At 34.2% G+C, this 103408-nt stretch overlaps 9 protein-coding genes, 1 non-coding gene and 7 pseudogenes across 13 annotated transcripts in view; 13 read left to right on the top strand and 4 right to left on the bottom strand.

The window, feature by feature from the left end:
• CER9 (RING/U-box superfamily protein) overlaps positions 1–4415 on the top strand; it is a 7517-nt gene extending 3102 nt beyond the window's left edge. Inside the window, exons 3-9 of one of the 2 annotated variants that reach the window (XM_007042415.3) lie at positions 1–661; positions 762–973; positions 1058–1423; positions 2861–3021; positions 3110–3273; positions 3364–3510; positions 3674–4415. The exon at positions 1–661 is cut by the window's left edge and continues 107 nt beyond it. In XM_007042415.3, the coding sequence (XP_007042477.3) occupies positions 1–661; positions 762–973; positions 1058–1423; positions 2861–3021; positions 3110–3273; positions 3364–3510; positions 3674–4168 (2206 nt within the window). In that variant the 3' untranslated portion in view covers positions 4169–4415. The remainder of the gene's footprint in view (positions 662–761; positions 974–1057; positions 1424–2860; positions 3022–3109; positions 3274–3363; positions 3511–3673) is intronic. The other variant, XM_018115385.2, reaches the window with a different exon arrangement.
• A 362-nt stretch (positions 4416–4777) lies between these two features.
• LOC18607966 (polyadenylate-binding protein 2-like) lies at positions 4778–9370 on the bottom strand. The gene is made up of 9 exons (XM_018115386.2): positions 8733–9370; positions 7563–7681; positions 6787–7443; positions 6627–6704; positions 6467–6556; positions 6231–6368; positions 5917–6090; positions 5619–5822; positions 4778–5265 (listed from the first exon to the last, which is right to left on the bottom strand). The coding sequence occupies exons 1-9, from the start codon at positions 8971–8973 to the stop codon at positions 5029–5031; spliced, it is 1938 nt and encodes a 645-aa protein (XP_017970875.2). The 5' UTR covers positions 8974–9370; the 3' UTR covers positions 4778–5028.
• A 4619-nt stretch (positions 9371–13989) lies between these two features.
• LOC18607967 (CBS domain-containing protein CBSX2, chloroplastic-like) lies at positions 13990–17306 on the top strand. Its single transcript, XM_007042417.3, has 8 exons — positions 13990–14481; positions 14605–14692; positions 14785–14849; positions 15264–15312; positions 16147–16199; positions 16551–16666; positions 16741–16798; positions 16896–17306. Exons 1-8 carry the CDS (start codon positions 14293–14295, stop codon positions 16968–16970), a joined length of 693 nt encoding a protein of 230 aa, XP_007042479.3. The 5' UTR covers positions 13990–14292; the 3' UTR covers positions 16971–17306.
• Positions 17307–17940: 634 nt separating this feature from the next.
• On the top strand, positions 17941–19682 carry LOC18607968 (abscisate beta-glucosyltransferase-like). The gene is given in 2 exon segments (XM_018116325.2): positions 17941–19043; positions 19046–19682. Coding segments are annotated over 2 exon segments (1425 nt in total). The 5' UTR covers positions 17941–18110; the 3' UTR covers positions 19538–19682.
• Positions 19683–29876: 10194 nt separating this feature from the next.
• On the top strand, positions 29877–31782 carry LOC18607969 (scopoletin glucosyltransferase-like). Its single transcript, XM_007042419.3, has one exon. The coding sequence runs from the start codon at positions 30087–30089 to the stop codon at positions 31542–31544; it is 1458 nt and encodes a 485-aa protein (XP_007042481.3). The 5' UTR covers positions 29877–30086; the 3' UTR covers positions 31545–31782.
• A 3245-nt stretch (positions 31783–35027) lies between these two features.
• Positions 35028–36510, top strand: LOC18607970 (scopoletin glucosyltransferase-like). Its single transcript, XM_018115181.2, has one exon. The coding sequence runs from the start codon at positions 35028–35030 to the stop codon at positions 36483–36485; it is 1458 nt and encodes a 485-aa protein (XP_017970670.2). The 3' UTR covers positions 36486–36510.
• A 2389-nt stretch (positions 36511–38899) lies between these two features.
• Positions 38900–40812, top strand: LOC18607971 (scopoletin glucosyltransferase-like). Its single transcript, XM_007042421.3, has one exon. The coding sequence runs from the start codon at positions 39049–39051 to the stop codon at positions 40516–40518; it is 1470 nt and encodes a 489-aa protein (XP_007042483.3). The 5' UTR covers positions 38900–39048; the 3' UTR covers positions 40519–40812.
• Positions 40813–41336: 524 nt separating this feature from the next.
• LOC18607972 (scopoletin glucosyltransferase-like) lies at positions 41337–43060 on the top strand (annotated as a pseudogene).
• Positions 43061–43629: 569 nt separating this feature from the next.
• LOC18607973 (scopoletin glucosyltransferase-like) lies at positions 43630–45591 on the top strand (annotated as a pseudogene). The gene is made up of 2 exons (XR_016024674.1): positions 43630–44014; positions 44120–45591. The product of XR_016024674.1 is annotated as a scopoletin glucosyltransferase-like (transcript).
• Positions 45592–51294: 5703 nt separating this feature from the next.
• LOC148763955 (small nucleolar RNA snoR8a) lies at positions 51295–51387 on the bottom strand. Its single transcript, XR_016024956.1, has one exon. It is a non-coding gene; the product is annotated as a small nucleolar RNA snoR8a (small nucleolar RNA).
• Positions 51388–53593: 2206 nt separating this feature from the next.
• LOC18607974 (protein IRX15-LIKE pseudogene) lies at positions 53594–54915 on the top strand (annotated as a pseudogene).
• Positions 54916–59196: 4281 nt separating this feature from the next.
• Positions 59197–60602, bottom strand: LOC18607975 (uncharacterized protein At4g06744 pseudogene; annotated as a pseudogene).
• A 3855-nt stretch (positions 60603–64457) lies between these two features.
• On the bottom strand, positions 64458–66151 carry LOC18607977 (uncharacterized protein At4g06744 pseudogene; annotated as a pseudogene). Its single transcript, XR_016024716.1, has one exon. The product of XR_016024716.1 is annotated as an uncharacterized protein At4g06744 pseudogene (transcript).
• Positions 66152–74001: 7850 nt separating this feature from the next.
• Positions 74002–75761, top strand: LOC18607978 (scopoletin glucosyltransferase-like). Its single transcript, XM_007042428.3, has one exon. It carries the CDS (start codon positions 74168–74170, stop codon positions 75620–75622), a length of 1455 nt encoding a protein of 484 aa, XP_007042490.3. The 5' UTR covers positions 74002–74167; the 3' UTR covers positions 75623–75761.
• A 1152-nt stretch (positions 75762–76913) lies between these two features.
• LOC18607979 (scopoletin glucosyltransferase-like) lies at positions 76914–78573 on the top strand (annotated as a pseudogene).
• A 13071-nt stretch (positions 78574–91644) lies between these two features.
• On the top strand, positions 91645–93347 carry LOC18607980 (putative UDP-glucosyl transferase 73B6; annotated as a pseudogene).
• A 6501-nt stretch (positions 93348–99848) lies between these two features.
• Positions 99849–102729, top strand: LOC18607982 (cysteine proteinase mucunain-like). Its single transcript, XM_007042432.3, has 5 exons — positions 99849–100472; positions 101005–101240; positions 101359–101499; positions 101831–102283; positions 102375–102729. Exons 1-5 carry the CDS (start codon positions 99980–99982, stop codon positions 102465–102467), a joined length of 1416 nt encoding a protein of 471 aa, XP_007042494.3. The 5' UTR covers positions 99849–99979; the 3' UTR covers positions 102468–102729.
• The last annotated feature ends 679 nt before the right edge of the window (positions 102730–103408 follow it).

Genomic DNA, 103408 nt, shown 5'->3' on the forward strand with positions numbered 1-103408 from the left:
TCCTGTCCTCTCAGCAGTCATGCCACTGACAGACACTGCCCTTTCCTTGGCAAATATTACATTGAAGAATGCATTAACTGCTGTTACGAATTTGACATCTGAAGGCCAGGAAAATGGCATGCTTGGCCAGGTTGCAGAAATGTTAAAAGCAAACTCTAGTGGAATAGGTGAAGTTTCAAGCAACACAAGCGCACCATTTTCAGCTGATCTCTTGAAAGGATCAACTATTGGAGCATCAAGGCTTTCTGATGTTACAACTCTTGCTATTGGATACATGTTTATATTCGCCTTAGTCTTCTTCTACCTGGGTATTGTCACTTTGATTAGGTACACTAGGGGTGAGCCTTTGACAATGGGGAGGTTCTATGGTATTGCTTCTATAGCTGAGACAATTCCGTCCCTCTTCAGGCAGTTCTTGGCAGCAATGAGGCATTTGATGACAATGATTAAAGTTGCGTTCCTGCTTGTAATTGAGCTTGGAGTGTTTCCTTTGATGTGTGGATGGTGGCTAGATGTATGTACTATAAGGATGTTTGGGAAATCAATGTCTCAAAGGGTTCAGTTCTTCTCAGTTTCACCTTTAGCAAGCTCATTGGTTCATTGGGTTGTAGGAATTGTATACATGCTACAAATAAGCATCTTTGTCAGCCTTCTTCGAGGGGTACTGCTCTTAACCATTCTATGATATCAACTGTTTATTTGTTAATCATGATCTTCTTGTAATATTAGTCTGTTAATATTCTTTTTCTTGTCATGGGCAGGTTTTACGTAATGGAGTTCTGTACTTTCTTCGAGATCCAGCTGATCCAAACTATAATCCCTTCCGTGATTTAATTGATGATCCTGTACACAAGCATGCTCGGAGGGTGTTATTATCTGTTGCAGTATATGGGAGTTTGATTGTGATGCTGGTATTTTTGCCAGTCAAGCTTGCTATGAGGATGGCACCCTCTGTTTTCCCACTTGATATATCGTAAGATTGGCGCATACCTTTACCTTTTCCTTAAGTCATATGTACTTCTTGTTAGCTTACATTTAAATAATTTGCTTGTTGCAGGGTATCTGATCCATTTACTGAGATTCCAGCTGACATGCTTCTCTTTCAAATATGCATTCCATTTGCCATTGAGCATTTTAAGCTGCGGACGACAATCAAGTCTCTTCTCCGCTACTGGTTTACTGCAGTTGGCTGGGCATTAGGCTTAACCGATTTTTTACTTCCCAAACCTGAGGAGAGTAGTGGTCAGGAAAATGCCAACGGGGAACTAGGACGGCAGGATAGACTACAGGTTGTGCAACTAGGTGGACAGGAACGGGCCATGGTTGCACTTGCAGCTGGTGATGATCCAAATAGAGGCCTTCTTGCATCAGGGACCTCCAATGTTGTGGAGGAGTTTGACGGGGACGAACAAACGGATTCAGAGTAAGTTATATGGTGCTTTTGATTTACAATGTTACAAAATGGGTCTGATTTACATTGTGGTGTCATTGTATTTATTGAAGTTACCTTAGCTTTTATAGTTTTGTTTGTTTGATGGTATATTTGCATGCACCTTTGGTCTAAGATTGTAGATTCATGATGTAGAATTTGTGGGTTTGGCTTATGCAATTAACATAAAAAAGATCATTTAACATTGAATTTGCACTTGGAAGGCAGTTATTCTTGATGATTGATATTGTATAGTTTATAAATGCAAGAGATTTTAACTACTTATTTTGTTTAGACATGTTAGAACGATATGAATGTCATATATTAATTCCTATTTATACCATTTTTTCAAATGAGTATTTGAAATGTTCTTTTATATTTGATTCATCCAAATGAAGTTTGCTTAAGTAGTTAATTACCAAATTCTTCTATAAAGACTGAATACTTTGTGCCCGTCATTGTACGAAGATTGGCGTTTATATCAATTTATAAATTATAAGAAAATATAGAATGAAGAGTTATCATAGAAGGTTTTTTTTTAATTTTTTTGCTAATGGCATCTTTTGACGTTTAGTAGTTAAGCCTGTTAACTAGTGTAGACGTAACACAATTTCTGTTTTTTTTTTTTCAATTTATTTTATTACATTTTCTTAAGCGTGAATATTTTCTCTGGTATTTGGCTCTACATTATACTAAGGTGGCGTTTGATATTTTATAATGCAATATGATTACAGGTAATGTGATTGCAAGTAAAATAATATTACAGCATTTGATATACAAACAAAACAATGATTAAAATGCAGAGAAGATAACATTGCAGTGTTTGGTTTACAAGTACTTTATTGAGAATGTAATGTTAATTTTCAAAATTATCTCTATTTATTAAAATGCAAGTTTAATATTCTTGTAATTTTTATTGTTAATTTTTATATAATATCATCTCTTAAATATATTTTAAATATCATATATTTTATTTTTATTTTTTATTATAATCTTATATATTTTATTTTCATTTCTTTAATTTAATTTTTATATTATATATTTATTTTAATTTCTTTTACTTATATTATGTAAATTTTAATTTCGTATATTTTATTTTATTTTAATTTCTAATTCTTATATTATTATTTTGTTTTAATATTTTTTATTTTAATTATAACATTACAAAATGTCTTTAACAAAATAATAAAGTTGAAGGGTAAGAATGTCTTTAACAACATTGCAAAGTATAATGTAATGTGATTGTGTTGGTTTGGAATTGTAATCACGTTACATCTTTTGGTTATAATGTGATTGCGTTGCAATCTTATATTGTAGTAGTTTATTGCAAATTAAATACTACAATGTAATTTAATTAGACATAGTGCAGGGAATGTGCTTTCACTTCTTTCATACCAAACACTACCTAAGATTTGTTTATGCATTTTTTAGCAGGTATGGCTTTGTACTTCGCATTGTCCTCTTGCTGGTGGTTGCCTGGATGACTTTGCTTATCTTTAACTCTGCCTTGATAGTAGTGCCAATATCACTTGGACGTGCACTTTTCAATTCCATTCCACTTCTCCCAATAACTCATGGCATTAAGTGCAATGGTAATGCAGGTTGACTGCTTTTTTTCTTGTTGTAATGTCTTGTTTGTAATTCAATGCTAATTGGTTCTTATTTTGTTTCTCATCTTAGATCTTTATGCTTTCATCATTGGAAGCTATGTCATTTGGACAGCCATAGCTGGGGCTAGATACTCCATTGAGCACATTAGAACAAAGAGGGCTGCAGTTCTGTTTAGCCAAATTTGGAAGTGGGGTACCATTGTCATCAAGAGCTTCATGCTCTTATCAATATGGGTATGTCATTTGGAATAATTTGGTTTTCTACTTGTTTCTGAGTTACAGATATTCTAACTCTTAGATCTTTATTGGTGCTGGAATGCGCAGATTTTTGTCATTCCTGTTCTTATTGGTCTGCTTTTTGAGCTCTTGGTGATTGTGCCAATGCGGGTGCCTGTAGATGAAAGCCCAGTTTTCCTCCTCTATCAGGACTGGGCATTGGGTCTCATTTTTCTTAAGATCTGGACTAGACTGGTAAGTGTTATACCACCAATTAAAATGAGCAGCAGAATATTGATATGGTTATTGTTGGTTTTGCAATAAAGAAGCTAACATCTAGTAAATTTTTAGTTTCTTATCTTGTAATGAGGAGATTTATCCACCCCAAGGATTAGAAGTTGGTTTGTTATTTATGCAGGTTATGCTGGATCATATGATGCCATTGGTAGATGAAAGCTGGCGAGTAAAATTTGAAAGGGTGAGAGAAGATGGTTTCTCCAGACTGCAGGGCCTTTGGGTATTGCGGGAGATTGTATTTCCCATCATAATGAAGCTGCTGACAGCCTTATGTGTACCTTACGTATTAGCCAGAGGGGTGTTTCCTGTGCTTGGCTATCCATTAGTGGTCAACTCTGCTGTATATCGATTTGCATGGCTAGGATGCCTTGGCTTCAGCTTCTTGTGCTTTTGTGCAAAGAGATTTCATGTATGGTTCACTAACCTCCACAATTCTATACGGGATGACCGATATCTTATTGGTCGCCGACTTCATAACTATGGGGAAGACTCAGAAGAGAAGCAAAGTGAGGCAGGGACCTCCTCTGAAACACAGATTTCTAATCTGATGGGCACTGGATTAATCCGGCATGACCGAGAGGCTGATGTAGGGTTGAGATTGAGGCGTGCTAATTAAAATGATGCCTGATGAAAAGATTGCCGAAAGTTTTAAAAGCTTGTATTTAGTATTGAATGCGTGTTTCTAACTATATTGACAAAGCTGGTATGCACTTGTTAGGTATGCGGCCAAGGGTCGAGTTACTGGCTTAGTTGTCATTTTTGTGCATAGAATACATATTGACTTAGCAACTTAGGGGCTTGTCCTAAAATTTCAGCGAGTTAGAAGTTAAATAAAAATTAATAGTTTCTATATGTTTATAGAATAGCTCATGATATTGTACTTCCTCTCTCTAATACGGAACATGACGGGCTAGATTTGATTTTCATTCGAGTCTCCTGGCGTTTGTGGTTTCAGATTCCTCTTTCCCAGGGTGCAGGCCTTTGGCCAAACAATTAGCCTGTTACCTTATTTTGTTTTCTCAATATTCGAACTTGGGCTTTGAAAGTTGAAAATCCATTGAGGAGGTGTCCACCTTTTGAGCATATAGCAGATTAGCTGTCTCCGACTGTAATGATATAGCGTTTGAAATCACAAGCCTTTCTTTATTCTAGTAAAATCATCATACTAGGGATACAAACAGCTCCCGAATCCGCTTTCTAAAGCAATTAAGAACCATAAGTAACGTGGCTCATGAATCTGCAAAATTTTTCATCCCGAAGGCACACAATCAATTCAATCCAAAGTGCATAATAGTCGACATAATAGCAACAAACTATAAAAGCATGAAAGCAATGGTACCAAAGTTCAAAGCACTGAGAAGGTATTAGAATCAAAACCAGCTCCTATCCTCCTACCGAAGCAACTCATTTGAACTCAACAAAGGCCACACACTACCATGCTGTTTAAGGAGACAAGACTCTAGCATGCATTCAAACTCAGGAGACAAGGTTGTCATTTAATGACAATGAGGCCAGTTGTTCACCAGTCTGCTGCTGCTGAGCAACACTCCTCAGAACCTCCATTGCCTCTGCAACCTTGGCTTTTAGAGCTTCTGGTGACTCAAGCAAGTGCAAAACCTCAGTCTGATCCATCTCCAGAAGCATCCCTGTAACTTTAGCAGCTGCATCAGGCTCAAGCTGTTCAACAAGCGGATAGAGATTCTCCCCCAGCATCTGCACATTTTCACCCAATGTAAAAAATTTGAGTTACCCAAAATAATGCGAGTTAAGCTTTTCCCACAAACTTGTTTGAACCTTTTTACAAATGATTAATCACAAAAAAATCGTAGCAATTTTTTCTAGGAAATTAAATGCAAATAAAAGTTCACATCTCAATAGGGGAACTCAAAATATTTTTTAATTAAGGGGTAAGAAATTAGGATATCTCTTCAACATGGTTTTTGCAATTAAATATTTTAAAATTGAAAAAAAACCCTCATATTATGCTACAAGTATAATCTAAACTTGGACAGCATAGATGTACAGAACATAGAAGTTACAAAAAAATGAAGCAAAGCAGTGCATACCGTTCTCTGCTGATCAGGACTAGCATTTGCAAGTGCTGAGGCCAAGGCTCCTATTGGAATTGGCTGAGAAAGTGGGACATCACGCATTGGCATGCCACCCATATCATATGGAACAGAAAGCATGCCTCCAGCAACATTAGGCATTGAAACATCAGGTAGACCACGCCCTGGTGGATAACGATAGACCCGCCCTCGGGGTAGCATCTGTCATTTAAATATCAACCATCAGATAAATTATTTAGAGATATGACAGTATGTAGCAAAGATATTATAAAATCCATGAATTGATGAAACAAACCTGCTGCTGCATTAATGGAACCGGTTGCTGACTTTGCTGAACAGCCCCAGCCCTTCTGCCACCAGGACGCTGACCCTGCTGGCCTTGCTGAACCATCGGTACAAAGAAATTTGGCATGGGAGCCCCACCAGGCCTCATACCAGGGACAAGCTGCTGTTGATATCCAAATCCAGGCTGACAAAAAGAAAAATCCATAAACAATAAATTTCAGAAAACAAATGTACAAATAATATAATATTGATTAATTCAGGGAGTTAAAATATACTTCATATGACTAGTAATGCCAATAAATAGAATGTAAAATATATAGTTACCTGAGGTGGAAAAATAGCAGGAGGTGCTTGGCCATAGAATATTTGCTGCCCAAGACCTGGACCACCAGGTGGGTACATTGGCATACGAGGTGCAACTGAAGGTGGCATTGCAACCGGTCGCATTTGAGAAAATTGAGCCTGTAAAAGAAAGTGCAGCTCATGCTTTAAAAATCAAAACCATCTTTTGCCCAATTACAGTTTGGTCAAGGCCCAAAGCAAATATCAAGACAACATACCTGCAACCTGGCTCTCCTATCTTCCTTCCTTTGTGCTAGAGCAACATACAGAGGTTTGCTAACAATCATTTTGCCATTCATCTCCACAAGCTGTGATAACAAAAAAACGCTATTAGCTTATGATAAACTCATGAAAGTAGGGACAGCATTATCATCTTACAGCTCTAGATGCTTCTTCTGGAGTTGAAAATGCAACAAACCCTGATCCTTTACTTATTCCATTAGGGTCTCGCATAACCTGTCACATTTAAAAATAGGCTTCAGCCAACTGATTACCAGAACTGGACGAACTTAATTATTCTAGAAAACAAATAACAAACCTTGCATGATGTTATGGTTCCATATTGAGAGAATAGCTCTTTAAGATTTTCATCGCTTATGCTATCATCCAAATTCTTAACATACAAGTTTGCTCCTTGAAATTTATCAGCTGCCTCTTTCATGGTCTGCTCAAATCGAAGTTTCAGTTCAACCTCCCTTTCAGATTTCTTTTGAGCTTTCCCAACAAACCACTCCTTATCATCAAGTTTCTTTCCATTGAGGGATTCAACAGCTCTAGCAGCGTCATCTGCATTCTCAAAGTTAATAAACCCAAAGCACTTGGATTTCCCATCTAGTTCCCTCATCACTACAGCACTAGTGATTGTACCAAATTCGCCAAAAATGTTCTTCAAATCTTCATCACTTGTTGATTCTGAGAGATTCTTTACATAGACATTGTTAAATTTTGTCTTGCTAATAGCAGTGTCTCTTTCCTGCTTGCGAACAAAGTGGCCCACATAGACTTGCTTATCATTCAATAGCATACCATTCAACTTCTCTATTGCTTTTTGGGCAGATTCCTCATTGTCAAATTGGACAAAGCCATAACCTTTTGACTGGCCAGAGGAGTCTGTGGCTACCTTGCAAGAGAGAATGTTTCCGAATGCAGAAAATGTATCATGCAAAGCTTTGTGGTCAATTCCCTTATCTAAATTCTGCCAGATCCAACAAGCATGGAAAAAAAACAATAAAATAAACCATATGAGATTTTTGAAGCACAGATTTATAAGAAAGAGCTGCAAATGAAAACACATGGTTGTCAAATTTTTATTACCTTGATAAATATATTCCCAGCGCCACTCTTACGGAGACTAGGGTCACGGTTGGAATACATAATCCGGATAGGCTTTCCATTCAGAAGAGTGAAATTCAGAAGATCCAATGCCCTTGCAGCTGTCAGTAAATCCATAACAGGATGTCATGCATAGTAAAGAGCAAACATTTATTTTCTAGGATCAATGGTGAAGACAAAGTATTAATAAAATATTCCCCAAATAATATGTACTAATATAAAACGCCACAGCTTGAGTTGTCTCCACCTTGCTGATAGAGACTAACTTGGTTGATAAATTACATGGAAGCGTAATAAGATAACAAAGAAGCATTAGGAAGTGAGGATATACTAAGCATTACTCTCTTTCCATTAGGCTAGGATCCCACATTCTGTTGTGCCTATCTTTAAATTTTCTCTTTTTCTGTGTATTTCACAAGCACTTTCAACATGACATTTCCTGTTTTTCCTTTCACCCATTACAGGTTTACCAAAAACGGCCAAGCAAGCATATATTACAATATAATGTCTATGGGTTGTTTTGGGAAGATATGGAAATAAACAAGAATGAGAAGCCCCAAATAAATACTCACTAATTACACCGACCCAAACTGAGAGAAAATGGTCTTTGCTATATTTATTTTATAAAAATTCAGAGTTTACATCTAACAGGAGATAAGCATCGGTGAAAATATATGTGAAGAACAAACTTTAGAGAAAACACACTCTAAACTTGCATCTTCACTTCCTGCCTAGATCAGCTTGAACATATAAATGTTCACTTGAAATATTTCATAGGAAAATAGGTATGAAAATGCTTCAAGGGACAAAATAGGTATAAAAAATCTATTTGAAATCGCTAATGTCAGCACCTTAACACCCATCAATATTCCACTCCCATTCATCCATTTCAAATTGAACCAAAATTAATCACCTTTTCTTTCCTTTAATAATCAGCCAAACTATATGCAAAAGTAAAGCTAAAACTTATCAATCATACTTATAACAACATTCTAAATACCAATAGAAGCATCTATCCATTATTAAAAAGGCAAATAAAGGAAAGTAAAACTAAATTTAACTGAAACCATCGAATCTACACTTACCAAAATCATCACGAACACAAAATAATAATAATAATAAAAGTAGAAATGAGAAAAAACGAAAACTAACCATCTTGAGGGTTGCTATAGTTGACATAGCCATAACCAAGAGACCTGCGGGTTGACAAATCCTTGCAAACCCGAACCGTGACCACTTGACCCATCTGGGTAAAGTACTCATAAAGCTGCGTTTCCGTCACACTCAAATCCAAATCCCCAACATAGAGCGACGTCGTTACAAACTGGTTATTCCCTCCTCCTGCTCCATTGTTAACACTTCCATTTTGCCCCTGAACCTGAACCTGTGCCATCTCTTGAAACAACAGCTAAAACCACCCAAAAAAACCCTTTTTTTTTAAAGTTCTCCTTTTTTTCTATCTATCTTTTTTTTTTTTGGGGTTTTTTCTTCCCTCTCCTCTGGTTATTAATCAACAATAAACGATACAAGCTAAAACCCAAGTGCTTTGATAAACCTTCCTACAAATGAAGCAAACTTTCTTTTTCTTTTTTTTTTTTTTGGTTTTTTTTTTTTGCTAGGGAGGAGAGGGAAGGGAAAGAAACGGAACTGGATATTTGCCGCCGGCTGAGGAAGAGGCGGCGGCGCGTGAGAAAATAGGTTGAGAAAGAAAAGGGAGAGGTTTGAAAGGAGGAGTAGCAGCTAAAGCAAACAGAATTGAACTGAACAGAGAAGAGTAATATAAGGCAGGACGTTTTTTTCTAAGTAAACCCTAAGATGGATCCTAGGACGAGATCTCCGCCGTTGGATTCGGTTTTGAAGAGCTTCTTTGTGGGGCCCGCAAATAACGAGGTAAATAAATACAACTGGTAATGGTAGATTTTGGAGGTGGTTCACGTGCAGTAAGAGGCGCGTGTGGGGTAAAATTCTGGTAATCTCATATCACCCTAGGCGGTGGGGTGGTGAAAAGTTCTTTTAAGTGAATTTCACCGTCGTTTCAGCTTTAACATTACCCGCAGCCGCGCGGAAGGTAATTTGAAACGTGAAAGCGAAAGGACGTCTGCCCCTTTCTTCGAGCAATTGTTTTGACCTTTTAGTTTAACCTAATCCGAACAAATTATTTTTTAGACATTTGTTAAAAATATATCACTTGTAAAATTTTTACTACAAATATCATTCATTTTTTTCAATAGTCTAATATCGAACCTTCCTTAAACATTATAAAAAAAATTAAGGAGTTGTTACGCCAACCATGAAACTACATCCTATCTCATGTTTTTTGTAAAATGAACCAGTGTATCAACTAATTGATCACGCATCACGAAAATTTATCTTTAAATTTATATATTTATAATTTCTTATCATCTAGGATTAATTCAAATTTATTTTCAGACTCCTTAGACATTACTTGGCCTAGAATGACGTAGTTGATTTATGTTTTATTTTCTTTATATATAATTTTTTTTTTCATTCTATTACCTTTGGTTAATTTAAAATTATAAAATTATGATTCTTCTAAATGCAATTTATAAATAAAAATAAAAATTAGATAAAAAAAAACTAAAAAGAAGTATAACCTCTCAAATAGAGATATCAATGGGTTGAAGTGACAAATTTAAGATTTTGCATAAAAAATAAATAACAAGTAATGGTTATGAATTTATATATTTCAAATTTTATAAATATACAATAATAAAAAAATAAAAAGACAACCACAACTCTAACACCACCTTCGTTCTGTCCTTGACAAGTTGGTTTTATATAAGTGTACATATGAACTCGATTCAATAACATAGAGTTCGAGAATCCTATATTCGAATTTGAGATAAGCTCAATTAAGATTTTTAATACTCATTATATTTTGAAATTAGTATGTTTTTTCATATAAAATTGTGAATATTAATATAATTTATTTCCATAATAGAATATCTTTACCAATTTACACAAGGTGAAAATGGAGTTGGGAATTTTTTTTTGGACGAATGATTTTATTATTACATTGATAAATTAGTCAAAGTTCACAAATTTCAAATTATATCATAAAAATGTTCTTAATTATGGAATAAAAGTTTAGAAAGGCTTGCAGTGCATATGGACCAAGTCTAAGTAAGCTTGGGACAACTTTAAGAGAGAGCAGCTTGCAAGAAAACGAGAATTTTTTGTTGCTCGGGAAAAGCCTAAAAGTTCCTTTGTTAAGCTTAATGTTGATGGTAGTGTGAGAGGGCAACGAGGCTTGGCAACAGTTGGAGGTGTAATTCGAGATTCACTTGGTGATTAGTTATTGAGATTTATCTATAAAATAAGTATATTGTATTCTTCACAGTAGAACTTTGGATGCTTTATTGAGGCTTGTGTTTATGTTGGGACAGAGATTGCAGGAAAATATAGGTAGAGTCAAATTCGTTGTTAGCTATTCAAAAGTAAACTAATTAGGATTTTATTGCTTTAAACCCGAATGCTCATCTCATTAGACCTATAAAGGAGACACTTAAGTTGTCTTAAGACTGTTCAATTTTTCATATTTATCATGAAGCCAATCAACTGTCACCTGAATCACCACACATCATGAGAATTTACATTTGGGATTACATGTGTTTTGATTCTCCTTTATCTAATATCTATTATTTTTTATTTGTTGACATTTTAGGTGATTAAAACGATATAGTGATTTTATTATGAGTTTTATTCTCATATATTAAAAAAAAAAAGAAAAAGGGTTAGGAAAAATTAAGTAATAAGTTATCTACTCACAAAAAATCCATTATCACCATGTTCTTATCCACATCATTTTTTAAAAATGCAATTTACAAATAAATGAAAATTAAATTAGATACAAAAATTAAAAGAGTATATCCTCCCAAATATGGATGTCAATGGATTTACTTTATACGGATATTCATCGATATCTGATCCAATAACATAAGATTCCAATACTTTATATTCAAATTTGATATTGTTAAGTTCTCCCATATTAAATTTTGGATATTAATATAATTTATTTCTATGACAAGATATCTTTATTAATTTACACAAGGTGAAAATGGAGTTGGGAATCGTTTTTGTTTTTAGAGGAATGATACTATTATTACCATTGCAAATTGGTTTGAGAAACTAGGCAAAATTCACATTTTTTCAATTATATCGTGAAAATGTTAATCATTGTGGAATATAAGTTTAGAAAGACCTAGGTAAAATGTAGTAATAAGTTATTTACGCACACAAAAAAACCCGTTATTACCATGTTCTTTTCCACTAATTAATGTCAAATAGTTAAGGAATTCGTATAGTAGAAATGCTTAAAAGGACAATATAACAGATTGACATGGAAATTGCCATTAAATACAATGTACTTTTCTCTAGGAGAATTTGAATTTTTATTGGATAAAGAGAAGATTTCTTGTACATATACACCAATATATGATAAGTAAGCAATAGCTGTCAGGTTTATTAATTGTTGGTCAATGGCGATATTTTTCGTAAATATTGTTGCTTTCGGGTGTTTTGCAAGCTAAAGGCTTAGAACCAAAAGTATCGTTTTCATTTTAACCGCTTAAATTAGATAGCATGGCATTTAAATACAATTTGTCAATTGGAAACAATAAAATGAGAACAATTTCTCATTAATGGTAAGGCATTTAATCTTTATATTTTGTTGGGTTGTTGTTATTTTGACTTCAATTTTTTTTTTGGGTTGGAGGAAAATAAGTGGTTGTGCGTAATTATATATTTATAGTGGAAGTTGACAAACGCTTTCCATTGAAAGGTAGGGGTGGTGTGGAGAATTTGTATTGGACACAGCACTGGGTTTCAACTTTAAGACGTCGAAAACTCCCAATCGGCCCAAAAAGCTTTGAAAATTCGGACAATTTGGACGGGAGACAATGCTGACCACGTGACAGCAAGCCCAGATGCTCCCAATCCGTCACATCTATCTATAACATAACCCCTTCTTTGGGTTTGCTGTGCCGCCCCACTCGCTTCACTTGCCATTAGGGAGGAGACGGTGGGCTAAGGGAGGAGGCGAGGCGGAATGAGGCTGATAACGTCTCAAGTCATCATTCAATATATATAACATATGATGACATTCAAGAAAACCCGAAACGGGAATAAGGCGATATTGTGATTGTAAATTTATCTATTCCTTCAATTCCGATGAAGCAGAAGTACGTGAAGTCCTACCGCATCTGATCATCTCTTGATTCTTGCTTTTTTTGCCTTTATAAAGTTGATTTACTTTATATTCATAGTTAAATACGACAACGTGATGCTTTTAACATGAACCTTCTCAATTGTGTTTGTTTAGATAAGTTTTAATCCAATAAATCCGTCTAAATGGATTGAATTCAATTAATTTGGTATTTGATTTTTTATATTTAAAATTTGTAAATGAATTGATAAAAATATTGATAATTGATAATGTATTTTTAAATATATCATATATAATATAAATATATATATATATATTTAAAAAATAAACTAATACATTTTTATCAAAATAATGCATGAGAATGAAATTTTTAGTATTTTGAAAAGGATCTCTGATAAGTTTTTATTTAGTTCGTTTGTTTTTATTTGAATCATCTGTGTTACGATTTTATTATTTATAATCAAAATCACCTTACGATATCTCTCATCTTATATCATGGACAAATTTCAATAAACATCTTATAATTCTATTTAATATGCAAAACAATTTTCGAGTTTGATAAAAAAAATACAATTTACACTACATATCATAAACTCTTTCGATAATGCACTCTTTTTTTATTTCTATTTTGGTAAGTTACCTTAATTATTGCTTGAATTTTTTTTTTTTACATAATACCTTTAATTTTGTCGTCTTCTTGGTTTTAGGTGGTGGAGGATTCCATTGTGGTTTAAACGTTACAATAATCTTAAAAATAAAAGCTAAAAGGTACTCAGCAACTTTAAATTGATTTGCCTTTTTTATTTAAAGTTAGGAGATTATGCGTTGATCAGTTTTATGAGTCTGTACGTTTCCAAAAGCACCTAACTGACGAAGATTGAAGATTTGAATTGTAGTATTTGAAAGTTTGAACAATTAAAAATCGTCTGACTTTCTTGTATGTGATTGGCATTTGGCATTACTCGCATACTAAGTTAGTACATACAGCTAATTTAGGGGTCCAAGTCCAAACCCGCCATCCGCCATTGTAGCAAATTTTGCTCCAATTTTCTTTCACTTTCACCTTCTTTTGCGTTGAATAATCATTCCTTGTACAGCTTTGAATAATTATAAGAGGTGTAATGTGTCACATTTTTTTTGAAGCTTAAAACCTGTGAACATCCGGAGTCCAGAGTCCAGACAAAGCATAAGTGGCGCGTGGGGATTTGAAGAAAAGCGAAAGTACGACAATGGACCGACCATTTACCTTCTCTCTCTCTCTCTCTCTCCCTCTTAAGAAAGAAAACACACTTTCCTTTCCTGTTTCAGCGGAACAAGTAACAACTGATCACCATCTCCCCACGAATCTTCCCCATTCAATCCCCACCTCTCAGTTTTCACATATTTATACGACACCCAAAGCAGCCTTTTGTGTTTATTTTTCTCTATTCAACAAACCTGCAGGTGTGATAGCATAAACATATTACTACGATCTTTCCCTTGTTTTTTCACTGGAAAAAAAACAAAAAACAAAGAGTTTTTACAAACATGGGCTCCATTTCCTTTGCCAATTATCAAACCCTGAAGCTATTCCCGTCTTTCAACTCCTTTCTTCATTCTAAGCAACCCTGCATTGTCTCCTTGTACCATCATTCACATAACGTAGTACCCTCTTTGTCTCTCCCCAATAGACGCTCTTTTCGCCGTGCTGCTGGACTCATCGCCAACTCTGTTCCCGTAAACCTCTCCTTTTTCTTTTCTTGTTCTTTTTTGGTGGTTTATTTGGCTTTATTTTGTTAAAAGTAAATTGTTTTTTACATGGGTTTTCATGATTTTGGTTTGGTGGTTGTTTTTTTGTAGTCAAGAAACGGAAATTATACAGTGGGTGATTTTATGACCAGGAAAGAGGATTTACACGTTGTCAAAACTACAACAACTGTTGATGAAGGTATTAGTGACACTTGGGAACCCTACTAATTCACCATATCTATGTTATGTTTTTTTCCCCTTTTAATCTTGTTCTGAATTCTGTAATTGCAGCATTGGAGGCACTTGTGGAGAAAAGAGTTACTGGTTTCCCTGTGATTGATGATGACTGGAAATTGGTAACTTTATAGCTACTAGTTTTTCATCATTGAGATCATGGGTTATGTATTCTTTTAGTAATGGTCATGAGTTTTTAAACTCGTTATGAAAATGTTGTCAGATCCCATGCTTACCTCACATAATGGACTAGGATCCTGTTTGTTTTCTTTATCTGAGAAGTTTTATGTTTATTGGAGACATTGCTTTGACAGAGAGAGAATTGTGACATTCTGATATGGTGATATGTGGCTGTGTTATTGATATCTTATAGCTATGCACAAAATTAGTATTTTTGACTGGAGTGGGGAAATGCTCAGTTGTTGATGTCATAGTCTATTTGCATAGCTATTTGGTTCTTGGCGAAAAGGATAGTGGGAATTTGGGCTACCACCTTTTTCCTCAAGTTAATACTGACTGGTTGTTTTGGATCGCAGGTTGGCGTTGTTTCTGATTATGATTTGTTAGCCCTTGACTCTATATCAGGTAGTTATACTGTGATTATGAAACTGAATTAGAACTTCCTGGCTCAATTTGGTGTTTCTCCTTGCTGTTTGTTTGAGTTTAGTTAAAGGACGAAAAGGGATCAAATTTAAATATTGAAGGTGACAAAATTGTTTTCATCCTAACATTTAATTAATGTCAGAAGAGTTTATTCATTCCTGAATTGGCCATTTCTCCTTTCCTTTGCTAGTGGATTATCAAATTGATCTGAAATAGTTGAGAAAGAAATTAACTGATATCAAATTCTAACATCTATCTTGATAAACTTAATTTTGCCGTTTTAAAATAATTTCACTGAAAAGATATTGAACATAAGTGATTTGATATTCTGATACGTGCACAGAGTGTAAAGTCATCATTATTCACTAACTCCATTAAATCTATAAACTTTCCTTCCTTGACTAGGTAAATAAGATTAGTTTCTTTTGATGCTTAGTTACAAATTAAAAGTTATGTACAAGACTTAGTGGGACTGTGGGGGTGGCGTTTCTATCCTGCATATTTATAAAGTTTTGAGAAATGCATGCAACTTAGAAATGGGAAGAGAGGTGAATGCTACACCTATTTACAAGGATTTTTTTGCCATCAATTAGGTTCCCTCTTTTAGTTTATACCATCTAGTGTCCCCATGCAAGATGGATAATATATCAATGATTTTTATTTACTTTTATTATTAGCTAATGGTTTTTGTCTAGTATTTGCTTCCTTTTCTGCTCATGTTGATTAACTAGCAATGGAGTTTTGCTACCTTTGTTTTAAATTTGGTTCTCTTGTTTGTTCTGAAACAGCTACTAATTTTTTCTTTATGATTATCAGGTTGCAGTCAAAATGACACAACTATGTTTCCTAATGTTGATAGTACTTGGAAAGTACGTAAGCATTCTGCCTTCTGATTCTTTATTTCTTAAGTTTTGGTTGAAATTTGTTTGAATGTCTCGTAGCATTATTTGAGTGCTAATAGATACTGGCTGCTAAATTCCTTCATGCTTTAGAAATTCCATTGTTGCTGCTGTGACCCTGGTAATATTTATTGACTTAACTGCATATGGTGCTGCCAGGTGCCTCTATGCATGATTGTATTATAGATTGTCCTGCCTTTTGTTCTTTTCTTTCTTTTTCTCTTATTTTGTATGTCTAATGCCTGTTTTCAGGCAAAATGTTTGTAATCATGAATTGTGTGGCACAACTGTTGCTTTTCTAATTCTGGGTAATTATGGCAGACATTCAATGAAATACAGAAATTGATCAGTAAAAATAATGGAAGAGTTGTTGGGGACTTGATGACACCTTCACCGCTTGTTGTTCGTGAGTCAACAAACCTGGAAGATGCTGCTAGGTATTGTTTTATCAGCGTTTCGAATGCATTTGTTTGGTTGTCTAGATGTTCTTACTCCAATGTTTTTATATTAGGCTGTTGCTTGAAACCAAGTATCGCCGACTACCAGTTGTAGATGGTGATGGCAAGCTGGTAAGAATTTTTATATCACGTTTTCTACTAAAATCTGCTTCTTGGGTACATGTTAGCTATGGATGATCACTGACTGGTTTTTGTTTATATCTCAAAGGTTGGAATCATTACAAGGGGCAATGTTGTTAGAGCTGCCCTGCAGATAAAACGAGCTAGTGAAAGGTCATCATGATTCCTAGATCTGCTGAAGATCATAATCTCACTGCCAAATTGATGGCACAATTCTTTTATCAACATACCGATTATTCTTTTTTCCAGTTATTGGCCATGTACAACTTCCACGGAAAAGTGAGAACTTAATCCTGTTTAGTGAGCCTTCCTGATGATAAGGTTCAACATCTAATTTTTAGTTTAAATTTCATATATAGGCCTGTTAAATAGGGCAACATTAGCTAGGATTAGAAGTGCCTTTGCAGTAACCATATATCAAAAGTTTTGTATCTAAATATTTTTGTTTGCTTTCATTTTTAGCTGTTAAAAGGTATATATATAAGTAAATTTGCATCAATTTGATCTGTTGAAGTATCTCATGCAGCAACTCTACTGCTTAAAATATCCTTCTGATGCAAAGTTTATCGTTTGTGAATGTTTTAATTTCTCTATTCCGTAAAATAATAGATCTATTTCTGTGAAGGCTTTTAGGGGAGCTGGAAAAGTACACGTGTTTGGCTCCTAATCTAGTGTCCTGAATCAATTTAAGTTCCGGGAGCAACTTATAACTCTTGAATATGCAAGTGTATAAACCCTATGCATGCTAAAAACTGATGAACAAAAGAAAAGATTGAGGTACTGTCACACGATTTTGCAATGGGATAATCCACATTTTTTAGCCGGAGGATAACGTACACTCTTGTCAACATTTTTTATATTCAAACTTCCTTGATCTTGCCTTCCATCGTTGAAGTTGGAAAGCTGCCATCTCCCATGGAGTGCAAGGCTTAAATTCACTTTATAGCAATTTCTTTCCGAAAAATAACAACAATGGGCTTGAACTTCAAGCCTGATAAAAAGAGCACGAATTGAAAGGAGAATATCTTGCAAGATGACATCCCTCTGTACGTAAGCCATTTCGTTATCATCCCAAAGGAACCGCCCAAAAGAAGTTATTTGCTATCCCACGGTAATGAAACAAGTAAAGTAGTGATATCTAGTCGAATGTGCTGACATCAAATACCCAAAAGGCTCTGGCCTTCGGACCTGTTAACTGCATAAGACTAGTTCCCTATTCTCTGTTCTTGAATCCAACTGTGTTCTTCAGGGACTAACCGACTAAGGGAAGTAGGGAACTGCCTATTTCATTCTCTTTGAACCCATGGACTCAAAATCCCCTCGAGTAGAAATGTTCTTCTTCCCCTATGTAGGAGGAGGCCATCAAATCCCCATGATAGATATAGCCAGGATGTTTGCAGCCCATGGTGCCAAATCCACCATCATCTCCACCCCTAAACATGCTCTCTCCTTTCAAACAACCATTCTCCTTGACCAGCAATCGGGTCATCAAATCTTCATCCAAACCCTCCAGTTATCAGTCAACGTTGACATAGCTGACACCGACATGTCTGCTCCTCCTCAGACAGACACGTCCTTGCTCCAAGAACCTCTAAAGAGCTTGCTACTTCAACGCAGACCAGATTGCATTGTTCACGATATGTTCCATCGTTGGGCCGCAGATGTTATTGACAATCTTGAAGTCGATATCCCGAGAATTGTTTTCAATGGAAACGGTTGCTTCTCCAATTGTGCCCGAGAAAATATAACCAAGTTTAAACCTCATGAGATGGTGGGTTCGGATTATGAGCCCTTTGTTATACCGGGTCTTCCTGATCGGATTGAACTGACTCGGTCTCAGCTTCCAGTGCTTCGATTGAGACAGCAGCATATGCGAAAACCTGAGGATAAAAGTCTTGGGGTTGTGGTTAATAGTTTCTATGAATTGGAGCCAGCTTATGCAGAATATTTCAAGAAAGAATTGGGGAATAGGGCGTGGCTTGTAGGGCCAGTATCTTTATACAACAGAAACATTGCTGACAAAGTTGAGAGAGGTAAAGAGGCCTCAATTGATGCGCAAGGCGTTCTCAGCTGGCTTGATTCTAAAGAACCCCATTCAGTTCTTTACATTAGCTTTGGAAACTTAGCTCGTTTAGCTCCAGAACAGCTCCTGGAGATCGCACATGGTCTCCAGGCTTCCAACCAACCCTTTATCTGGGTAATTGGAAAAGTCTTCAAAGCCGAGGGGAAAGAGGAAGAAATGAAAAAAACTGGTTTCCAAGTGGGTTTGAAGAAAGGATGAAAGAATCCAAAAACGGACTAATAATCCGGGGATGGGCACCGCAGTTGTTGATACTAGAACATGCCTCGGTGGGAGGTTTCATGACACATTGCGGATGGAATTCTACTTTGGAAGGTGTGAGTTGTAGTGTACCAATGATCACATGGCCGATATCAGCAGAGCAATTTTATAATGAGAAACTGATAACTGATGTCCTGAAGATTGGAGTCAAAGTGGGAAGCGTAGATTGGCTTTCATGGAACATGGAGCCGCGGGCAGCAGTGGGGAGAGAGAAGGTGGAGGCGGCGGTGAAGAGGCTGATGGGTGGCGGGGAAGAGGCTGTGGAGATGAGAACTAAAGCAAGACAGATCGGAGAAATGGCTAACAGAGCTGTTGAAGGTGGGTCATCGTACAAGGACGCTGTAGCTTTGCTCAAGGAGTTTAAGGCTCGCCCAAAAACCGACCCATGATGTTTATTGTTCCACTAGGTTACAACCGGAAGAGTAATGGGATTGTAATTGGAATTTGCTCCAAATCCATGCCTAGTAAATCTTAACTTAAAAGTTTCTAAATTATTGAAAAAAACTTAAATTAATATTTATTTTTCTATTATAATCAATTTAATTTTATATTTTTATTTTAAATCAAATAAATTTTTATAACTAATTATTGACTAATTAATATTACTCAAAATGTCATTTAATATTTTATATTTATGTGGCATTGATATGGTATTGATACGAATAATAAAAAATATTACATGATCACATTAGTATGCCACGACATAATCTACTATAACATATCAATTAGTATCACATGATATAAAATGAAAATTGACATTTTAACTAACAATATTAATCAATCATTAATGATAACGGTTTATTTGACTTCAAATAAAAATATAAGATATTGATTTAACGTAATAAAAATATAAAAATTTATTTAAAATTTTTTAAATAATTTAAAGATTTTCTTAAAGTATTATACCTTAATTAATATGCAATTTGTAGACACCTCAATTTGTGCGGGTGTGGTAAATTTTGAAAAATAAATAAAACATATGAAAATCAAGAAAATATAAAAAAGAAAAGAGGTAAATATGAAAGATAAGATATGTTTACACTAATCCTACTTCTAGATTAAGTCTAAAAAAAGAGATTAAGATTGAATCAAAATTGAGAAACCCATTCAACTAGAAGTGCCAAGCCTCATATTAAAAGGGAAAAGGAAGGAAAAAGAGAATTTTTTGAGAGAGTTTCTTGAGTTTTGGAATTTTTGATTTTTTTAGATTTAAAAAAATTGACGTAGTTTCTAAAGAAACTATTTTGATTAAAGGAATGAGAGCGTTGAGAGGATTTTTCTAAAAAAATTTGGCAACATTCCATCACCGGTGTATGGCGACTGACAACGGTGGACGGTGATCAGAATTTAGAAAAGGGAGAGTTTTCTTTTCTTTAGAGGGAAAAACTCTCGATTAAAGAACGAAGAAGTAGGAAATAAAGGAAAAGAGGTAAAAAAGAGATTTTATACTCTAAGCAAAACGACATAGTTTTGTTTAAACTAAAAGGAGAAAGTTTTGTAGGTTGAATCTCATCAGCCCACTATTGTTATTTAAGCCCATTTCAATTTATTTGGGTAATTTTGACCCAATAGCTTAGTTTTCTTTTTGGGTTTGTCAATCCAATTATGTGAGTTCTTTTATTTTTTTTCATTTATTTGATTTGTTTTTAAATACTTTGAATTATTTTCCCTTATGATTTGTTTTATTTTTATTTATTTATTTTTAGTTTTTCAAAATTAGGAGCTAATACATAATTTATGTAAATTCTTTAATGACAAAACCTCAAGAAAACCAAAAGTGGCTTTTTGGAAATTTATCGGTGAGAGAATTTTTCCAAATTTTACCATAAGTATTTGGGAGATTTTGAGAAATTTTCAATATCAAGAATTTTTATTTATTTTGAGAAACTAATAAAATAAAATTAAGAAAAGAAATAAAATGAAAGATAAAATTACAAAAATTAAATAAATAAATTCTCCAACGATGAAATCTCAAGAAAACCAAAAGTAGCTTCTTGGGAATTTCTAAGTAAGAGAATTTTCCAAAATTTTACCATAATCGTTTGAGAGATTTTGAAAAATTTTAATATCAAGAATTATTATTTATTTTAAAAAACTAATAAATTAGAAATAGAAAAAGGAAATAGAATTAAAATATTACACTAGATTTTATTTAATAAGGCTTAACAAGACACATAATTGATAGGGTACCAATTAAATGGGCGTTGTGGGGGGCCTAACACTTTCCTCACACGTCAAGGACTTCCGAACCTAATTTACTTCATAGACTAGAACCTATTATTTTTAATGAGTCGAAGTCAAGCCTAAGACCTCATAAAAAAATAAATTTCCCGAGGTGGTCAATCGCACTTAAACAAAAAAGATTGATAACGACTCTTCTTAAGTCGAGCAGTTGAGTTTCTAGACTCACCATGTTATGACAGCTTGGTGACTCCACTGTGGACATTAGAAAGTCGAGCCAATAGTTAGTTATGTGTTGTCTTAAACGCCTTGTAGTTAACAATTGTTCACTTTTTAAGTTTATGTCCCTTAGTTGTGTTTGTCTTTTCTTTATATGTATAATATGCTTGTTCACATACTCATTATGCATGCATAAGCCTTTTACCTAAGCTTTGTTCCTTTTAACAGAAAGTAGAGTATCTTTGCTCTCGTGAGGTGATAACCTCCGATGAGCCAGTGAAATACTTCCACTCATATTGAACCCTTTTCGTTGGTAGCCTATAATGGATGAAGATTGGGGTGCTTTATTAGTTCAGAATGGACAAAATGAGGAACAATTTGGGAACCTTTAGCTTTATGTCAAATCACAGCTCACATATAGAAAATCTTAAGAGCCAACCCTAAGTGGAGCCCTCATACCATGTCACATAAAAAAACCCAAAAATAGGTACACGTAATTTTGGTATTATATGTTGTTAACTTGCTTAACTTTTGTAATCATGCCTTTGCGTCATGCACATCTGTCATATGTTGTTTTACATCAACTTGTTTAATTTTTAAATTTTTTACTATCATGCAATTGCATCATGCATCCATCACATAGGGATAGTTGCCATGTAACATATGATGAAAAAAAATCTCCCTTCGTTATTTATCATTGTATGGCAAAATATCCAAATATATTTAAAATATGCGTTTACATAACTAAGATTTTTTCATATGAACATACATTTGCTCAATAACATGGGAATCATCGTAATTCATATTTATGGTAAAAAAGTCTTCAAGATAGCTCGACCTCCAAAACCGTTTGCTTGTCACCTAAACAATACTCGATTACAATCCAAGATCATGGAAAATGAATAAGTTGTGTGAATAGATCAAGTGGAGAAAGCTCAAGAGGAGATACAAGAGCAGTTATTTAAAATGATAAAGCTAATTATGAATATTAACAAAGGGAAAACAGTGATTGAAGAATCAGCCAACCAAACTAGTCAATAGATTTCAAGCAACAATGACTCCATGTACCAACCCCTAGTATCTCAAAAGCAACATTAGTACCCCAAACCACTTATGGGAGGACATCTTTATGAAGAATAGTTATTGATGCAGGGAACCACCATTGGAGTAAACCCTATTAACCTTATTATAGTTCTCGATTTAGATGATCCCAAAGAACAAGAAAAATTGAATAGAGGTGCGTTCCAAGCTGTGGATAATCTAGAAGCACAGAAAAAGTTTGACATTTTAGAAAAACGATTGTGTGCTGTGGAAGGGACAGATGCTTTAGGTTCTATTGATGCATTAGAATTGAGTCTTGTACCTAGACTAATGATTCCTCCCAAGTTTAAAATTTTAAACTTCAAAAAGTATGACGTGACTAAGTGTCCAATGGCACACATAACCATGTATTATCATAAAATGGCTATTTACACTCACGACGATAAATTGTTAATCCACTGTTTCCAAGACAACCTTACAGGATCAACCATTAGATGGTATAACAAGTTGGATAGAAGCCATGTACATTCATGGAAGGACTTAGCACGAGCATTCGTAGCTCAATATAAACATGTGGCAAACAGGGCTCCAGATCATTTAACCTTCTAAAGCATGGAAAAGAAAACTACTAAAGGCTTCAAAGATTATGCTCGGACATGGCTCCAGATTGTTTGACCTTCCAAAACATGGCTCCAGATCGTTTCACAAGTCCACCCACCACTGACTAAGAAAGAAATAACAGTCATGTTTGTTAACATTTTGAAAGCCTTATACTATGAAAGGTTGATCAGCAATTCCACCAAAAACTTTACGGATATGGTTTTGTTAGAAGAGATAATTGAAAGTGCAATCAAGAATGCCAAGATTGAAGATCCTAAGAAAGGAAACATGCCAAAGAAGAAGGACGATGAAGCAACAGTAATCATATATGAAGGGCATCAAGTGAGAGGGTACATTCCTTATCAACCCTATCCCACCTACCAACCTTATTACCTTACTTTAAATAATATCTCTTAAAACCTTCATCCTTATCAATAGGTACCACAACCAACACCTACACCTTCACTACCATCCCAATTCAGCACTGGACTAAACAACATTAGAAACAATAATGGGGAATTCAAGAATAATCAAGAGAAAATCCAATTTGACCCATTCCTATATCTTATACTAATTTACTCTCTCAGCTTATCGAAAGCCACCTTTTGGCACTAGTCCACTTGGATCCATTAAAGCCTCCTTACTTAAAATGGTACAATGTCAATGCTCATTGTGACTACCACTATAAGATTCAAGGACATTCAACAGAAAATTACATGGCACTAAAACGTAAAGTGCAAGGTTTGATTAAGGCTGGACTATTAAACTTCTCTAATAAAGTTGAACCAAACATCAACAAAAATCCTTAAGGGCATCAATTTATGCACTGGGTGATGAGATGCTTTATGCAAATGATTAATGAAGAAAAAAACGAAAATGAGTTGGCAACATTTTGGAGTTAAGAAATTGAGAGGCAATAGAGTTACCACGCATCTATAAACCTTTTAGGTAGTGACGTAATGAATCACAATTTTTAGAGCATTCAAGAGTTTTAAGTATGATGGGCTTTTTTTGTTTTATGTAATGACCCAAGTGGTCCTATGCTCCTCCTCAAGAGCACTAGAAAGGTTTTAATGTATGAAGGGTGTATTTTATTCATTTTATCATTCTGATAAAATGATTCATGTAGTGCATTTTCATGTCTCTTTTTTCATTTCACTCCCATTTCATGATACATTCCCACATTTTTTCAATTTACCCATTTTCAAGCATTTGAATAATGAATGTAAAAACAATGATAATAATTTGGGATTCAATTTTGAAAGAAACATAAACATTGATGAACTTGATAATGAAAAGAATGCAAATGATTACACTTTGTCTGTTGACTTGCTAAGAATAGTCAAGCAAGAAGAATGACATATCACACTTAATAAAGAAGCCATTGAAATAACTGATTAGCATGTCATTATCGCCAAGAAAAGACATGAATTAATTTCTTCAAAGATAAGTGCATGTGTTCGCATGACCATGTCAAGATATACCAAGACTTAGCATGGATGTCATGGTAGTTGTTCAAGCAGAAATTGAGGTGAATCAAGCTTGAACTGTTAAGGAAAAACTAATGGTAGCATCATACAGTTGAGATGCGTAAATTGAAAGAAAATCTTCAAAGATTGCTCTTTAATGAAAGTAACCATACTTGAAATGACAAATGGTCGTTTTTCATATTCCCTTCGCAAATAGGAAATTATCCATTTGTTATCCCTTTTGAGCTTATTGAATTCTTTTTTAATTGAACCTTAATCAAGGATCACTCTTCACACTCGGGGGCAAATGCAAAGAAGGATTTATTCAAGGTAAAAAAAAATGCCTTTGTGGTCTCAACGTCATTCAAAGAAAAAGCAAAATGAAAAATGATGAAAAAGGAAAAAAAAAAGAGACAAAAGAGACCTAAGAAGCATATAAAGTATAAGGTCTTAAGAGAATTCCTTACATGAAAAGAAATAATCCTTGGTTTGATTACCCTTAAACACATATTTTGGGTCTATTTACCTTTTCTTTCGAAACCTTTAGCCTTAGACTAGGTTATGTAGCTAAAAAGTCCATTTGGATAAAGTATGGATGCTTAAATTGAAAAACCTTCATTTCAGATTCATTCCAGGAAAATTTTGAATCCTTCATGTGCATGATGGAATGATCAGTCAAAAAAATTAAAAAAAAAAAGAGAAAAAGAAAAAATGAGGTTCAAGTTGAAAACCCATAATGGGCGGCTTGGACATAGGAAAGAAATATCTATGTTGAAAACCTAAAAAGACAGTTTAGCTATAAATCTAAGAGACACATGAAATGAGGGGCAAGTATCAAAGTTCGTAAAAGTAGTTGGCAAGACAGAGGCAAGGTTTCATCAAATGCACTTAAAATATCAAGGATAACAATAAATGAGTTTCTTTTCAGAAAGAATCTTAGATTAATTAGAATTGTTTGAATGTTTATTAGTCGGATACAGATTTGCTATCCCTATTCTTTTTTTTAATTGTAGTCTATTTTGGAATCGCAATATAAAATATATTGTCTCCAATTACCCTAATTTCCCATCAATTTTCCAATTTTCCATGAATTAAGGATATTTGAAAATGCATTGCATTGGTCATTAAATTAAAATGATAATGAACAAAGGACTAAGTTCTTACATTGAAATCAGTGAAAAAAAAGCAATAGGTGATGAATGAATAAGGAACAAATAGACTTAATCTCTTGATGATGAAAAGTGAAAACAGTCAAAAAAGAAAGGGAAAGTTTAGCGAAATGCAAAGATTTCAAGATCAAACTATGACTTGATTAAAAAAGACAAGAAAAGGGATCAATGATGGAATTTGAGGACCTTTGAAAGACCATAAATATGGATGCATGACATTATCATAGTACTTAAGCATTTGCATACCATGACAACATTTTGCATCATATGGTTATTCCTTTTAAAGTTACGTAGACTCATTCAATATGATTTAAGGTTATAAATCTTATTCAAGATAAAGAGCTTATTCCTTTTAAAAAATTGTAAAACTTCATTCAAGATGAAGAGTTTTAAATTACGTGGCCTCATTCGAGATGAGGAGTTACGTAGCCTCGTTTAGGATGAGGAGTTTTAAGTTACGAAACCTCATTTGAGATGAGGAGTTATGTAGCCTAATTCAAAATAAGGAATTTTAAGTTACGAAACCTCATTCGAGATAAAAAGTTACGTAGTCTCATTCAAGATGAGGAGTTTTAAGTTACGAAACCTTATTCGAGATAAGGAGTTACGTAGCCTCATTCAAGATAAATAGTTTTAAGTTACGAAACCTCATTCAAGATTAGAAGTTTTAAGTTAAGTAGCCTAATTCCAGATGAGGAGCTTTTTCCTTTTATAATAATGTCATTCTAGGTGAGGAGTCTATACTATTTCGAAAGTTACATAGTCTTATTCCAGATGAGAAGCCTTTTCATTAAAAAATTATTTTGGCTAGAATGGTGTCTACGTTTTTGCACAATTTCTAGTTGCCAATAAATGTGCAAAGAGGGACAGCTGTAAACACCTTAATTTGTTCAGGTGTGACAAATTTTGAAAAATAAATAAAAAAATATGAAAATCAAGAAAATTTAAAAAAGAGAAGACATAAATATGAAAGATAAGATATGTTTACACTATCTTACTTCTAGATTAAGTTTAAAAAATAGAGATTAAGATTTAATTGAAATTGAGAAACCAATTCAAATGGAAGTGCAACACATTGACTATAAATATTGCCAAGCCTTAGATTAAGAGGAAAAAGGAAGGAAAAAGAGAGTTTTTTGGGAGAGTTTCTTGAGTTTTGAAATTTTTTATTTTTCTAGATCTAGGAAAATTGGCTTAGTTTCTAAAGAGATTTTTTCGATTAAAGGAATGAAAGCATTGAGAGGATTTTTCTAAAAAAATTTGGTAACATTTCGTCATTGGTGTATGGTTGCTAACAACGGTGGATGTTGGTGGATACGGTGGTCGGTGACCAAACTTTGGAAAAGGGAGTGCTTTCTTTTCTTTAAAGGGAAAAACTCTCAATTAGAGAAAGAAGAAAAGGTAGGAAATAAAGGAAAAGAGGGAAAAGGGAGTTTTTATACTATAAGCAAAACGGCGTAGTTTTGTTTAAACTAAAAGAAGGAAGTTTCATGGGTTGAATCTCATTAGCCCACTCTTGTTATTTTGGCCCACTTTAATTTTTTTGGGTAACTTTGATCAAATAACTTAGTTTTCTTTTTGGGTTTTTCAACCCAGTTAGGTGAGTTCTTTTATTTTTTTCTTTCAATTATTTGATTTGTTTTTAAATATTTTGAATTATTTTTCTTTATAATTTGTTTTATTTTATTTTATTTATTTTTTTTGGTCTTTCAAAATTAGGAGCTAATACATAATTTATGTAAATTCTCCAATAACGAAACCTCAAGAAAATCAAAAGTGGCTTCTTGAGAATTTCTAGGTGAGAGAATTTTTTAAAATTTTACCATAAGCGTTTGAGAGATTTTGAAAAATTTTTAATATTAAGAATTTTTATTTATTTCAAGAAACTAATAAAATAAAATTAAGAAAAGAAATAAAATAAAGATAAAATTATATAATTAAATAAATAAATTCTCCAATGACGAAATCTTAAGAAAACCAAAAGTGGCTTCTTGGGAATTTCTAAGTGAGAGAATTTTCCAAAATTTTACTATGAGTTTTTGGGAGATTTTGAAAATTTTTCAATATCAAGAATTTTTATTTATTTCAAAAAATTAATAAATTAGAAATAGAAAAAGGAAATAGAATTAAAATATTGAACTAGATTTTATTTAATAAGGCTTAACAAGACACATAATTGATAAGGTACCAATTAAATGAGCATTGTAGAGGTACTAATACCTTCATCACACCTAAAGGATTTTCGAACTTAATTTACTTCATAGACTAAAACTAATTATTTTTAATGAGTCTAAGTCAAACTTAAGACCTTATAAAAAAATAAATTCGCCTAAGTGATCAATCGCATTTAAATAAAAAAGATTGATGGTAAATGCTCTTAAATCGAACAATTGAATTTCTAGACTCATCACGTTATGACACACTTTACTTAATGGCAGGCTAGAAATAGGCAACTATAATATTAATATTTCACAAATCTCTATTGAAACAAGGTAGAAATTAGTTTTAGAATTTGTATGTGCTTTGGATGAATGTGGTGGTATTCTGGTTACACTACACAAGGATCATTAAGTTTAAGAGAATATTTTCACTTAAATAATATAAAAAAATTTTATAAAATGAAATAAAATTATTTTTCATTATGTAAATCAATTCCAATATGCTTAATTTCATCACTTTTTTTGTTTTTGTATAAAATGTGCTATCTCTTAATCTCATTTTATATTTTATACTTGAATATTATTTGTTGTGAGAGTGAAGTTTTTCCCTCTTGTAATTGCTTTTTCTATAAAACATCAATGAAAATGCAATATTTTAGTTTGTTTCTTTGAAGGACCTAAAAGATGAAATTCAGAAATGCTATTGACTTTAGAATAAGTGGGAGTAAGAAATCTACCAAACGGGAGAACTATATCAATAGACATAACATTGCAAGCAAAACAATTTAGTGGCATTTACGAACGTTTCTAGAAGTTGATTTTAGTTAGCATGTTAGGGTTTTATCTTGGAAAGAGTGAGGGTGCTGTGCCTAATCCTAGGCATTTAAAAGCCCATCACCTGTATTTGATCAGGCATTGGTCCCTGCTTCCAGAACGTCCTTGTTCGGTGCACACTGAAGGGAACAAGCTTGGAATTAATGTCAAACTTTGCAAACCTGAAACTTTGAGCACATGGGTGTCACATCGTGGCATTATTAATATTATGTACCTGCCCGTCGTCTTCTTCCTAATTTTCTTCTCAAGTGTTAGAAATAAGTTCGAGAAGCTGTGGGATTTTACTATAGGGTGCAAGCCAAAATTGAAATTCTTTACTAAGTATTTGTCGGATTTTCTCTGTGTTAATTTGGTCCAGAATCTTGGTTTTTGTTTACGTCAAATGCTAATCATGTTATTGTGGAATCATATAGAAGCTCCTCGAGGAACAATTATTGATATGCATTTATAACTTAAGATGGATATTATAAACCAAGCAAAGCAATTAAATAAACCATGGCAACTGCAAATCTATGCAAAAAAACAAAAAAAAAGAAAATGCTCTATATTGGAGTTAACATGATAACAAGTTTATTCTTCAAATATACCCTGGTCTTAATTTTTTAAAGAGAGAGAGGGAAACTGATTAGATGCTTTTGTTTGGCTTCCACGCAAAGCAAAATAAAACACAGGCCGCACACATTCTTCCCTTTTCGAGGCTCCTCGTGTTCTACTAAGCATTCTCATCCTTTTGTTTGACCAGGAGTGGTCCTATTATCTATGACGTATGAGATTATGTATGCGTCGTCGTGTTCAATTTGACCTTTTGCTCTTCCCCAAACCCTTTATTGGCACTGGACTCACAGTCATCGTGGACAGCCTGTCTGTAGCTAACTATTCTGCTTTTTCTCGACAAACTATTACTATTTCTAAAATCCGAAATATTCCTAATGTTTTTAATTATTCACGTAATCCAATTGTCCTTGCATATTAATTACGGGTTTTCCTGATGAGGTGACGAATGCAAGGACGTGTGTAGTATAACTTAGAATAATCCTGATTTTTCAAGCAGTGTATTCTTTTCTCGGTCCTATAGAGTATATAACTGATCACGTATGTGTCAGTGGAATCAACACCAATTTCAAACAGCCGAAGAAAAATATCCAGCCCGAGCTTTTCTTCTTCCTTTCTGTTTCATCACTTATTCACTTATCAGCGTCACTTTCTGCGAGTTTTGATTTATTGCAGCTATACACTTTAGTCTAAAGTCTCCTTCAAAAAAGAAGTATGGGAAGTGAAATTCCTCAGGTTCATATGTTCTTCTTTCCATTAATGGCTCATGGCCACATGATACCAACAGTGGACATGGCCAAGGTGTTTGCAACTCGAGGAGTGAAGACGACTATAGTCACCACTCCGCTCAATGCTTCTTTCTTCACCAAGACAATCGAAAGAAGCAAGGAATCTGGTATCGATATCGGTATCAAGATTCTAAAGTTTCCTGCTGTTGAGGCTGGGTTGCCTGAAGGCTGTGAAAACGCAGACTTGATCCCTACTTCCCAAGACGAAAGCGGTGACATGCTCGGAAAATTCTTCAAGGCCACATTCATGCTCCAAGAACCTCTTGAACAGCTGCTACAAGAATGTAAACCAGATTGCTTGGTTGCTGATATGTTTTTTCCTTGGGCCACGGATGCAGCAAACAAGTTTGGGATTCCGAGGTTGGTGTTTCATGGAACTAGTTTCTTTTCATTGTGTGCATCGGAGTCCATGAGGCTCTACGAGCCACACAAGAAAGTTCAGTCCGATTCCGAACCTTTTGTGGTGCCTAACCTTCCGGGAGATATCAAGTTGACAAAAAAGCAGCTGCCGGATTACATGAAACAAGATGCTGAAACTGACTTTACCAAGATGGTGAAAGCATCCAAAGAATCAGAGCTAAGAAGCTATGGCGTGGTTGTCAACAGTTTTTATGAGCTCGAAGACACGTATGCTGATTGCTACAGGAATATTTTGGGAAGAAAGGCATGGCATATCGGCCCTGTTTCGCTGTGCAATAGGGCCACTGAAGATAAAGCCGAGCGAGGAAAGAAATCAGCAATCGATGAACACGAGTGTTTGAAGTGGCTAGACTCAAAAGAACCCAATTCAGTTGTTTACATTTGTTTTGGGAGTATGGCCAACTTCACCTCTGCTCAATTGAAGGAGATTGCCATGGCACTGGAAGCGTCGGAGCAGCAATTCATTTGGGTTGTGAGGAAACAAAAGAACAATGAAGAAGAGGAGGATTGGTTGCCTGAAGGATTCGAGAAGAGAATGGAAGGGAAGGGACTTATAATAAGAGGCTGGGCGCCGCAAGTTTTGATTCTTGATCATGAAGCAGTCGGAGGATTTGTGACTCATTGCGGATGGAACTCCACCTTAGAAGGTGTGTCTGCCGGTGTGTCTATGGTCACATGGCCAGTGTTCGCGGAGCAGTTTTACAATGAAAAGTTGGTGACTCAAGTCCTAAAGATTGGAGTTGGCGTTGGGGCTCAACAATGGGCGAGAACGGTGGGAGATTTTGTGAAAAGAGAAGCAATAGAAAAGGCGGTGAAGGAGATCATGAAGGGTGACAGAGCAGAGGAAATGAGAAACAGAGCCAAGGCGCTGGCAGAAGCAGCAAAAGGAGCGATTGCAAAAGGAGGTTCATCTTACTCCGATTTGAATGCTCTGATAGAAGAGCTCAGCATGCATCGCCATTGAACCAATAGCCAGAAGAAACATCCTTTGCATACTTTTAATGTCATTTGCTGCTCCTAGAATTGCATGCATGTTGGTGACTGTGAATTGGGAAGAGACCTTTGCAATAATAGCTCTTTTTTTTTTAACAAATAGTGTAGATTAACTAACTCCTCTATTCAAGAGGATCATATATAAATAGATTATATGTCATTTTAAAAGGACTATATATATGATATTGGACTGTTCATTTTTCTACTAACTTGGCCTTAAGCTTCGAATCAATATATTAATATATATACTAAAATGAAAAAGAGGAATAGAAAGTAGTAGTATTCATTTCCATTTTGCGAATCTCTTTGCCAGTAACTATTTGACTCTTAATGAAGAAAAATATTCCTCCAAAAAAAAAATCCAGTAAAAATAATACTGCCATTTAAACCAAGAGGCTCCTACTTCTTCCTCTTCCATATATTTTTTCCCTGGTGAATTATAGCTATATGCTCACAACTAAATCCATTGGTGTATCAGAATGTATTCATAGCAATTTCTCAATTTTTTTTCCTTAGTCAAATAAAATTTGTATTAAAATTATAGAAACTACAGTATACAGATCAATCCATGTATAGGGATCAAGGTAAGGATATACAAAAGATTCTAGTGGTACTTAGTAAATCAAAATCCATGTATAGTTACAGATCCTAGTGGTACTCAGTACCATTAAACAAAAGATTCTCCTATTGGTGCTTAGTACCGTAAAGCAATGCAAAAGTCATAAGTAAATCAAAATATTAACATAAGACTAAAGGCAACAACTCAACCCAATAAAAGCATAAAAAATTACCACTATGCTGAGAATATCGTGTTTCTATCAACTCCAAACTTTGCTAGAAAATCTGCAAAACAATTATCTTCTCGTAGTGTATGGGTAAAAGATATCATGCCTCGTGAAAGAATAAGTTCATCAATTTCATTAAATAAATACTACTTGTCCCAAGGTCTCATATTAGTGTTGGTCACCCACGATAGAGCTTTCTTGGAATCAGATTCAATAATCAACTTAGAACTTGCAAAGGAGGAACGGGAGAAAAGACATTGCATGAAGAATTGCCATAAGTTCTACAAAATTGGGGTCTTAGATGCCAAGTAAGCCAAAGAAAACACCCTCCACATAAAACATCAGAGTTGCATAAGACTCCACCACATCCTGTTGGGCCCAATTTACCCCTTACTGAGCCAACTACATTTAATTTAAACTCATCATCAGATGGGGGTATCCAAGAGACCCTGAGTTGTGAATGAAGAGAGGATCGTCTAATAGATGTGTTTTAGGGTTCAGAACCAACCGAATATCATCAATCTCATCAATGCCTTCATATGCGCGCACCCAGAGCATAGATCGTATTTTAATAAGAAAGAATATTTCGGACCTATCGCATACTTTGCTATTAAAAATCGACTCATTACGAGCCAACCAAAGAGAGCAAAACGTGGCACCACAAACTATCATCCACTGTTTGTGAGTGTCTTTTGCCAAAGCACAACCTACCCAATACTACAAAAAGGATGATATAGTACAAGGGGAAGACCATAACATCCCCCATCATTGAAGAACAAGGCCCTATATTGTCCAACTAAAATGGCATGTGAGAAAGATGTGTGACCATGTCTCCAACTCATAACCACACCAAGTGCAGCGTAGTTGCTCTGAGCTGAAGTCCACCACCTTCAAGTGAAGGAAGGCTTTGGAGAAGATTGAGTCGAGAGAAGCGAGCCATAGGAAGCTTTGAACCGTAAGGGGGACAGATTATTTCCAAATAGAGTAGAGCCATGAAGTTTGGCTATTAGGATCAACATCAAGAAAAGGGCAAAAAGTTTTGACCGAGAAGTTACCTTTAGTGTCATACTTCCATATAAGTTTATCCATTTGGCTCAGAGCACGAACAATGTGACCTAACAATGAAAGGAGCTCATTCTAGGATTCGGCCTCCCATGAGTAAAAGTTACAATGAAAAGAGATAGTCCAATTGTCATTGTGCCAAATAGCATGCACTCGTGCCTCCTTGTCTATTACAATAGAGAAGAGTCTAGGATACTTTAAGTAAGGTGCTTCATTTTCCGGAACCTATTTATCAAGCTAAAAAGAGACAGAGGCACCATTACCAATAAGCCAATGGTATGCATGAAATTTCATACGTTCCTAAACCCCCTCGGTGGACGATATGTTCACAGATGGAGGATATGTTCACAATGTTTTGCCAAGTCTATGACATTCTAGAAAGCCGAGAAGTGGATGGAAGCCAATTAGATTGACCATTACCATATTTCTCCACTATTAAGCGTATCCAAAGAGCATCACTTTCCGTGCCGTATAGCCACTACTATTTCGCAAGGAGTGTCAAATTTTTATGGTTAAGGCTAGATATTCTTAACCTAATCCATTTAAGTTTTGAGATTTTATGCTTTTTGGTTTGCAATTTCTCAGTCTTAGGTCCAGAATCTTTGTACTTGGATTATTTAGGATGCTAATCAAGCTGTTATGGGAATATAACTTAGCGTTGAACAACAGCTAGCCGAGTATACAATATCTGTATATATTAATGGTAATTAAGTTAGACTTTTTAAACCAAATCAAATCATTTAAATACCATGAATCTAGCAAAAAAAAATCATAGTATACCAAAGTTAATGAGAAAAATTATACTCATAAAAATCAAAATTTCCAAATCTATCTTGTTTTTAATTCATCTGTGAAACATGATAATATTTTTAAAATTTTACTGATGTTAAATTTTGTTTAGTGAACATGTTACTAATGTCAACTTCGGAAAAGATACAAAAGTTTCAAAGTTTTCCTTCTCTGAAAATGGACAAATTTGGAAAATTATCTTCTTATTGCTATAAGTTTTATTATTACCCTATATATGGTGTCAATTTTCAAAGTATAAAAGGTAATAAGATAATCATGTTTATCATAATACAATTCATGGCCAAGGAAGAGTTTGTCTGAACATAATAATGTTTCCTGTTTGGATTTCCACATTCCCGGATTTTTTCCCATTTTTGTCATCTTGATGTTCCTATGTCATGACATAATATGCAGATTTTGTATTTCTTAATGGATTGTTTCCTTCCATATTCCTCCTTCAATTTGACCAAGCGTTTATCGGCAATTGACTCTCACCATCAAGTCAACACTACAGCCTGTCTATTCCAGCAAAGAAAGTCAACAGCCTGTCTTTATCTTGGCAAATTGCCTAGTACTAAATTAGGGAACCAAGTGAAGATGTTTATGATGAATAAATAGGTTATTAGGAAAATCTTGATTTTCCTTGGTAGGATTTCATCCTCATGCTAAACATTCTTGTCTATAAAACGAACACCAATTTCGGACAACCATAGATAATTAGGCTCTTCATTTCGTTTCATCACTTGTATCTTTATTCACTCAGGCATTTTTAGTTTATCTTTGCTGCTATTTTTATCTCAAATATCCTTCCAAAGCTTATGGGGAGTGAAATTCCTCAGGTTCATATATTCTTCTTTCCCATCATGGCTCAAGGCCACGTGATACCAACAGTGGACATGGCCAAGCTGTTTGCAACACGAGGAGTTAAGACAACCATAATCACCACTCCGGCCAATGCTTCTTTCTTCTCCAAGACAATACAAAGAAGCAAGGAATCTGGTCTAGATGTTGATGTCAAGATTCTGAAGTATTCTACTGAGGAGGCTGGGTTGCCCGAGGGGTGTGAAAACGCAGACTTGCTCCCTACTTCCCGAGACGAACCCAAGGACATCGTCAGCAAATTTTTCAAGGCCAAAGTCATGCTTCAGGAACCCCTGGAGCGGCTGCTACAAGAATGTAAACCAGATTGCTTGGTTGCGCACATGTTCTTCCCTTGGGCTACTGATGCGGCAGACAAATTTGGGATCCCCAGGTTGGTGTTCTACGGAGTGAGTGTCTTCTCAACGTGTGCAATGGAGTGCATGACACTCTACGAGCCACACAAGCATGTTGAGTCTGAATTTGAACAATTTGTGGTGCCTAACCTTCCAGGCGATATCAAGTTGTCAAAAAAACAGCTGCCAGATTATGTGAAAGAAAGTGTTGAAACAGACTTCACCAAGATGCTGAAAGCATCCAAAGAATCAGAGCTAAGAAGCTATGGCGTGATTTTCAACAGTTTCTACGAGCTCGAAGACATGTATGCAGATTACTACAAGAATGTTTTGGGACGAAAGGCATGGCATATCGGCCCTGTTTCGCTGTGTAATAGGGCCATTGAAGATAAAGCAGAGAGAGGAAAGAAATCAGCAGTTGATGAACACGAGTGTTCGAAGTGGCTTGACTCAAGAAAACCAAATTCTGTTGTTTACGTATGTTTTGGAAGTATGGCCAACTTCAACTCTGCTCAGTTAAAGGAGATTGCAATGGGGCTTGAAACGTCAGGGCAGCAATTCATTTGGGTGGTGAGGAAAGAAAAGAGCAATGGAGAAGAGGAGGATTGGTTGCCTGAAGGATTTGAGAAGAGAATGGAAGGCAAGGGACTTATAATAAGAGGATGGGCACCACAAATTTTGATTCTAGATCATGAAGCAGTTGGAGGATTTGTGACTCATTGCGGATGGAATTCAACCTTGGAAGGTATTTCTGCTGGTGTCCCGATGATCACATGGCCAGTGTCCGCAGAGCAGTTTTACAATGAAAAGTTCGTGACTGAAATCCTGAAGATTGGAGTTGCTGTTGGTGTTCAGCAATGGGTGTCAACTGTGGGAGATTTTGTGAAGAAAGAAGCAATAGAAAAGGCAGTCAAGAAGATAATGAATGGTAAAACAGCAAAGGAACTTAGAAACAAAGCCAAGGCTCTGGCAGAAATGGCAAAAGGGGCTGTTGCAAAGGGAGGTTCATCTTACTCTGAGTTGAATGCTCTCATCGAAGAACTGAAGTTGCGTCGCCATTGAATCAATTGGCAAAAACAAAATCATATTGCACATTTATCTTATGTAGTTTAGATTAATTTTTAGTCCTCTTTTCGAATCTCAGATAAATAAATAAATTTGTCGCTTGGCGTTTGTGCTGAACAATTAGACTACTAACTTGACCATAAGCTTTGAACTACCTTCATGAAAATAGTCAGGAAAAAACTATTTATACAAGAGTATTTCATTTTGCCATTTTCATCAGAACAACTAAAAATTTGACTCATACTCAGGATACAAAGAAATCCATCCATCCAGGATCAATGCTTCGAACCCTGAAATATTCCATTGAGACTGACTTGTTGCCTGGAGAAAATCCTTCCTTCAACAAGCTTGAACATTTGTCAAATTCATCCATCTTCAATCATATATATAAAATACATAGCCGAAATAATAATCTTGGGAAGATGGTAAGTACTCCACAAATATTTTAACCATTCAACCAAGATTACATTTCCAACAATGGAACCTCACTCGTTTTGTTTGTCCCCAAGTGACAAATCTGATTTAAGTAATATATTCCTCCTACCTGCTTCTCCTAGCTAGAATCGTCCATATATTTCCCCAAGCCCCAAGACAATTATATAATGCATATTGCTGAATTTTTTGCCGACATGGATATAATTAATATAATTATCCTTTTGGTTGTTGGCACAATAGTAGTATATTAGTGACTGAAAATGAGATGCATAACTAAGTCACAATGCCCTCTGAATTTTTTTAAAAAATTGGGTTACTGTTTAACTCTAATATTTTTAAAAAATATGAAACGTGATACGTGTATTAAAATAAATATTTAATTTGACATCTAGATTTTTATTTCGTTGAATGTCTAAATTTGTTAAAAAAAATTGATGACATGTCAAGGAATCAACGAAAATACACATTGTGGACAAATAAATGCCAAGTGATACAATTCTACTTATTAAAAAATTTACGTTTTTTTAAATATAAAAACTAAAAATTATTTTTAAAAAACCAAAACTAAATTTTTATAAAAAAATTCATTTTTCTTTCCTTTCCTTTGCTTTCCTTCTCTCTACTGTCCTTCTCGTCTCTCCCGATCTCTCATTTTTTACCTTATACATGAGCAATTCAATCATTTTTATGACAGGTGACAACCACGTGTAGGCTATACGGTAACTATTAGTGCAAGTTGAAATTATCTTATCAAGTGACATTATATTTTCCTTCTTATTGATAGGAACCATGTCAACAAACTTTACACGAAATTAAAGTAAAGGGATTAAACTTGGATGTGATTTCCTATAAGTATTTTTTATTATGTCAGATGAAGAACGAATTTGAAAATTTTTTAAAGTGGTGTAATAATTAAAATAATAATAATAATAATAATTTATAATTACGAGGTTGATATGATTGTTTTTACAAATATGTTTTTTTAATTTCATATTGAATAATAGAATGATACTTATTTTTTTTAATTCAAAATTTATCGAGAGAGTACTTAGATTAAATTCAATACAACTTTATTTAGAAGATTGTTGAGTATCATCATTAATATAATTTTGTTGTTATTGTTCGAGATTTGAATTTTGTGAGATAATTTTTTTTTTCAAATATCTCTCCATGACTTATTTATCTAAAATCATAAAAACTTCTTAAAATTTACTACTCATTAACATAAACTAAGATGTTAAAATTAAATAAAATATGATCTTATTTAGCAAATTATCAGGTTCAACAACCCAAACTAAATATAAGTATTTATAAACTAGATAAAGTTAAATACAAAAATCAAATAATCAAATAATATATCTATAAAATAAATAAAAAAATTCATAATTTCAATATATTATTTGACTAGTAATACTATTTTCTATTTGTTAGATTATAATTATGAATCAAATTAATCAAAAAAATTTAAATATAAAGTATTTAAAAACTTAAGTTGCATTGAAAATTATTTATAATTGAAGTTTAGATGAGTTATTTTGATAGAGTGAAAAATACAACTAAAGATTGAAGCGTAATTTAGGTTTTGTCGTTTTTAATAAAATTTTAAATTATAAAAAGAAATTTTTTTTAAATTATAAAAATAAATTTTTTTATTTTCATATATAGTATTTAAATATTAATATATAAATTATTTTTTGATAATATTTAAATATAATTAATATATAGATTTTTTAATAAAATTTATTTTTATCTTACTCTCTATATAATTATAAAAAATTAATAAATTCATTAATATTATTAAGTATATAAAATTCTAAATAAATTATAGAATAAATAAATATTTTTTCTAATGAGTGGTGACACCACTCCCATGTACATGGGTCCACCCTTGCGTCAGACGATATGATTTGATTCGCCTTGTACGTTTCAACTTTGCCTGTAATTGAATAATCATAAAGTTGGATTCCTTCTGGTAGCCAATATAGAGTGTGAAAGCCAATTTCAATCAACCGTAGAAAATGCCGGCCCATGCTGCCCTTTTGTTTCAGTACTAATCATTATTTGCAGCAACAATTTCTTCAATTTCTGCTTCAAACAGTCTAAAGTCTTTTACAGAGGAAATATTATGGATAGTGAAAGTCATCAGCTTCACATGTTCTTCATTCCATTCTTGGCCCCTGGCCACATGATACCAGCTGTGGACATGGCCAAGATGTTCGCGATGCGAGGTGCTCAGACAACAATAATCACCACTCCATTCAATGCTTCTCTCTTCTCCAATACAATTCAAAGATGCAAGAATTCTGGTCTCGATATTGATATCAAGGTCCTGAAGTTTCCATGTGTTGAGGTCGGGTTGCCAGAGGGATGTGAAAACCTGGACTTAATCACCACCCCTAAAGATGCAAACAGAGAAATGGTCGTCAAATTTTGCAAGGGCGCAGCCATGCTCCAAGAACCCCTCGAACAGCTGCTACAAGAATTGAAACCAGATTGCATAGTTGCGGATGTATTCCTTCATTGGACTTTTGATGCCGCTAACAAATTTGGAATTCCTAGGTTAGTGTTTCATGGGACTGGTTTCTTCTCACTTTGTGGATTAGAATGCATGAGGCTATATGAGCCACAAAAGAAAGTTGAGTCAGATTCTGAACCCTTTGTGGTGACTAACCTTCCTGGTGACGTCAAGTTGACAAGAAAGCAGCTGTCAGATTTTATAGATCAAAGAATTGGAGGTGACTTTACCCAGTTGCTGATAGAGTGCAAAGTATCAGAGCTGAAAAGCTATGGAGTAGTTGTCAACAGTTTCTATGAGCTCGAGGCAACGTATGCTGATTATTTCAGGAATGTTATGGGAAGGAAGGCATGGCATATAGGTCCCGTTTCGCAGTGCAATAGGGGCACTGAAGAAAAAGCAGAGAGAGGAAATGAAGCATCCATTGACGAACAGGAGTGTTTGAAGTGGCTTGATTCCAAAAAACCCAAGTCAGTTGTTTACGTAAGTTTTGGAAGTACGACAAACTTCGCTGCTGCTCAGCTAATGGAGATCGCTATGGGGCTTGAAGCGTCAGGGCAGCAATTCATCTGGGTTGTCCGGAAAAAGAAGAACAAGGAAGAAAAGGAGGATTGGTTGCCTGAAGGATTTGAAAAGAAAATGGAAGGCAAGGGTCTGATAATTAGAGGATGGGCACCGCAAATGTTGATTCTTGATCATGAAGCAGTTGGAGGATTTGTGACTCATTGCGGATGGAATTCAACCTTAGAAGGTGTAACTGCTGGTGTGCCTATGGTCACATGGCCATTGTCCGCAGAGCAGTTTTTGAATGAAAAATTTGTGACTGATGTTCTGAAGATTGGGATTGTTGTTGGTATTCAGCAGTCGGTCAAAATGTTGGGAAATTTTGTGAAGAGGGAAACAATACAGAAGGCAGTGAAGGAGATAATGGCGGGTGACAGAGCGCACGAAATGAGAAAGAAAGCCAAGGCACTTGGGGAAATGGCAAAAACAGCTGTTGAAAAGGGGGGTTCTTCTTACACTGATTTGGGTGATCTGATTGCAGAATTAAGCTTGCGTCGCCATTCGGCATTGAATTAAGTGGAAGAAAGGAAATCTTTCTTCTGTCATTATTTACTTCTTCTTAATTTCCTTTTAGTGTTTTTTCTTTTATAAATTCCTGTATTAACGCTAACCTTTGGCTAGAGGGTTGTCTCAATGAATACTTTGCTTATAATCAGAGGTTGTTGTTAGATGATGCCTTCCATAGCTAGCTTGGCTTAGTGCAGTTGTCTTTCACTTTCAATGAGGTCTATCAACAATCAATAAGCAGATTTGTATGTTAGGCATTTGTAATGATCCTAATGAGAGGCTTAACCATTGGAAGGGTGGAAATTGGACTCTTGTAATTTGTAAAGAAACGATTATCTGCTAATGTTATGACCGGCTAATACCAAGTTCTGATGCCTCGATCAATATGGTCAAGAAGAAAAGGATAATGTCTGCTATTGTTATGAAATCATTTTTTCTTTTTATTCTGGTGAGAATAGAAATTAAACGATAGTATATAGTGGTAACTTTTTTCCAAATGAAAACGGCAAGGAAGTCAACTATACGAGTAAATAGCAATTTGAATAAGGTGAAAACGAAGCACAGCTTCTGAACTTTTAAGTCAAGAACTTTTTTGATGATAAGTTAGACATAATTTAAAAGCATTCAAACTACATTGATGAACGATGGTAGATGATTAGACGTGAGCCACAGATTGGTACACTTGCTTTTTTTCAGAACTTACTTTTCCAACTTCATGACGTAATGGCTGATGTAACAGTAGAAATTTCGGATAATGAGTATCTATTTTCGGCGGTAGAGGTCCTAGCACACTTGCGCTTTGACTAGGTGGTGGGCTATTTACATGGCTTTTCCCAAGCGGCATTGCCATTCATCAGGTAAGGTGTTTGTGCGCTTTGCACTGTAGTCCAAGTCTCTTCTCCATCCTATACTGCTTTTTATCGTACCTGCTCCACCATCTTTCATACTACTTTAACAGCGGCTCGTTTCAGCTTGTTGGCTTGGAGTTTAAACTGTTCCGGAAATTTCTGAAAACGAGCCCCATGAGTAGTCAAAACCGTCAGCTTCAAATCTTCTTCCTGCCCTTCATGGCTCATGGCCACATGATACCATTCACAGATTTGGTCATGCTCTTTGCCGCTAAAGGTGTAAAGACAACCATCATTACCACTACTCTGAATGTACCCCACATCTCCAAGGTCACTGAGAGGGCCAAAAGCTTGGGCTATGAAATCAACATCCTCGTCACATATTTCCCTTCTGTCGAGGCTGGATTGCCTGAAGGATGTGAGAGCTTCGATCAGGCTTCATCACCGGATATGCAGTTTAAATTCTTCACAGCTACCACCATGCTCAGAGAACCCCTTGCGCATCTACTCCAAGCTCATCGTCCTGATTGCCTTGTTGCAGACATGTTCTTTCCTTGGGTAACTGACGTTGCAGCTGCATTTGGAATTCCAAGAATTGTCTTCCATGGAACCTGTGTCTTCTCCCTATCCGCCACAGAACACATCAGATTGTATGAGCCTCACAAGAAGGTGTCGTCTGATTCGGAACCCTTTGTCATCCCTAATTTTCCAGGTGAGATCAAGCTGACAAGATCACAAATGCCAGATTTTGTCAGGCAAGAAACAGGGTTTTCCAAGTTCTATAGTGAAAGCAGGGAAACAGAGCTGAAGTGCTATGGCGTTATAGTCAATAGCTTTTATGAACTTGAATCTGCTTATGCTGATCATTACACGAAGGTCTTGGGGAGAAGGGCTTGGCATGTAGGTCCCATATCGTTACGCAATAGAGGGACTATTGATAAAACAGAAAGAGGAAAGAAAGCATGTATTGACGATAATGAGTGCTTGGCATGGCTCAATTCGAAGAAACCAAACTCGGTTGTTTACATATGTTTTGGGAGTGTGACAAACTTCGGTTCCTCTCAACTTTTGGAGATTGCAACGGGTCTTGAAGCTTAAGGGCAACAGTTCATTTGGGTAGTCAGGAAAGAAAAGAAAAATAAAGAAGAGAAAGAAGATTGGTTGCCAGAAGGGTTTGAGAAGAGAATGGAAGGTAAGGGACTGATCATAAGAGGGTGGGCACCCCAAGTGTTGATTCTTGATCATGAAGCAATTGGTGGGTTTGTGACTCACTGTGGGTGGAATTCCACTCTTGAATCAGTATGCGCCGGTGTGCCTATGGTCACATGGCCAGTGGCTGCCGAGCAGTTCTACAACGAAAAGTTGCTGACTCAAATACTGAGGATTGGGATCGGTGTTGGTGCCCAAAAATGGGCCAGGCTAGTTGGGGATTTCGTGAAGAGAGAAGCAATAGAGAAGGCAGTGAGAGAGATAATTGTGGGCGACAGGGCAGACGAAATGAGAAGCAGGGCCAAGGCACTTGCAGAGTCAGGTAGGAAGGCTGTTGAAAAGGGAGGTTCATCTGACGCTGATTTGAATGCTTTAATTCAAGAACTAAGGGCTTGTGCCTTGAAAACATGCAAATAATGGAGATTGTAGAGGATATATAGCACTTTTATGGTTTGATTTTGAATGATTTTCTAATAATGATCATTGTTTCATAATCTCTTCAGAATGAACAACCCACACCCTTCACCATAGCCGTACTCACCTTGTTCAAAGCTTTACCAACGATCTCGCTAGCTTTAGAATGTGTTTACCTACTTGTTTGAACTAATTTTCTTACGTTGCAGTGCACTACCAAAATAATAATAATTATTATTATAATAAAAGAAAAGACTTGAACAGCTGATATGGATTCCTATTTTCCTTTTCCCATTTGATGCATACTTTTAATTTGTACCTCTATCGCGAACAAACTCAATTTTGTAAGTGGAGATACTAAATATAAAAGAATAAAATTCAATTTAAGGGTTACCAATGCTATTACCCAAAGGAATTGCTTTAATCAATATTATGTCATTTCATACATTCTATGGGTTTTTTGCTTCCACAACTAACTAGATTTAAGAAAGAAATATTCTTAAAAAATTAAAGGTAAAAATTTTACGTAATATTTATGAATTTTAACGGTATATGCAAATATATCAAGATTGATGCGAATTGGATTTGGAAGGCTTGAAATAAATGTTCTCCAATTAAATGATCATAATGGTTTTTGACGTATAAAAAAAAAAAAACAATCATTTGATGTATGTACGCTTTTCTATTTCTGGGTTCTTAAGCATCATTTGATGTATGCTTTTCTATTTCTGGGTTCTTGCCTATCATACAATACGATTCATGTTTTCCGTTTCTCTTGATGTTTATGATTCCCTTGACTTCTAAAGGAGGCAATGAAAGTTTATGCCGATAGCAAGCAGTCTGGAAGCTCTCAACCGAACGATTTCCTAGATGTGAACGGGAACTGAAAAGTGATGACTGCAAAGACGAGTGGCGTCCAGAGTTGGGGACTTCTTAGAATACTCCAAAGTTCCTTTTGTAGTGCTCCATGCTTCTTAGCCTGTACCAATATTGATCAATCACGTCATGATCGATATCAAACAACCACAAATAAGGTACCGGACTCATCTTCCATTTTGTTTCATCTACTCACGTGCATTGAGTCTTATCTCCTCTTCAATTCATACAACCTGAACTTTCTTTCTGCTCTTACTCTCAAGGCCCCTGCAAGGGAATATGGGTGGTGAAATTCCTCCGCTTCACGTTCTCTTCTTTCCCTTCATGGGTCTTGGCCACATGATCCCGGCAATGGACATGACCAAGCTTTTTGCAATGAGAGGTGTAGAGACAACCATTGTCACCACTCCACTGAATGTTCCTTTCTTCTCCGAGTCAATCCAAAGATGCAAGAATTCAGGTATCAATATCGATATCCGAATCCTGAAGTTTCCTTGTGTTGGGGCTGGATTGCCTGAGGGATGTGAAAACCTGGACGCCATCACAAGTTCCCAAGACGCCAACATAAATATGATCAGCAACTTCTTCAAGGCTACAGCCATGCTTCAAGAACCCTTGAGCAGCTGATACAAGAATGTAAACCAGACTGCTTGGTTACTGATATGTTTTTTCCTTGGACAACTGATACTGCAGACAGGTTTGGAATTCCTAGGTTAATGTTTAATGGTATCAGTTTCCTTGCATTATGTGCATCAGAGTCCATTAGTCTATATGAGACACATAAGAAAGTCGAGTCAGATTCTGAACCTTTTATGATTCCTAACCTTCCCGGGATATTAAGTCGACAAAAAAACAGATGCCACATGTTCTAACACAAAATGATGAAAATGACTTTACCAAGTTGGTAAAAAAATGGAGAGAATCAGAGCTAAAAAGCTATGGGGTTGTTGTCAATAGTTTCTATGAGCTAGAGGCCACCTACGCTGATCACTACAGGAATGTTTTGGGAAGAAAGGCATGGCATATTGGCCCTGTTTCACTTTGCAATAGGGCCATTGCAGATGAAACAGATAGAGGAAAGAAAGCATCGATTGATGAACAGAAGTGTCTAAATTGGCTTGATTCGAAAGAACCCAATTCAGTTGTGTATATCTATTTTGGAAGTGTATCCAATTTCAACGCTGCTCAGTTAATGGAGATAGCATTGGCCATTGAAGCTTCAGGACAGCAATTCATTTGGGTTGTGAGGAAAGAAAAGAACAATGAAGACGAGGAGGATTGGTTGCCTGAAGGATTTGAGAAGAGAATGGAAGGCAAAGGACTTATAATAAGAGGGTGGGCACCGCAAGTTTTGATTCTTGATCATGAAGCAGTTGGAGGATTTGTGACTCATTGTGAATGGAATTCAACCTTGGAAAGTGTTTCTGCTGGTTTGTCTATGGTCACCTCGCCAGCGTTCGCGGAGCAGTTTTACAATGAAAAATTAGTGACTCAAGTTTTGAAGATTGGCGTTGGTGTAAGAGTACAAAAATGGGTTGAAGTAGTGGGAGATTCTGTGAAAAGAGATGCAATAGAGGAGGCAGTGAGGGGGATAATGGTGGGTGAAAGTGCAGAGGAAATGAGAAGCAGAGCCAAGGCACTTGGAGAAATGGCAAAAGGGGCTGTTGAAGAAGGAGGTTCATCCGATTCTGATTTGAATGCTCTGATTTAAGAACTGAGCTTGCGACGCCGTTGAATCAAGAGGCAAAAACCAAAGAGGCAACCATGTCCATTCTATTTTGGAGAAGTAACTCTTGCACTTTAATTACTTATTTTGCTCTTTATTAACTTTATTTTTCCCAAGAGTAGTGCATCAAAGGAATGTCTTTCAATATTTCTATGTGATTAGTATTTATTGATACGTCCATTAAATATTTATTTTTATTTATTTTCAAGTAACAATTATATATAAATACAAGTGTCTTTAAAGTGTAAAGTTTAAAATATAAATAATTTAAATTTTACAATATTAATCTGTAAATTATTTCATATTATTAGAATTAAGAAATATATTAGTATAAGAGTATGCATAACACACTCTTATTAAAAGGTATAGAAATATTTATTATATTTGAAAAGGCCAACCAAGAAAAACTTGGGTGACCAAAGTTTCATGGCTAAGGGGGCACGTGTTTGGCTTAAGATCTTGTACTTTATAATCTAATTTCTTTTCATCAGCCTTAAAAGTTTAATTTAATAAGGGAGATCTATTTTTTTATTAAATAAAAAAGTTTAATAATTTTATAAGAAATATAGATAGAGAAAGAAAATGTGCAAAACCATAATACTGTCTCTATAGGAGTCTAATAAAAAATAATTTAATGTATTGATGATTATTGATGATTGATTAATCAAAATAAATAAACAAATAAAAAGTGATTAATGATAAAATTTTATAAGGTGTATTTAGGTTAATCACATTTTTAGTACTTTTGGAATTAAAGAATGAAATGGCCCAAGGAGACTGGGCTGCTGGGTTGAAGGGCCTTTAGCACGGGAGATATCTGATGGTCCAACCTAACTAATTCACAGCATGGATTTGGATCATAACATGTTTGTCATCAAATTATAATATGAGTAAAATTCAGCAAAAATATAAAATAAACTGTCAATTCAATTTAATAATAATTTCATTGGGAAAAAATACAGTGTTTTTTTTTACTGATTAAGCATAGGTATACTTTTCCACATGTTTCTCGCATGCTTACAGAAAAGTCTTCCAGATCTGATTTTTCTTTTTCATTGACAAGTGATAATAGGACATGTATAGTTTTGGAAAAAAAAATTTGTATTATTTCATGTATTCTGTTCTAATCTGAATCAGATTGAAATTTTGAATAAAACATTTGGTACAATTGTTGAAAAGTTTTTTTTTTTTTTTTTTAGAAATGCAGTCATTGACAAATTGGGGTAAGGATTTTCGTATGAGGTCCATTCCTTAGCAATGGATTAATCAAAGAGGAAATTTGTATTTGACTCGATATTTAAAAATATTAACTAAGAATGTTTGACATGTTTATTTCGAAATATGAACTATGCTTGTTGATAATCTTGATAACTGAAATATGGATTGTGATCTAATTTTGTGATGAATTGGGTTATAAAATTTTAAGAAGTACTTAGGTCGTTTTCCCAATCTATTGGCGGTAAAACTTTTTAAGATCTAGATTGTGAAATGTGTAATGAAATTAGAATCATAGACAGAAATATAATACTTGAAAAGAACTGACCTTGTTTGTGATAAAATATTTTCATAATATTGTTGGATTTTTTGAATATTTTGTGATTTTTATTTTGTTTTGGATTTTTTTTTCTTTTTTATAGAAGTCTTGATTTTTGTAAAACGATTTTTTGAATAAGTGCATGTGTTATCCCTGGGGTTTGGGAAATGGACTCAATCCATTGTTTCATTTGAGACAACTTCTTTTTCAAAAATCTCTATCCATATTTGTATGTATATATATATATATACATACACATAGAGAGAGAGGGGCAAAACAGTGTTCCTAAAACCTTACGAGAAGATGACCTAGAAAGGGAGTGGCTAGGAAGGTGAGCTTTTTTCCATCTCCCAATTGACCAAACCAAACCAAACCCACTTTAACAACTGGAGAAGTCTGCTTTAAGCATGGGGGCAAAAGAACAAATGACAAAGTTAAACCGAAAATTTGAATGGTGTAGGGTGAGATGCCCTCCAACTTTTACAAAAGTTAGCATTTGCCAACCGTTAACACCAACTTTTGCCTTAATCAAAGACAACCTTTTGTCAAACACTATGCTTTGTGATCATTAATACCGGGCTTTGCTAATGCTTAATTGACTTGTAACGACTTCATGGCATCTCTTTATAATTTTGATTATGAAGTTATCAAGCCAGCATATCTTTGTCGAATCCAGAGTAACATGGGGTCTTGCCAAAGGTAAGGTCCAAAACATATTCGAAATTACTTATAATTTTATTTTCATTAATTTAAAAAAGAAACACCACTACTTTTCAAAAAAGAAGAATAAAGTGGTGTAAAAGGATTTCTACAAATCAGATAATAGTACTGAAAATGCAATTTTTTTTTTGGCTATTAATTATCCTAGCAGTAGCAAGCTAGCCTGCCAATAATTTGAGTTTAAGATCTTATTTATCTATTAAAAGATTAGGCCATAACATGCTAATTATCTAGGATTTAAAATATATAACTAGGATTAATTAAGGGAATTATCCAATACTTTTGGATGATAGAAACTGACATTACCTTTCAGTCCTTATTCCCTAATGCATAACAAGCTGTAAAGTGACAATAATGAAATTCTAATTTCCTCCTCCCCCTCCATCTTTTTACCCGTTGCACGATGAGGTAAGTTTGATTACTAAAAGATAATATTTTAAAAAGTTTTAAATTTTTTGAAAATTTTAAATAAATTTTTATTTTTCATTATTTCAATTAAATCTTTACATTTAATTTTAAATTAAATAAGTCATTATATTATGATTAATGGTTTATTAAACATCTTTAGTTAAAATAACATTAATTATTTTTTATGTCACGTGACGTCGAAATGATCTATTGATATATAATAGTAGATAGTGACATGACATGTTAATTTGATCACGTGACAATTTCACTGTTTACATAAACGTCACATTAGTATCATGTGAGAAAAGTTATTTTGATTAATGACATTAATCAACAATTAATTATAAAAACCTACTTAGTTCAAAATAAAAATATAAAAATTAAATTGAATGTAATTAAAATATAAAAATTTATTTAAATTTTTAAAAAAATTTTAAAACATTATACTACAATAAAAAGGGAAATGTTTATCTTTTAGCCTCTTTTTCTATGATTTCTTTATCTTATGTTACTTGAGTTAAAAAAAGATTTTAAATTCATCTTTTAACTTTTGTTGGCTGCCGGGTTTTCTTTAGAACATTACAGCAAGTAGAGTGTGCTTCACGTTTAATAAATAAGTTCACATCAAAATTCGTTCAAATAAATCGGCTTTTCTCTTATTATTTGCTACTGTTGAAATTAAGATCCAAGAAAATAGAAATTAATGTCACGTTTTGTTGACCATATGAGTATGGAAATTCTTCATTTTGGGGTCAAATACTGTTACCATGGTTGACGAGAATAATAACAACAACCAATAACTGAAAATTCCGGGAAATCCGTGGTGAATGGATGAGTCATCATTTCTTTAACGACTTGTACCTACCTCCCTTCTTGATTGGAAATTTGAAACCTTTTTGTGTTTTCTTGTACCACAAGTCTTAACTTCTCGCATTGGAAATTAAGACAGAAAATGATGCCTAACTGCTGTGCTCAGGAACGGCTCCGTAAGCTTAAAAATTTAAAGTGATTATAGTATATTTTTTAAATAATTAATATAAATAAATAATTAAATTTTTTAATTTAAATAAATTAATTATCACATAAAATAAAAGTAATATAATAACATGATATAAACTCTAAATTAAAATAAAAAATCTATAAATATGAGAATAATAGTAATTAATTGTTGAATACTTATTACAAACCGTAAATAAAGCTCACGATTTTATAAAGATAATAACATAACAGATTTTTTATTTATTTTTTGAAGAAAAATTAAAGTTAAAAAGAAAAAAGAAGAAAAAGCAAATTAGAAAAGAAGAATTTCAAAATAGATATTATATATTAAAAAAATAATTAATTTTATATAAAAAAAAAATAGTTGTTGAAATTTATTAAATATGTTAATTAGAAATAGAAAAAATAAGTAAAAAAAAAATTATTAGAGATGATTAAATACATATGACTGTTAGTTGATTAGAAATAAGAAAAATAATTGAAAATTAATAATATTTTAAAAATTAAGAAATGATAAAAAATTAAAATTTATTAAGCACATAATTAAAAAAGTGAGAAAATAAATAATTTTATTAATTATTAATTATTTTTATATATTTTAAATTTGTATATATTTTTAATATAATTAATTATATTATAAAATTATAAAACCTTCCCAAATTTGGGACCTCTCTAAATTGAGAGCCTAAAACCCTTGCTTGGGTGGCTTTACCCAAGGGTCAGCTCTGGCTGTGCTGATAAGTGTTTTGTAGTCAAGTTACAACCTAACTTGGGTTTCATAATTGATGTTTTTCCTTTAGATGTAAGAATTTATTGCAGTAAAATCAAAAAGCATTTAGTTGTTAAAACTTAAAATGTATTAATTTAATTAGTAAAATGAGTTGCGTAATATTAATAGTTTATAAAATAATCAAAAGATCTATCTAATCTCTCTATTTTCAATTTTGTTCAATTCAATACTTGTACTCAAAATCGAAGTAATTTAATACTTTGATTTTGAGAATTAAGTCAATTTAGTCATTTTCTCCAACGACACTCAATTTTACCATTAAAAGATAATGTCATCATTGACGTTAGCACTGACGTGTCATTTTGATAACATGGTATTGAGATGATGACGGGTCATGCCACATGGCATTGAGTGATGACATGACAGTACTGATGTGGCACTGACATGTTGACATGTTAGTGCCATGTGACAAATCAAAAAAAATTTTAAATTTTTTTTTTGCCACATCATAGGAATTAAAGTGAACAAAAATATATAGTATATGGACTAAATTGAATAAAAATGAGATGTTGAGGGACTAAATTGAAAAAAATATTTTAAAAATACAAATCAAGTAAATTATTGATATGCTTATTAATAAATCAAATATTTAAATATAAAAAATTTATAGTGTTTAAAAATATATATAAATATTTTCTTTCTTGATTATTTCATTCCAAAATTTGTAAATTAATTTATCTTTTTTTATAAAAATTAAGTTTGAATTTTCCTTCTATAAAAAAATTTGAAAAAATTTCATGCCTAAAGTCAAATTTAAATAAATAACTTGCACTACATTCAAATAAAATAATATAAAATGACTAAATATATTGATTTAGTTACAAATTTCACAATTTACAAATACACTTTTTTTTTTGAAATTATTCAATTTTTACTCAATTTACCTTTTATTAAAATTTACTCAAATTAGTAAAATATGTTAATTTAGTTACAACTTTCACAATTTACAAATAAACATTCTTTTGAAATTAGTCAACTCTTATCCAATTTACCTTTTATTTAAATTTACTCAAAATTTCTTATAAAACAATTTTATTTAAACTCAAATACCACAATCAAATTTTACTAAATTTAAATTTAAATTATTAATTTAAATCTATAAAAAATTTATTAATAAAAAAATGGTACAAATATTTACAGTTATATCTAACTTTATCAATCATAAATGCAGTCTTTAATTTAGAGAATTTTAACTTAAAAAAATAACTCGAAATATTAAACAAAATAACAACATAAAAAATAAATAAATAATTAGAAGGGTGAAGCTCAGATTTTATAGTTGTAATAAGAGGTTTGTCATGTCCAAATTAAGTAAATCAGAACGAAGAATTACTTTTATAATAATCGCTAACTCCATATCTCTGTTCTTTATTTTTAAAAAAAAAAATTAAATCAACATATTTTGCTTATTTGACTTTAGCTCAAGTTAAAAACTAAGTTAAATAAATTTTAAATTTTTATACTATTATAAATAGAAGAAAAAAGAATTTATTTAGTTATTTTATATTATTTTATTTTAACGTAATACAAGTTATTCATCTAAATTTAACTTCAGGCATAAAATTTTTATAGAAGGAGAATTCAAACTTAGTTTTTGTAAAAAAGATAAATTGATTTATATATTTTGGAATCAAATAATCAAATAAAAAATATCTATATATATTTTTTAATACCATAAATCTTTTACACTTAAATATTTAGCTTATTAATAAACATTATCAATAATCTACTTAAAGATTTGTATTTTTCAAATTTTTTTCAATTTAATCCCTCAACATCTCAATTTTGTTTAATTTCGTCCTTATACTATATATTTTTGTTTATTTTAGTCCCTATGATACGATAAATTTAAAAAAAAAAAATTGATTTATCACGTGACGCTGACATGTCAACATGTCAGTGCCACATCAACACTGCCATGTCAACATGTCAGTGCCACATCAACACTGTCATGCTATTGTATAGTGTCACGTGGCATTGTCACGTCATCACTTAATGTCACGTGGCATGCCATGTCAACTTCAAGTCATAAAAAAGTGACATGTTAAAACTGACGTCATCATTGACATCAACGATGACATTATTTTTTACCAATAAAATTGGATGTCGTTAAGAGAAATGACTAAATTGACGCAATTCTCAAAATCAAAAAACTAAATTGTTTCGATTTTGAGTACAGATAATAAATTGAATAAAATTAAAAAGTATGAAAACTGGATAGGTCTTTTAAATTTTATAAAATTATACACTAAAAATATGTTAGATCAATATCTTACTTTTAATTTTAGAATTTGAAAGTTAAACAGAACGAGTAATTAACATTATTTTATTCTAATTTTAACTATCAAACTATTCATAGATGATACGAAATATGCATCTAATTAAGAAAGAAATTGACTGTCCGAACCACATAGATAGTGTCTAAGTAGTAAATTTATCATGGGGTGTTGTCTCCTTGTATGTCTCTAACAACCTTGGGGACATTTTAAGGGATTGATTTCCAACAGACAATGATAATCTGGATAAGAATTAGGCAAACATCTATTTCCGTACTATCTTTATCTTCCTTCCAATTTATTTACTTACCAATTGGACGTCGTTCAGTTGATAAAAGTTTAATGGTTGTAATTTCAATGGTTACACCTGTATATTTATATACTGCAGATACATATATTTACTATCATACTAATATCTAATTATCTATATGAGGGTGATTTTATATTACTATTACGAATTAAGAATAAGATTTAGGTGAATCTTCTTCAGGTAAATTTAAAGAAAATTGCCAGTTAAAAAAAAAAGACTGAATAAAATCAAAATCAATAAATTGATACTAAAATTTATTGAATAAATCGCGAGGTCAACCAAGGGAAATAACTTTCTATATTAGTATTAGTATTAACATTCTAAATATCATTTCTTCTCAAATTTTACTAAATGTTATCGTTCTTTCGTATCCATGGATGTCAGTCGCACTCAAAAGTGGAAATAAAAAAAATTATTCTAACTTAATTGAGACCCCAAATGTGCAATCATACTTCCAAAAGAGAAAAAACAAAAGGAATCAGAAAAGGAAAAGTAAAAGTATGTCTGTCTCTGGCTCATTGAAAGTTATTGCCTCAACAAGCTCGAATTAGTTAAATCCCCAATCTCATTATTTGACAATAATGCAAAAATAATGATGTAAGAGAGAAAAAAAAAAATACATTGCGAAAAGAACAAGTGCATCAATTTCAAGAGTGAAACAAAGGGCAAAGCTTTTTTATTACCAAAAATCTTGCTTAGCTAGCTCAAGGGAAGAACAGGGAGTATCTATGTAAATCAATGCTTAATTAGTCATACTTAGCCGTTCCAACATCCTCCATCAATTACCTTGTCTGTTTGTCATGCACTTATACTCCTTCCTCATACATCCGTTGATCACCTGATTAATGACTTAATCCAAGGGAAAACCAACAACAACAAAACGTTTAACCCATCCCTTTCTCCCCCACCATGGCTTCGGGCTCCACCACTCTTCCCCAATTAAAAAATCCCACCTCTTCTATTCCCATTTCCTGCAGTCTGTCCCTTTCACCTTCCTTTGGGTTTCGTGTGTGGTCTTCTCAATTTCCCCCGTGATTCCTTCGTCCCATTTCCTTTCTTCCCTCTCTTAACTTTCAAAAGGCCCAAAAATCAAGTAGAAGAATATTAATAAAAAAGAAAAAACCCAAACTCTCTCCTTCTCTCTCAAAAGAGAAAGAGAAATGAAGAGCAACTCCAACGCAAAGCTGATTCTCCTCCACCCTTCAATCCACAAATCCTCCACTTCCTCTCACCGCTTCTTCCTCTTCTTCTTCGTAACTTTCTTCACTTTGGCTTTCACTGCAACTCTCTTCACCACCACCACCATTTCCAACTCCACGACCCCTTCCCTTTCCACCGCCTCCGCCTCCTCCCTGCCTTCCTCCGTCACCACAGCTCTCCTCCACTATGCTTCCACTGCCACCGTCAACACCACAACCCACCACATGTCATCCTCCGAACTCTCCCTCATTGCATCCACTCTCCACAACTGTCCTTCCTCGCCTTGCCGTTTCCTTGTCTTTGGTATCACCCACGAATCCCTCCTTTGGCACTCCCTCAACATCCACGGTCACACCGTTTTCCTTGATGAAAGTGAGTACTTAGTCTCCTCGTTCGAGCGGAACCACCCCGAAATCGAAGCATACGACGTCCAGTACACCACCAAAGTAAGCCAAATGTCGGATTTATTATCATTAGCCAAATCGCACATCGAGAACGAGTGCAAACCAGTCCAAAACCTACTCTTTTCCGACTGTAAACTCGCTATCAACGACATGCCAAACCATATTTACTATTTGAGTTGGGATGTGATCTTAATCGACGGGCCACGTGGCTACTTCCCAGATGCTCCAGGGAGGATGGCTCCGATATTTACGGCGGGAGTGTTGGCAAGGAGCAAGAAGAAAGGTAGGAAAACGCATGTTTTTGTGCATGATTTTGAGAGGGACGTGGAAAGTATTTTAAGTGAAGAGTTTTTGTGCGAAGAAAACTTGGTGGAAACTGTGGATTCTTTAGGACATTTTGTAGTGGAGAAAGGAGTCAGTGATGGTATGATGTCTGGGTTCTGTAAGAATTCGACATCATCGTCGCCTTTGTCGGTTTCTCTATCATCAGGGGAAGATGATGATTGAGAGATTTGGATGGGGTTTGTTTCTTTGCAAATTGTATCATTTACAACTTTTTTTTCCTTTTTTCTTTTTTTTCCCAGTACAGAGGTGTAATGTTTATATAGGTTTAAAAGTTTAAACCATTGGAAGTGTATCCAGAAAAATTATAATCAAGTTTTGCGAAATGTGAATGTTTTTTTCTTGGTCAATTAGTTCTTGTTTTGTGGCTAAGAAAAGGTGAGAAAAGAAAAAATGGATTTAAATTTGGAACTTTCCCCCTGCTAGTTCTGTTTGGTTGCTGAGACTAATGGTGGAAATTGAAAAAATTGATATTTGAATTTTTTTTAAACGCTTGGCTGATGCGTGTTTTTGACCAAACACTGGACAATACCCAAACTGAATATATTATTTAAAATTAGAGATCCCATGCAAAAGGATAATTTCATCAGTTTCCCTGAGATTTTCTCGGCAACCAAACACTAGAAGAGCAAAAAAACCAAAATTGAAAAACTCAAAAAAAGGATAAATAGGAAACTCATGGAGGAATTAGCAGGCGTCGGTGGCCGTTTGGTAGTAAGTGATAAAGCAAGGGTTGGAGCGAGGGTGAGAGACAGAATGTAACCATAGCATAACCCGTCGGGTTATTATAAGATTCGAATCTGTGAACCATGGGGTCCAAGAGGTACGCGCTTCGAAGCTCTATGATGGTCAACGCTTAATATAACTGGCTTAGAGGCGAGTGCATATAAGAAGCTTCGCGGTATTTTTGCGGGATTTGATAAATTTATAGTCTGTTAAAAGTATAGTATCTAAGGTACGGCTTTTTAACCCAGGTGGTGTTACGTGGTCACGTGGTCCACGTGACCCAAAGCGTACGTTACTGCAGGAGAGGTGTCGGTGAGGCAATACAAACATTGTCACGTCAGTTGTCACACATGTAAAAAGAAAAAGTTTTTTTTTTACGAGAAAATGCATGGTTTTAATTAAGCCTATTTCCCTGTTGATCAATCAAGCTCTGACTTTAATCCAAAAGTGAATACTTTTAAATCTTTATCATTTGAATTATATTTTGCTACAAGTAAATTCAAGTTTAGCACTTGAAACATAGAATAATGTCAATTATTTCAATTTTAAATTACATAATACTTTAAAAAGTTTATAAATTATTTAAATAAATTTTTATTTTTTATTATATTCAATTATGTTATTTTATTTTTTATTTTAAATCAAGTAAATATTTATACCTAATGGTTCAACTATCATTACTTAAAACAACATTTATTTTTATACTTAGGAGACATTGATGTGAAGGGAAAAAATGTTACGTAATTATATTATCATGTCATATAAATATATTTAATCATTATTTATTATGATATTTGAGCACTATGTCTCGTAAAATGATAAATTATGATTTAATTAATAATAATTAATTAATAGTAAATTATAAAGACATATTTGGTAGGAAAACAAACTATAAAAATTTGATTGGATGAAATAAAAAAATAAAATTTATTTAAATTTTTGTAAATAGTTCAAAAACTTTTTACAATATTATGTTATTTTAAATTTAATTTGGATTGAACGTAAATGCTTTGTGCTCAAAAAATTCATTTGCACAAAATGTCTAATTGGGGTCTAATTTATTTAACAACCTATGATTATATGAATAGAATACAGACAAGTTGAACTTGAAAAAAAAAATTAGAAGTTATTTGAATCCACAACAACTTAATCAAGGACAAATACTATATAGCTTATATATTAAAATGTTGTTCACCAAAATTAAAATAAGAGTTTAATTCTGTTATTTTATGAAAAAAAATCCGTTACTTTAATTAGTGAAAATGATGGATTAAGAATAATAGTAGGAGAACACCTAACTGATTCTTTAAAAAATCATATGTACATGGCGGGTTTATTAGTAGATGAGCTTCTACATTTATATATATGTCACGCATATCATACGATTGGCAGACCCACAGTGTGAAACATTGGGTCAGCTTTCCGTTGGACATTTATTGGACTTAAAATTAAACAGGCTGTTCGATACAGAGTGGTACATATATTTTTATGTGGCTTGGTTTCTTGGAATTTATTGATGGGGTTACTATGTCCGCTTGGAACTTGTCAGATCGTGATTTTAATTGAAGGTTGGGATGGTACATAGGCCCGGTTACACTGCAAGTTTGGTGGGAAATTAGCAAAAGCAGGCAAACAATACTGCTCTCTGCTATCAAAATGGGGCCAGGGCGTTTGGTGGATTTGGAATTATAGAGATCATTGATGGATAGTTTGGAAATCAATGCCCAGCTCATGGTTGTCTTAGAATTTATAAACAGCTGCAAATCCAAAGCTTGTTTCATAGTTGCATAGGGTTCTTCTGGTTGGTTAGAGAGAGAGAGGACGTATTATAACGAGTGATTAGAGAGGAAGAATGGAGCAATCTTTGAAGTGTAAGTGTTTTGAGTGATAGGCGGTGAGGGATTAGAAAAGGTGGAAGAAACAACGGATAACAACGAAAGCTGAATATAAAGAATACTTGGAGGAACTTAGAGAGAGCTTTCAGAGTAATCTTTGCTGAGTGTCACTTCCCCTCTCCTTATATCCCAACCTCTTATTTATACTGAATAGGGATACTTTCTTAAGAGTAGTTAGGAGAGCATGTTTAATCATGAGAGAACGTACTTGTTATGAAAAAACAGTTAAAGAACGATTTATGGGATATTAAAAGAATGATCATATAGTCGAGTAGTGGGTATAAGTTTTTGGTAAATAGAGTAGTGGCATTCGATAGTGCATCACGTGTATTTTTAAGGAGTAAAGAAAAAAATGATAAAGCACATGTACTTCAAAAAAAGGTTAAGAGGAAATTCTCTTAACTATATCCATATCTGAATCATTAAGCCAAACTCTCTAAAACATCCCAAATGTGAAGGTAACTCATGAACCTTGCCACTTGTTCTGAGTTACTTTCACTTCCTCATACAAATAGTTGTTCCATGTTTGTTCCTAGGTGTTTCTGTGCTTGTAACGCTCTTTAAGCGCTACTACGCTTGGAATACCCCTAGGCGCTTCTGCGCTTGGAATGCCCTCTGGACACTTCTGCGCTTAGAATGTCTTTGGACACTTCTGTACTTGGAACACCCTTAAGCACTTCTATACTTGGAACACCTTTGTGCCCTTCTGCGCTTAGAACACCCTAGGCGCTTCTGTACTTGAAATGCCCTTAGGCTCTTTTATGCTTGGAATATCTCTGGGCGTTTTCATGCTTGGAATACTCTTGGTCACTTCTGCGCTTAAAATACCTTAGGTGCTTCTAGTTTAAAATACCTTGGCTCGGAACACCTCAGGGAGAATGTTCTGAGCTTTTCTACACTTGGAAAGTTCTTGATGTAATTTTTCTGTAAAATCAGAATTAAGCATCTACAATCGTGAAATACTACTGACATGAAAGCAACTTGCAAAGACATTGGGGTATCAATAAAAACAAAAGATCTGTTTAGAAATCGAAGAACAATTGAGATGTTATTCACTAAATCTAATATCCGGATATGAGAATGAATATCTGTCATTAGATTATTTTCCTTTAAAGATGTTAAAGAATCTAGAATTTCGTTCCATTGGTCACCCACCCCTTTCTATTTTCTACTTCTCCGACTGTAATTCTTCACCTCTGTTTCAAGTTATAAATTCCAAATTTACAACATCTAAGAGAACCATTTGGATTGGAGCTTCTGCTCTTATAGAGTCCATCAAAGTTCAAGGCCCTTTCGGTTTTTGTGTCTACCGAATTGTTAGGTTTTAGCTTCTTATTTGGGCTTCTGCAAATACTCCATCTTAAGCCTAGCCAGGCGACATGCACTCCAAGCCCATTAGTTAATCGATTTCTTGTCATCTTTCCTTCAAAAGACTACTTTCTTGCTTACGGGGATGATCCAACCATGTTTTCTACAATCCCACTTCTTGTCAAATTATAACTTTCTGATTTTGTGGCATTCTTGTCTTTTAATTCGAACAAATGGGGCCATGCGAAATGATTCTTGGATATATATGATTACCTCAGCCCGATGACCAGCCACCATATCCTTCACATTAGTGGAGAACAGCATAGAAATCCAAAGATGACAACATTTCTTTCTTTTGTTTTCTTTTTTAATTTGATTTTGAACCATGTGACAGGTTTGTTTATACTATCCTTTAGTTCTGGATTATACAAGAACAAAAGGTAAGCGTGAGATAGTTTCCTCTTTCTTTTATCCACTCCATTCATATGCTGAATTAATTTGTAGCTACATAATATATAATATGCTTTGATATTCTCAATAATTTTTTTAAGAAAACAACACTCCACCAAATTAGTGGTCAATAAATCTGTGTTCATCTAATTTTCTAATTACACATAATTGCTGCTATTGATTGAATTGATTGTTTGCAAAGGGTGATGATACCAAAAAAGTAGATAAAAACAAGCAACTCACAAAGAGTGGTTCCAATAGAAAAATCACAACAGTCGGAGTACTGCTGTTTATTCAGCTTTCTGAAAACTACATAACGGATAGGCAGGATTATATCATTTACAAATGTAAAAGGAAACGCTTAAGACTTGTGTCTTGAAAGAGTTTTGTAAGTGACTGGAGCTCTCTTGGACCGAGCCCAGTGATGGTCATGCCATGGAGCATTAGGCTTGCAGGGGATGATTTTATATGTTGCAGGGTACGGGCAAAGCCTAATGTACTTCAAGTAGAACTCTGCGCACTCATGCAACGATTTTTGATCAGGAAGATCGTGGATGCAGTTTTGTCTCACGTTAAGAACCCCATTCTTGATCAGCTTCCTGCAAATTGGTCCTACTTTGGTGAAATAGTTATCTGACAATGATAAGTTCTCCAAGTTTCCAAGTGCGCACAGCAGCTCAGGCACCTCCCAGTACAGTAGGTTACTAGCAAAGTTGAGCAGCTTGATCTTCTCCAAGCAGGCCAAGGACCAGGGCAATGGACCCGTCAATAGGTTGTTTTCAACATCGAAAACCTCGAGTTCTTTCAGAAACCCTAGTTCATAGGGTAGACAACCTGATAACTTGTTGTTCAATAGTAAAACTTCGGTCAATGTCGAGTTAAGGTTGCCAATGCTTCGTGGGATTGGACCGGTTAATTTGTTGTTAGCCAAGGTAAGGTAAAGTACCGGTGTGGAACCAAAGTTTTCAGGCAGCGTTGCCGTGAAATCGTTGTCGTTAATGAAGAGTACTTCAAGTGCTTGATTGAAAATTTGTGGAGGGACTGTCCCTGCGAAAGAATTAAAACGGATGTCTAAAAATGAGAGATCTTTTATGCCGAGAACCGTCGTAGGAAATGTGCCTGAGAAGATATTGTTACTTATGTCCAACTCATAAAAATAAGGCAGATTTGAGACATCTGGTACGGAGCCAGTAAACTTGTTTGAGTTCGCATGAAAGATTGCAAGGTCAGGTAGCATATCTATAAAGCCTTCGAGAGTCGGGGCTGTCAGGAGAAATCCATTGAAGTCAATGCCAGCCAGGGCAAGGGCTGATTCATTATCGGGTGGATTGTCACAGAAAAAGCCTGTGTAGTTGCATATATCACAACCAACCCAATTCCCCGTTTTGTTAAGTGGATCTCCTGTGATCGTTCCCTTGAATGCTTGGATTATGGGGTAAACTGCAGCAAGTCGCCTGTCTTTAAAGATTAACTGTTGCGTGCTGACTACCAATGGAGGTGAGGCGGTTAATGGGCTTTCAGAATTCTGGCATAGCACAGAAAGGAGGAACGGGAGGAGAAGAAAGGAAATGTAAGTTAAGGCTTTGCGGAAGAAGGTAAAGTTTTCCATTGATAATGTGAAGAAAAGTGGGGGAGATAAAAGACCAAAAGTTCAAAAGATTGGGGATTAAAAGATCTTGCTGTTGGTGTTATATAATGGTTAGTGTGGTTGTTGGGTATCGTTTTCGAAATGAAAATGTTTTCATTTGCTTTCAGTTAGTGGGCAATGGATGCTTCATTATGTTATATGGTTCCCATTAGCTTTGTTAGGTGAAGATTTGGTTTATGCCCGTGATTCAGATTTTCCAATCTGTTTAAAGGTAGGACTTGGAAGATTGTTGTATATTTCTAGCTAGGCCTAGTCTAATCTATTTAGTGGAGTGTACGTTCCTTCATTTAGTATTCACTTTAATTAGGAAATAGTTTTTCTATACGCCTAATGAGAGGTTTTTAGTGCAACACTAGCTACTACACTCCACACTATATACTCGAGCTAAACTAAATTTTAGTGGGCATTTCTCTAAAACAAATTTAACACGATAAAATGAGTACTGGAAATCCATAAGGTTTTCCCCATGACAGCGACAAGCCAGCCGATGATAATAAGGCTACCTGATCTTAAGTCTTAAGGCTTTAATTTTAATTTAATTAGGTCAACCTTGGAGTTTGGACTTGGGAGGACTGGTTAGCATATTTTATCCCGATAGTCTTTGGATAAATACAAGAATGGATTATCAGGGAAAATCATTACTACTATATATGTGTCATAATTTTGATACTACTATCATTTTTTAAAGTTAAACTATACGATAAATAAGATCAATTTATAGATTCATGTTTATTAGCATCCTCCTGAGCCCTGAGTTGGACCCAAATACTCGAACACCACTCGGCTAAAGGGAGAGATCTCTTCTTGGCCATATCCCACCGATCTCGGCCACGTATCTCATTTGCTGAAGGATGTACTTCAATTTCCAGCTCCAGTCGTTGATTATTAAATCATTGCTTCTAGCTTATTATAGCTTCAATGGTTTCCTGGGATTGCCAGGGCTGTGCTCTGAAGTGCCCTGTTCACCGGATTGGTTGAAATTGAATCAAATTCAGTTTTGAAGTTAACCCACAAATTAGCAGCATCAATGGGGCAATTTCCTAAGAAACACCAGAAATCCAACAATTTTGGTTTCCAGACTTGACACTTCTGATAACATACCTCCTACACTTACATTCTTGGTGTTCGATCTGCTGCACCCATTCATCCATGTTTGATTAATTTGCAGCGATCCCGGCCTCCAATGGACCAGGATCTCTATTACCCGAGCCTTACTTTGGGTTATTTCTTGATAAAATTGAAACCAATTAATTTCCTTCATGAATCATAACATAGCAAACATTGTAAACATCCTGCTTAAAAATAAAAAAGGAAAAAGAAAGAAAACTCTGCCCATTAGAATAGTCACGCTACTAATTGCTGAATTGAAAGCTTATGCAAATATTTGGAGTTTACACTTGATCACAAGGAGATAAAGGTGAGGCAACATGATCAAATGGTCACTGCTGCTTGTTGTCAACAAATGATAAGGAGGAAAAAAAAAAAATACTCCTCACCCAATTCCCATCCATTGGTATTGCACTTAGGTGTAGTGACGAGGTGCGTTCATATTTGCGAAAGCGGTAATCCACCATTAAAGTCCAAATTATAGTGCGCCAATAAGTAGTGGGAAAATAGCCTAATTCACAAACGTTGAATGGCATGCTAGAGACCATTGTCATCACCCCCTGCTCTCTCCTGGAATTAATGTCCAAGTCGTCGCCTCCTCAGTCTAAGATTCAAATTGCAATGGAATAACTATCATGATTTTAGGATTGCATCTCCCTGATGTCTAGACTCCAGGGTATAGCTATATATATATATATATATATATATGTCATAAACTAGATTTATGATTCGAAAATGAAGCTAGTTTTGTTTATCATAATTGCTATTGGTAAAGGGGTTTAAATGCTAGCCGCCCTAATAAACCAAAAATCATCTATGATTTCTATACCACGGCATTATCAAACCATAAAATTTACTAGGTTCACATGCCACACAACATTTTTTTTTTCTTTCAATGAAAAAAAATATATGAACAGTTGCACTATTGGCAAATTTTGAAGGAGACATATCGAGCCCAAGTTAGAGTACAAAACGGCTTCAACTACATACATAAATGGTTTGCTCACTTGTCAATAGCTACGTCCATCTTGTGCTTTCGAAGGCTCAACCTGTGCCATGTATTTGCACTAGTGAAAACAACCATGTTGCCCATTAAAAAGGACCCATTGCCTCCTTTTATATCCCGGTCCCCTCCTTCTTTCACAACCCTCTTCCTCAGTCTTTATATTCAGATTTCCAAAATTTAATCATTTATATTATAACTGCTTTTTGGGAACCAAATTATCTTGCTTCTTTTTGGATTGCTGAAAACATATGAATCAATTTGGGCCTTTAATTATCACAAATTATATATATATATATATAATCGTAAGAATTCAATATACTTCGCAATATATGAATATAAATGAAAGCAATTTTCTCTTGATATATTTAAGCTCTTTTTTATTAATCTTTTTAGCACTTACTATTCATTTTTTTTTTTTGTAAATAAATGTATCAAAAATAATAAATGAGTAAAAAAATAAATAACAAAAACATCAACTAAACAAATTTTTAGTAATCCACAAAAGGTAAGATTGAGCTAGTTTGTAGAAAATAAGAATAAAATTAAACTTTGGATGATAAAGATCTAATAAAAAATTAAAACATTTTCTTATTTCAATGCGAAAGACTAAATATATTGCTAGAATACAATATTAATTATTTGGTTTCCAATTTATTTTTCTTTTTAGTAACATTTTTCATGAATTAAACAGGACCTTAAATAGTGTTTTAAGTATATTTTAAAAATGTAGAAAAGGAAGTGGCCTTTTGGGCCTTTCTAATATTCAGCGAAGAATGCATAGATTTTTGGGAAAACTAGAGCGAGAGAGGGAGCGCAGTCACGTACTCGTAGAAAAATCAAACTAGAAGAAGCAATTTGGGCCTTTACAACATTGAAGAAGATAATGGTTTAGTGTTGAACCAAAAGGGCCCAAGAAGAAGTTGATGCCCTGGACTCAAAGTCACTGAAAACAAGACAAAATCTTTTTCTGTTTTATATCTCTGATCCTGACAGCAGACTGACCCATGCGGCGAGGTGACTTCCATTAATGTATCGAGGACGGTAATTGTCCCCTTGTGGGCCTTCTCCAGCTCATGCTTTCATGTTTTCAGTATCACAGGCTTACTGCACAAGCAGCTTCCATTATCCTTGCAATTTACAACTGTCGGCAGTAAGCAATGGGGTTAACCTTTATTAACTCTTTTCTGCAAACGCCAGACTCCAGAGTCAATTTCGGAGACCATTTTACTACTATATTAATTACTAAAGAAAAGAAGAAAATTTCCTTAAAATTCTCGTGCTTGATTTTGGCAGCACTTGTTGTTTTTCAGTGCAGAGATGGAATTAATGAGGGGAGAAGAGGATTTACTTTGATTTTGTGTAACCCGATAATTGATGCAAAAATGAAAGCTGGAAAGAAAAAGATTCAAAGAAACATGTTGGACACTTGCTATATTATAAAATCGATTATCCCCAATGTTGGAGAAAAGGTTTGTTTTGCTTTGCTTGGATTTTTGTAGAGTACAACAAGTGGAGCTTTCAAGCAGCTCCTTCTGCAATTATGAATCCGATTGTACCCACAATAACTTCTTTTCTTGCAAGAAATATACATAGAAAATGTTCGCTTAACCTTAGAACATCTAAACTTGTAAAAACTCCATTTATATAAGTGACATTAAAGAAAGGGCAAGGCAATCCCAGTTCCGTTTGAACCACTTCACGAATATTGTAGTGAAAGGAATTCTTGCTAGCTAGGAAACAGGGCTCCTTAACTAGAAGGAAAAAGGAAGTTCATTTATTCACTAATAAATTCAACAGTACACTGAAGTTCTGCATACAATATGAGATAAGTATCAACAGAAAGAAATAGCCAAAGACCCCATCATGATTTTTCTTAATGAGGTCCATCAACAGCAAGGAAATCACAACCGATGAGGAATAAGAGTGCTATAAGTTTTAACAGTTGGGAGGGAAGCAGTTGATTCTTGGTGAGATTTCTCCGTTGAATTGGAATAATCATAACCACCTTTCATGCAAGGAACCCACTTAAAAGATTCCTTCCTCTCGCAACCCAGCGGCGGTCTTGAGAAAAATTTAGCGCACTCATCTTTTGATTTTTGATTCGGCAGGTCCAAAATGCAGTTGTTCCTTACATCAAGTTTCTTTTTCCATATCAATTTCCTACAAGCAGGACCAACCTGAGTGAAATAGTTATTTGCCAAAGACAAATTTTCGATCTTCGGGAGCTGGCAGACTATTTCTGGTACTGCCCCGTAGAACTCGTTGTTGGCCAAATTGAGCAGCTCAATCTTTCTTAGGCACCCAAACGAGTTTGGTATAGGGCCTGTTAACTTGTTGGAGCCTACATCAAACACAGTGGCTTTACTCAGATACCCAATCTCATAAGGCAAGCACCCTGTAAGTTGGTTGTTGAGGAAAAGCACTTCGAGTAGGTTACGAGCTCTGCCAATGCTTGGCGGAATAGGACCAGTAAACTTGTTGTTGGCAAAAGTGAGGTATAGGACTGGTGTGTCGCCAAGATTATCAGGAAGGGTCTGTTCCAAGTTGTTGTTGTTGATGAAGAGCACATCGAGATCTAATTTGAACACTTGTTGTGGAACTTCCCCCTTAAGCGAGTTGAACCTTATGTCCAGGAAGGTTAAATTCGAAGCACCAAGAACTTCCATCGGGAAATCTCCATTAATTTTGTTGTTGCTAAGGTCAAGCTCATACAAATATTTAATTTTGGATACTCCAAACGGAACTGTACCGGTGAAGTTGTTGGAGTTGGCATGAAATATGGCTAGATCGTCCAATTTATCAATGAAACCATCAAGGGGAAGGCAGGAACCATGCCCAGCCAAAAGAGCAGCATTGAAGTCTACTGCAGCAACTGCTTTTAGCTTAAGGTCAGGACGCGTTGCACAAGTGAAGCCTTTGTATTTGCAAACATTGTTGCCTTTCCATGTTTTTGCGTAGCCCTTGGGGTCACTAAAGATTTGTGTCTTGAAATTTTGGATCACAGGGTAAGCTTTTGCAATTAGCGGGCTTTCAAAGCAGCCATATTGTGGGTCTCGGTATTTACATGGAGGTGGTGGCGGCGGTGGGGGAGGCGGCGGCGGCGGTGGCGGTGGGGGAGGCGGCGGTGGCGGGGGCGGGGGCGGCGGCGGCGGTGGGGGAGGCGGCGGCGGTGGAGACGGTGGGGGTGGACATTCAGGTTCAGGCGGGGGAGGAGGGGGTGGACATTCCTCGATGTGAGAAGGGGCAGGAGCTTCCCCACCCCCGCCTATGATTATTTCTAATGTTTCCCTGTTTGTCCCAATTAATGGATCAACACTAGGCACCCCATGATGCAAACATGAGTGAAAAATGATAGTGAACAATAGAAATGAAGTAGAGAGAGAGAGGGCGCGCATTTTTTCCTTCTCCCCTTCGCAGGATCCTTTAGAGGATGCCTAAAAAGCAAGGGCAGATATATAAGGAAAAGGAGTAGACCATAATTGAGGGAAGTCAATCTTCACGAGCATAAGCTAAAAACAAATAAAAACCTACTCCTACTTGTCCTGGTGTGGGGCTGTTGCCCCATCTTTCTCCGAGAATGACATGCTCTCTTAACTACTGCTTGTTATGCTCGATTCCTTTCATAATAGTTGTTGCCTCAATAACCTTTTGGTAGGTCCTAAGTTGTTATCCTATTGATTTAGTCTCTGCCAGCTGTTTATAGTATCAAATACATGCGTACCTAAGTACGTACATTTAGGAAATTTTAGATTTGAACTTTCAAAAGGTTACATGGAGGGTTCATCCAAATGAGCAAGGGCACATTCCATACACTAGGGCTCCCTTGAAATTTTGGACCACTACCTATCACTTAGTTCTATAAAACCAAGAAACAACCAAGTGCTTTCCCTTCAAAATAACACATCAAAAAGCGAAGGACGATGGGGTGGGTCGGACCATTGGTTTTCGATGTTTAAAAAGTGTGTTGAGCCCCATGCTTTTGATGGGAATATCACCAAATCGATACAAACATCGAACCATTTTTGCAATGAAGAACGATTGATTTGTCCGGTTCAAGGAGCTACACCATTCTGTAATTTCAAGTTGCATAAATGGGACAAAATCAACAATGGCCTGCCAGTCCTACCTCACATGCAGAACAAACCCAAGTCAATAATTCAGCATATTGAACTTTCAAAAGGTTAAATACACAGAACTTTTTCCCATTGCTACAATGTGATAATATCTCTAATGTGCGGTGGCCATAAGGTGGAGCTGGGGTTTCCGAGCTAGCGAATGGCAGTCAATGTTGTTGCGACGTGCATTTCATCTTCGATATCTCTATCACAGTACACTAAAAAGCACAAGCGAAAATTCAAAAAGGAGGTTATGTTTTTTTTTTTTAAAAGTTTACATTTGCATAAAACAGGGAGAGGATGTAGGAAAAATAACAAAACACAAATATAATATAAAAAAGTTTGAGACGTGATTTTATTATCTTTAAAAATAATTTTCACCCTTTAAAGTATGAAATTCGATGCAAAAAGACTGTAATGGTTATTCTTCAATACTTAAAAGACCCTAAACCCTATTACCTGTACGAACCTAATTTATGAGATCTCCAGTCACATAGGTTGGGTTACTATTTTTTGTTGATTTCTTTAATTGGTTTAAATCTCATTCCGTTCGATGTATCATTAATCAATTTTCTTCCAAGAGTTTTATTAGAAGATAGTTCAAATTCAGCTATGATTTTAGATAATTAATGGACATAATTTTATCTCTAAGTAGCTATTTTACTACATCATGTCTCAAGCGAATATATCTATTCTAACTATTGAAAGTTTTATTTTTTGTAGTGGCTATTGTCGCCTAGCAATCAGAATGCATAAACATTGAAGGTGTTGGTTTCACTCCCAACAGGATATTTGCTCAGAGGTTTCTTAACCACTCAGCCTCATTGCCAACCAACTCTAAAGTTACAAATTTTGGTTCCATTGTAGATTTAACAATTATTATTTGTTTGGTTGATTTTCAAGTTACAGCACCCTTATCAAGAGTGAATACATATCCACTTGTGGATTTTGTCTCATCTGAATGAGATCTAGTTAGCATCACTGTATCCTTCTCATACAACAAGAAATCCATTATATAAAATATCATAGCTTATAATACCTATCAAATATTTTAATTACTTTGCTCAGGGCAGTCTAATAATCTTGATAAAGACTTTGAGTATATCTGCTTAGTCTACACACAATATAAGCGATATTAGGTCGAGTATAATTCATCAAAAGCATCAAACTCTTAATAATCTGAGCATACTTAGATTGAGCCATACTATTATCTTTATTTTTTTTAATTGGATATTACCATTATAAGAAATATTCACAGGTGTGATATCAAAATGTTCAAACTTTTTAAGTAACCACTCAACATAATGCTCTTGTGTTAACATTAAATCACTATCACATCGTATGCTTTTAATACCCAAAATAACATTGACTTCTCTCAAATCTTTCATATCAAATTTAGAAATCAAGAAACATTCTGTTTTATTAACCATATCAATGCATGCATAAAAAATAAGTATATCAATTCATTTAAATTTAGTGGCAACAAAATCATGCCTATAATTACCAGCTCATGTAATCTCAATTGGCAATTAATCATTAGACAAGTGTTCAAATCATGCTCAACAACCAGATAATTATCAAAGTAATGTTCAAATCTAGCATATTCCGTAGCTCAATAAACCATATTCCTACTTATATCAAATGACAGTGAATTCATGCTTTCATGCAAAATGAATTATGCAACAGCAACATTTTTATTGAGAAAGCAAAATGGAAGAAATTCCTTTTAAGTTATCTGCTTGCTGTCTCTATATGCTTGTTGTAAAGTTAAATCAAGTAACATAAAACAATAATATAGAATTCTTATTAGAATTGGCCAAACTATGGCAATGAAGTAAATTAGAGCCATAATAACTGTCATAGCTTATCGACTTCATTAATTTTATCATAAAATCTTGTTTTTAGAAAAAATCACCATCAATCCATCATTGCTTTTTTATTTTGAAATTTATTGTTTATTTTTCAACATATAGCAGATTATATTTTTCCTTATGATAAATAGGAAAACAATTAATATTTTGAAATATTAAAAAGGTTCTACCATTCTTTAACTCAAGAAAATAAAAAACCATAAAAGAAAATAAGTAGATAAAAGAATATATCAAGAAAGTAAAATAAAAGTAAAAAATGCAGATGTCACATACAAATTTTACCTATAAATTAAATCCCGATGAAAGTTAAAAGTGCAGATGTCATAGGTTTTGTGAACATAAGATATTTTGCTAGAAGAGCAAAATACCATGAACGTAAAGACCAACCACTTCTTGAAAATTATCTTTAAGATTGGTGGAAAAATAGCAAAGTACATAAACAATACAAGAAACTCTAAGGCATGATTTCACTGTGTTTAAAGATAATTTTTGTCCCTTCAAAGTACGAAACTCGATGCAAAATCATTATAATGATTATCTTCAAAGACTCAACAGACCCCACAAACCAGTAAGGGATAGCGGGAACAACAAAAAGATTTTTTTAGAGAAAATAGAACATAACTAAAAAGCAAGAAAAACAGAGAAAATATATAAAGGAGATGAAAAAACTGTTGACGTATTGTGACTGAGGTAGAGAGGCTATATTTATAGGTTGGAGTAGAAAGTTAACATTACAAAACATCAGCATAAAATCAATTGAAAATAAAAGGGTAATAAGGAAAAATATACTTGAGTCAAATGATGTTTAAGAGAATGAGGAAATATCAAGCTTAGTTCGATTAACGATATAGGTTGAAGCAAAAAGTTAATGTTACAAAAAATAAGCATAAAATCAATAAAAAATAAAAAGAAATCAAGAAAAATTATGCTGAGTCAAATAACGTTTAAAAGAATTAGAAAATATCAGGTTCAATTAGATTAATAATAAAATTTGAAAAATAAAACTAAGTCAAATAAAGTTAACAAACTTAATAATAAAATTTGAAAAATAAGACTAAGTCAGATAAAGTTAACAGACTTAGTCATTAAGATTGTTTCAACTATTAAAGGTTGAGAAATAAAAATTATATACCAAAGTACAAAACTATACTTAATCATAGCTCACGTGTAAGGAGAATCTGTATTTTCTTAAACCCTGGTCTAATCTCGTGTGTGCACCAAACCTCTTTCTTTTTCTCCTTACAACAAATCCATTATAAATCTTCATATATAAGACACTCACTTCTTTTATTCCTCCACAGAGAGTCAATTTTGTTGCCATGTGCATTTCATCTTCATCGAAATGGACAGCACAAGCGAAAATTCAAAAAGAAGACTGTCGTTGATGCAATAAATCTCGTCTGACCCTTGCAAAGTTAGAAGTGAAATGGACAGCACCAGCAAACATCCAACACCGTCCCAGCCCGCGGCAGCACAAAGGCCTGCTAACTTCGCTTTGGCATGTCGTAGACTCGCAGTTATGAAACCAACTACACTGTTAACCAACAAACTGCTTGAAATACTAAATAGTTACTGTATTTTTTTCTGGCAATTAGTATGAACTTGTTGAGCATGCGAGTGATAGGGTATGAACTCAGGATGGATGAATACGGGCATGCATAAATTATAGAGGTACTTACTAGTGTTCATATTGAAAACCCAAAAAAGAGATGGAAATTATGCAAGGAAAGAAAGAGTAATAAAAAAGTAATAATGTGGGGAAAATAAGAAAGACACAAAAAGGGTACGTACTATGATTACTGATTTAATGAAGACAAATTTATCTGATATCATTACCCCTTGGTTTCTTCCAAAAGAAAGATTCGTTGATTAACCAAACTGCAAGTTCGAATTTCTCATTGGTATTTCTATGGATGAGTCAATCCCTATATACCTGATAGCTGTGGGACATCTCTCTAATAATATCAAGTGATGTCTTATCCAACGAATATATGACGCGAATCCGTTATTGTTTAAGACGGACAGGAATTCCATCTTCTTGCAACTTTAATGATTCCATTATAAAGAAGTTCTGCAAATTGTTACAAAGGAAACCACCAATTGGCAACTCAAAGTCCTCTGAATTATTAAAAATAAAGAAACAACAAGGGACCTTTTCCTTTGGCAAACGCGTTTTCGCTCAACCATTAGTTGATTGAAGCTTTGATTTGAGAGGAAGAATTTCAAGAAATGAAAAGCCTTTTTGATTGTGGTTCGACTTAAACATTGCGAGTCAAAAAGAAAAAAAAAAGAAAGGGAAGAAGAAAAAGAAAGTTGTATCATCCACTTTTAAAAGCAAACAGTCGTATAGAAAAATATTTAACAAAAAGAAAACCCCACTTAATAAACTTTTCTCCTATTCAATATTCTTCTTTCAATCCCTCTTTAAACTAAACAAGTACATATATATATATATATATATATATTTTTAAGGAGATATTCTTAATGATTAAAATTTAAAATTTCATGTTCAAAGTTTCAAATTATCGAACAAAAAAAAAATTTCTTTCGTGGTATAATACGATATCACATGTTAAAAAAGACATATCAATATTGGAATCTAAAATAAAAAAAAAACCCAATTTTATGACATCAATTACTAATCCAATCCACCTTTCTTGCCAACTCATTAATGCAAGATGGGGCATCTAGAAAACATTATATAGCATTCAAATATACATAATTGTGATTTATCTTCTATTTTGGGGGGCAAGGCAAATGTGTTATGGATATTTGAGACGTTCGAATTGGACTCCTACCTCGGCGTCTCCTTTCTTCCACTTTCGGGGAGGTTAGGGTAAATAAGAAAATAATTTTCTTTCCATCACGTAACAATGTGAATTCTTGAAAATGAGGTACATTTTTTGTTATTTAAAGAGCCCATTTGAATCCACCCACCGTCAATAAAAAATGAAAAACGAGATACATTATTAGAGAAAATTAAAAGTTGTTAATGGGTCAACTTAACCTATAAAGATAGGAGATGAAAGCCGGATATTGAATTTTATTTTATTTTTATTAAAACTAGTTAACTACTAAGGTTTGGTGGGCTATAAATGTTTTTTACAGCATAATGAAACAGCAACAAGTCAAATTATATAAGAAAACCAGAAGAAATGTCATCAGTTTGATGAGAAAGCCAACATGGCATGATAAGACATTATCAGATTAGATTATCTTGCCTCAGCACTCACTAGCACGTGCGTCCTTGCTCCTTTTGCCAACGTTGTTCCTCTAACCTCCTCGAATGTTGGCATCAGATTTCCTGCATGTGAACCAGCAAATTCAGCCTGCCTGCCTGCATGCAACATTTCCGCATTTCTGCTATATCAATATATATAATTTATTTATCTCCTTTCAAGCAGCTAATAGTAATACCGTCGAAAGTGAGTGGCAGGAGAATAGGGACGCAGTTGGAATCCCTTGTAATTTGTATTGTGTATGAAGAACTGCAATTGTAGCATTGTCATATGACAAAAGCCACCATACTAGTGGGTAGACAAATTTGTGAAAGCAAATGGGTTGGTTTCCGTAAGCAAGTAGACGGGTGATGACTGGTGACCCACACCCATTTTTGAAACAACCTCAAGCCCATTAATCAGCCGAAACTTTCTTTTCATGGTTATATAACTCAGGAATCCAGTCTTAATCACTATACAGACCTTATCTCCGTCTGCTAGAGGCCCATTCGGCCTAGTGCTATTTAGAAGGGATGCCAGAATTTCCTTTGCCCTTTTCGTACCCTTCTCTCATTGGTCAAGAAAATTCAGCAAATCCAAGAGTCCTTGCATCGATATTCACGGATCTAGGCTGTCCCTACTAGACTTTAAATCCAAATCGGATAAAGTCACAACATTTTCTTTTAAGACTCCTTGCTAACCATTCAAAACAATGAGTTAGTACATTGTATATGGACTTGAAGCTGTATACCAAATGTTTTTTCCACAACAAAGATGCCTAGCACAACAATTTTTTCCACATATATAGACAATAAGTCCAATAAAATTATGACAATTAGCTCTGGTCCTGAAAAACCCTGCTACGACCTTTCTACATAATTCAGTTTAGAAAGTATACTCGCAGTCCAAGCACACAAATTCAACATACTTACCAGGAAGTTTACCATGCCAATTATCAATACGTTTCTTATGCTTCAAGCACCTACGCTGTTTGAATTTAACTTTCTATTGTCTTTCCACCATTTTGCGTTTGTATACAATAAGAAGCTCAACTTCTAAATTGTTTGCCAATCAATTTAACCCTGTTTCTTCCACTGTCATTCTTCTTACACACCTTTCATTTAGCCTCTCGTAGTCCTAATTACAACGCTAAATGGCCTCAAAATCACGTCAGCTTCATATCATATTCTTGTCACAACTTGCCCATGGGCACTTGATTCCGACAGTGGACATGGCCAGACTATTTGCTAGGCATGGAGTAAAGGTGACAATTGCTACCACTCTACTCAATGCTCATCTCTTTGCCAAAACAATTCAGAGAGTAAGCGAATCAGGCTTTGAAATCGGCACTTACATAATCAAATTTCCTTCAGCTCGAGGTTGGGCTACCTGAAGGATGCGAGAATGTGAGTTCCCTCACTTCTTGTTAAGCCCATTACCCAGCCGCCCATTACCCAGCCGAAGATTTTTTGTCAAGCTTATAAGTTATATAACTCAGAAATCCAGTTTTAATCATTATACATAGACCTTTTCTCTGCCTGCTAGAGGCCCATTGAGCCTATGGTTCTATTTAGAAGAGTTGCCAGAATTTCCATTTCCCTCTTCGCCTAAATGATATTGATGACTTCGCAGGTTATGCATACCCTTCTCTTTTATTCATGGATCAATGCTGTTTAAGGAAAGATTACTGCTTTAGTTCCCATTCAATTAGATAGCTTTCCCTAGTTGACTTTAAATGCAAATCAGATAAAAGACAAAGTTACAATTTTTTCTTATAGGACTCCTTGCTAACCAAGCAAAACAAATGAGTCAGTACACTGTACATGGACTTGAAGCTGTACTCCTAATGTTTGCTAGATCAAAGATGCCTAACACAAAACAATTTTTTCCACATATACAGACAAATAAGTCCAATAAAATGATGACAATTAGCTGTGGTCTCCTCACGTGGTTTGAATTAACCTTGCTCCGACCTTTCTACATATTCAGTTTAGAAAGTATACTTGCAGTCCAAGCACACAAATTCAACATACTTACCAGGAAGTTTATCATGTCAATTATCAACACATTTCTTTTGCTTCAAGCACCTACGCTGTTTAAATTAAAATTTTTATTGTCTTTCCAGCATTTTGCATTTGTATATAATAAGAAGCTCAACTTCTAAATTGTTTGCCAATCAATTTACCTCTGTTTCTTCCACTGCTATTCTTCCTACACTTCTTTCATTTAACCTCTTCTAGTCCTAATCACAAGGCTAGATGGCCTCAAAATCACGTCAGCTTCATATCGTATTCTTGCCACAACTTGCCCATGGTATCTTGATCCCGACTGTGGACATGGCCAGACTATGTGCTAGGCATGGAGTAAAGGTGACAATTGCTACCACTCCACTCAATGCTCATCTATTTGCTAAAACAATTCAAAGAGATAGGGAATCAGGCTTTGAAATCAGTACTTACATAATCAAATTTCCTTCAGCTGAGGTTGGGCTACCTGAAGGATGCGAGAATGCGAGTTCCCTCACTTCACAAGAAATGCAAACCAAGTTCCTCAAGGCTGCTAACCTTTTCCAACAACCACTTGAACAGCTCCTTGCAGAACTCCGCCCCGATTGCCTTGTGGCTGGCATGATGTTTACATGGGCTACAGATGTTGCTAGCAAGTTCGGAATTCCAAGGCTGGTTTTTCATGGGACAAGCTGCTTCTCCATTTCTATCCTTGATAGCGTAATACGCCATGCACCCTACAAAAAGATAGCAACTGATTTTGAATTCTTTGATGTGCCCGGCCTTCCGGACCAGATAAAGATGACAAAGATGCAGCTTCCAGATTTTATTAAAGAAGAAGAAGGGAGTGAGCGGAGAAAGATGCTGAATGAAGCTTTAGAATCAGAGCGGACAAGCTTTGGAGTCATCGTGAATAGTTTCTACGAGCTGGAACCAGCATACAGAGAACACTACTCCAAAGTTATGGGAAAGAAGGCATGGCAAGTTGGTCCTGTCTCACTCTGCAATAAGGACAGCGAAGATAAAGCTGAGCGGGGAAACGTAGCCTCGATTGATAGACATGAGTGTTTAAGATGGTTAGCCTCAAAGAAGCCCAACTCAGTTCTCTATATATGTTTCGGAAGCTTGTCCAGGTTTTCAGCTGCTCAGCTAAATGAGATGGCTAAGGGTCTTGAAGCTTCTGGACAGAATTTCATTTGGGTTGTGAGAAAGGTAAATGATGAAGACAAAGAAGAGTGGTTGCCAGAAGGATTTGAAGAGAGGATGGAAGGGAAGGGTTTGATAATAAGGGGATGGGCACCCCAAGTTCTAATTCTTGATCATGATGCTGTAGGAGGGTTCATGACTCACTGTGGCTGGAACTCAACACTCGAGAGTATCACTGCCGGGGTGCCAATGGTGACTTGGCCTCTCCAGGCTGAGCAATTTTTTAATGAAAAGCTTATTGTAGATGTTCTAAAAATAGGAGTCTGTACCGGAGCCAAGGAATGGTCTAGATGGGCAGATGATACAAAGATTATAGTGACCAGCGAAGACATAGAAAGGGCAGTGACTCAGTTAATGGTTGGCGAAGAAGGTGAGAAAATGAGAAACCGAACTAGGGAATTGAAAGATATGGCGAGGAGGGTTGTGGAAGAAGGTGGATCATCCTACTCTGATTTGAATGCTTTATTAGATGAATTGAGATTGAACTGCCTTCCAAAATAGCTATCAAATACTGCTACGCCACTTCGTAGAAAATTGTACTGCTATAGAAAAGAAAGTAATAAAACTTAGTTAGCAGTCATTGCTGTTTGGCTGGAGGTCCATTATTGGAACTATGAATTGAAATTTTTTTCCTTTCAAAGTGTGCAAGTCTGCATACCCTTTGTATCACAGACCAAGGAAATCCATGACGTCAGAATCAGATTAATTTTTGGACATTTGAAATCAGGCGTCCATAGCAACGTATTGAAGCTGGTTTAGACTCACAACCAAAAATTTGTTTCCATCTTGACTTAAAACCCAAATAGAATAGTGTCTGAAAGACAGTCCCCCAATGGCAACTTCCTTTCTGCTATATCAATTTTTCACTTATTTATCTCCTTTCAAGCAGCTAATAGTAATACCTTCGAAAGTGAGTGGTAGGAGAAAAGGGAAGCAGTTGGTATCCCTTGCAATTTGTATTGTATATGAAAAACTGCAATTGTAGAATTTGTCATATGACAAAAGCTACCGTACAATTGTATAGACAAATATGTGAAAGCAATGGGTTGGCTTCTGTAAGTAAGGAGACGGGTGATTACTGATGATCCACAACCATTTTTTAAGCCTATTACCCAGCCGAAGATTTCTTGTCAAGCTTATAAGTTATATAACTCAGAAATCCAGTTTTAATCATTACACATGGACCTTATCTCTGCCTGCTAGAGGCCCATTGGACCTATGGTCCTATTTAGAAGAGTTGCCAGAATTTCCATTTCCCTCTGCGCCTAAATGATATTGATGACTTTGCAGGTTATTTATACCCTTCTCTTTTATTCATGGATCAATGCTGTTTAAAGAAAGATTACTGCTTTAGTTCCCATTCAATTAGATAGCTTTCCCTGGTTGACTTTAAATGCAAATCAGATAAAAGAGAAGGTTACAATTTTTTCTTAAAGGACTCCTTGCTAACCAAGCAAAACAAATGAGTCAGTACACTGCATATGGACTTGAAGCTGTACTCCTAATGTTTGCTAGATCAAAGATGCCTGACACAAAACAATTTTTTCCACATATACAGACATATGAGTCCAATAAAATGATGACAATTAGCTGTGGTCTCCGCACGTGGTTTGAATTAACCCTGCTCCGACCTTTCTACATATTCGGTTTAGAAAGTATACTTGCAGTCCAAGCACACAAATTCAACGTACTTGCCAGGAAGTTTACCATGTCAATTATCAACACATTTCTTTTGCTTCAAGCACGTACGCTGTTTAAATTCAAATTTTTATTGTCTTTCCATCATTTTGCATTTGTATATAATAAGAAGCTCAACTTCTAAATTGTTTGCCAATCAATTTACCTCTGTTTCTTCCACTGTTATTCTTCCTACACTTCTTTCATTTAACCTCTTCTAGTCCTAATCACAAGGCTAGATGGCCTCAAAATCACTTCAGCTTCATATCGTATTCTTGCCACAACTTGCCCATGGTCACTTGATCCCGACAGTGGACATGGCCAGACTATTTGCTAGGCATGGAGTAAAGGTGACAATTGCTACCACTCCACTCAATGCTCATCTCTTTGCCAAAACAATTCAGAGAGATAGCGAATCAGGCTTTGAAATCGGCACTTACATAATCAAATTTCCTTCAGCTGAGGTTGGGCTACCTGAAGGATGCGAGAATGTGAGTTCCCTCACTTCACAAGAAATGCAAAACAAGTTCTTCAAGGCTGTTAACCTTTTCCAACAACCACTTGAACAGCTCCTTGAAGAACTCCGCCCCGATTGCCTTGTGGCCGACTTGATGTTTTCATGGGCTACAGATGTTGCTAGCAAGTTTGGAATTCCAAGGCTGGTTTTTCATGGGACAAGCTGCTTCTCCATTTCTATCGTTGATAGCGTAATACGCCATGCACCCTACAAAAAGATAGCAACTGATTTTGAATTCTTTGATGTGCCCGGCCTTCCGGACCAGATAAAGATGACAAAGATGCAGCTTCCAGATTTTATGAAAGAAGAAGAGGGGAGTGAGCGGAGAAAGATGATGAATGAAGCTTTAGAATCAGAGCGGACAAGCTTTGGAGTCATCGTGAATAGTTTCTACGAGCTGGAACCAGCATACAGAGAACACTACTCCAAAGTTATGGGAAAGAAGGCATGGCAAGTTGGTCCTGTCTCACTCTGCAATAAGGACAGCGAAGATAAAGCTGAGCGGGGAAACGTAGCCTCGATTGATAGACATGAGTGTTTAAGATGGTTAGCCTCAAAGAAGCCCAACTCAGTTCTCTATATATGTTTCGGAAGCTTGTCCAGGTTTTCAGCTGCTCAGCTAAATGAGATGGCTAAGGGTCTTGAAGCTTCTGGACAGAATTTCATTTGGGTTGTGAGAAAGGTAAATGATGAAGACAAAGAAGAGTGGTTGCCAAAAGGATTTGAAGAAAGGATGGAAGGGAAAGGTTTGATAATAAGGGGATGGGCACCCCAAGTTCTAATTCTTGATCATGATGCTGTAGGAGGGTTCATGACTCACTGTGGCTGGAACTCAACACTCGAGAGTATCACTGCCGGGGTGCCAATGGTGACTTGGCCTCTCCACGCTGAGCATTTTTTAATGAAAAGCTTATTGTAGATGTTCTAAAAATAGGAGTCTGTACCGGAGCCAAGGAATGGTCTAGATGGGCAGATGATACAAAGATTATAGTGACCAGCGAAGACATACAAAGGGCAGTGACTCAGTTAATGGTTGGCGAAGAAGGTGAGAAAATGAGAAACCGAACTAGGGAATTGAAAGATACGGCGAGGAGGGCTGTGGAAGAAGGTGGATCATCCTACTCTGATTTGAATGCTTTATTAGATGAATTGAGATTGAACTGCCCTCAAAAAATATAGCTATCAAATGCTACTACGCCACTTTGTAAAAATTGGTACTACTAAAGAAAAGAAAGTAATAAAACTTAGAAGTTTGAAAGGGATGAATTATAAAGATATTAGGCTTTAGCATTCATTGCTTTCTCGCTGGAAGTCCATTGATTGAACTATGAATTGAAATTTTCTTCCTTTCGAAGTTTGCAGGTCTGCATAGCCTTTGTATCACAGACCAAGGAAATCCATGACGTAAGCATTCATTTTGAAATCAGGACGTCCACAGCAACGTATTGAAGCTGCTTTAGACTCACAACAAAAAATTGTTTCCTACTTGACTTAAAACCCAAATAGAATAAAGTCTGAAAGAGAGTCCCCCAATAGCAACTCCCTTTCCATGTATAGTCAAATTGCACCTTGTTAAGAAAAACAATTAGTCAATGACACTTAAGCATTGTCCACTCTACTATCTGAATTACAACCCGACTATATGCATCGCATGTCACCATTCTGTCGATCCCTCCCTTGAGGATCGTATATTTATCATTCTACCAACACGGTTAAATGGCTTCAAATCAGCTTCAATATTTATCATTCCATGAAGCAATGCAATCTTGACATATTTTGTTTTGACATCCATTGAATTAATTATAATTCATTCTTGAGACAACTTTGTCTCATACAATTTTGACATTCTTTCCTGCGGCACCAAGTGAAATTACAATCCATCCATGAGACAATTTACCTTATGCAATCTTGACATTTTTTTTTATTTGTCTCAATACCAATTGAGATTAAAGTTCATCTACAACTTTGTGTCATGTAATTTTGACATTTTTTTTGTTTGTCTTAGATTATTTCAGAAATCTTCTAAGAGCTTGTTTGGTCTAGTTTTTTTTAAGGACAATTTAAGCTCTTATCGAGGAATAACTTATCATCAAGCATAATAAAGCTTTAAGAATTTGCCATTGATTGGGCCGATTGTGAGGAGTAGATCCTAGCAATAAATCTTCTTTACTTCAAATGCAATTTCATAATTTGGACTTCTTCAATTATTGATGTCAACTAATTAGTTTCAATATCACAAAGATTTGAATTATCTTTAATTGACGAGACTTTTGTTTTGGGTTAACTAAATTTGGCAATAAAATCAAACTGCCTACGTTTTTTCTAATATGAAGAATCAAATCAAAATGTAGTTTTTTTTTTTTATGTCTTAATTTTTGCCTAAATCGTCCTTTTAAGGATTTTTCAACTTAATGGGTTTTTATTGTTAACTCTTAACTTCCTAAGTCGTCTTGTTAAGAATTTTTGACTTAACAAGCTTTTTTATGAGAGAAGTTTAGGCTCTTGCTAAGGAGCAACTAATCTTCAAGAACTGTAATGCTTTAAAAATTTGTCATTAATTGGGCCGTTTGTGAAGAATAGACCTGAACAATAAATCTTCTTAACTTCACTTGCAATTTGATAGTTTAAATTTTTTTAATATTTGACATCAACTTGGTAGTTAAAACGTCACAAAGATTTGAATTATTTTTAATTGAAGATACTTTTTTTTTTACTTGACTGAACTTGGCAATGAGACCAAGCTGCCTACGTACCTTCTAATACGAAGGATCAAGTCATAACATAGTTTTTTTTTTTTACGCTCTAACTTTTGTTTAAGTCATCCTTTTAAGGTTTTTCAACTTAATAGGTTTTTATTTTTAAGTCTTTACTTTTGCCTAAGTCATCTTGTTAAGGATTTTCTACTTAGTGGGTTTTTTTTAAAAGCAGTTTAGGCCCTGACTAAGGACCAACTGATTTTCAAGCATAGTAATGCTTCAAGATTTTGCCATTACTTGGGTTGATTGTGAAGAGGGTTTAGGCTTTTATTGAGGAGAAACTAATCTCCAAGCATAGTAACGCTTCAAGAATTTACCATTGATTGGGCGGATTATGAAGAGTAGACCCTAGCAATAAGTCTTCTTTGCTTCACTTGCTATTTGATGATTTGAACTTTTATAATTTTCAAAGTTAACTTAGTAGTTTAAACATCACAAAAATTTGAATTATCTTTAATCAAAGAGACTTTTTTTAAATGAAACTACCTACGTACCTTGCAATATGAATAATTATGTCATAATATAATTCTTTTTTTTTACACCCTAACTTTTGCCTAAGTCATCCTTTTAAGGATTTTTCAACTAAACAAGCTTTTATTATTATTTTATCCTATCCTCCATGGATAGGTAGCAATCTTTTGAAGAGAAAAAAAAAAGAAACAAGCTTTTATTTATAAGTCTTAACTTTTGTGTAAACCGTCTTGTTATAGAATTTTTACTTAACGAGCACTCTTTTTAAAGGTAGTTTAGGCTCCTACCGAGGAGCAACTGATATTCAAGAGTAGTAACACTTTAAAAATTTGTCATTGATTAGGCCGATTTGGAGGAGTAAACCCTAGCAATAAGTCTTCTTTGCTTCACTTGCAATTTAATAGTTAGAACTTCTTCAATTTTCGACATCAAACTAATAGTTTGGATGTCGAAAAAATTTGAATTAGCTTATATAAAAAAAGATTTTTTTTTTGAGTTGATTGAACATGACAATGAGACCAAGTTGCCAACATATCTACTAATATGAAAGATCAAGTCATAACGTAGTTCTTTTTTTTTTTTACGCATTAACTTTTGCTTAAGTAGTCCTTTTAAAGATTTTTCAACTTAACGGACCTTCATTTTTAAGCCCTAACTTCTACCTAAGCCTTCTTGTTACAAATTTTCAATTTAGTAGGCATTTTCTAAAGGGTAATGTGACACCCAATACCCTCATATAGAAGTCAATATGACCTTATCAACGAGACAAAGGGTCAATGGATGTTGATTTAAGTACCAAAGGATGAAGACGGGTGAAAAGAGTATTTCAAGATAAAATATTTTACATGTGAAGAAATAATAATATTTTTATCGAGAAAAAATTTGTGAAATAAAAGGTGATTCGAATGTGAATCGGGGCAAAGTAAGATGTTTTGGAGCCCCAAAAGGCTAGTGAAAATTTTTGAAATAAAATAATATTAAAATATTAATATTTTATTCGATGTCAAAATTTTTCATGAAGGAGAAATATATGGTCAATCTAAGTGGAGGAGAAGAAGGACGAGGAAATTTTAGAGAAAAATGACGTTAATGGAGACTGCATGTCTTCATTAAATAAAGCTAGAGCAGGCAAGTAAATATTTAAATATTACAGTGTTACCGCTTTGAATCATAAATTTGATATTTTATTGGTACAAGTGTTAAGGAAGAAAAATGAAAAGAAATTGGAATTAAAATATTGTGAGGATACAATTAAAAAAGGTGAAAATCTTGAAAGGCAAAACGATAATTTCCCATAAAGCTTGGTCAAAGCTTCCTACTCTCCATCCTTATCCCATGGCTGGCCATTGTGTCCAAGGCACCATCTTCCTCCTTCATCTCCTTCTAATGCCATTTTTGTTCCTCCCTTATAAAATTCAAGATTTTCATTTTCTTTTCCTTATTTTCTTTCTTTTTTTTTCTTTTCTTGCTCCTTCCTTCTTCTAACTTCTTAGGCATCAAACTTGCAGCTTCTAACCCCAATTTTCAGCACATCTAAACCCTAGGAGAGAGAAAGAAAAATCTCTCTTCCTTTCCTTTGTTTTCTATTTTTACTCAACTTTCAACAACACTTGGATTCTTGGCTTCAAATCTTCATTTTAAAAGCTAAAATGTATATATTTTCAACCCTTGAATTTTTAAATTTATGGGTTTGTAATTTTTAGACTTTGTTTTCTAAGTTTCTTCAAATTTTCTTTCCTTGAAATTTGCTAGGTTTGGTTGATCTTTATACCTTCAAGCACCAAAGTAAAGAAACTTCAAACTTGAACAACTAGTTTAAAGGGTTTATGAATTAGACTAGAATTATAGGTTAAAGGTTGGGTTAGAGTGTAGATTGTATAGTGTATATTTATTAAAATTATTAAATTCAAACTATGACTTGATGGCGGTTGTTATGACTTATTGGTAAATATAGATTTTAACGGTATTTTGGGACTACCTAGATCAAGACTTTGTGGGCACTAATTTTGTACGGTGGCATTAAGATGAGAGAACTTGCATTAAAATATTTTGAAATAAATTATTATATACTTGATTGAATCACTTGAAATATTTTACAGGTTTTTCTTTAAAATTTGCATGGGAACAAGCTCTTGATGAAACGTTGTATGTTGTGAATGTGTAATATGATGAATTATTGTGTTCCGATATTATATTGATATATATATATATATATATATATATATATAATATTGTATGATAATTATAACTGTACATGTGCAATGTGGGGATTCACATGCCGGTGATGACGGGTGCGAGAATATGAATGATGATATTACCTGTGTGTGATGTGGGGGTGCACATGATGGCATTAGATGTGCGCGATGTGGGGTGCACATGATGACTCCGACTATGTGCAGTGTGGGAGTGCACATGAGCTAGGTGAGGCGGTGGTGGCATACGTGTATATATATATACTATATAGAGAGGTTTGAAATTAATATGTGATTGCATTGACTGTTGAAACTTGATTATTGTCAAATGTGTTTAATCTGATTTTCGTTGCAACAAGATTAGATTTTTATAGCAGTGGAAATTCCCTTAATTTCATTTGCCTAGAAATTTTGCTGCAACAAAAATGCCTTCTCGCTACAATAAGAAACTCTCGGGTGGATGGCCTTAACCCTTGCTTTAGATCTCATTGTAGTGAAAATGCATTCTTGTTGCAGCAAGAAACTCTCGGGTAGTTAGTTCAAAATTTTGCCTTAAAGTTTGCTGTAGCGAAAATTCATTCTCGTTGCACCTCTACTATGCTTGGCTTTCTTGAACTTCCTAAATGTTTTAAAATGAGTTGAAAAACAGCACGACATCAAGTTTTATTCATAATATATAAAATTGAATTGTTTTTAAACAAGTGCATCATGTTTTCGAAAAGCTCTTCGTATCGTTTGCTTGTTCATTTTCTATATTCACTCACTAGGTTTATACTCACTCTTTTCAACTTCATGTTTTCAGATTCGAAAATAGTTGGATTTTAGGTAGAGGCGCTTCTTCCTATTCATTTTACGGTAGGTTTACCAAAACACTCCATGATATTATCCACGTTAGAGTCACTCCGTTGATAGTTAAGGTCTTTTGTATGAGTATATGGTTAATTAAAATATAATTCATGAGATTTGTTGTAAACATTGTATGCTTGGTTTGCATGATAATGTTGCCACAGGTTGGCAAATAGTAATATTATTTTGTGAATGGTATTGTTCACTTGCTATGACTTATTTTCGAAAGGAAATTATTTTTGAAAACAATTAATTAAGAACCGTAGAGGTAAAAGAGGGACAGATGGTCTAATAAACAAGTTTTCATAGAAAGGCTTTGCTGAGGCCTAATAGGCCGCGTCTATTGAGTCCTTGCGCCGGTTATGGCCTGAGAATTGAGTTGTGACAAGTAGTTTAGGCTTTTAGGAACAATTGATTTTCAAGTATAGCAACTCTTTAAGAATTTTCCATTGATTGGGCTAATTGTAAAGAGTAGACCCTAGTAATAAGTCTCTTTTGCTTCACTTGCTATTTGATAGTTTGAACTTCAATTTCCGACATCAACTTGGTAGTTTGAACGTCACCAAGATTTGAACTATCTTTAATCCAAAAGACTTTTTCTTTTTCTTTTTTTTTGGGTTGACTGAACTTTGACAATAAGACCAAGCTTCCTATGTACCTTCTAATATGTAAGATCCAGTCATAACATAGTTTTTTTTTTTTACAGCTTAACTTTAATGGGGTTTTTTTTTTTTTTAAGTTCTAACTTTTGCCTAAGCCATCCTGTTAAAGATTTTCAACTTATCGGGTTGCTCTTAAAAGTAGTTTAAGCTCTTACCGAAGAGCAACTAATCTTCAAGCATTATAATGCTTCAAGAAGTTTTAATTGATTGGGCCGATTATAAAGAATAGAACTTAGCAATTTACAAGTTTAAACTTCTTCAATTTTCGACATCAACTTGATAGGTTAAATGTCACAAACATTTGAATTATCTTTAATCGAATACACTTTATTTTTAGTTGACTAAACAAACTACATACGTACCATTTAATATGAAAAATTAAGTCAAAACGTAACTCTTACTACGGAGCAATTGACCTTCAAGCATAGTAACGCTTTAAGAATTTATATTTGATTGGGCCAATTGTGAAGAAAAAACCCTAGTAATAAGTTTTCTTTGCTTCACTTGTTATTATATAGCTTGAACTTCTTTAATTTTTGATGTCAACTTGTTAGTTTAAACGTTGAAAAGATTCGAATTATTTTTAATCAAAGAGACTTTTTCTTTTCTTTTTTAAAGTTGATTGAACTTGGCAATGAAATCAATCTGTGTACGTACTCTCTAATATGAAGGATCAAGTAATAACAGGTTTTTTTTTTTTACAACTTAACTTTTGCCTAAGTTGCCCTTTTATGGATTTTCAACTCAACGGGTTTTTTTTTTCTAGTCTTAACTTTTGCCTAAGTTGTCCTGTTAAGGATTTTCAACTTTGTGGGTTTTTCTTTTATAGGTAGTTTAGGCTTCTATCGAGAGCAACCGATCTTTCAGCATAGTAACAAGCGTAATAACGCTTCAAGAAATTGCCTTCAATTGGGTTGATCATAAAGAGTAGACCCCAGCAATAAGTTATTTGATAGTTTGAACTTCTTCGATTTTCAACATCAACTTGGTAGTTTAAATGTTGCAAATATTTGAATTATCTTTAATCAAAAAGAGTTTTTCTTTTTTTTTTTCTTTTTAGGTTAATTGAACTTGGCAATGATACCAAGTTACCTACATACCTTATAATATGAAGGATCAAGTCATAACGTAATTTTTTTCTTTTATGGCCTAACTTTTGCTTAAGTCGTCTTTTTAAGGAATTTCAATTTAGCGAGCTTGTTTTTTGAAGTCCTAACTTTTGCATTAGTCACCTTGTTAAGGATTTTCAACTTAATGGGCTTTTTTTAAGGGGAGTTTAAGCCTTGATCGAGGAGCAATTGGTATTCAAGAATAGTAACGATTAAAGAATTTGTTATTGACTCGATTGGCAGGAGTAGACCCTAGCAATAAGTCTTCTTTGCTTTACTTTCAATTTTATAGTTTAAACATTTTTAATTTTCAAAGTCAACTTGGTAGTTTAAACATCGCAAAGATTTAAATTCTCTTTAATGAGACCAAGCTACCTATGTATCTTCTAATATGAAGGATAAGGTCATAACGTACTTTATCTTTTTTTTTTATGCACTAACTTTTGCCTAAATCTTCTTTTTAAGGATTCTTCAACTTAATGGGCTTTTATTTTTAAGTCTAACTTTTTCCTAAGCCGTCTTGTTAAGGATTTTCGACTTAACATGCTTTTTTTAAGGATAATTTAGACTCTTACCAAAAAACAACTTATCTTCAAGTATAGTAATGCTTCAAGAATTTGGCCAATTTTGAAAAATTGACTCTAGCAATAAGTCTTCTTTACTTCATTTGCTTTTCAATACTTTAAACTTCTTCAATTTTTGACATTAACTTGGTAGTTTAAACATCGCAAAGATTTGAATTATCTTTAATCAAAGAGACATTTTTCTTTTTTTTTTTTTTGAGTTGACTAAACTTGGCAATGAGATCAAACTGCCTACATACTTTCTAATATGAAGGATCAAGTCATAACGTAATTTTTTTTTTTTTTACAACCCAACTTTTCCCTAAGTCATCTTTTTAAGGATTTTCAACTTAATTGGCCTTTTTTTTACGTCTTAACTTTTGCCTAAGCCGTTCGGTTAAAGATTTTCAACTTAGAGAGCTTTTTTTTATGGTTGGTTTTGGCTTTTATCGAGGAGCAACTGATCTTCATGCAGAGCAACAAGCATAGTAATGTTTCAAGAATTTGCCAATGATTGAGCTGATTGTGAATAGTAAACCCTAGCAATAAGTCTTATTTGCTTCAATTACTATTTGATAGTTTGAACTTATTCAATTTTCGATGTCAATTTGGTAGTTTAAAAATCACAAAGATTTGAATTATCTTTAATCGAAGATATTTTTTTTCTTTTTTTTTTTTGTTGATTGAACTTGGCAATGAGACTAAACTGCCTTCGTACCTTCTAATATGAATGATAAAGTTATAAGCTAGTTCTTTTTTTCTTATGGCCTAACTTTTGCCTAAGTCGTCCTTTTAAGGATTTTCAACTTAATAAACTTATTTTTTTTAAGTTTTTAACTTTTATATTAGACCTCTTGTTAAGGATTTTCAATTTAGCGGATTTTTTCAAGGACAGTTTAGGCTCTTACCAAGGAGCAATTTATATTCAAGAATAGTATCGCTTTAAGAATTTACCATTAATTGAGTCAATTAGGAGGAGTAAACCCTAGCAATAAGTCTTCTTTGCTTCAGTTATAATTTGATAATTTGAACTTTTTCAACTTTCGACTTCAACTTGGTAGTTTAAATGTCACAAAGGTTTGAATTATTTTTAATGAACGAGACTTTTTTTTTTAAGTTGACTGAATTTGGTAATGAAACCAAGCTGCCTACGTACCTTCTAATATGAAGGATCAAGTCATAATGTAGTTTTTATTTTTGTTATGCCCTAACTTTTGCCTAAGTCATTCTTTTAAAGATCCTCCAACTAATGGGATTTTATATTTAACTCTTAACTTTTTCTTAAGCCATTTTGTTAAGGATTTTCGATTTAACAGTATTTTTTTCTAAAGGTATTTTAAACTCTTACTGAGGAGCAATTGATCTTCAAGCATAGTAACATTTCAACAATAAGTCTTCTCTATAGTAACATTTCAACAATAAGTCTTCTCTGCTTCACTTGCTATTTGATAATTTAAACTTCTTCAATTTTCGATGTCAACGTCGTAGTATATACGTCGTAAAGATTTGAATAATCTTTAATCGAAAAGACTTTTTCTTTTTTGTTTTTAGGTTGCCTGGACTTGGCAATAAAACTAAGCTACCTACATACTTTCTAATATGAAAGATTAAGTCGTAACATAGTTCTGTTTTTTTCAACCTAACGTTTGCCAAAGCTGTTTTGTTAAAGTTGTTCTATTAAGGATTTTCGACCTAGCGGATTTTCTTTTTAAGGGCAATTTAGGCTTTTATTGAAGAGCAATTGATCTTTAAGCATAGTAATATTTCAAGAATTTACCTTTGATTTGGTTGATTGTGAAGAGTAAATCCTAACAATAAGTCTTCTTTGCTTCACTTGCAATTTGATAGTTTGAACTTCTTGAATTTTCGACGTCAATTTTGTAGTTTAAACGTCGTAAAGATTTGAATTATCTTTAATCAAAGAGACTTTTTCTTTCTTTTTTGTTGACTAAACTTGGCAATTAGATCAAACTACCTATGTAACTTTTCATATAAAGGATCAAGTCATTACGTAGGTTTTTTTTTAACATCTTAACTTTTGTATAAGTTGTCTTTTTATGGATTTTCAACTTAATGAGTTTTTTTTTAAGTCTTAAGTTTTGCATTAGCTATCCTAGTAAGGATTTTTGACTTATTAAGCTTTTTTTTATAAGTAGTTTAATCTTTTATCGAGGAGCAATTGATTTCCAAGTATAGTAACGCTTCAAGAATTTGCCATTGATTGGATTGATTATAAAGAGTAAACCCTGGCAATAGATCTTATTCACTTCACTTGCTATTTGATAGTTTGAACTTCTTTAATTTTTGAGAATAATTTAGTAGTTTAAATGTCACAAAGATTTGAATTATCTTTAATTGAAGAGTGTTTTTCTTATTTTTTTAGGTTGACTGAACTTGACAATGAGAATAAGTTGCCTACATACCTTCTAATATGAAAGATCAAGTCATAACGTAGTTCTTTTTTTTTTTTTATGGTTGAACTTTTGCCTTAGTTGTCCTTTGAAGGATTCTTCAACTTAAATGGCTTTTATTTTAAAGTCCTAACTTTTGCTAAACCGTCTTGTTAAGGATTTTCAACTTAGTGGTCTTTTTTTAAAGGCAATTTAGGCTCTTATTGAAAAGCAATTAATCTTCAAATATAGTAATACTTCAAGAATTTGCTATTGATTGGGTCAATTGTGAAGAATAGGCCCTAGCAATAAGTCTTCTTTGCTTCACTTGTTATTTGATAGTTTGAACTTCTTTAATTTTCGAAGTCTATTTGGTAGTTTGTATGTCGCAAAGATTTAAATTATCTTTAATCGAAGAGACTTTTTTTTTATTTTTTTTAGATTGATTGAACTTGGCAATGAAACCAAGCTACTTACGTACCTTTTAATATAAAGGATCAAGCCATAACATAGTTCTTTTATTTTTTACGATCGAACTTTTACCTAAGTTGTCTTTTTAAGGATTTTCAACTTAACTGGTTTTTTTTCAAAGTCCTAACTTTTGCCGAAGCATTTTTTTTTCTTTTTTCCTTTTAAGGATTTTCAACTTAACAAGTATTTTTTAAGGCTTAAGTTTTCCATTAGTTGTCCTGTTAAGGATTTTTGACTTATTAGGCTTTGTTTTTATAGGTAGTTTAAACTTTTTTCAAGGAGCAACTAATATTCAAGCAAAGTAACACTTCAAGAATTTGCCATCGATTAGGTCAATTGTGAATGGTAAACCTTAGTATTGATAGTTTGAACTTCTTTCATTTTTTATGTCAACTTGGTAGTTTAAACGTCACAATTATTTTAATTATCTTTAATCAAAGTGTGTTTTTTTTTCTTTTTTTAAGTTACTGAACTTGACAATGGGAACAAGCTGCCTACATACCTTCTAATATGGAGGATCAAGTCAAGTCATAACGTAGTTCTTTTTTTTTTTTTATGATTGAACTTTTGCCTAAGTCATCCTTTTAAGGATTCCTTAACTTAACGAGCTTTTATTTTTAAGTCCTAACTATTGCTTAAGCTATCTTGTTAAAGATTTTCGACTTAATGATCTTTTCTTAAAGGCAATTTAGGCTTTTATTGATAAGCAACTGATCTTCAAGCATAATAACACTTTAAGAATTTGCTATTGATTGGGCCAACTGTGAAGAATAGACCCTAGCAATAAGTCTTCTTTGTTTCACTTGCTATTTGATAGTTTGAATTTCTCCAATTTTTTAAATCAATTTGGTAGTTTAAACATCACAAAGATTTAAATGATTTTTAATTGAAGAGACTTTTTTTTTTTTTAGGTTGATTGAACTTGGAAATAAGACTAAACTGCCTATGTACCTTCTACTATGAAAGATCAAGTCATAGCGTAGTTCTTTTGCTTTTCACGATCGAACTTTTGCCTAAATCATCCTTTTAAGGATTTTCAACTTAACGGGTTGTATTTTTATGTCTTAACTTTTGCCTAGATCGTTTTGTTAAGGATTTTTGACTTAATGAGCTTTTTTTTTTTATATAGCTAGTTAGGCTTTTATCGAGGAGTAATTGATTTTCAAGCATAGTAACGCTTCAAAAATCTGCCATTTATTATGTCGATTGTGAAGAGTAAACCCTAGCAATAAGTCTTATTTGCTTCATTTGCTATTTGATAGTTTGAACTTCTTCAATTTTTTACGTTAACTTAGTAGTTTAAATGTCATAAAGATTTGAATTATTTTTAATCGATGAGAGTTTTCGTTTTTTTTAAGTTGACTAAACTTGGCAATGAGAACAAGCTGCCTACATACCTTTTAATATGAAAGATTAAGTTATGATGTAGTTCTTTTTTTTTTTTATGGTCTAATTTTTGCCTATGTCGTCTTTATAAGAATTTTTAACTCAACTTGTATTTTTGAGTTTGAACTTTTGCCTAAACCGTCTTGTTAAAGATTTTTTACTTAATGGGTTTTTAGTTTAGGCTCTTACATAGGAATATCTAATATTCAAAAATAGTAACGCTTCCAAAAATTGTCATTAATTGGGCCGATTGGGAAGAGTAGACCCTAGCAATAAGTTTTGTTTAACTTCACTTGCAATTTGATAGTTTGAAGTTTGAACTTCTTCCATTTTTTACGACAACTTAGTAGCTTAAATATTAAACATTTGAATTTTTAATCAAAAAGACCTTTTTTTTAAGTTGGCTAAACTTGGCAATGAGACCAAACTGCCTACGTACCTTCTAATATGAAGGATCAAGTCAACGAAGTTCTTCATTTTTTTTTTTATATCCTAACTTTGGCCTACGTCATCTTTTTAAGGATTCTTCACTTACTATTTGATAGTATGAACTTCTTTAATTTTTGACATCAACTTGGTCGTTTAAACATCATAAATATTTGAATTATTTTTAATAGAAATGAGTCTTTCTTTATTTTTTTTTAAGCTGATTGAACTTGACAATGAAACCAAGTTGCCTGCATAACTTCTAATATGAAGGATTGAGTCATAACGTAGTTTTCTTATTTTTTTTACAATTTAACTTTTGTCTAACTCGTCCTTTTAAAGATTTTTAAATTAATTGATTTTTTTTAAGTTTTAATTTTTGTCAAAATTGTTCTTTTAAGGATTTTCGATTTAACGGGTTTTTTTAAGGGCAGTTTAAGCTCTTATCAAAGAGCAACTGATCTTCAAGCATTGTAATGTTTAAGAATTTGTCTTTTTGACTGGGTCAAGAGTTTACCCTAGCAATCTTTGCTTCACTTGTAATTTAATAGTTTGAACTTCTTCGATTTGACGTCAACCTCATTGTTTAAATGTCGTAAATATTTGAATTATTTTTAATTGAAGAGATATTTTTTTTGATTGATTGAACTTGACAATAAGATCGAGCTCCCTACATACCTTTTAATATGAAGAATCTAGTTATAATATATTTCATTTGTTTTTTACACCTTAACTTTTGCCTGAATCATTTTTTTAAAGATTTTCAACTTAACAATTTTTTTTTTATCCTAACTTTTACCTAAACTGTCCTATTAAGAATTTTCGACTTGGATTTATGGGTTTTGTCAAAGCTTTGGTTTTTCAAAATCTTCTTGGAAGAGCACTATACTTATTCTACTAGACGAGAGACTTAAATGAAAATTTAATCTACTTGAATTTATCTCCCTAAATTTATTTAGATAATCTTTATTAATCAAACTCCGAGTCCTTAAATTTTGATGAACCTTATTTAAGTCTTTATCTCTAAATTACATTAACTTATTTGGAGATAAAATGGATGATCAATAGGTAACCATTTTTCTCCTCTTACAGTATGTTTTGGAAAATGACTCAAAGCAAGATTTTGAAGATAGATTGAAGAAATTTGATTAAAAAAAAATTATAAGTAGACAGTTAATAATTTTTATAATGCTGGTTGATCCATCTACATCATTGATCTGAAACTACTTAACTAACCAGTAGGATGTCACGATCAAGAAGGCAGACATCCACAAAGAAAAAGATGAAAAAATTGCTAACATTCAGAGACTGATCTAGAGCACCTCACAAAACATTTGTTGTGATAAAAACTCTAGACTTAGAGGTGTGAAGCAACTATGATGCTGACCTGCCAGAGGGATGTGAGAACATAAGTTCCATCACTTCACAAGAAATGGGTCTTACATTCATCAAGGCTGTTAGCTTGCTTCAACAACCCCTTGAACAAATACTTGAAGACTGCCACCCCAATTGCCTGGTGGCAGACGTAATATTTCCCTGGGCCACAGAAGTTGCTGGGAAGCTGAGGATCCCAAGGCTAGTTTTTCATGGGACAAGTTATTTTGCCCTCAGTGTCTTTCATAGCTCACTGCACTATGAGCCTCTGAAAAATATAACATCTGATTATCAACCCTTTGGAGTGCCTGGCCTTCCAGACAAGATAAAGATGACAAGACTGCAACAACCAGATGAACTTGGAGAATCAAGTGTCAATGATGAAATAAAAAAGCTGATGTATCAAGCCGCAGAATCTGAGATTACAAGCTATGGAGTTATCATGAACAGTTTCCAAGAGCTGGAACCAGCTTATGTCGAACACTACAGGAAGGTCATAAGAAGGAAGACATGGCACATAGGCCCCCTTTCTCCCTGCAACCGGAACACACACAATAAAGCACAACAAGGAAATGCAGCCTCTAAGGACACAGTTGAATGCTTAAGATGGCTAGACTCAAAGAAACACAATTCAGTTCTCTATATATGTTTTGGAAGCATGTCCTGGTTTTCAGCTGCTCAGCTTTATGAGATTGCTAAGGGACTTGAAACTTCTGGACAGGATTTCATTTGGATTGTAAGGAAGGTGAAAAACAAAGGCAAAGAGGAGTGGTTGCCAGAAGGATTTGAAGAACAGATGGAAGGGATGGTTTTGATTATAAGGGGATGAACACCTCAAGCGCTGATTCTTGATCATGAAGCTGTAGGAGGGTTTGTGACTCACTGTGGAGGGAATTCGACACTGGAGAGTATCACTGCTGGAGTACCAATGGTCACATGGCCACTCAGTAATGAGCAGTTCTATAATGAAAGGCTTGTTACAGATATACTAAGAATAGGGGTTGGAGTTGGAGCCCAAGAATGGTCTAGATTGATGGAAGATAAGAAAGTACTTAGTGACAAATGAAAATATAAAAAAGGCAGTGACTCAGCTGATGGTTGGTGAAGAAGCCAATGAAATAAGAAACAGAGCTAGTGCACTGAAAGAGATGGCAAAGAGGGCTGTTGAAGAGGGTGGATCATCTCACTCTGATTTGAGGGCTTTATTAGATGAATTGAGATTGAAGAGACCTCAAGGAGAGCAATGAGAGATCTATTAAAGGACTAAAGACAACAATAAGTTCATGCATAAAGCTGTAGATCTTGTATCAAAATAAATATTGATAAAAAGTTCTGTAAACCTTGTTGTCTTCTCTCTTTCTTTTTAGTTTTCCTCTCTTTGTTTTTCCTTGCTGAGCAAAGTTAAGAAACTTTTAATATTTTGTTGTTCCAAGAGATTCCCTTCCTGTAAGACTATCCCCTCTTAGTTTTGGTTCTGACTTAAAATAACGAATGTACAAGAGAATACACAATTGAATCGCCAAAAAACCAAAACCAAGGAAATATATTTTAACAATACAAGACTTACAGGACATTGCTCTATTAGCTCAAGAAACCTTAATCATACCTATTAACATCTGAGGGAAAAATGTTCAAGTCAGTCACCTTCCTTGCAAGTAAAACCTGCATAAGTCAGTAATATAAAATGTTAATCTAGCCTTCAAAAAAATATAAAAGTTAATATAGGTCAACCAAGATAAATTCCCTAGTTCAGAAAGGAAAAAATAAATAAATAAAATTGTATGAGGACACCATTTGAGAAATAAACATTGCAGTTTCAGCATTAAGCACTCAATGATCATCACTTCAAATGTGAAACCATAACTCCAGACTATAGAAATACACCCACATTCTTCAAGATAGTTGATAAATGGAGAGCCACACCCAGTAAGCATGCTGAAGAAAATGCCAATTGTTAACAAATACGAGTTCACCACACTCAAAACATTGATTTCTTGAAGAGGACATTGCCCTTTTAAGCTAAAAGAACTATACAATTTTAAATCATATTTATTAACATCCAAGGGAGAAGTGGTGACAAGATAGCAACCTTGACAGGCCACCCAAGCTAAACCTGCGAAGTCAGTAATAGAAAAGGTTAATATAGGTTGACAAGGTGATTTCTCTATTTCAGAAAGTACATGTGTTTGCGAGAGGGAAAAAAACATTTTAGTTTACAGATGCCTTTTCCCTAGGCTAATATTCAATACTCTTAAACGACATGGCTTAAATCTTTAGGGTTTCCTCAGCCTAACATCTCAGGAACCTGTGAAAGTTGCAAGTGTAATGCTTGTCGAGCAAAAGTAAGGGGTGCTCAGGCAGAGGAAATTGGAAGCAAAGCAACAGCATTTGAACTTCTTAATCAGTTTTTCAATCTGATTTCCATCACACTTCTGAAAATAATTTTCAGTGATAGGTCTTCTAAATCTTTATCGCATAGAGTAAACCATCCAAAACATATACCTACCACCAGACATTGCAGCAATTTAATTTTCTATTAAAAGCAAAGTGTGTATGATAAACTACTTAATCACCAAAAGATTACTCCAAATCTGGACTTACAACATAATAGTAAAGGTGAAAATTCAGCAACCCATCACACTAACAAAATTGTAAAGTGAAACTTCATAAAAAACATGTTAGCTTCTTTGTTGTAGTGTCAGCTTTCTTTCTTGTTGCTTCCCTGTTGTACGCTATAGCATGTTTATCCAGCTTCTTTGGATTATAAAATCACATTTATTAAAAAAAAAAAAAAAAGCAAAGTGAAATTCAACAGAACAAACTCAATATCCTTCAGCACTGATACCATATCCAGCTTAACTAAGGCCAGCTGGAGTTATTATATCACCCAAAATTCTTTAAATTTGTCTGAAAAGTAATTAAATAACTAGATACGTGTAAAGAAAAAAAAAGTACAAACAGTGACAATGATAGAAACAAGAAGGGGTCTAGGCTTCTTAAATCTTGCAAGCATACCATCTTTATAGAACCTGGAACATCCCAAGACTTGCACACATTGTTGTCCAAGGCTAGCTTATTAAGGGTGTAGCCAAACTGCAGGTTACTATTATATCAAAGGGTAGTTGACTAGGCACTCTTCTATAAATGATTACTGAAATTACAGTGATACTGAAGATTTTGTTGGCAAGCCTCTCAGGAAATTTTGCCTCTCCTCCAATGAGTGCTTCATATTCAATATTTTCATGAGACTCAACTTGCATCATAACTTAACCAGGACAGAGAGTTAAATTAGAAACACAAACAAGAAGAATCCCAAATGAAACCTTCATCAGAAAATAGGCACGAATATATGTAATTGACAAGCTATAGAGCAAATTGAAGATAACAGCAAATACTAAAGACTATGTAAAAAATTGTCCAGCCCAGGTTTTCCTGTTCCCGTAAGACTTAGCCTTTTCAGCTTGGTATCAGCTGTAGAAAATTAGTTTTATTGTGCCAACTAGCAAGCTTTCTGACGTACAAATATAAAGCAGATCTGCACAATAAACTGATCAAACAGTGAGCACACATTAATACATGTTTGTTTACGGAGGAAAAGGTTACACGTATCGTAAATTAAGCTTCCCAATAAATAAACTAGATTAAACCAAACCTGTTGTAGCAATTCCCTACTGAAAAATGAGATCAAGCAGCACAGCAACCCTGACAAAAGCATAAAGAACTCCAAAGCACACATCCTATAGAAGTCATGGATGTAAATTTTAGTTTCCAGTCAAATCACAAAAAGGAACACCAACAATAACCTCAGTGATCATTAAAGTAGCAATAACCTAAAGGCAACATTCAGCAAACAACTAGAGTTAAGTAAAAGGGATCATATAGGATGAGTAAGTCTGCTTATCAAATGGGTTAGAACAATGTCTCAAGTCTCAACACTGATAAATTTAATACAGCTTTCAAAAATTTTAAAATTCTAGGAAGAGGACATTGCAAAGTAAGCAAGTAAATTGAAAAGAAAACACCAGTTATACCTATAGATATCAAGCCAAAATAGCAACAATTCTCCCCAAATTCTTAGGACAGAAAAGCATCGTGTTTAAGCTAACAACTAGATCAAAATTGAGCAAAAACTAGGCTTAAATATCTAAGTTATAATCGAAGATGAATGACAAATCAGTAAGACTAAAACACATGATAGGCAATTGCTAAAACACATGATAGGCTTAATCCAGTCTCTCTATTAAAATTAAAGACCAAAACTTAAAAAAGGCTCTGCAGTACGCTAAATAGACCAACCAACATCCCCAGCGTATGACTATGATATTTTGATAAAACCGAGCCTCTAAGAATTTAGAATCCGGCAGCCATGTGCAATTAAATCACAGATAAAATAGTTAGGCAATGCCAAACTTACTAAGGAACGGATGCATGCAAAATAATTGCGACATTAACCTTGTAAGTCTCAGTGTAATGCAAATTATGCTTCAATTTCGAAGCTACATAGAATGAAAACCTAGCAGCATCATTAATTATTCTTTCCAAGAATTTTTTGGAAATAGAAATTCACAAAATCATAATGTTTCCCGCAGGAATTTTGAACAACAAACCAAGAAACATATGGTATTATGAAGAAAAACCCAGAAAATCTCGACTGATCATAAAGAGAAATTACCAAAAGATTATTTCCAGAAGAAAGTTGATTGAAGAAAAAAATCAAAATTTCAAGTAAGGACTGAAAGAAATATATTAAATTAAATTAAATGGAACTCTGAAATTCACAGCAACAGAAACAAAACAAGAACTAAAAAAGGAAACTTGAGTGAGATTATAATAAGAGAAGAAGAAAAACTGATTTATAACGCTACGATGAAGGAAAAAAAAAGAGAGGAAAAAGGAGTTTACTTACCACTGAACAGAAAGCTGAGGAAAATTTCAGCAAAGTTAAGAAACTTCCAATGCTTTATCTTTCCAAAAGATTTACTGTGAAAACTCCTCCCTTTTATTTTCATTCGTTAACCAACTTAAACGAACGAATGTGCAAGAGAATGGACATTTAAATCAGCAAAAAACCAAACAGAGGGACATCGATCCCCCAAAACAACCAACCAAAGAACATATGCTTTATGAAGAAATACCCAGAAAATTTTGACTGATCATGACAAGAGAAATTATCAAAAGATTATTTCTATAAAGTTTATTGAAACCAATAAAAAAATAGGGATTTCAAGTAAAGACTGAAACAAATAAATTAAAGAAAAAAAGAAAGATAAAGCAATCAAAGATTACAATTATAAATCATACTTATTTAGCCTACCAAAAAATCATACTTATTAACATATTTCACACTCCAATGGGGTAATCAAACTTACAAAGGTACGGATGACTACGGATAAAACAGTTAATTTGCGACGTTAACCTTGTAAGTGCCGGTGGAAAGCAAATTATGCTTGGATTTCAAAGCTAAGTATACTGCAAAACCCACAAGCATCAGTAATTATTTTTTAAAAATTAAAAAATTGGGGGAAAAAAGGCTTTAGTATGCGATAAGAAAGACAAGATCATAAAATTATCAAAAAGTTTGTTTATAAATTGAATAACATTATTAAGAGGCTTAAGTAAACGAGAGAAAGACTCATGAACTGACCAAGAAACATATGCATTGTCAAGAAAAACCCAGCAAATCTTGACTGATCGTAACAAGAGGAATTATCAAAAGATTATATCTAGAAGAAAATTGATTGGAAAAACAAATCAAGATTTCAAGTCAAGAATGTAGCAAGTAAACCAAGGAAAGAAAAATAAAGCAAAACCCGGCATCTTGATTTGACATAGAACTCTGAAATTCACAGCAACAGAAGTAAACAAAAACAGCAAAACTTTACTTGGATTATAACAAGAAAATGAGAAAACTTTTCTTTGAATAATAGATAATTTTTTTCCCTGGGATGAATAAGGGGGAAAAGAAAGGAAAATGGGAAGAAAAAACAAGTAGCTAGTTACCGTTAAAGAGAACATATATGGTAGGGAAATAAGGAATCATGTGCGGAGCCGTCTATTTATAGTGGGGGTGAAATTGGGTGTTTTAAGGCGATGGATCTGCGTCACTGCCACGCGTCGCAGATTTGACAGTAAGTTTTATGCAACTTTATTGGGCTCGGTTCAGTTTTTTAAGTGGGCCAGTGAGGCCCATTTTTTAAATAACGTACGCTGGAGCGCAGCAAAATATCTCGGTGACGTTTCCCGTTTAATTCATTTATTGTTGGGCGTGCCAATCAAGGATTACATGGGCTGTAAATCTTCCTCAACGGGCCTCGTTCAGGCTCAAGAAAAAGAGGTAATAGCAATTAGTCTAATTAATCAATTAGTTTAATTGATTTTTTAATCAATTTTTAATTTTTAAATTTTTAGATCAAATCGACTAAAAAATTAAATTAATTTTTTATATATTGATATATAATATTATATATATTTATATTATTTTTAAATTTATATAAAATATAATACATATTTATTATATTCACTTCTTCATTTTTATTTTTTCAATTCTTATTTGTTTATTTTTTTAATTCCTTTTTGTTTATACATTTTAAAGATGTCAAATATTGGAATTATAGATTCCATTTCTATCATTGACAGTTGATGAGTGAAAAGGTTGGAAAAGCATTATTCACACTTTAATTGAGCTAAATGTTAAATTTTATGACTTTTTATATAATTTTTTATTTTTAATATTTTTCTACTTTGTTATCAAAAAATTTATATTAATTATATTTTTTATTTTTATCAATTGTTAGAAAACCTACAACCTATATAAGTGAATGTGAAAAACCAAATCATGGAGGAGATTCAAGTTGATAATTTGTGATGGTTAATGGTTTTGTGTTAAATAGCTTTTTTTGTAGATGTTAATTTTATTATCTTCATCTTTTTGTAATGTTAAATATTGAATGTTAATTTGATGGTTATATAAAATAACATTATTATGTGAGTGAATGAACAAATATTATTTTTTTATGTTTAGATTATTTGTATATTTTACAATTATGGATGAAGTTTATAAATTTTAATATTATATTTTGTAAAAAAATGATAAAATTTGGATCTATTGATCAAAAACTGAACTCATAGAACAATTCAATATTTGGTCAATTTGGTCATCTTTTATATTTAATATATTTTTTAAAAATATTTGATTTATTTAGTCCTTATGGTAGACCAAACCATCCAAACTATTCAATTGCTCACCTTGAGTAACCGCTATTAACCCTAATTGTTTTGGTCCATTAATTTTTAATTGTATTTAAATTTATTTTTATAATATTAATAAAATATTTAAACCTACCAAACTTTAAAGCCCTTTCATCAATTGGACATTGACACATTTATAAATTTCAAGGTTTGGATAACTAATTAAATATTATTATAATAATATCTAAAAAATATTATCCAAATATTTTTTAAAAATTCAAAATTTTTTTTGTTTAATTAGTGACTCAAAAATTATATGATTTATAAAAAAAACTTATAATCTATTTATACACTTGAGTATTTAACGATATATAATATCTTATTTAAAAAATAAAATTCACATCTCCTTCTTCCAATTAAAAAAAAAAAAACCTTCCAATCTGTTTCCAAGTTTCATCTTGATCCACAGCCAATTGAATTTATATATTAACCAAACAAAATCCTTCATGAGAATTCTAGTTCAACATGGACAGCATATAGTTACTGGGATTCACGTGGCCAACTTCAATTTGCCAGAAAGACAATCCAACCCATGCGTAAAATTCCCCTACAAATCCTACTTCTGGTCAGAGCGAAATTATCTTAAACCACGCACTTCTCCAAATATAGGGTGGGCCACCTTGTCCCATGACCAAGCCGTGACAGATACGAACTCCAAACTCCAACTTCAACGCAGTTTTCCTGTATCTTTCTTCTCCTATAAATACCAACAAATTAACCCATTGTCCCTCATCAACGTTTCATCTCCCATTTTAGCACGAACCGAAACCATGGCTCTTCTCAAGAAACCTTCCCGTATCTTCTTTGTCATGCTGTTCTTTTCTTTAACTCTGTCATCAGCGTTGGACATGTCCATAATCGACTATGATCTCAAGCATGGAGGACAACAACAGAAAAGAACCGAGACCCAGATACGGAGAATGTACGAGACTTGGCTGGTGAAACATGGCAAAGCTTACAATGGCCTGGGCGAGAAGGAAAAGCGCTTTGAGATCTTTAAGGATAACCTCAAGTTTATTGAGGAACATAACTCTGTTAACGGCACGTACAAGGTTGGTCTTAACAGGTTTGCGGATTTGACCAATGAAGAATACAAGGCTATGTACTTGGGGGCCAGGTTGGATGGGAAAACCGTGTCACATAGGCTCGCAGGGAAGGAGAAGAGCCAGAGGTATGTGTTTAGGGTTGGTGATAAATTGCCTGAGTCTGTGGATTGGAGGGAGAAAGGTGCCGTTGTGGCTGTCAAGGATCAGGGCCAATGTGGTAAAGTTTTTTTCAATTTCCGACGTTTTGTTTTTTTTTTGGAATATGAACATTTTTTTTTTGAAAAATGTTGTTAATAAGTTGACTGGGGAAGATATGATTTTGACGTTTGATGCGTGTCTGTTTGTGATTTATCTTATCTTATATACTAGAAAATATAGGGGAATTGTTTTTGTCTTTTATCTGGTTTTAGGATCTGATTTGGATACATCTTGAATTTATTGGATTTGGGGTTTTCTATTAGATAGGCCTGAAATTGAATTATCGTGGAAAATTTTACAAGTAATCTTGGAAAGAACTTGTGAATCCTTGCAACTTTGACAGGCCTGATTAAGTAGACGAATCAAGGATTTTATCGTTATTAATTTTAATGTTAATACAAGGACATGCAGGGGAAGTCCAATGATCTGTGATTCACATTAGGGATGTTATCGTGCTGCTTTTCAGAATATTTGGGCTTTCTTTTCTAACTATTATATTACAATTTCCTCTATAATTACTTATTGAAGGATTAATTTGATTTCGAATGAAGGGAGTTGCTGGGCATTCTCAACTGTTGCTGCAGTGGAAGGGATAAATCAGATTGTAACTGGTGATCTCATCTCTTTGTCGGAGCAGGAGCTGGTGGACTGTGATAGATTGTATAACCAGGGATGCAATGGAGGTCTCATGGACAATGCCTTTGATTTTATTACTAAAAATGGTGGCATTGACACTGAAGAGGATTACCCATACCGTGCTTCTGATAATACATGTGATCCAAATAGGGTTAGTGGGAATTGAGATCGTTTTCTTTCAATTTCAGTGAGAAACTTTTATGCTGGTGTTACTTGTTCTCCATTCAGATTGATTAATTTCTTCTAATTTTTTTATTTTCTCCTTGCAGAAAAATGCCCGTGTTGTTTCCATCGATGGATATGAAGATGTCCCTGAAAATGATGAGAATTCTTTGAAGAAGGCTGTGGCACATCAGCCAGTTAGCGTTGCCATTGAAGCTGGTGGCAGGCCCTTCCAACTCTACCATTCGGTAAATAGTTGAATCACATAGTAGCATTTATTTTCTGGCTTTCTATTTTCAGTATTAGTGTATTGAGATTAATGGTTGGTTCTAACAATTATAGTTATGCTATTCATCTCATTTAGTCAACATTTTTGGTAACTGGAGTTAGTTCTTGTGTGGTTGCTGCTGGATTTCAATTGAAGTAGAAATGTTGTGCCCTGACTTTATTATAATCATTGTAACTTGTTCTATATGTGAATGAGAATATCATGCTGTTTTGTTGATCATGTCTACGAGAAACCGATTTTCTTTGCAGTGACTTAATCATCAAGCATATAACATAATGCAATGATTTCAGGGTGTATTTACTGGGCACTGCGGTACAAACTTAGACCACGGGGTTGTTGCTGTTGGCTATGGCACAGAAGATGGTGTGGATTATTGGACAGTGAAAAATTCATGGGGTCCTGACTGGGGAGAGAATGGATACATCAGGATGGAGCGTAATGTAGCCGGCACCTCCACCGGCAAGTGCGGTATTGCAACAATGGCCTCATACCCAATCAAGAAAGGGCAGAACCCCCCTAAACCTTCCCCCTCTCCCCCTTCTCCTGTGAAGCCCCCAACTGTTTGTGATGATTACTACTCATGCCCTGAAGGAAGCACTTGCTGCTGCTTGTATGAGTTTGGTAAATTCTGCTTTGGATGGGGATGCTGCCCTCTGGAATCTGCAACCTGCTGTGATGATCACTACAGCTGCTGCCCTCAGGAGTATCCGATCTGTGACCTTGCAACTGGAACTTGCCGAATGGTAAAATTATGATCTGCATTGGAATTTCACTACTTTCCATTACTATTTTAAAGCGTGTCCTCATGTTGTTTTACTGTTGTTAATGATGCAGAGCAAGGACAACCCACTGGGAGTAAAACTATTGAGGCGAGGTCCAGCTACAAGTACCAGGCCACAAGCCAGGACAAGGATCAGCAGGGCTTGAGCAGCACTAGATTTCTCTCGGATCAAGGAGGAAAAGCAGACAAAGATTGCAGTGGAGGAAAAACTTTTCCTGCTTAATGACCCAAAACATTAGGGAGGGAGGCTGCAATCTGCAAGGAGAAGACGATTTGCTTGATTTTATTCAGCTGCCTTGGTGCATCCCTTGTTTATCTAAACAGCATATTGAAACTTTCAATGCCTCTAAATTTAGGGTCCTTTGTTGTAAATATACAGAAGATTTTTAATGATTCCATTTGCATTAATCGTGGTTAATTGTCCAGGTTCTTGTTTGCTTTATATTTATTATCACCATGATACCCTAGTTTTGCTTGTTAGAACATCCCTCCAAGCTTTATGAGGAATCAACAATGGAGATATTTCATACAGCTGTGTCACGATTTTTATGAGTATAAATATCAACAAAACGTCTGAATCCAGTGATGAATGATGGTAGAGGCGTGGATATTTATATATTAAATTCCACATTATTATGCTAAGTAATTGTTTAATACTGGCAATTCATGCCAAGGACACAATCTCCATCTCACATTTTCCTCTGGCATGTGGGTTCTCTTTCAAAGTAAATAATGGTAAAGAAATGAACTAATTTATTCATATTTTTTTGGATAATTTTTAATTTTGTGTAAGTTTAATTTGAAATATATATATATATATATATATATATATATATATATATATATATATATATATATAAAGGTAAATAAATAAAGAACTATTGAAAGTAGACAAAAAAGGGCAAAGAATTAATTTCAAGAATCAAAATTAAAAGCTCCAAAAAAGAAAATCTACTGCAAGTTTTTTTTTTTTTTGGATAAAAAATCTACTTCAAGTTAATACTACTGCTGAGAGGGATTAAGGAAAAGGCGTGTAGGGCCCATACGAAAATCTGAAAAAGCATCAAGCGGACCATATCTGATGTCT

Source organism: Theobroma cacao, chromosome 2 (genome assembly GCF_053813885.1).
Source record: "Theobroma cacao isolate CCN51 chromosome 2, ASM5381388v1, whole genome shotgun sequence".
NCBI classification, from domain to species: domain Eukaryota; kingdom Viridiplantae; phylum Streptophyta; class Magnoliopsida; order Malvales; family Malvaceae; genus Theobroma; species Theobroma cacao.

What these genes read in the sequence shown, in the direction of transcription:
- LOC18607966 (XM_018115386.2), bottom strand. Translation starts at nt 8,973, where the DNA reads ATGGCACAGGTTCAGGTTCAGGGGCAAAATGGAAGTGTTAACAATGGA. An exon ending in CTATAGCAACCCTCAAGATG is followed by an intron (nt 7,682 to 8,732) that starts GTTAGTTTTCGT and finishes ATTTACTGACAG; the next exon opens with CTGCAAGGGCATTGGATCTT. An exon ending in CTGGGAATATATTTATCAAG is followed by an intron (nt 7,444 to 7,562) that starts GTAATAAAAATT and finishes TGGATCTGGCAG; the next exon opens with AATTTAGATAAGGGAATTGA.
- LOC18607971 (XM_007042421.3), top strand. Translation starts at nt 39,049, where the DNA reads ATGGATAGTGAAAGTCATCAGCTTCACATGTTCTTCATTCCATTCTTG.
- LOC18607982 (XM_007042432.3), top strand. Translation starts at nt 99,980, where the DNA reads ATGGCTCTTCTCAAGAAACCTTCCCGTATCTTCTTTGTCATGCTGTTC. An exon ending in ATACATGTGATCCAAATAGG is followed by an intron (nt 101,241 to 101,358) that starts GTTAGTGGGAAT and finishes TTCTCCTTGCAG; the next exon opens with AAAAATGCCCGTGTTGTTTC. An exon ending in CAACTGGAACTTGCCGAATG is followed by an intron (nt 102,284 to 102,374) that starts GTAAAATTATGA and finishes TTAATGATGCAG; the next exon opens with AGCAAGGACAACCCACTGGG.
- LOC18607967 (XM_007042417.3), top strand. Translation starts at nt 14,293, where the DNA reads ATGGGCTCCATTTCCTTTGCCAATTATCAAACCCTGAAGCTATTCCCG. An exon ending in AGCCCTTGACTCTATATCAG is followed by an intron (nt 15,313 to 16,146) that starts GTAGTTATACTG and finishes TATGATTATCAG; the next exon opens with GTTGCAGTCAAAATGACACA. An exon ending in ATGTTGATAGTACTTGGAAA is followed by an intron (nt 16,200 to 16,550) that starts GTACGTAAGCAT and finishes TAATTATGGCAG; the next exon opens with ACATTCAATGAAATACAGAA.
- LOC18607978 (XM_007042428.3), top strand. Translation starts at nt 74,168, where the DNA reads ATGGCCTCAAAATCACGTCAGCTTCATATCGTATTCTTGCCACAACTT.
- LOC18607969 (XM_007042419.3), top strand. Translation starts at nt 30,087, where the DNA reads ATGGGAAGTGAAATTCCTCAGGTTCATATGTTCTTCTTTCCATTAATG.
- LOC18607970 (XM_018115181.2), top strand. Translation starts at nt 35,028, where the DNA reads ATGGGGAGTGAAATTCCTCAGGTTCATATATTCTTCTTTCCCATCATG.